General features: G+C 34.2%; 1 pseudogene; it reads right to left on the reverse strand.

Moving 5' to 3' along the window:
- Nucleotides 1-16,022: 16,022 nt before the first annotated feature.
- Nucleotides 16,023-16,134, reverse strand: LOC113912102 (annotated as a pseudogene).
- Nucleotides 16,135-144,179: the final 128,045 nt, after the last annotated feature.

Here is a 144,179-nt window from a genome sequence, read left to right on the forward strand (position 1 = left end):
AGGACTGATAAATGACTTTTCCGATAGGATACAAAGAATGTTTCCAAACTAGCTATTAAAGGCTTTTTATTTAAAAAAAACATTTTTTTAACAAGAGAAAGCTCAGGTTTGGGAATGATCTGGAGGTACAAAGAAATATTCTCAGTAAACCCGCAGACTCTCAGTACATGACTAATTACTTTGATGGCCAATCTTATTTTAAAATATTTTTAATTGCTATAGGATTAAAAAAGGAGGGCTAGGCTTCTACAACATGAGAGTCCTAACTGACTTTAGACCGGAAGTTAATCTCATAACCTGAGATGATTAACTTTATATGCTTGTAAGCTCAGCACATGTTAATATAACATTAAAGGAATTAATGATATATGTTGATATAAATTTCAAAAGGATAAAGACTTAATGTGGTGAGGGTGAAATATTTAACCTCATATTTACTTGATCTTAAAATAATTATTAGATGAGAAATCTGTAGGCTTATCTCTTCTTTATTGTTTTGATTAGTATGAAATACTTATTAAAGAACTCATATTAAATTATACCTCCTGTTCCATACCTTCCAGGAGATGGCACTACTGCACTTTGTTTTCTAGCCTGTATAACAAATCTATAAGCCAAAGGATATTTTAGCAGTACATTATTTAATATTGAGTGAATTAAATATTCTGTTTGGTCCACTATATTATCTTCAATTATTTGTATTGCACATTGAGTTTATTAGTTATTTCTCTAGGTCTGTATTAAAAGTATGAAGTGTTCCGCCTCAAGGTTATAATATATAATTTTAATGAATGATGTGTTTCACTTTGCAATTACATTTAAGAAATAATTTAACTTTATAAAGGAGAACATAAAAGTATTTATTAACCAAAATGTTGTAGGTTACATGTTTTATAAATAATAATAAACTATAACAGTGCTAGTGAAGATCAAATTCAACATGATTTAGATTTGTGATAATGTTCATGGTACCTGGAACTTCATCTGCTATTATGTAATTTTTGTAGTCTTAGTAGACATATATTGCCACATAAAGAATATAGCTCACATTAATAATGTATGAAGTGAACCCTTTTCATGATTCAGTATTAAAACCTCTTTTGATATTTTAGCTTTTTTTTTATTGCATTGTATTGTAATCTGATATGACCATATATAGGGTATTTGCTTGTTAAACATCATGAAAGAAATTGGATACTTATTTATTAGTATAGCCCAGAGAAATACTAATTTAGCATGAGGTCTAGGTGGTGGTCATATGATTGTAAAATACAAATTTTAAACGTGAAGAGCTCAAAGTCTTATATGAGGCATGTGTAGAAACATATTAATTTGTTAATTTTTTTGTGATGCTGATGCTTGAGCAGATAAAGAGCTTTTTGCTTTTTAAGAATTTGAAAGGTAATCTACAGAAATCTTTAGGGGTCTCCAAAATAGTAGTTATGGTAGTCAAGAGGAATAACCATTAAAACATATATCAAGAACCTTCTCCATTAAAAAGAAAAAAAAAAAAAAGGAAAAAGAAAGTCCCTACTCTCCAGAAAATGAGACTCTGTCAGAGCCCAATTCTGACCATTAATCACAAGGAAATTCCTTCCCAGTTCAGCTCTCTCCAGTCTTCTTGTCTCTAGTTAGTAAAAGGGGTCAGGTTTTCAAGAATATAAATCTGGAATGCTGGGGCCACAGAGTGAACAGAAGGCTAGGAAAAAATAAAAGCAGTACGTTTGGATACTTGTGAAGGTCAGATCTGAAGATAGAGGCCCAATGAAAGACTGAGATTTAATTAGGTGAATATTGAATGCTTTTCTTCCCCCACAACTTACTACCACACCAATAGACTTCTAACATCATAATGGGGCATTGCAGTTGGAAGAGCTGCAAGATGCATACTCTTTCTGAGGAGAGTACAAAGGGAAGCCTGATGTTAACAGTGGAAATAAGTGAGGACACAAGAGGAACTTGAAGCCTCTGGAACATAATGCTAAAATACACATTAAACATCGCCCACCTTCTACCTGGATTAATGTAAATTCTCACATTAAAAGAATTATAACTGGGCACCTGGGTGGCTCAGTTGGTTGAGCGACTGCCTTCGGCTTGGGTTATGATCCTGGAGTCCGGGATCGAGTTCCACATTGGCCTCCCTGCTTGGCGGGGAGTCTGCTTCTCCCTCTGACCCTCCCCCCTCTCATGTGCTCTCTATCTCTCATTCTCTCTCTCTCTCGAATAAATAAATAAAAAAAATCTTTAAAAAAATAAAAAAATAAAAGAATTATAACTATGTGAAGTGATAAATGTATTATTAACTTGATTGTGGTGATCATTTCAGTGTGTGTGTGTGTGTGTGTGTGTGTGTGTGTGTGTGTATATAAAATCATCACACTCTACACCTTATACAGTTTTAGAAAAATATTTTTTTACCTATGTCCCTGTTACCCATACAGCAGGTTCATCTTTCAACAAAAAGTAAATCCTGTCACAAAACAAAACACACATACACACACAAAACCAACAAGAAAAACAAAACAAAACAAAACCACTCTGAAGATACAAAACAGTAATAAGAACCAGGCATGAGAACCATGACAATAATTGGAATTATCAGACAGGGAATTTAAAAAGCTATGGTTAATATATTCAGGGCTCCAATGAAAAAAGTAGAGAACATATAAAAGCACATAGTCAAGGTAAGAAAAAATATGGATAATCTTATGAAGAATTAAAGGATATGCTAGAAACCAGGAACTCTGTAGCAGAAAATAAAAATGTCTTAGATGTACTGATCAACAGACCTCACATAGCCAAGTAAAGAATTAATGAATTTGAAGACAGGTTCATAGAAACATTCTAAACTGGAATGCAATGCAAAGAGAATCCATTGCTAGCAGACCTCACTCACAATGTTAAATTTGTCAGGTAAAGTAAAAATTATATGGGTCAGAAACTTGGATCGAATGAAAGAGGGATAAGCATCAGAGAAGAAATAAAGCTAAAAGAAAATAATTATGTTTTGTGTTATTTTTCACTGATCTAAAACATAATTATTTTAGCATTAATAGGAACAGCATATTAAATGATTCTTGCATATGGATATATAAAATGAGTGATAGCAATATGATATGAACAAGAGAGGGATTAAAAATACTCTAAAAAAAGGTTCTGCATAAAAGGTACATTGTAGTATTTAGAGCAGTATACTACTACTTGAAAGATTAGATTGGTTAAAAATATGTATTGTAAACTATAGGGCATCCACTAAAAAATGCTAAAAAGAAGTATTTACAAACAAGGACAGGATATATCTTAATTTTGCCCACAAAATGGTCGATTAAATGGAGAAGGCTGAAAAAGGGGTTAAAAGGAAAAGGAAGGGTAACAAGGGAATGACTTCAGCAAGATGGCAGAATAGGAGTTCTCTACTTTTGTCCCTCCGCAGAACATTGATTTTTGACAACAACTCAGAGACAAGAATACCTTTTTGGGAATCTGGGATTCCAGCAGAGAAGTTCCAGCATACCACCAGAACAGAAAATCTGAGAATACATGTATTGAAAAGGATAAGAAGGACAGTTTTACTTTATGCATTTCATCTTTACCCCAAGGCAGCCACAGTTCAGTGCCAAGAAAGACCTCCTCTGCCCATAATTGCTCCCATGTGGGTAAGCAATAGTGTAGTAGTGAGTACTTGTTTTCCCACACTGTATGGGTTGATGCCCACAAAACCCACATCTTTCTCATCATACCCAGATGATTGGCATAACTGAAAGACAGGGAGATACTGGGAGCAAGGAAATAGGAAGTTACAGCAACCAAAGATCAGAACTCAACAAAGGGCCAGAGATCCTACTAACTACTTTTTAGGCACTATCAGTAAGCCTTCGGATGCCATACCTGTGGACCCTGCAACTGGCCCATGGCACGCTCAACTCTGCAGACACCTCAACCACACACCTGTGGCTGCCTTCCCAAACGCAATCTCATGGATAATGAGTGTCAGTCTTTGCAAATGGCTCATGAGCATATACAGACTGCCAGACCAACTCTGTGAGGTTAAGAGAATGCAACACAAGCTTGAGTATTTCAGGGCACATTCTAGTGTAATAAACTAGAGGCTCTCAGCTGCAGGCTTGGCTTTGCAGGATAGAGACATGGCATATGACCTTAACCACACCCCTCCTGCTCCCCCTTCTAAATAGGAGCAAGAGGTTTGGAGCAGGTGTAGCTACAGAAAAGGTCTGAGAAGGCTTCAGAAACTGTATCTGAGCTGACTGGTAAATAAGTTTGTCTCCTGAAGCAGTTAGTACAGCTCAGAGAAGGAGATTCATTCCTTTTTTAAACGTGAGGAGAACAATGCAAAGAGTCCAAAGAACATGAAAAGTCAAGGAAACATGACACCACCAAATAACTGGTAACCAATTTAAAAGAAGTAGAAATCTACCAATTGCTTGACAGAGAATTGAAAATAATTGTTTTAAGGAAGCTCAGAGAGCTATAAGAGAAAACGGATAACTCAGTAAAATCAGGAAAACAATACGTGAACAAAATAAGAAGCTTAATAGAAATCATAAAAAGGAACCAAACAGGAATTTTGTAGCTGAATAAAATTATGAATGCCATAAAGAGCTTTTACATCAAACTTGATCAAATAGAAAAAATAATCTGTGAACTTGAAGAGAAATTTTTTTAAATTATTTAGAGGAAAAAACAGAAGAAAAAGAACAAAAATGAAGAAAACTTGCAGGATTTCTTGGACACCATAAAAAGAGCTAATGTTTGCTTTGTGGGAGAACCCAAAGGAAAATATTGAAAGAAAAGAGCAGAAAACGTATTTAAAGAAATAATGGCTGAATATTTCCCATTTGTGGGAGAGACATAGAAGTCCAGATACTTGTTTATTAAAAATCCTCAAACAGATTGAACCCAAAGAAGACTTCACTAAGACACATTATAATCAAACTCGAAGAATTTTGAAAGCAGTAAGAGAAAAAAGGTAAAAACATTTCTCATACAAGGGAACACACATAAGGCTATTAACAGGTTTCTCAGCAGATGCATTGCAGGACGGGAGAGCATGGGTTGATATATTCAAGGTGCTGAAAGAAAAATAACTGCATTACCCAGCAAGGTTGTACTTCAGAAATGAGGGAGAGATAAAGACTTTCCCAGATAAACAAAAACTGATGCAGTTCATCACAACTAGACCTACTTTACAAGAAACACAAGAGGGGGTTCTTCAAACTGACATAAAAGGATGCTAAGTAGTAACATGAAAAGATATGACCGTATAAAAATCACTAGTAAATATAAGTATATAGTGAAGTTCAGAATACTTTGTTTAAACCACTTTTAACTCTAGTATAAAGATGAAAAGACAAAAGAACTAAAAATAACGACAATAATTTGTCAATGGATACACATACAGAAAGATGTAAATTGTGACAACAAAAACATAAAGTGTAGAAGGGAGAAGTGTAAGTGTAGGGTTTTTGTATATGAATGAAGTTATCAGCATAAAACAGAGTTATAAGATGTTTTATGTAGGCCTCATAGTAAGAACAAAGTGAAAATGTATAGTTGATACATAAAAGATAAAGAGAAAGGATATAAGCATATCACTATAGAAAATCACAAAATCTCAAAAGAGAAAGAAAAAATACAAAGCAGACAAAAATCAATTAACAAAATGATAATATTAAGTCCTTACCTATTAATAATTATTTTATTTAAAAATAATTTCTTTAAATGTAGATGAATTGAGTTCTCCAATCAAAAGGTATAGAGTGGCTGGATGGTTAAAAAAAGATGCAATTTAATGCTGCCTACAAGAGATAAACAGTGATATAAAATAATGTTAGGGAAAAAAGTAATATGAGGAGACTTCAATACTTCAATTTCAACAATGGATAGCTCATCCAGACAGAAAGTTAATCAGGAAATATTCATTTGAACTATAGACCAAATGGACCCAATAAATATACAGAACATTCTATCTGACAGGGGCAGAATGTACATTCTCCAGTGCTCATAGAATATCCTCCAAAGTAAAACATCTGTTAGGTCACAAAACATGACTTAATAAATATAGGAAGATTGAAATTATATCAAGTATTTTTTTCTGACCACAGTGGTATGAAGTAGAAATCAATAATAGAAATATAAATTTCTCAAATATGAAGATATTAAACAACACTTTAACAACCAATGGGTCAAAGAAGAAATTGAGAGGAAAATCAAAAAATATATTGGGGCAAATGGAAATGGAAACCCTAACATACCAAAATATATGGAATGTAGCAAAAGCAGTTTTAAGAGGGCAATGTATATCATAAATACCTTCATTAAGAAAGAAGAAAGTTCTCAAACAACCTAACTATACACCTCAAGAACTAGCAAAATAAAAATAAGCTAAGCCAAAACTTAGCAGAAGGAAGGAAATATCAAAGATCATTCCAGGAATAAATGAAATAAGGACTGGAAAAACAATAGAAACGATCAAGGAAACTGAGTTGATTTTTTCGAAAAAAAATGCACAAAATTGATAAACAATCTAGAACAAGAAAAAGTGGGAGAAGATAAATTAGATAAATAAAAATGAATCATGGAACACTACATCAAAAACTAATGATGTAATATATGGTGATTAACATAACAATAAAAAATTAAAAAAATAAAAATGAAAAAGGAGATATTATAACTAACAACATGAAATACAAAACATTATAAAAGTAAATAATTACACACCAACAAATTGGATAACCTAGAGAGTTGGAAAAACCTACCATGACTGAATCCTAAAAAAATAGACAATCTGAACAGACAAGAAGTAAAGAGATTGAATTATTACTCAGAAGTCTCCCACCAAATAAAAGTCCGGGATCAAATGGATTCACAAGTAAATTCCACTAAACCTTTAAGAAGAATTAATACCACTTCTTCTCAGATTCTTCCCCACAATTGAAGAGAGATTACCTTTATACAAAAGTTAGGCATGAATATTTTAAGAAAAGAATGTTATACTGTGCCAATATTCCTGATGAACAGAGTTGCAAAATTCTCAGCAAAATATTAACAAACCAAAGTCAACTTTACATTAAAAGGATCATATACTATGGTCAAGTTGAAATTATCCCTGGGATGCAAGAATAGGTCAACATTGGGTTGCTGGGTGGTTCAGTCAGTTAAGTGTCTGACTTGATTTCGGCTCAGGTCATGATCTCAGAGTCCTGAGACTGAGTCCCATGTCAGGCTCCATGCTCAGTGGGGAGTCTGCTTGAGATTTTCTCTCTGTCTCCTTCTGCCTTACCCCCCGCCCACATGCTCTCTCTATCAAATAAACAAATCTTTAAAAAAAAAAAAAGAATGGTTCAACATCCACAAGTCAGTAAATGTGATATGGCACATGAAATAATGAACTATAAAAATCCTTTCATCATCTCAATAGATGCAGAAAAAAAATTGACAAAATTTAACACCCTTTCATGAAAAAAAATGCTCAACAAATGAGGTAAAGAAGGCCATATTGACAAGCCAGTAGCTTACACCTTACTTATCAATGGTTGGAAAACTGAAAACTTTTTCTCTAAGATCAGGAACAAGACAAAGGTGCCCAGTCTCACCACTTCTATTTAATGTAGTAATGGAGATCTCTGAGCAATTATGCAGGGAAAAGACATGTAAATCATCAAAGTAGGAAAGAAAGAGGTAACATTGGTAACATTATTTCCTGATGACATGATCTTACATATAGAAAACCCTAGAGACTCAAAGTGTTAAAATTAATCAACAAATTCAGTAAAGTTGATTGAGGAAAGTAAAACGGCAAAATCTTAGGGTTTAAAAAATTTTGTACTCTGCTATTTACCACACGCTCTGAAAACTGTATGGATATGAATGATTCAACTGTTTAGTCCAGATTTTTACAGAGAATACATCTATTTCTATCATTATTTGGGGTTTGATTTTTTTAACCTTCCATCTTCCTTAATACATTTCTTCAGAGCATATAAGTTTAATCTTTTCTAGTGTGGATGTTTTCTCTTTTTGAATTTAAAATTTAAAAAAAAGCTTTTACCAAATTAAAAAAAATCATTTTGAGCACAGAAAATGAATCTATAAAAACCAATTGCATTTCTGTACACTAATAATGAGCTATCTAAAAAAGAAATGAAGAAATAATTTAATGTACAAGAGCATTAATATGATAGAATACTTTGGATGAAATTTATTTTTTTAAGATTTTATTTATTTTTTGAGAGAGAGAGAGATTGAGAGAATGAGTGGGACCAGGGACAGAGGAAGAAGCAGACTCCCTATGGAGCAGGGAGCCCAACACAGGGCTCAATCCCAGGACACTGAGATCATGACCTGAGCCAAACAAAGGCAGACACTTAACTGACTGAGCCACCCACGTGCCCCTTTTGAAGAAATTTAGCCAAGAAGGTGAAAGACATTCATGTTGAAAACTATAAAATATTGATATAAATTGCAGAAGACAAATAATACATCCCATGTTCCAGTAATACACACACACATCTCCCATGTTCATAGATTGGAAGAGTGAATATTGTTAAAAATATCCACTTAAATTGATGTGCAGATTCTACATAATCTCTATCAAAATTCCAATGGCATTTTTCTCAGAAGTTGAAAAAACAGTACTAAAATGGAATAGAAACAGAAAAGACTTTGAAAAACAAAGGCAATATAGAGCAAGAAGAACAATGCTGCAGGCATCGCACTCCTTGATTTCAAATATATTTCAAGGCTGTACTAATCAAACAGCGTGGTACTGTCATACAAATAGATGCATAAACCAGTTGAATGAAATAGGTAATGCAGAAATAAATCCTTGCATATAGGGTTAACTAATCTTTGAAAAAGATGCCAAGAATATACAGAGAGAAGGATATTCCCTGTAAAAAAATGATATTGGGAAACCTGGATATCCACATGCCAAAGAATAAAATTGGATTCTTTTCCTTACACCATACATAGAAAACAACTCAAAATGGATTAGAGAATTAAATATAGGACCTGAAATCATAAAATTCCTGAAAGGAAACATGGAAAAATCTCCTTGACATTGGTCTCGGTGATTTTTTTGGATATAACAGCTTTTGCAATGAAAACTAATATAAACAAGTATGACTACATCAAACTAAAAAGCAATCCCACTTCTGGGTATATATCCAAAGGAAATAAAATCAGTATCTTGAAGAGAGATCTGTACTCCTATGTTTATTGCAGCATTATTCACAATAACCAAGATGTGGAAAACAATCTAGGTACTTGTCAGTGGACAGTGGATAGTGGATAAAGAAGATGACCAGCCATTTAAGGACCTGTCATTGGACAATGGATAAGGCACAGTAATAATGGAATATTATTCAGTCATAAAAAAGGAAATCCTGCCATTTGTGACAACATGGATAATCTGGAGTATATTATCTTAAGTGAAATAAGCCAGGCACAAGACAAACAATTCATGATTTCACTTATATGTGAAATATAAAAAGTCAAACTCACAGTAGCAGAGAGTATAATGGTGGTAATCAGGGACTGGGGACTGGAAGAAGGGAGGAAATGTTGACCTTGAGTCCTAAGATAAATAACTTCTGCAGACATAATGTACAGTATGGTATATATAATTAATAATAATGTATTTTATATTTGAAATACTTGAAATCAGGTATACTTTTATACTGAAAATTTGCTAAGAGATTAAATCTCAAATGTCCTTCTCACACAGAAAACTGTTAACTGTGACATGATGGATATATTAATTACTTTGATTGTGGTAATCACTTCACAATGTATATATATATTAAAACATCTTGCACCTTGAATATGTGCAATATATACTTGTGAATCATACATCAATAAAGTGGGTGGGGAGATCAAATGCAAGAAATAAATAACTACTACAAATATGCTATATATCTATATATAGCAATAATTATTTTAAATATGAATTGTCTACACCAATTTAATTAGAGTTGGTTAACTGACTATAGACAAATATATATTACCTACAAAAAATCCACTTAAAATATGAAGATTCAAAGAAATTAAAAGTAAAGAGTTGGAGAAATGTATAGCATGGTAACACTAATCAAAAAGTTGTAATAGCTATATTAATTTCAAAGCAGATTTCAGAACAAATAAGATTATAAGGATAAGGAGGAGCATTATATAATAATAAAGGGATCAATTCTCTAAGAGGACATAATTTTTTAATATATATGCAACTAATAAGACAGAATCAGCATATATGAGGTAAAAATGTGTAGAACGGAGAAGAAAAAATGGTTGATTCACTATTATGGGAGACTTCAACATTCTTCTGTTAGTTGACCGATCTAACAGGTAAAAAATTAGTAAGGCTATAGTGGAACTGAACATCACTATCAATCAATTTGATTTAGTTTGTATTCTTAGAATACTTCAACAGTGGAAGAATATACAATTTCTTCAAACCCATGTGAATATTTACCAAGATAAGGCACATTCTGAGCCAGAAAACACACTATAACAAATTACAATAATAGAAATCATACAAAGTATGATGAAGTACAGAGATTGAAAAGAAATTAAACTGTCTTTATTTACAGATAACATGATTGTCTATGTAGAGAACTCCATATAATTTATAGGGAACTCTCCTAAGTATTAAGCAAGCATAGCAGAGTTGCAGGATACAGGTTAATATACAAACATCAATTGTTTTCTTATAGGCCAGCAATTAACGATTGGAATTTGGAATTAGAAAGAAAATCACAAAAGATATAGGGCCATGTGCGTGGTTCATTCAGTTAAGCATCTGACTTTTGGATTCTGCTAAGGTCAGGATCTCAGCTCCAAGCTCAGCAAGGAGTCTGCTTGGGATTTTCTCTCTCCCCCTCCATTTGTCCCTCCTTCTCCCCGCAAAAATAAATAAATCTTTTAAAAAATCCCAACAGGTAAATTAGCCTACTCAACATAGGAGCAATCGTGGTGCACATTTTTATATATTCTGATAATACCTAAGAGCATCTGTTGAAGTTCTAGAACTACACTGAAAGAATATCAGTAATTTCTGTTCTTTACAAAATCTTCAACAAATTTTCCTGCCAGGGTCCTCCTTGTCATCATAAATTATTTCCAAAGATTATTTTTGATTATAAAAATGCCATTCTCATTAGATTTGTACTGATTATTTCAGAGATGCACTACTATTCTTAATTATCCATATACCTTTTCTTGAATTTGTTTTACAAGGATAGAACCATAAACAATTGATCAACTTCTAAGGCCACAGAGTGAATTCTAGAAGTTTTCTTCAGAACTCTTGTATGGGATTTTTTAAAGCCTTTATTTTAGTCAGTCAGATTGCTAGCAAACTCGCTGAAGAGAACTGTTTTCTTTCTTTCTTTTTTTTAAGATTTTATTTATTTATTTGAGAGAGAGAATGAGATAGAGAGAGCATGAGAGGCGGGAGGGCCCAAGGGAGAAGCAGACTCCCTGCTAAGCAGGGAGCCCGATGCGGGACTCGATCCTGGGACTCCGGGATCATGACCTGAGCCGAAGGCAGTCGCTTAACCAACTGAGCCTCCCAGGTGCCCGAGAACTGTTTTCTTTCTTTCCCTTTTAAAGATTTATTTATTTGAGGAAGAGAGAGAGGTCACCCATGAGTGTGTGTGAGTGGGGGGAGGGACAGAAGGAGAGGGAGAGAGAGAATCCTCAAGCAGACTCCCCACTAAGCACGGAGCTCAGAGGTGCAGGGCTCAATCCCAGGACCCTGAGATCGTGACCCGAGCCAAAATCAAGAGTCAGATGCTTAACTGACTTAGCCACCCAGGCACCCCTCAACGGACTGTTTTCATTAGATTTTAAGAGCAGTACTTATAAATATGAATGAATTATATTCTTTATGAGGCCTCCAGAATTTGGTAAATTCCTGTCTTGTGTGCAAATGACCTTTCTCATCACTGTTAAGGCTAGGATTTTATAAGCCAACTACAAGGCCAGCTTTCCTGGAGGATTTGTAAGCCTTGGCTCCATCTGATTTTGGTATGCAGGTTTTGTATTTTGGAACTTTACTGAATTTGTTGATTAGTTCTGAGTATTTTGGTGCAGTCTTTATGATTTTTTGTATCTTAAGATCATGTCACTTGCAAATTAAGATGTTATTTCTTCCTTTCTAACTTGGCTATCTTTTCTTTCTTTTTCTTGCCTAATTGCTTAGACTATTACTTCCAGTATTATGATGAATAGGAGCAGTGATAGTGGGGACGCTTGCCTTGTTCTTGATCTTAGAGGTAAAGATTTTGTATTTCACCATTGATTATGATGTTAGCTGTGGGCTTGTTATATATGGTCTTTATTATGTTGAGGTATGTTTTTTTTCTTCCCACTATGTTGACAGTTTTTATCACAAATGGTTATTGAATTTGGCCAAATGTTTTTTTTTAATTCATTGAGAGTATCATATGATTTTTATCTTTCATTCTATTAATGTGGTATATCACATTTATTATTTTGGGTGTGTTGAACCATCCTTGCATTTCAGGCATAAAACCCACTTGATTGTGCTGTATGATCCTTTTATGTATTAATGAGTTTGGTTTGTTAGTATTTTTTTTTTTTTTTGGTTTGTTAGTATTTTGTTGAGAATTTCTGCATTTGTATTCATCTGGAATATTGACCTGTAGTTTTCTTGTCATATTCTTATCTGACTTTGTTATCTTTGTTTTCTGTTTGTATCATTTAAGAGCTTTTTCCAAACATCTAAAAGAACAAAACATAATGGATAAATGGTATTTGTTATTTAGTTTATGCAGCTGGAACCTAATGACCATTAGATTTAGCTGGATTGATGCATAAAGAATTATTGGAAAATGAAGTAAGGAAAATACCTTACTTAAGCTTTAGTAATGCTATTAGTACTTATTGAATTATGTTTTATATTTTCTAGAAGTAAATTTATTTTTGTGACAGAATGAATGAGTCTTACCACACAGAAGTCCCCACAGAATGAAAATTTATAATCACTTTAAGCAGAACTAAAATGGAAGATCTAAAAATAGCTTTCATCTTTACTTTGAGTTACAACATTATTACAACATTAATATTCAGTCACTATACTCTCTTTGGCCTCTTATTTGAAAAGAAAAAAAAAACCCTTCAAAACTCAAAACAGCAATATTTTAAGCAATATTAAATGAATAGCCCTATGATATAGAGGAAATATTTCAGCTTTTAATTAAGAACTAACACTTAATGTACAACTTAATCAAAATAAGTGACCCCCAAACCCTTTCCATAATATTTTCTCTTGAATATAGGTTCTCAGTACCTTTTTTGAAATGTGGACTGTTTTTTTCTTTTCAAAATAACAAATATGACAGTGAATTTTTTCAAGATTTATAGCACCTAGTATCTTTAAGAGTACACTTATAATTTAAATGGCTACCACAAGAAATGTGTTTTCAGAAGGATGGTTTAACTAATTGACAGGGAATTAATCTGAAAAAGGAGACTAATTAAACAGTTTTGTGTCATAAATATGCTCCCATTGTTTTGAAGAGCAGCATGTTACTGCTACTACTATAATTCGTCACAAAACAAATCAGGAAAATTAAATTATTATAGTTAGTGTGGGGTAGTGCTGAAATACTTGCTACCTAGAACATAAAAATTAAAGTGTTTTCATTATGCAGAACTTCACACATTTTGGAGAGAACCCCATAGTGAGCAAAATATTTTTAAAATCTCTTTGTGCCTTGAACTTATACATTCAAACATTTGTGGTATTATAAATGTTTTAAAGATTGGTTGTTTTTAAAACTTTATTGTAACAATGCAGTATATAATACATAGAACATACAAAATACGTGTAAATTGACTTTCTGTTATTGGTAAGGCTTCTGGTCAACAGTAGGCCATTGGTAGTTAAGTTTTGGGGGAGTCAAAATTATATCTGGATTTTTGACTGCATGGACGTTTGTTTCCCCTAATCCTTGCATTGTTCAAGGGCTAACTGTAGTTATACTTTGAGTCACTTTGTGCTCTGGGCAACAGAACTTCAAAACAGCATTTAATTTTGAAGATCTTTCTGAAGTTGAGGGTTACCAATAGTATCTGTGTTTAGAGAGTTTTAATTTTATTACTTTCAACTGTATTGAAGATAAGAAATAATATTAATGAAGTTAAGGGGAAGTGATCTTTGGAGATTTACTTTAATAAACATATAAAAAAATCCATAACAAGCATTCCAAATGTAAATTGCTATTTCCATAGTCTTTAGGGGTGAAATACAAGTAGTTTATATGCTGAAATAATTTACATGCAGTTTATACTTTTCATAGCTTTACATATAATTAGAGCTTAAAGAAAATTTGTTGTTTTATCCATATTGCCTCATGTGTTATCCTTATTAGGTAGGCTTTTTTAAAAAATTTTCATTGTATAAGGAAGGAAACCATTTGTGAAGAGGTAAAATAATTCACCAAAATTCACATAAGACAGAATATTGAAACTGGGTGTATCTAGTTTAGTACTTTGCTATAGAAAGTGTGGTCCATACACTGGGAGCTTTTGCATCATCTTGTTGGAAATGCAAGTCCATACTTCAGATCTATTGATTCGTAATTTGCATTTTAACAAGATGTCCATGTGATTCTTTTGCATATTAAAGCTTGAGAAATACTGGTTAAATATCTTGTCACTTTTGTTTTAAAATGTAGATTTTATTATTATTCAGGTATGGTGAGGCCAACAGATCCTGAGACCATTGCCTTTTGATAGTTTGTTACTCATAGTTCCAAAGATGAGGTGACATAGCTGCCATACAAGGGACCGCACAGGGAAGCACCAAGGTGAGTCAGGAGGCACAGGGAATGAGGGGAAAATGTGGGCAAGAACCATTATTGTTATTTCCGTGGGAAAAGCGAGGCAGGCAGGATAAGCAGGGTTAGCATTGGCTAATTTAAGTAATGTCACTGGGCTCCCAGTATAGAGGTGTCCCTAGTTGTCTGGTACCTGGCCCTTGGGGGAACAGAGCAGAATAGTGGTTTAGAATATAAGAACCCTATAAAGGAGTTTTGGGTATGAGCTCAGAATTTGTTATTTTGAATATGAAAGCCATGTTCCAAGGCAAGTCTTTTACTATTTCTAGGAATTAATTTAGCCCTGGGAGGGACAGTCTCTCTAGGGTCAGCCAGGCCCCAAGATGTGAAAGCATCAGAAAAACAGAAAATAAAAAGGGATGATTAATACATTATCACATAGAGTAAGACCCTATCATAATGCAATAAGCAGAGTCCACAAAGCTTCATTATGAAAAATACGGAGATGCAGTTATTGCAAGGTTAATAAAAAGACCGAGTGAGCCTGTACATTCATCGCTTGGAATTTCCAGGGGTCTGGCTGGGCAGATTAAATCCATTCAGATTATAGCTACCACTGTGGGCATTGCCTGGAGGTAGCTCTCCACTCTGGTTTATTTCTTTATGCATGGAAATTCTTCTAATTCCAGTGACTGCCAGGGACTTCCAGGGGCCCAGCAGCAATTCCAGCATTAACCCCATGAATTGGCATCCATTTCATTGGCTCAATACTGGAATTTGAGTACAGAAAATACTGAAGGCAGAGAACTTGCCCTCACCTACCTGCTTTTTCCCCTTCTTGCTTCAAGCCTACCAGTCCTCACCAGAAGATAAAAACTAAGAAGTTTTGGGGTCATCCCTATTTGAGGATGTGGGAGAAGAATAGAAGCAATTGCCAATCACGTTATATCAGAATTAATGAGGATGGGGGAAACTATAGAGTCACATGGCATCAGCTAAAGAAAAATAGCAATGTTATCCAGTTTTTGAATACCTACTATTATGCTAGGTACTACACTGATGTTAATCCATTTAGTCTTAACATACAATTATGAAAATTGAGGCTGGAAGAGATTTAGTAATTTGACCAAAATTATTACATGGTGAAGAGTGTATTAGCTATCATGTCCATCTGACTTAAAAGCCCACGCATTTCCTATAGGCCCATCTGTAGTGTCACAAAGTGGATGACAATGCTTAAACAGTATGTATTATAAGAATTTTTCTATCCTTATTAAGGGAAATGCTGATCTCTCTGTTCATGGATTCATTATGTTAGCATCAATAGGAGATAGAATAATTTTCCTGAGTCCTCTGAAATGGCTAGGTTTAACTTTTTTAGGTCAGTTTACTTTACTTTTGTCATATTCAAAGCTAAATTACCAAATTTGGAATGTTTCCAAGACTGCCTTTGCTTGGCTCATCTAGGCTGACAAATCATGATATAATTTAGAAATAACATTTAACTCAGGACAAAAGGAATTTCTTGGAGATGTGTAAATATGGGAGAGGGGAGTTTTTGTGTACTGATAAAGTAATACTTTAAATTTTTATCACTTTTATTGAGATATAAATTACATATAATAAAATTAAACAATTATATGATTTAATAATTTTGACAAATACTATCATGTATGTTTGTCATATATATGTTTGTTAGGCATAGTGGCTTAAGCTAACATTTATCTTCTAGTATAAACCAGTCATATATTTTCTATGTAGGTAATTGTAATCAAGATTTTTGTATTAAAACTTACACATTTCCTGTACTTCTAGCAAATTTGTTACTCATAAACTCTTAGAACAACTCAGTGCCATGCCAATTTAAATTTTTCATGAAAGGGTTATTTGTGTGGGAGATAAAATGCATTACTATAGAAAAAAAAAGTAATAGATTGCAACCACATTTAATAAGTTTTCAAAAAATATAAAATGTTAATGTAAAGTATGAGTATCTTAGTAAAACAACATTTAGATATAACACATTAATGTAAGTTGTTCTCAAATTTTAACTACATCTGAATTACCTTAGAGGCTTATCAGATTGGTGGGTCTTATCCCCATAGTTTTTCATTCAGCAATTTCCAGATGAGGTTGATATTGCTGGTCATGGGACCATATCTTGAAAGCCAGTTCATTTTTCTTTTTTTTTTTAAGATTTTATTTATTTGAGAGAGAGAAAGTGAGCAAGAGAGAGAGAGCATGAGCCAGGAGAGGGGCAGAGAAGCAGACTCCCCACTGAACAGGGAGCCCAATGTGGGACTCGATCCCAAGACTCTGGGATCATGACCTGAGCCAAAGGCAGACACTTAATAAACTGGGCCACCCAGGTGCCCTAGATATTTTTCTTTTTGCGCCATTTAGCAATGTGTTAAAAATGTATTTCTGATGTCTATATAAAAAAATTTGTTAGTATGCTTTCTATCATTTAAAAAAGCTAGAATAAGTAATAAATTACTTGTTTAAAATAGTGATAGGAAATAGGTGAATATAATTTTGTAAAAGAAAAAAACACAAAGCTTAAAATTGGTGATTATAGTTTGTAAAGGAAAAAACAACAACAACAACACAAAGCTCCAAAATAGTCTGTATAGTATTTCAGGATAATCATTCCATTAAAATAATTTCTCAATAAAAACGTTTTAGTTCCATGTTTTATGTCCCTGGGTAGTTCAGTCAGTTAAGTGTCTGCCTTCTGCTCAGGTCACGAACCCAGGACCCTGGATCTAGGCTCCCATAGCATCAGGCTCCCTGCTCAGCGGGGGAATCTGCTTCTCCCTCTACCACTCCTCCTGCTTGTGCATGCTTGCTCTTTCTCTCTCACAAATAAATAAATAAAATCTTCAAAAAATGTTTTAATTCCAGAAACACAAATAGTAACATCTAAAGGCAATTCAGAATATTATTTGATTATTCATTGTTTATATAACTTTTTAAAGGAAACTGTTCTCTTCCTTTAAGAAGTCCTAAGGATATGTATTTTATTTACTTTGATTCTACTCTCCCTGTCTCAGAACATTCACATTTATACATATTAATTTTTTTCTGTCAATTTTATGAAAAATGTTATCTTGTATCTCATATAATTTTTGAACTTTTAGCTTTCTTTAGAAGATTATATACTAGATTAATTGGCATAGAACCTCATGTCTTTCATTTTATTCAAGTATGCTTGAAATAGATGTCTCTAAATAGATAATTGAAGAAGAAATTAATTTTCCTTTTGGGGGTATTTTTCATAACCAGAAATTAATAAAAGCCAGGGCCCAATTTTAATTACAAGGAAATTATTTGGAATGAAATCTATAAAGTGATGCCAAAAGCATTGCTATAAAAGAGTGACTTCCTCATTTAAGAACCTGGCATTATTTTTCATTTCCTATGAGATCAAACTCTGCATTCCAGTCATACTACACTCCTCGGAAGCTAGCCTACTGTACTTTCCGCTGTTCAGCAACCTTCTAGACGTGATGGTTTATAAATTCAAATGAATCACCCTTTATCTCTGCAGAGCTTGAAGTGTATATCTGCTTTCCTCTCACACATCAAATGTTTGCCTTTCCCCTCTTCACTTAAAAGTAATTTATTGGTTACTGAAGGATTATTTCTAGGTCCAAAGGTTCCAGGAAGCCTGGCTTTATAATTCCCAACAACATGTTTCTCATCTTGCTAACTTTTCATAGAGATTATTTTATTTAAAATATATTTGGAATCTGGTTATATTGAATATTATAGGTCTTTTATTTGCTTCAAAAACCTTTATTGCTACATATGCATACATATTACTGTCAACGAGAGTGTTAACTTCTCAAAGTCAAGTATTTTGTGATATGCAGTGTTTGTGTCTTCTGTAGTTCTTAGCAGTTGCCAAAGATTGGAGTCATCTAAACAACTCAAATTGACTTAGGAATTAGCCTGCTCGTGCAAAATGACAGATGAACTAGAATCATTTGGCTGGGGAAAAATACAATTCTTTAAAATTAAAGTACTCCTTTGTGTGTTGAAAGGGAATAAAAGAAAATAGACTTAATCAGTGATATGAAACATGAGTGATAGGACAAAGAGGGTTGGATCTTTGGAAATCAGAGTTTTTAAAGAGCTTGTAGAAGCTCCTTTGTCAGTTTCTAAAAGTAGGGGATATTTCACCTCCTGAAATTAATTCCATGTAGTTCTTTCTGAGGGGAGGAGTATTTAGTCTATTCCTACAGTTACATGCTTTAAACCAATTGCGGAATTGCTATTATCTTTGTAAAAAAAAAAAAAAATTGAAGGGAGGGGCGCCTGGGTGGCTCAGTCGTTAAGCATCTGCCTTCGGCTCAGGTCATGATCCCAGGATCCTGGGATCGAGCCCCACGTCGGGCTCCCTGCTCGGCGGGGAGCCTGCTTCTCCCTCTCCCACACCCCCTGCTTGTGTTCCCTCTCTCACTGTGTCTCTCTCTGTCAAATAAATAAATAAAATCTTTAAAAAAAATAAAAATTGAAGGGAGCTGAATGTAAAATGTCAAGGTAACTTTCTGTGTATTAAATTTTATCTCTAAGATTACTATACAGTGTGTTTTTAGCATCAAGTGCATGATTTGCATAATAACACAAAGAAGGCTGGCAGCCCAGCTTGTCAGTTCCTGTGACATCAGTCTACTTTTTATTTTATAATACATAATTAACTTAAAATTATTAATTAAAAAGTATTGCTACTGATAGATGAATTTTTAATAATGAAGCCTATTTTCTGTTTGGGTACAACAAAGGGAACACCAGAATTAGATTTATCTTGCAGAGTTTTCAGCGATTTAATGACTTTACTTTTTGCCCTGAAACTGTACAGTGGTTTCTCAACTGAATATTATGACACATGATATTTGGTCAAAATTACCTAGCATTCTTTTCTGCAAAAATTGTTGATGCTATATTTTGGGGCAAGGAAAAATGACAGGTAAATAAATAAATATACACACAATATGATCCCATTCACATGAACATATTTGGAGGACTTGTTGCCAATTTATTATTTATGGTTAGTTGAATCTAAAATGGTTATCGTGGCAAAACATGCTGTTACTTAGTTTATAGTTAGGGACACATTTGTATGCCACACTGGTATTCTGTCCTGGGTGGTGTTTGGATGTTATCTGGCATCACATAGGTAGCATGATATACTGCATGATTTAGACAAAAAGTACTCTGTAAGATAATTGCTTTCAGATCTGATAGCTCCTAGCAGTGTTAACTGTTTGAAATCAAATTTATTAGAGTTTTGCTAGTAAAAATTCATCTGCTTTCAGTAATCTGAATACTTATAAACTATGCGTTAGTAGTTGGAATAAATATATATTGTTCATTTGACAAATAAGACTGCTAATGGTAGGTAGCAAGGTATCTGGGATAAAATCAGAAAGAAAGCATTGATCAATACTTGATGGCAATGCCTAAAAGTAGCTGGAAAATTTGAAGAGAAATTAAAGAAAAAACTTTGATTGCTGAGTATAGGGGTGGTATTTGAGGGTTGTGGTTGAAATGCAATCATGTGTAAGGAAAAGTGAGAGGTGAGACCATAAATGGTAATCTCCCCCACATTATTTTGGAGGATAAAATGTTCTACTGAATAGCTTATTCAGTTGAATGGTGAAGGAGAATGGGAGTTCCTGGCTAGTCTAGACCCTTTTTTTTTTTTTTTTTTTTCTGGGAAAATGCCCCATCCACAGTGATTACTGAAGGGCCAGTCTGTCTTTATACCACATGACCTTTTTATTGGTCACATGTGGTTGGATCAGTGTGGACACCTGAATCAAGGTGAGTCCAGTTTTTTTTTTTTTCTTTTAAGACTTATTTATTTATGGGGCAGCTGGGTGGCTCAGTCAGTTAAGCATCTGCCTTCGGGTCAGGTCATGATCTCAGGGTCCTGGGATCGAGTCCCATGTCAGGCTCCCTGCTCAGCAGAAACCTTGCCTCTCTCTGCCCCTCTGCCTGCTGCTCTGCCTACTTGTTAGCATACTCTCTCTGTCAAGTAAATAACATGTGTTTTTTTAAAAAAGACTTATTTATTTATTAGAGAGAGAGAGAGAGTGAGGGGAGGGGCAGAAGGAGAGGACAGAGACTCTTCAAGCCAACTCCCTGCTAAGCACAGAGGCTGCCAGGGGCCTGGACCCCAGGACCCTGAGATCATGACCTGAGCCAAAAATCAAGAGCCTACCACTCAGCTGAGCCACCCAGGTGCCTCAAGGACAGTTCAGTTTTATGCAGGTAAGCAGGAAAAATCTGATTCTATCTCAAAAAATTATATTAAGGCACAGTGTAAGTGGGAGCCCATGAATGGAACTTGAAATAAGGAGGGTGTCAACCCACTCACCCATTCTGGATATTGAAATTGCAGTTTTGAGAACCCAGATCTTCACTCTACACATAAAAAAAGCAATACTATTTCTATTTGATATACACAATATGAACAACCATATGTCAGCTTGATATGAAAAGCAAAATTTTCTGAGGAAAAATAACATTTCAGTGCATTTTTTATATTTAGTTATGTAAGTATGTATATATATGCATATATATGCCTATAGATATACATTTTTATAAACTGTAAAGTATTGATAGTAAATTCTGTTTTAAAATCTTTAGATATATATTGTGTGTATATATATATATATATATATATAACTGATTATGTAACAAATTGAACCTCAAATATCATCAAATCATCATATCAAATATGACTTTAATTCATTAAAATTTTTTCTTTTTCTCAAGAAATTTGATGCATTTTAGTGAGGAATTAGATCCATAGTCCCTCACTGACCCTGCTGTTCAGTGCTTCGTATCTGAACCATCTGAAGCATCAGTGCGGTAGGCAGTTCTTTCACTGGTTTGGCCTGGAAGAGATTCGGGACATTCATTGGTCAGAATTAGTTACATGGGCCCAACTAACTGTCAAATGTCTGAAAACTTGGAAGTTTTTGTTGTGTTTTGTTTTGTTTTGTTTTTTAATACGAAAGAACTTGGAGGGGCACCTGGGTGGCTCAGTCGATAAAGTGTCTGCCTTTGGCTCAGGTCATGATCCCAGGGTCCTGGGCTTGAGCCCTGTGTCGGGCTCCCTGCTCAGTGGGCAGTGGGGAGTCTGCTTCTCCCTCTTCCCCTGCCCTTGCCCCCGCTCATGCTCTCTCTATCTCTCTCAAATAAAAAGTAAAATCTTTAAAAATAAAAAAGAAAGGAAAGAACATGGAATATTTTTTGAGCTGACTGTCTCACACTATATCCCAGCTCTGGCTTCTGCGGGGTTGGAATTTTTGTCCTAGCAAGAGAGTTAAAATTTAAGCAAGCAACTCTGCAAGGGTTCCATGGGATGCTGCCAGGGCCCTTTGGAGTTCTTGAACCTATAGAGACTTGTAGGTGAGAAGAGGGTCACAATACTGGCAAAGGCAACTGATGCTGGTTATTAAGAGAGGTCAGGCTCTTTTTACAAAATGGAGGTTATGGATACATGTGAAACTTCAGTGATTTTGTAGGTACCTCCTGGTACTCCTTTGCCCCAGTATAATTATGAATGGGCACATGCAACTGCAACCTGAGAAGTTTGCAATAATGAAATGTCCCTAGAGATGAAGGTTTTGTTTACCATCAGGTAAGCTACCAAGACGTATCCAGGTGATAGCTGAGGAGCAGAGGGGGAAAAATTATTCTAACACTTGTTAAAATGGTTAGGAAGACTTTCTTCAAGTCTGTTGCAATAGAGGAGAGAGATTAATTGCAACTCCAAATATAGCAAAGACAGCTGGAGATTTATAGCCAAGGAAGAGAATAAGGAGGGTCAATAGATGGAAAATTACTCCAGTAGATATCAAAAGTAGGGAGATTTTTGCTAAAGCAACAGCAGGGTTCTTGCTGAAAGCAGGTCAGGGACTTATACATCAAAGGTAACAGATGAGGAACTTGATCAGATTATCAAGGGTGATAGATAGCAAGGGTGCCATCGCAGAATTCTTGGCTAAAGCTAGACTTGACAAGGTTAGAAACAGAAGCCCATGTTTGATGCTTCATTAGGAAGAGTTTTTAGAGCTTGACTAAGTCTGCTCAAGGAGAGAGGCTTTTTCAATGGATAGTGGAGCAGGGAGAGGACAAACATCAATTGTAGTTTTGAAATACACCATAGTGAGGGGGGAGATGTAGTCAATCTCACTGACCTCCCTCTTCTGATATTCCTTTTAGGAAGCGAGGCCAATGAGATCATTCCCATACATGTGTGGATACCCTGTGTAGTACTCTGGATGGGCTCTGGCAGTTAGGAAAATGTGCCCTTTAGATCTTTTAATACATGGAGTGCCAATGTCTGATGACCTGAGGTGTTCTCCTCTGAAATGCATCACTGCATTTCTGCTTCTTTAGTGTTTCCCATGGGCTGCTACAAGTGAGTGACTGAGTGGAACAGGGAAAGCTAAGGCAGCCCTATTCCTGGGAGAGGGAGGATTGCTCCGATGGGCAATTTTGGTTCAATAACTTCTGGTCAGTCTTGTCTGACTTTCTTAGACTGCAGTGTGATTTAAGATTCTTCCATCCAATCTTTCTACTTTCCCTCTTCTTCATAATGGTTAGAACTACATTGTGGTCTGATGTCTGATGTCTCCACAAACTTCTGATGGCTTCTGCCTCATTTTTCTCCCAAGCATTTCCCCTGACAAAATGCTTGTGTAACAGATCTCATCCTGGTATCATTAGAATGTGAAATAGAAACCAGTGAAATTGTAGAAGGCTGTTTTGTGACCTAATATCGTTCTGAAATTCTTTGAGTCTTGGGAGATTTTCAAACTGACTTTTCGGCTAGTTTTTTTTTGTTTTGTTTTGTTTTTTTTTTTTTAATTGTAAACCAGCAAAGGAGCCAGTATATGTTTACAGGCTTTCATGGAGCAAAATCAAGACATCACTATGAACAAACACGAGCACAGACAGAAAAAAAAAGTTTCTGGAAAGGATTCCGTATTTGCACAGATGATAAAATTGATGCTTAAAATTAGTTTTCCCTAAATTGTCAAGTGGTAGGTGAGCCCAAACTGATACTTGGGTTGAACATGGCATATATTAAATATTACATCAGGTAGACACAGGTAAATACCAGCATAAATAACTACATAAGGTGTTCTCAGGAATCTGGATATTACCATGGATTCCAGAAGTAGACAAGGTAGTCTAAATTGTTGTAGGTAAGAAAGCAGGAATGAAAGACTGCCAACTGGAGCTGAAGAAGCACTGAGAAGTCAAAACCCACAAAACTAATAAGGGAGACCATCCTTTTTCACAGCCATGACCTATTTCTAATTATAGTTTTTCTTTTTATAATACTCACTTTTCTTTTAAATGGTGCCCTTTATATTTAACCACATGTTCAAATATTATCTATTTCCAAGCCTCGCATCTATTGGAAATTTATTTCTGATTATTTTACTGTATTTAAAACTAATCTATATGATGAAAGTGCTCCATACTTCACATGTCACATAATATACAAATTAGAAGTCCAATGCTATTTACATGGCATCCAGTCTAGTTTCAGTTTTGTTGATCAGGAAAAATATTGAATACTTGAGAAATTTGAGAAATGGTTGAGTATATCTAATGTCTAGTAGACTATGATACATTATCTTTTTGAAATGAATAGAAATGATTTTTAAACTCTGTCTTAAAATTTATTTTAATTTTTTTCAGTGTATGAAGCCTACTTGCAGCTTTTATTTATTTTATTCTTTTCTTTTATTTACTTTAATTCCAGTGTATACCATGTGATTTACTTGCAGCTTTTTTTTTTTTTTTTTTTTTTTTTTGGGGGTTTTTAAGGTAACACTATGAATGCGAAGTCAGTGTTTATGAAGCTGTATGCCCAGTAATTACTGGTAGTGTTTTGGAGGAAAAATTCTATAAGTTTCACAATTTTTTATTTTTAAAACTATTGAAATATAGTATGCATGTAGAGAAACATAAGTAAGTATAATGTTTAATGGATGTCATTACAAATTGAAGACACCTGACCATCAGCACCCAGATGAAGAAACAGAACACTACTGGCAGTCTCATCTCCCTTCCAATCACTGTTCACACCAAGGATAAAACAAAATGGGCATCCCAAATCCATAAATTATTTTCACCTGTTTTGTACTTTATTATATAAATGGGATCAAAGAAGAGGGGAGGAGGAGGAGAAAGCAGCTATAAAAATGCTCTTAGAACTAAAAAGTCATTCTAGCAAGATTGAAGAATACAGAGTCAGTAGAATTAACTGTTTTTATATACTGTCATGAACAATAGGAAACTGAAATTAAAACTCATACTTTGTAAAGACTAAATTTTATTGTATGTGATTATACCTCAATGAATTTGAAATAGAAATAAAAACTGTAAATTCTCAGTTAATTGGCTTTGAAGTTAAACAGATTCTACCTCTGTTATTTACTGGAAATTTTAATATAATGCTTTATAAATTTAATTTCCTTAACTGAAAATAGGGTTTAACAAAATATTACTTGTGACTGTCTCATAAATATGCTGGGATAAATATACATTGGCTGTTTGTGGGCACATCACATACATGAAATAAATATTAACTGTCTTTTATGTTTTATATAGATATTTTACATGGCTCTCTATAGTGGCTTTAAAGTTTCTTAATCAGAAATGTATCTCATTCAGTTTCCTTGGCTATAACATAAAGGGATGAATCTTATTATAATGCAGTGAGGGGAAGACCAAACTACCCTAACCTCAACTTCACCATTCTTGATGATCAGTCTTGGGAAAATCACATAGACCTTACAGTTATAGTTTATCCCCAGTCGAGCACTTATCTAGAATAGGAAAATCACACAGGGCTTCACCTCTCATTCGGACTTCATTAGATCTCTTTTTCCTGTTCTAAGGAGTGAGATATCTATATGTCATTGTTGTCTTCAGCTGCTTGATTCTTCTTTTATTAAATTTAAATTTAATGCAACTAAATACTTCAGTTGCTAAATCTATCTCAGTTTAACAAAATTGAAAGGAACTTTAAGCCATATATTTTTTAACCTTTTCCCAAAAGATAGTTTGAATTATATCAACATAATACAGTGTTCATTAAACATGGTTTGTAAAGTTTTCTTGCAGTATATATACTGAATCATAGCTAATAGTAGTAGAAAAAAATTGGGTAACTCATGACATTTGCTTTCTTGACCTTTTATTGCTAAAGTTTTTAGAAACAGATTCTGCATTATTACTGGCCAGGAGTCAGTGGATACTATTTGTAAATTTTTTGTATATTTGAATTCTCCCCGAATTATCTCACTCCCAGACATTTGGTTTATCACCTGCAAAAATACATTCATCAGCAGTCTTTGTAAAAGTCTTATTTGTGTAAACTATAATTACACAGAACACATATAATAATTAAAAAAAAAATTCCTGCTATTAACATTTACAATTTGTTAATAGTATTTTCATGAATATTTGTTATCACAAAGATTAAAAGATTCCCATCATAAGGGGTTTCAGACATAACAGTACACACTTTAGAGAATGTGGGATGTTTAGAAATTTTTGTTCTAAATAACATTAAAAAATTTTCCTAACTCGAGGTATGCTTCATATCGTTAGGCAAAAATAATTTAATCCTTTCTTTCTAATTTGGTAATACATTTGATAGTTAATACTGTATAATGTTATAATTAATTTATAACTTTAAAAATATTAGACCCTTCTGGGAAATTTTGAGATACTTTACAATCATTAATCAAGATTTGGTTCTGCTTGAATTAAATTCCACTTGTGTGTTGAAAATAAAATTTAAAAAGAGAATAAACTTTTACTTAAAAAATTTGATTATGCTAATATGGGTAAGTAGTAGTAATGAAGGTTTTGTTATAGTTGTAATTAGATTTGAATCGTATGGATTCATTTTACTTGCTCTCCAAATAAATCCTCTAATGGAATGTTTTCTCCTTAGAGTGTATTCTTTATATTAAACTTTCTTCAAGATGAATAAATATCATAAATAAGTGAATTTAATAATCAGCTCTGATTGAATACATTAAAATGAATGTACTTTTAATACTTAGGTAATTAAGATATGTACATTTCCTGCATTGGTACGAAGAACAGATCTGCTTTTGCATACTACAGAACAAACAGTATAGTGGCACATTCATTTCTTGGATCTCAGGGAGATTAGGGGAAGGTCTACCTTTTGCCATTTTTTATTCTTCACCAATATGTCCTTAAATATGTACTACCTATGATTTTGAATCACAAAGAAAAATAAATTCTCATTCCAAAAGAGTCAATAATAGGAATTTTCTCTAATCAATAAGGGTAAATAACTTGGATATTTTCTAGTCTTGAATTTTTTTATGCAGACATTTAAATTTTTCTAACTAAATCTTTTCTATATCTAGTTTATAGTGCTGAATTGTATGGATTATTTATATAGGTGCTTAGGGAATTAAGTGGGAAATCAAAATGAATTTCATTGTGTTTGATTCAATTTGTTAATAAATATTGCATTTCATTTGCAGAATACAAAGTGACAAAATTTATATTTAAATATCACCTATCTATATCTGTCTATTTTTCTATTTGTCATCATCATCTGTCCATTCTTTTATCCACCCATTCATTCATCTTCTATTTTGTGTAAATTCTGAGGGAGAAAGTCTCACAGTGCATATCAATCTTGGTTTAGACAGAAAGAGAAAACATGCACTACATTAAACAGAAACACTAAAGGATTATTAAGCTTTAATAGGAGAGTAACAATTAAGATGGAAAGAGAACTCTGAAAAATACCCTGGGGATTAAGAGTACACCTACTTTGGTCAGCACTGAGAAATAGTATAGAATTGTTGAATCATTATATTGTACACCTGAAACCAATTATACTTCCATTAAAAAATAAAAATAACAGATACTTTAAGGCTGAAGGAGGGGACCTGGGAATGGACAGGAGGGGGATTTCAAACCTTCTTAAAGACGCTGTGGTTGTAGCCCACTGGGTTACAGAGAAGATTACTGGGTAGTTCAGTAGTGCGACTCGATAGTCATCAGGCAAGGCTGGAACAATCCCCTGTGGCATATATCAAAGGAGGCGGGCAGCAGGCATTTGAAGGGAGTCAGGTCACTGTTACAAGTACTGCCAGAACTAAGAGCTGGAAAAGCATCCCTAGGCAGGAAGCTAGAGTCCTGTGTGTGGTTTGGGCAGGCTGAAGGGCAGGACAAATGTTGGGTGGCTGGCTCTCCTTGGAATGTTTTAGTGATTAAAATAGATGATTACATGGTTTTCTAATATCTTCTGAGAAGTTATATTCTTCAAAGGAATGTATATTTCTAAACCATATAAACCTAATGGCAGTTATTTGTGTCTAAAAATAGACTGATGGTGGCTGTAGTTACCTAGATTGAAAACATGAAATTGTCTTTGAAGTCACCTCATAAATAACAAATATGGCTCAGATATTGTTTTAACTAAGTTAATATGAATATGTAAATTGTTGTTACAGTTGAGAAACACTCTTTTATTCAATAAACTTAAGACAGGTTCTTTTTTTTTCTTTAAATTTTTTTATTGTTATGTTAATCACCGTACATTACATCATTAGTTTTTGATGTAGTGTTCCATGATTCATTGTTTGTGCATAACACCCAGTGCTCCACGCAGAACGTGCCCTCTTTAATACCCATCACCAGGCTAACCCATCCCCCCACCCCCACCCCTCTAGAACCCTCAGTTTGTTTTTCAGAGTCCATTGTTAAGACAGGTTCTTTTGAACCCTCTTTTAACCTGTCTTGTCCTTGGGCCTTTGGCCTGCCTAGTTCATTTGTAACAACAATTCTGCTAAGTCAGTTTAAAGAGAATCCTTTACAAAAAAAAAAAAAAATCAAGTAAATAATAGTATATAGTGGTGGCAAAAGTTATACAGATGAAATATGGTATATAAATGCCTGAAGTATGAACACACTAGATAAAATTATAATTATGAGCCTACTAGTAAAATCCAAAATCCTTTGTAGGCCACAAAGTGGCTTTCATATTCCAGTGCACCCCTCCTATTGTGAGTTCACCCACAATTCCCCAATACCCACTCAATATCCAAGCCACAGAGCTTTTTCTTATTGAACGTGGTATGTAGCTTTATGCATTCCTGTCTTTGTTATTGCTGTTTCCTCTGTCTGGCCTGGCTGTGTGGCAGATCCAGTGGATTGCTTCTTTCCATATCTATTTCAACATCTTGTTGAAGGAGGTAATTGAGAGGATGTAACTTCCAGTTGACATGCAAGCTATACCCAAGCAATCAGAGGCTCCTCCTCTGTCCTTGGATGTACGCTCTGCCTACTGTTCCCACAGTGGAAACCGTTTTCAAGGACATAGTCTTGAGAGAGCAATGTGTTGTTGAGACCATCTGGACAGTGTATGTGACTGAACCTTTAGAAGACCTCTATATAAACTTTAAAGATTTTTGGCAGACGGATGTGGAGATCTATTTGTCTTAAGGCTACCTGTGACAAGCCTTGTTTGTAAATTCCTTTGCTTTCTAAATTTTTCTAAATTGCCACCTACCACAAAAAAAAAAAAAAAGAAAGAAAAGACAGAATGCTTTATGCTGAATATCTGCATCAGATTCCTGATCATTACCCTTGAAACCTCATCATCCTGGCCTGCCTTCAGCACGGGTTTTGTTAAGTTGCTTTAACAAGAATCTTCCTATCCTTGATGTTCCTTCTTAGTAATTTTCTACCTCTTGACCTCACACTCTGCACCTTTGCTGTAAATCCCTACATTTCCTTGTTGTCTTAGTCATTGAGCCTGTTCTTTCTCACACAGTGTAATATTCTTGACACTTGTCACAATAGGCCTGAATAAGTCTTCTTTACCAATACTAACAAGTGTCAGAATAATTTTTTCTTCAACACAGTTCAGATGTCTTTACTGAATTAACAAAATAGTCATTTCAGTTCATCTTCAATATTCACCTTATGGTAAGGTATTGATTTGAAATATGTATCCATATGCAGTTAAAGTTAATAAACTTCAAGATCACTGGGTAAACTGGGGACATAATTAGATATATTTCCTCTCCATCAGCAGTTTGGTATTTATTCAAAAGCTCATAATTTTCTGTAATTAATAATATGCAGATGAGTAGTTGGCAGTAATTTAAACTGTACAAAAAAAATCTATGTTGAGTGGGTTGTTTTATTCATTGTTTATAAGATGACCTTACGAGTCTGGAATTTTAGTTACTATTAGATTAATGTCATTACATGATATAATAGCAATGTCATAAGTTACTTTAGAACGTTGAATGACATAAGCATGACTGTGTGTGAGGCATATTATCATTATGTGGGTATTTATGTGTGCCCTTTTTAATTAATTTTAATAATGTTTTTATTTTAGTTTTAGAGTTATAAAAACATAGTAAAGATACTACACAGAGATCCCATATGCCCTTCACCGAGTTTCCCTTAATTTTTCTTGTATTAATATAGTAAAATTGTCACAATTCATGAATCATGTATCAGTATATATTATTATTAACTAAAGTCTATATTTTTTTCAGATTTCCTTTTATTTTACCTGATTTTTTTTGCTATTTCAGAACCTCTTCCAGAATACTGTATTATGTTAATTCATCATGCTTCCTTAGTTTCTCTTGGCTGGAATAGTTTCTCAGGCTTTCTTGCTTTTGGTAACTTTGAGAGTTTTGAGGAATACTGATCAGGTATTTTATAGAATGTTCCTTAGTTGAGATTGATTTGATGTTTTCCTCAGACTGATATTTTAGGGTTTGAAGACAACAGAAAGTGACATTCTCACCATAGTGTTTCAAATTTACCTATTATCTATATAACATCACTTTTAGTGTTCATCTTCAGTACTTGACTGAAGTAGAGTTTGTCAGATTTCTTTACTGTAAAGCTCCACCCCCCCTGCCCCCGGCCCTCGACATTCCAAGCCCTACTCTTTGGAAGGAAGTTGGTGTACACAACCTACATTTAAGGAGTGAAGACTCATGCTCCACCCTCTTCAGGGTAGAATATCTGCATACAGTAGTTAGAATTCATTTGCATGATAAATTTGGCTCTTCTTTCTCCCTCTCTCTCTCTGTCTCTATGCCTCTTTCTTTCTTTCTTTCTTTGTCAATATGGATTCATAGATACTTATTTTATACTTTGGATTATAATATAATATACTTTACTTAATTTTTCTTCATATTGTTTCAGTTTTAGCCATTGGGAGATCTTTCAGTTCACTCTTCTATGTCTTTAACATAACCACATCATTATGCTTTTTTTTTTTTAGTTACACCTTTACTTTCTGGCATTATAAGATGTTCTAGACTATCTTGTGTACTTCCTACCCCAGTCCTAGAATCAGTCATTTCACCAAGGACTCCTGGTTTCATTTATGGAGAATGGTATTAGAAACCAGGATCTGAGTTCTGTGTTCTTTGCTACTGGGGTAACTTTGCTTCTAGGCACTCCTAACTGACTGAGCAAGAAAACACATGTGTATGTAATAACTTCAGTATACAGATAGTCCCTGACTTATGATGGTTTGACTTACAGTTTTTCAACTTTATGATGATGCAAAAGTAATATGCTTTCAGTGGAGATGTACTTTGAATTTTGATCTGTTTTTCCAGGCTAGTGATATGGTGTAGTGTACTATCTCATGATGCTGGGCGGTTCCAGCAAGCCATAGATCTCAGTCAGCGATGTCATTATGGGGGTAAACATCTGATATATGACAACCATTCTGTATCCATACAAGCATTCTGTTTTTTTCACTTTTAGTACAGTACTTAATAAATTAGATATTTAACACTTTATTATAAAATAGACTTTGTGTTAGAAGGTGTTGCCCAACTGTAAACTAATATTAGTGTTCCAAGCAGGTATAAGTATTCTGAGCATGTTTAAGTTAAGCAAGGCTAAGCTATGGTGTTCGTTAGGTTAGGTGTATTAAGTGTATTTTTAACTTACAATATTTTCAACTTACGATGAATTTATCAGGATGTGACCCTATCCTAAGTTGAGAAAAATCTCTATACACATAACTAAAAATATTTCTCTTGGTATTCATCTTATATTAAACTAAATGTGTTTTTTTCTGATATATCCAACTCCAATCCATTATCATGTGGATGATCAGCCCTCTCCCCTTCTTATCTGTAATATCCAACTCAAATAATGAGAAACTAGGACCTTACTATCTACTACCTATTTACTTGGTTTTTCAATTCTAATATATATGTATGGCAGTATCAGAATTGTTGAACCCTATATCATGGGGAACAACTTTATCAAATAGAGTATACGGTTTCTGCATAGTTCCCTTTGTCTGTAGTCTTACAGACTATTCATTTCAAAGTTACTTAGTTTAGCCATTTTTTCTTCTATCTTCTTCAGTGAGATTGTTTCATACATTTGTAATATAGTGGATTCTTTTGTCACAGTCTGCATTTTATACTAGAATTATCTGCTTTCTAAATATTTTAAAAATTTGCATATGATAAGGTTGAATTTTTCATAGTGTCATGTATCTACCATTGAAGTATCATTTAGGATAATTTTACTGCCCTAAAAATCTCCTGGGCTTCACCTATTCAACTCTCACCCCTCTTCTGAACTGTTGGCAACCACTGGAATATTTTTTATGTTTTTAGTTTTGCCTTTTGTAGGATGTCATATAGTTGGCCTTATGCAGTATGTGGACTTTCAGAATAACTTCTTCCTTTCAGATAGAAATATTCACCTGAAATTCATCCATGTTTTTCTGTTCCTTGATAACTCTAGTTCTTTTTGCTTCTCAATAATTTCCCATGATATGGTGATCATAACTGGTTTATCTGTTCACCTATTGAATAGGATCTTGGTTCATATGACTTTTTGACAGTTATGAATAAAGTTCTATAAACATTCATGGGCAGTTTTATGTGGATATAAGTTTTCAAATCAGTTGAGTAAATTTCTTGGTTTATGTAAGTACCTGTTCCGAATATATTTCTTTTTATTTATTTATTTATTAAAATTTTATTTATTTATTTGACAGAGAGAGACCCAGTGATAGCAGGAACACAAGCAGGGGGAGTGGGAGAGGGAGAAGCAGGCTTCCCGCGGAGCAGGGAGCCCGATGTGGGACTCAATCCCAGGACCCTGGGACCATGACCCGAGCCGAAGGCAGACGCCCAACGACTTAGCCACCCAGGCGCCCCTGAATATATTTTAAAAAGGTGACCAAAAGGAATGGGAGGTTCTCATTAATATATCAAACACTATACTGCTAGGTAATAAAGAAGATATTTTTGGGTGGAGGAAGAAACTGAAATCATGGTTCTGGGTCATACAGAAATATTAGTGGGCAAAAATAAATTGGGATTGTTTTATGTTCTTGTCATGCTTCTGAAATTTCAAAATATCACTGCATTTTTCATTCTCTGTAGAAAAAATTTAATCCAGAGTGGTTTGTAGAAAATATAATAAATATTAAATCCTTGGTTACTATGAAAGAGCATTATTTAGAAATTAGTTTTTATTTGAATGAAATTAATAAATATATAACGTAATGCTAAAGCAAAATATAAATGGTGTTTAAGAAACTGTAAATTTGGGAATGACAGCTTGATGTAGAGGTCAATTTTTTTTCAGGTGTTATCTGATTGAGCAATTATGTTCTTTACTAAAACATTTGTTAAATGCTTTATTCTTAATTTTGTTGATACTAATATTCAGAGTAGACTTTCATTTAGAGAAAAAATAAAGTGAGAAACTACACTTACATGACAAGAAGTGCAAATAATTCCTACTATTAAATTATTAAAGTATACTAAAGTAAGTTGTCTTGAAAATGCAATGCATCCTAGGCTCAGGAAAGTTATCATGGGCATGTTATATTGAGTTTTATGGAACTGGTATTAACTCTTGTAGCTTATCTAATGGAGACATTTTTCTAATAGTTCTAATAGTTCTATCAGTGAGTGGATATAGATGGAAAAAGACTTGATATGACAGAGCTTCTTCAGTTAGCTTGATTGTAAGATTTTTGAAATAGTCTTTATATTTAAAGATCATAATTTGGTAAAGCATAGCTTGCAAAAGTACAAATTATCTGAGCAAAATTAAAGTGAGGATAAATTTTTATAGGCATTTTTCTGAAATTATAATGATACATGGAAGTGATTTTTCTGCATAAATATAATTTCTCCTTCATATGCAAAATATTTTGGGGCATTTTACTGTTACAGTTGAAATTTATCTAAAATGAATTATGTATCTCCATGACCACATAGACATAGCATTTAGAATATTTTATTGATGAGTTTGTTTCTCCATCATAAACATTAGTTACTGAACAGGTCTCTGAAACAAGGATGCCCGTGGCAATCCCATGGACTCTGCAGTCATCAATAATTGGCTCACTTTTATGGACTTTGTGTAGTCTATCAGTTTCATTTTTCACATTCTTTCTCTTGTAAATTTTGCTGGTTTCAGAATTTTGGCTACTTATAATCTGCTTCACTTTACACATAATTATCAAGTGACTGTGCTTCAGTTTTTTACACATCGGTTTGGAGGCTGTGCTCCAGGTAGTTAATCTGAAAAAGGCATAAATTTGAAAAACAGAGCAAATAAGGCTTTGTAGGCACCCGTTATGAAACTCATAAATGACATCTTACAAATCAGGTTTCAATCTTTCAGGGATAAATGTTGGTAGCAGTTTTAGTCTGTATATCGAATCTGGTAAATCAGAAGCCTTGAGTTTAGTTCCTTTTTAAAGAAATGTATACTTTCAGATATTTTTGAAAATTAGTATTTTTTTTCATAGGAATTTTTGCAACTCATGCAGTATTTCCCTGACTTCATGTTTAGAAGAAATTTCATTTGGAAAGTTTATCACTCATTTTATTATTCTGCTAGTATTTAATGCTGACCGATCCTTGAACTCTGGGTGACTATGACCAATGCAGCTAGCTCATGTATTAAAAGTTTTAAAAAATGACATTTTTATTCTCTAAGTGACACTATTGATTAAACTGGATCATTTATTTTTATTTTATTTATTTATCACATAGTCAGGATTAACATACTGCTCTTGGTTTCTGAGTTTAGATTGCTACTAACAGATTATTCTCTCTTAAAGCTAGCTGGTGTTTGCCAAAGAAAGTCATACTCCCAAGAGTGTCTATTAAAAATAATTCCTAAATCAAAATCTAAAAGATGAAAGAAAAATATGAGCCATCGCTATTTTATCATCTAAGTGAGGTCCCTGGCAAGATTCAATTCAAGCATCATGTCTCCTAACAAATTTTCCCCCATTTCCTTGAATGGGTCCTTCACCTGTAGTCCCATAGCTCCTTCTTTCAGCTTTTTTCCCTACTTTATTTTAATTTTCTTGTTTTCTTCTTACTATATTTTACTTTTAGTTGTCTGTCTTTCCCTTACTACCTTTTAAGACCTTTACAGGTAGCGTCTTTATCATCTTCATATTTCTAGCCACTGGTCTAATGCCTCCCTCATAGTGAGCTCTTATAGTAAACATCTTTTGTCTGAACTTCAGATGGTCAGATTTATGATTTTAGCAAGTCTTTATGTTGTCTCTGAGTGAGCCCCTATTACAGAAAGATGAAAAATACACACGAAAAAATATAATGTAAATAAGCTATATAGAGATGCAGGTTTCATAGATAACAAGTAATTAATATAAATAATATGTAGTATCCAAGCAAAACTCACGGAATATGACGTCCATTTACTTGCTTTCTCCATGACTCATCAAAAAAAATTCTAAGTGCAAAATGAGATAGAATATGGCCAAGAGCCCAATTACTATTGAAATTAGTGATAATCTAATATTTCAATAAATTTTTCTTATTTTTGCAAAATGAATATAAAGCCAAAGCCATTTTATTGTTATAGAAGCTATAGAATATAAAGATGATGTATTTTTAGGGGAATTAACGGAGAAAAGAACTAAATTCTGTCATCTTGATTTGGGGAATACATAGTGGAAGGCTAAAGCAAAATACAAATAGTATTTAAGACACTTTGTGTTTTAGAAATTCTCTTTTTTTTCTTATCTAATAGTTAACCCCTCAGTTCACATTTTGGATATAATTTCTGTGGGCACATGGGCTAAGAAATAGGCAGTAAACTGACCCTTTATCCCTGGCACTGAAAATAGTTTGATAGATTGTGGTGAATGAAACATTTTCATGTTTGTTTATTAATTATATTTCCTTTTGCATAAATTATCTGTACATGTCACTTGCCTTTTTTTCTATTGAATAATGTTATCAGCTTAAGTAACACAAACCTTAAACATTTTATATTAGTATGTATTGCTGGTTTTTATTTTTAATTTAATATTCATGTTTCTGAATAATTTTATTAATACTTGTCATTAAAGTTTGTGGAACTTGGGACAATAATTTTGTTGTATTGTTTAATATTTTGTGAATCACTTGAGCTGATATGTCCCTGGATTAAATACTAGAAAATAAGTTATCTTAATTATTATAGCATTAACATATTTTTGCTCTTTAGTTAGACTTTAAAAAGAGAAAAAGAAATGCTTAAATGCTTGTATAAAGGTGAAAAAGGCCTTAAATATCCATGAAATGTAATGTTGGCAAGTATAGTAGCTACTTTAAATGTGTTTCTAGCCCACAATGACTCCCTCTTCACTTAAAGTGGTACTGTCTCCTCTCACTTCCCACTCTAATGGCCCTTGTCAGTCAGTTTGTATCACATGATATTACATACTGACAGGTTGGACTGGACTGTTTTCCTTAACTTAAATTATGCAGCTAGTTTGGCTGCAAACTGACCATCTTTCAAGTGCATTGGCAGGTGAAAAGGATGGGTCGGGGATGCCAAGAGAAGCAAGGAAGAAAGAGAGGGACAAAGGGGAAGATAGAATTTGGTTCTTAACAATTTTGGGTTTTCCAGTTTCACATTCCTATCTCTCTTAGTACAGGTTTGGCATGGGTTCTTTTGATAACTTCTTGTCGTTATAAAAATTCTACTTACACAATGATTGTTACAGAAAAAGGCTTTTACAAAGACATTAAGGATGGCTGGTATTCTGCCAGCCTCCTAACCAAATCCATAGATTTTTGTATGGTGCCTTCTATTTCACTCAGAATTCTTGTTGAACTGTGTGTGTGTGTGTGTGTGTGTGTGTGGGAGAGGTTTCCATGAATTAGCATTTCTGGAGATAATAATTTAAGTCAGACTCTAAGAAAACATAATAGAGATATATATTCTGGTATAGGTGGGCAGTTCTTTGGGTCAGAAATTATATCAGCTTGAAAGACTAGCAATACTCTTCCCATGTGAAAATACAGTCACTGGCCTCAACAATAGAGAGTTCAACTATCCTATTGCGGATGCAGAAAAGACTGTGTGATTCACAGGTTTTTTTTTTTTCTGCATATAGTATTCAGTAAACATTTGCTGAATGAATTACTAAATGTATGAATTCAAGTAATAGATATGAATAGAATCTAGTAAAGAGAGATTGGTTTTGCTTTTGAATAAAGAAAATCTATGGTATTTGCATAAAGCTCCATACAAGAAACTCCATTTAATATGCTGCTTGATAGCTAGTATATTTGCTCCAGTTATGTTGCTTTAGGTCCAGTTTTTTCTTGTACATCTACAATACTTTATTATAAGTATTTTGTTTTATTTGACCAAAAATTCATTGAGGTAAGAAGTAACTTATTTTCTTTTTATTTTGGCTACATATTAGTGAATTAGCTAATTTTAAGTATTATAATACATAATTATATAATTTATGAATTTATATATTCACTTATTCATGTTATAATTTATAACTTTACTCTTTAGCCTTCATAATGACTCATTAAATCTGCTGACCTAGAAACTTGAGAATATAATGAAAAGTCTTATGATCATGATTCATAAATCTGTATTCATCAGTTTTATCTTAAACCAAGCACAGGAAGGAATCTTTTTTTTTTTAAAGATTTTATTTATTCATGAGAGACAGGGAGAGAGAGAGAGAGAGAAGCAGAGGGAGAAGCAGGCTCCCCGCTGAGCAGGGAGCCCGATGCGGGACTCGATCCCAGGACCCTGGGATCATGACCTGAGCCGAAGGCAGACGCCTTCTGAGCCACCCAGGCGCCCAAGCACAGGAAGGAATCTTGATGAGCTACTTGTTGGGTTCTTTACTTTTTTAAGGAAAGCTAAACATATGCAGTAAGACTATCTTTTACTAGGCTTCATCATGAAGAAGGATTTGATAACTTTGTGAGACTATAATATAGACTAGTCATTATTCAGAAGTTTGTATTTCAGATATCAAAGCAGTGGCCAGTGCTTATATTGTAGAAGAATGTCAGCATTGCAATTATGATAACTTTCCTAGTGAATGTTTTCTGGATATCCTTATACTTAGATTTTTTTCAATAAAGTTCTCAAAAATGTAACTCTTGAGTTACCCAATTCTGATGTATATTATGGTTTAAGAAAAGTCCCAAGCCAATGAAACTGAATTGTAATTTATCATAGGTATTAAATTAGCAGCTTTTATTTCAAGTATTAATCATAAGATTCTTTCCACAAGATCAGGAAAACATACAGAGCATGTTTTTCAGAGAATTTTTATATGTCCAGACCTATCAATTGGTTTAGGAAGGAGTGTGCTATCCTACATCACCTCTTAGGATCTGAAGAATGTGGTGTAAAGAGTCTGTACTTGGAGAGAATACATTAACACCACACCTTCAAAGGAGTGTTTATTATTAAGGAACAGTCACAGAGAGCCAGATCATTGGCTATCAGGTAACCATGAGGCATTCATATTAAAGTAAAAATCAGGAGGTATATTATAACCAGAGTTTAGGGCAGGATGCCTGAGAAGACTGTAGAATTTCCGGTGGTATTCAGTATGTATTGTGCAGATTTAGGGCAGTTAACCCAGAGTAACTTTGCACCAACAAAGTAGTTTTGGCACTTTAATTCACTAGAATATACTCTACAAGTGTTACAGTATACATGTTAAGTAAATGAATTGTAAATAAAGTTTCTGATGAAGGCCTACATAACCCCTTCCTCTCTTTTCGGTCTCTAGAAATATTTAATGTAAACACAAAATAGTGGATCCTATCGAACTTATTTTGACTCTTCAATGAAACTTTTACATATTTTTTTTAATTTTAAACTCTTTAGTACTTTCTTTGTTAAACCTCATCCATATTAAAATGAACACTTTAACTTTTGGTAAAATCATGATTATTAAAATGCTCTAAAACTGTCTTTAAAGACTAAAATTTAAGACATCTGTCAAAAATACTACACAAATCAAACACTAAGTTGGATCGTTTGAACACCGAAATTTAACCACATAGATGCACTGATGCTATAAAACAAGACAAAAAGGAAAAATTACTATTTTTTTATATTTTCCTGTTTCAAAATTTATACTTCTGAAGGTTAATTTGATTTTTTGTGTATGTGTGCATAAACATTTGGTGATCATAAGTCAAGGAAAATAGTTGGATGAAGATAAAACATCACATTTTGTTTTCAGTTAATTGCTGAGCTTTTGTGTTTATTTGTAATTGACAAGAACAAACTTTTCAAATACAGAGGTGATGGATTTTTTTCTATATCATGTTGTGACTAGTATCCAACTCAAAAGTGAAAAAAAATAGTCTCTTGTCATATAAAATTAAAAAAATATATTTTTAGACACTATTTTTGTTTTAAAAAGCCTAAAGCTGGACTGATATAAAGTTAGGCTTAAGATATGAGTATGTGTATATATATATATATATATATATATATATATATATATACACACAATGAAATATTATGCAGCCATCAAAAGGAATGAAATCTTTTCATTTGCAATGATGTGGATGGAACTGGAGGGTATATGCTGAACGAAATAAGTCAGTCAGAGAAAGACATGTATCATATGTTCTCACTGATATGAGGAATTCTTAATCTCGGGAAACAAAGGGTTGCTGGAATGGTGGGGGGGTGGGAGGCTGGGGTGGCTGGGTGATAGACATTGGGGAGGGTATGTGGTATGGTGAGTGCTGGGAATTGTGTAAGACTGTTGAATCACAGACCTGTACCTCTGAAACAAATAATACATTCTTTGTTAAAAGAAAAAAGAAGAAGATAGCAGGAAGGGAAAAATGAAGGGGGGAAATCGGAGGGGAAATGAACCATGAGAGACTATGGACTCTGAGAAACAAACTGAAAGTTCTAGAGGGGAGGGGGGTGGGGGGATGGGTTAGCCTGGTGACGGGTATTAAAGAGGGCACATACTGAATGGAGCACTGGGTGTTATATGCAAACAATGAATCATGGAACACTACATCAAAAACTAATGATGTAATGTATGGTGATTAACATAACATAATAAAATTAAAAAGGATATGAGCATAGTGATTAGAAGAGGCTATTAAAGTAATTTAGGAAGAGAATAATGGTTACTTTTAAAAAATCAGGACAATGGGAGTAGTTGAGGATTTTTGGCTGGCCACATATAGATACTCTCATTTTCTGTTTATTATTTCAAGAAGGAATCCTTTATCCTTCCTACAGATCATATGACCGACAGCTTGTAGAATATGTCAGGTATAAGTAAATGTAGAGCATAAGATTCAGTTTGTGATAATTGATATTAAGAGGCTTTTGTTAAGGAGAAATTAAGAGATGTGAACAAGAGTACACTTGACCTTCCATTGAGTGTATCACTAAATAAAGCAAGGATTATTCATAACTGCTTGAAAACTCTTTTTCTGGAAGAAATAAAATGCAAAATAGAATTTAGTATATAGTTGGAAAGTTAAAAATAATTTCAAAGTTAGCATAAAGATTAATTATTTACATATTCATAATTTAGGGTAGGAGTGGAAAAAAATCCATCATGACTGAATAATAATAAATTTTTTTATTGTAACTTAAATGATTAAAATAATTTTATAGCCAAAGTTACAGGAATATTTTTAGCATTTAACTAAAGATTTAAATTAACATTGATTCATAATGATATGTCTTATCTTCCCCATACATTTCAATAAATAATAATGTCTTTATGCTAGATTCAAAAGACCAGTGTTATGTGACAATGAGGCTTTATTGTACTAGGGAGGGCAAATAATCTTTATTCACATTCAGGTACCAAGTATAGGGCCTTTTTTGCTCTACTGGTTGTACCTCACTTAGTCTTGATAAGCCTCACACTCAGCAAGTAGGTATTTATACTCATTCAGTAGGTATTATGTGACAGGCATTCCACTATTATCATCTCTGTTTTTAGGAGAAATTTAAAGACTGAAATCTCTCTTTTTTTCCAATTTAGATACAAATCTAAAATTTTCTAAAGAAAGACATGTATTCTGAAAAATAGAAAGGGACATACTCTTTGTATAAAATTTCAAGACTAACTTTTCCTTGTACCTTATAGAGTTGAAACTAATTTTTTTAAGGTAAAAATAGTTGACTGTTGGCAGTTTCATTATGGTTCAATATAATATATTTAAAGGCATTTAAAAATCTTTTATATCTGTTTATTTTCTGAGCATGTAATAATAGAGTTCTGAAGCAGGGTGTAATTTTGTTGTTTTCTATCTATTTTCTATCATTTATTTATAATTAATATGAAGACTAGTTTGGTAGCTAATTAAAATTCTACATAGCCCTGCCATTTTATTCGATGTCATGATTTTATTACTGTTAACTGTGCATGAATAACTCTTGGTATTGGTAATAGATTTTATTTTTTCTTTTGTTTAGATCACTCAGAATTTATTAATTTGTTGAGAGCATAGTTTAAAAAAAGTTAGGCAAGAAAAGAGTTTTAACAGTGAACCTCGACAGAATTACATTAATAGTGATGACTTTGCATTTTACATGTCATAACATATCTTCAATAACTTAGAAATTTTAGTTCATCAATACACAGGGTACCCTGGTAAGACTGATTGTAGTGTTTCATAGGATGCAGAGCTAAAATGACTTATTTAAGCCTACCCTTATTCAGGGCAGAAGTGGAAATATAATTAAGAAGTACTTTTGGTTAATTTGGACCTAAACTTAAAAATAAATAAATATATATATTAATTTCATTTCATGCACTGTACCTTATGCTAATCTTTAAAAAAGGAGCTGGCAGGTATGTGATCAATAGAGAGTTGAATTGTTTTTTATTTAATAAAACTACTTGCGTATGGACTAGAATTTGAATGTGAAATAGATTTACTCAAAATGCCTAGGTATAGCTCAAGCAGACTTTTATCAAAATGTCCTGCTTAAAAAGAAGGGACTCAAAATTTTAGAAGTTATTTACTCCAAATTCTTCTAAATGCAAGGATCTCATCCCATGCATTTCTGACATCCTGTGCACAAACACTAAAGGCAGCAGTTTACAGCCTTGAAGGTAGTCTGCATCTCGCTTAGCAGTTCTGGAAGTCATTTCTGTGTCTCTGTAATTCCAGCAATTGGTGAAGAGCACATGAGAACAGCAGAGTGGAAGTCTGCTCTGCCTTCTGTGTGTTATTCATTCATTCATCCATCCATTCATTCATTTATACTTAGCCAAATGGCCAAAATGCATATCAGACCCTGAATGTAGAAATAGTTATTAAAAATCTGTGCCCCTAAAAAGTAAGTGAGTCAGTCAGCCAATATGATGAATGCTAGGAAGTACATCCAGAGTTGTCACAGAAACTAATGGGACTCCTGATTCTCACCAGTAAGGTTGGATGTCAAGATAGTCTTCCAGGAGGAAAAGGCCTCTACCTAGAGCAGCTATTTGTGATGTAGACAGAAGGAGAGCAGGAGCTTCAAAGAGGATTTTAATTTGTATGCAAATTGAAGTGAATGGAAGTGACATTCAAATGTTTTAAGAAGACAGTTATTGCACTTATTCATTTTCTCTTTCCAGATCTATGCTTAGTTCATTTATTAGGTGGTTTGTTTTCAAGATACCTTTATTAACTTCCCTCTATGACAGTTTAATTTTTCAAAAAGTGTGGTGTTTAAACAGGACAAAATTATCTGCATATCCAGACTGCCTTCAGATTTATCTTTGCAAGAGCACTGTTAAAGCTATTTAAAACAAACAAACAAAAAACAAACAAACAAAAAAACAAAAAAAATTGAACTGGGTGATTCTACTGAGCTAACATGCTAAGACTAATATACCATAAAGTGTAACTATCCCACCACATGTTTATTTATTTATTGTGTAGATGTGACTCTCATAATTTAGTGGTGTTTCTAATGGGGATCTGGCTATGGATGTTGAAAAGAAAAATTCATAACTTCTGATTGAGCACCATGTAAATTATGTACAACTTTTTACATGAATCTCCTAATAACATTCTGTAGGGGCAAGGTAAAGGAGATATTTTTTGCAGCATTCATTCATTGATTTACTGAATTTCTCACCTGGTCCATGTCATCCTTGTGGAGACCTGGTTTGATGTGTTTCTCTCATACTGAAGCACAAAGACTTAAGAAATAGGAGGTAGTTGAGAAAAGAGGGGGAAGCAGGGTGAGAAAATCCATGCTGTAGTGATAAGCAACTTTCAGATAGCTGAGTGGCTGCTTCACATTTATGCCATCATTAGTCATAGGTCATTTGACTTTATACCTGCTCACATTGGGAACTAAAAGAAGGTAGAGTCATTGAATCCAGGGGTTCACAGTAAACACAAAATTGACCATTAGCTTCTGGCTGTTGAAGATGTCATCTTGTGTGACTCTTCAATAGCAATGTCAGAATAGACCTTTAACTAATCTTTGTACATATATAAGAAATGTTTTTTCTACTTACTGAACAGAAAATGCTCATATTTCCCTATATAAGAAAAAAAATATCTGCATAGCACAATTCTGAAAGCATTTGTTTTTTGTGTGCCTTATTTGACATTTAATTTTGTATCCTGGTGGTTAAGAGCAAGAACCCACCTGCTTCTTAAGATTCATACATCAGGTTTACTACTTAGTACCTGTGAAGACATGCCTTGAGCATATTGTTTAATCTTTCTGGGTCCTAGTTACAGATAAAATAAGGATAATGGCCAATTTACTGAGTTGTGACCATTTTACTAGGTACGTAAAACAACTAAAACTCTCTGTGGCACATAATAGATGTTCAATTTAAATTCAAGCTATTATTATATATTGACTCATTTAATTGTTTCGTTTCTGAATATGTTACTGTCCCTCCCTAACCAGGTCCATGACTGCTATGGGAAAGGATAGCAGTGGTCATATGACTTCACCCCAAGTGTAGATGGAGTTCTTACTATATGTGGGCTGGCTTGGAACCTTGTTTTGCTAATCAACAGAGACAAAACAACAACAACAACAAAAAATCAACCAAACAAAACCCCCAAACTGTAGACTGATTGATTGAATGATTGGTTGATTACCAGCCTGACGGAGTCCCACCTGTCTATTTTTTACTTTTGTCACCTATTGTATCCAAGAAATAATTTCCAAGAGCAATGTCAAGAAGCCTTTCCCCTGTGTTTTCCTTCAGGAATTTTACAGTTTCAGGTTTTACTTTGAGTTGATTTTTGTGCATGATGTTAGATAAGGGTCCAGTTTCATTATTTTGCATGGGAATATCCAATTTTCCCAGTACTATTTGTTGAAGAGACCATCCTTTCCCCATTGTGTATGCTTGGCATACTTATTGAAGATCAATTAACAGTGTATTTGTGGCTTTATTTCTGGGATCTGTATTCTGTTCCATTGGTCTATATATTACTGGCTTAATATATCAGCACCACACTCTTTTAATTGCCATAGCTTTGTAACATATTTTAAAATCAGGAATGGTGATGCCTCCATTTAGTTTTTCTTTTTCAAGATTGTTTTGGCTGTTTGGAGTCTTAAGTGCTATATATCCTTGAGGGAATGGTATCTACATAAATTATTTGGGATAATTCTGCACTGAAGATTTGCCTGTCATCCCCATTTATTTATTTACTTTGTCATTTTTTTTCAGTATGAACTCATGGGTTTTATTTTATAATTTCCAGTATTGGTTATTGTGTCCATTAACTATATCCTCATTATTGTGAGGTGAGGTTTTGTTTTGTGTGTGTGTGTGTATTTGTTTGGAGCACTTCTTTACTCTCTGGCCCTACAAGAAGCTCCAGAAGGTCCAGGCTCATTTTCTGTGTTTCTTGCGCAGTTGTGGAATCAGCCATTTATCCAAGGATTCCTGGTTCCCTTTATTGAAGAATAGTATTAGAAACCAAGATCTGGACACTAGGTATACTTGTTGTCCCTTGTCAGCTTATTACAACATATTACAATGCATGTTAATTTCTCAACTTACTAGCTATTACATCTATAAAAATTAAGAATACATACAAACTGAATTTATATCCTTCCATTTAAATTTCTCTATAATCATGTGAACCCAAAGTTTTCAAAAATATTGAACACTCAGTAATTTGCTCACTAATATTACTATGTAAGATATATAAATATTAAATAGATATAATAATGTTACTAACATTACTGCTAATAAATTTAGTGAGAAAATCTTTTTATACCATTAAAAATAGAAAATGAAATATTTAAAAATATTTCAAATTTTTAAATTTCTATTTCATGTATATTTTTAATGCAATATAAAATTATTGAATAATAAAAACATTATTATTTAATAATATATATTCCTGTTATTTCTCACCCCTTCCTTTGGAGCTATTTCTGAAAATGTTAATTCAACATAGATCAAATAGAAATGTTTCTAATTTTAATAGGCATAAGAATCAGCTGGGATTCTTGTTAAAAATGTGGATTCTGATTTGGTATGTTAATGATTTTTTTTGCTGTGTGACTAATTACCACAGACTCATGGCTCAGAGCAACACATATTTATTATCTTACAGTCTCTGTGGGTCAGGATTATGAGTATGAGTCATCCGAGTCTTCTGCTGAGTATCTCAGCAGGGTGAAACAAGGTGTTGCCAGGGGCTGCCATATCCTATAAAGCTTTGGATCCTCTTTCAAGCTCATTGGTTGTTGGCAGAATTCATTTCCATGTGGTTTTAGAACCAAGAACCTCAGCTCCTAAAGGCTCCCACTAATTTCCTGACATGTATTTTTCCTCACAGGGCACTTTCCTTTCTGTCTTTCATTCTTTCTTTTTCTTTCTTTTGTTCTTTCTTTCTTTCTTTCTTTCTTTCTTTCTTTCTTTCTTTCTTTCTTTCTTTCTTTCTTTCTTTCTTTCTTTCTAGGTGAACAAGAATGCATCTCTCCTTCTTCAAGTCTTTCTGATTTTTCTGGTTCTATGGGTGTACTTCTTTGGTGAAAATTGTTTGAGCCACACATTTAATGACTTTTTTCTTTCATATTTAGGTTATACTTCTGTGCTTTTTAAAAAAATTGCTTTAAAGGGGCATCTGGGTAGCTCAGTTGGTTAAGTAGCTGACTCTTGGTTTCATCTCAGGTCATGGTCTCAGGGTAGTGAGATCCAGCCCACCATGGGGCTCTGTGTTCAATGGGGAGCTTGCTTGGAGATCCTTCCTCTCCCTCTCCATCTTCTCCTACTTCCCTGTGTGTGTGCACGCACACACTCTCTCTCTCTAAAATAAATAAATAAATAAATCTTTAAAAAATTACTTTAAGAGTTAAAGTATTATGATTTTGAATTCTAAAAGGGAATATAACTGAAAAAATGAGAGTTTCTAAAGTACAATTTCAACTCTAAAATACAATTTCAACTACAATTTACAATTCCAATGAAAAAGAAAACAGAATCATCTAAAGAAATTATTGGTGCTATATTATAAGCTCAGATTGTGAAAAAAAATGCTCAAATTTCACAAAGAGTGTTATATAAATGTTGAAAAGCATTGTATGTTGTGCATTGGAATTCTTGAGGCTCTTCTTAAAGATTCACAACAAATTGGGGGTTTTGAAAAATGCCCAAACAACAAAGTATGTTTGAATCCCTAGGAATAGTAATAAAATGAACCAAAAAAGGCAGTGGTGGTATAATCTGATTTATTAGAGTAAGGTCAGAAATGTATGATTTCTATGACTTCTTTTTTATGCTAAATACATCACTATTTTTTTTTAAAGATTTTTATTTATTTATTTGAGAGAGAATGAGAGATAGAGAGCATGAGAGGGAAGAGGGTCAGAGGGAGAAGCAGACTCCCTGCTGAGCAGGGAGCCCGACGTGAGACTTGATCCTGGGACTCCAGGATCATGACCTGAGCTGAAGGCAGTCGCTTAACCAACTGAGCCACCCAGGCGCCAACACATCACTGTTTAAAGATGAAAGTAAAGCATATACATGGTAAAACAGGACAGAAAATATGAGCTCAAGTTACAGAATGCTCTGCATGGGAGACTGGTGCTGGCTGTTGAGTGAGAATGTTGGATGTTAATTAGGAGTGCTTCAGTTATAAAAAGCATGTAAATATGCTATTTATGTATTGTTCTTTGAGGCTCTCCTGGATGATTCTTTGAAGTCAGAACTAAAGAATGAGGAGAAAGCAAACTACTTGAAAGAAGTTAAGAAGAGTGACTGTATGAATGTGTGGGTGTGGAAAAGTCCTTCCAGGAAGAAGAAACAGTACATACAAAGACCTTGAGCAAAGGTGGTATGTGTGTGCATATGTGAAGTTCATTATGCCTGGACTTTGAAGGACATAAATAGCTGTAATGATTAATAGAAACCAAAAAAGCATAAATAAGAGGACTATATATAAAATTTTCTATTTTGATTTTCAAAATAAATGACATACTTGCACAAGAATGAGTGGAAATCTAGATGCAAATTAGAGAGTTTTGTTTGACTGCAAGTCGTATAGATGTGATTTGTTCCTGGTGAAGGCAAGCAAGAGGACAGACATACATATACTGCTGTAAACACTTAGTTGCAATAGAATAGTGTCCAAATATGGAGAACATATTCTCTGCCCATGACATTTTGTTTGTCATTCCACTGATGGCACATTATATCCTGTTGTAGGTGCCACACAGAAAGAGAAAATTGACAGATATTCCCTAAGCAAATTTTCCCAGTGTTTGGAGGGTTCATATTGAAGGACAAGTTAAGGCAGCTGTGAAAGTTTGGCCTGAAGAAGAAATGGTAAACCAGAGTCATTACTGTATTTCACAGTATCTGGAAAACTTTTCATTTGGAAGAAAGTTAATATATATAGTGTGTTTTTATAATGTAGAACTAGGAGCAATGGACAGGCATATTTTCACTCTAAATAATAAAGGCCTTTTCTGAGAATAATGAGCATTCCAAATAAAGGAATCCTCTTCACCATACACTTCCTGCCATTTACTCATTTTAGGGGAGACTGATGCCCATTTCTTAAGCACACTGTACAAGGTATTTCGTCATTGAGATGGAGATTGGACTATATATAACCCTTCTATCTCTCAGAGGCTGTGATTGTGTTTCTTGTACTTTCTCTTTCTTACGCTACACTGCTAGGAGAGTAAAAGCCTCAGGTGGTTTTAAATTCCTTGTCCAGATGCTAGTTTCTGATACTCAGTCAGAACACTAGCTGACCGTGGTTGTTGACTTAGTTTTCTGTTCAGATGAAAGTCTTGAATTTGATTATGTTAGGGTTATCTCTGTTTGGGACCCCCAAGCACACAACATTTTAATAACATGAAACACAGAGATGATAGTAATTATCCTTTTGTGAACTAAAGAGCACCCACCATCCTGTGTAGCAGGGCAACCATCATTACAAACCATCTCTAACAATACATGACATGCATTTATTGTCCTAGCTTTATATGCATTTCGAACAGCTTGGAGTAGCACTCTATTTGATATTATAACATTTTTGATACATTGATTATATGAAAAGTTGCCCTTCCTTGTAATAATTTTATTACCTGAGTGTGTTCTCTTTTTCTGTTCTCATACATGACATTAGATATTTAGTATTTATAATATAACATGGTGCCCAGAGTATTTTTTTCTGTTATGGAAATAAACACACACATATACACACATATTTATACACACACCTTCAGTCTCAGTCTCTCACATACACACACACACACACTTCCTTCTTTTCTTAGTTGGAGTTTGGTTTTGGACTTCATCTTTCTTTCTTATTTTATTTATTTATTTGACACAGAGAGACAGCGAGAGAAGGAATACAAGCAGGGGGAGTGGGAGAGGGAGAAGCAGGCTTCCCACCAAGCAGGGAGCCCGATGCGGGACTCGATCCCAGGACCCTGAGATCATGACCTGAGCCAACCGACTAAGCCACCCAGGCACCCCGGACTTCATCTTTCCATTGAAAATACTTTAAATTGATTATTCAAACCAGTATACTAAAGTATCAAACATTAGAGTTATATGTCAGGCATATTTTGGGATCTGTATTTCAGGGTTTAGTCATGGACCTAATGACTGCCTTGGTTCTGAACATGGTATTATGTATTAGGTAGCATACTGAAAACATTGTATATTGGTGATATACCCTGGTGATGACTGACTGCAGTTATCAAAGTTACTTAGAATAATAACATTTGACACTTTATTTTCACATTCTTTTAGTTTTTTTGTGTGTGTTCTTGAGTTTAGTTTTACTTTTGTGTTCTTATGCCAATATTAAATTGTCTATAATTTGAGATATTGCAGCCTGGATAGGAAATATTTGTAGTATTGATTAGTTTTAACCACCCCTCTTCCCCCTGCATGAACAGCTAATTTCTGAGCTATCCTCTTTAGAAAAGCACTCCCCACTGGATGCATTCAAATGATTTTATTTAGAAGTCTATAATACAGAATAAGCTACTTTAAGTATTTCTGTTAATATGGTATCCAGTCAACTCTGGAGCGTGTTGTCACTGTAATGGATCATAAAAATGATTTCTTTAATTGGTGAAATGAGTATTCATGGTGTGTGAAGTGCCAGAAATAGTGTACGGGAATTCCTACCCTTGAGGGTAAAGGATGTAAACAGCTCTATAATCTACACCATTTTTAATGATGCCCTGGGCTTATTATTTCAAACTGGTTCTGTGTCCAGAAACTGACTCACAGGATCCTTTCTCACATGACTCTGTATAAATGCTCAGCTGAATTTTACCTCTAGAATATGGCTGCACCTGCCTTGAATGAATCTTTCATACAAGGTGCTGTCATAGCTTCCAAAGAACCAAAAACTGTGACTGCAGTGTGATTAGAGAACACCTGCTATCCATGTATTTTGCATCAGTTTGTTCCTAAAGATATGTGTGGTGATATTCCATGTGAGAATTGGAATAGTAACATTATACACTATAGGTTGTCAGTGGGGAGGCCAATATTCATTACCTACCTCTATAGAAAGGACTGACATTTACCAAAAGGAACATAATAGGTGTGAATCATAAAACTGCCTTAGGTTCATATGCAGTAGGCAAGCAATATCACAGAGTATTTCCTGTGTAGATTATTCCGAACATCACTAAAAAGATGATAAGACAGCATATTTGTGATAGTTCCTTAGTGGTTAACTGTCCTCGACTCATTGGAAGTGAGTTCTTTTAATAATACTATAATAAAATTGACAATATAACTTAAATGTGCTTGATCCGAAAATTTCAAAGTTCCTGAATAAACTTTTCTCATTTAGTATTCTTCTCTTGTTACCTGCAACGTATGTAATAAAGGAATTTGCTTTAGGAGAAAACCAAAACAAAATAAAACAACAACAACAAAAGGATTCACCCCGTCCAGGACCAAACAAAACAAAGCAAAACTAAAAAATCCAAATCCATGAATTACCACAACTTCTTGTAACACAATAATAATATTATTTAAACTAACTTCCAGTGGTAAAATTATTGTTTTCTGTCATGTCACTCAACTATATAAATAGTGTTTTGTTAGGACAGTTGTTTCTGATATCTCATATTTTATAACTCACAAGTGTTTGTGGTTGACATGGTGAAGCTCAGCGAGGATTCGCCTTCCAGGAAGGATATGCTGCCCCAGCTGTTGGGAGCATGGTCTATAGTTACCCTTCATCCCTCAGCCCCCTTGAGCAATTGCCTAAGGTTCAGAGAGCTACTTTGCTGAAAGCCATGCCTCCCATGTGCACCCCATCTACCACCACCATTAGTAATTTATACAAGAGATAATAAAGGTTCAGTTATTTGAAACCAAGCCAGGACAACTCTGATGAGCCTTGCTTGCTCCAGAGGTTCCCATGGAGCCAGAGGGGGCAGGTACCAGCTGGCATTGCACTTATATTTGTTCACCTACTCAAATCTGCTCTTCTCCTCTCTTCTATAGCTGTTGATCCCAAGGGCATTCCCTTATAGACATTCTGCACATTGAATTCCATCTCAAATTCTTCCTGGAGAACTCAAGGAAGAACTCAAGAACCCAGGACACTTTTCTTTTGTTTTTTCATCCAATATCTTAGTTTATTTTTTTATTTTTTATAATTATTTTATTTATTTATTTCAGAGAGAGAGAGAGAGAGCACAAGCAGGGCGGAGGGAGAGGGAGAAGCAGACTCCCCGCTGAGCAGGGAACCCATGTCGGGGCTCCCTCCCAGGACCCCGGGGTCGTGACCTGAGCTGAAGGCAGCTGCTTAACCGACTGAGCCACCCAGGCACCCCCAGTGTCTTAGTTTAAAAAGTGTTTCTGTGTGTTATGGTTCAGCAATCAGAAGTATACTCATGTGTAGTTTTCTTGAATTAATGTATCTTCTCTATTCTTAACAGGGTTTCATTAGAGCATACATAATAGTTATTGTCGACCTCTGAGACTTGGGGACCTGGGGCGGCGAAGGAACTGAGAAAAAGAGACGACAGTACAGCAAGGCACAGGGGACCCCGAGCAAACAGCCCGAGACCCCGAGATTTATTTTCCATACTCATATACCTTCTACAGCGATATAGATCTATAATGATTTACAGCAGGGGCATAGTAAGGCACATGCCTCCATGTATACAGGATTAGTCAAGCACGTACAAATCTTTAAAACAGAATTTACAGGACAAGGGGGCAAAGAGGGGAGTGCACAGTGTGCGGTTTACAGCTGGCTTCCTATCTACAACACATCTTCTGCTGCGTACTTTAGAACTGACCACACACGTTCCAAGGGCATTTCACTCTGATCCTTTCGGGTTACTTTTAACCCTGCAATCTCGAGTTTTCTCAGAGATCTCGGAGTCTGAGCGAACATGCACCAGTGGTCGTTGTAGCATTCTGTTTCCCACAAGTTATTTTATAGTTAATTATAGTAAAATAAATTTGGACATTTTATCTTCTTAAATAAATGTATGAAAATGTTTATTCTTCCCCAAACATACTGTTTATTTTCTCAAAACATAAACATTTTTAAAATTCAAATCATTTACACTGTATTTGAAATCACTGGAAATGCTTGTTAAAGTGTAGATGTTAGAAACCCACAAAGATAAATCAGCCCAGTAATTTATGCTTTAGGAGACATATAGAAGGGCATTCTGAGGTACTAAAGTACTGAGCAGCATATGGAAACTTCTGAGAGATGTTCCCTTCTTTTTGTTTTGAGAAATAATGGAAGGGAGACTGTACTGGAATACCAAATGCTTGTAGTCAGCTCTGCAGTATACTTTGTTCCTTCAGTAAAGATACATTCTATAAGAAGGACATTTTGTCTGTTTAATTTTATCTATCTCATCTTTTTTAAAATAGGTAAGATTTTACTGTTTGGATTGCAGAATGGAAAGAGACTTCAACAATTTTATTAAAAACATACTATTTCTTTACTGTGTATTTTTTTAAAACTTTTTTTAAATTTTATTATGTTATGTTAGTCACCATACAATACATCATTAGTTTTTGATGTAGTGTCCATGATTCATTGTTTTCATATAACACCCACTGCTCCATACAGTACGTGCCCTCTTTAGTACCCATCACTGGGCTAACCCATCCCTCCACCCCCCTCCCCTCTAGAACCCTCAGTTTGTTTCTCGGAGTCCATAGTCTCTCATGGTTCGTCTCCCCCTCCGATTCACCCCCTTCATTTTTCCCTTCCTTCTCCTAATGTCCTCCGTGCTGTTCCTTATGTTCCACAAATAAGTGAAACCATATGATAATTGACTTTCTCTGCTTGACTTATTTCACTGAAATAATCTCCTCCAGTCCCATCTGTGTTGATGTAAAGTTGAGTATTCATCCTTTCTGATGGGTAATATTCCATCATACATATGGATCACATCTTCTTTATCCATTCATCTGTTGAAGGGCATCTCGGCTCTTTCCACAGTTTGGCCTTTGTGGACATTGCTGCTATGAACATTGGGGTGCATATGGCCCTTCTTTTCACACACCTGTGTCTTTGGGATAAATACCCAGTAGTGCAATTGCTGGGTCATAGGGTAGCTCTATTTTTAATTTTTTGAGGCACTTCCACACTGTTTTCCAAAGTGGCTGTACCAACTTGCATTCCCACAACAGTGTAAGAGGGTTCCCTTTTTGCCACAACCTCTCTAACATTTGTTGTTTCTTGCCTTGTCAATGTTTGCCATTCTAACTGGTGTAAGGTGGTATCTCAGTGTGGTTTTGATTTGAATTTCCCTGATGGCTAATGATGATGAACATTTTTTCATGTGTCTGTTAGCATTTGTATGTCTTCTTTTGAGAATTGTCTGTTCATGTCTTCTGCCCATTTTTTGACTTGATTATTTGATGCTCTGCTGAGTCTAATTGCGATATATGCTGGCTCCTGAAGAATCAATTAACAGACTATTCTAAAGTTAAAATATGTTTCCATTTTTTGGTGATGCCTGGGTGGCTCAGTCGGTTAAGTGTGTGCCTTCAGCTCAGGTCATGATCCCAGGGTCCTGGGATCAAGTCTCACATCGGGCTCCTTCCTCAGCTGGGAGCCTGCTTCTCCCTCTGCCTGCCACTCCCCCTGCTTGTGTTCTCTCTCTCTGTCACACACACACACAAATAAATAAAATCTTTAAAAAAAACAAAAAATATAAAATATGCTTCCATTTTTTATTATTTTAGAGAGAGTCGGGGGGGGAGTGGCAAAGGGAGAGGGAGAAACTTTAGCAGACTCTGCACAGAGCATGGGCTCTGTCTCACAATCTTGAGATCATGACCTGAGCTGAAACTAAGAATCAGATGCTTAACCAACTGCGCCACCTAGGTGCACCCTATGCTTCCAGTTTTATATAAAAGAATCAGTGGTCTATGTAAAAAATAATTACAGATTAATATGGAGATAAAATAATAAAAATGCCCCTTTTATTTTATAGAATATTCTGAAGATCAAAAACAGTGAAAATACAATATAATACATACATGTGTAAAGATATATATTAGCTTATATTAACATAAAGTATTGGGTAGTTTATTATGAATAATGATTTGATTAGCTTCCTAATACATGTCTTTCATTTGTTAATTGCCTGTTAGTGAAGATATCCTACTTAAAGTCTAACCACACATTTTGTGGTTTCAGTTTTATTTTCTCTTGTTTCTTCTCCTATGAAATGTAATGAAAACGTGTCAGTGAAACTCTAATCGTTCTTTAAATATTTGTAGAAACTCATTGTTTCTTTCAGTCTGTTTATCTCAAAGCTTACCAGCTGTAAATCTTTTTCATTTTTCTCACTGGTACAGTTTTCTTTCTGAAATAATTCCTTTGATATTTTTATGGATCTCTTTAGTTTACTTCAATATACAGTTCAAAATGAGAAACAGTACTTATATTCCTGGAGTGGAGAGCTGTCAGCATCTTTTTGTGTGGTCTTGCATGATAAACCTCTTCTTTTTCTGGAAGAGCAACAACTCCATCCAGATTTTAAACAGATATGAATCTTGGGCTTTTGGTTGACAAGCTTAGATTAGGTCTTATCTTCCCTAACATGTAGCTTTTTGTAGCTTAATATTGATTATAAGATGTAACTTTATTGTGTGTTCATTTTTTAATTTTTTTCTTGTATCAGTTTTTAAAATCTAAAATAATACTTTGATAAGTGGAAAATTTAACAACATATATTGTTTCCTATAAAGCCAGTCTTACCGCTGGACCTAATTAATGACAATGGCCTGTTGAGTAAGCATGTTCAATTTTTCTCACATTCCTATACACATATTTAGATTTGTACAAAATGACTAAATGTAAAAATTTAGTCATTTTTACTAAAAAAACCCCTGGTGCTAAGCATACTTTACATTTTAATTTTCAACTTGTGCTTCTCTCCAAAAAAATTACTGAAATGTAGATATAGTTCACTTTATATTTGTAAAAAATTCTATGGTATGGTTTAGTTGATATTTATTCAATATTTCCCTTATTGATGGGCACTTAGGTAGTTTTCACTCTTTTTTGTTTTTCATTTTAAAAATGATTTAAGTAATAGCCCTTGATTTTATCTTTAAATATTGTTGCTTTTATAGCTGAAGTATACGTTCTCTAAATGAGATTACTGTGTCAAAGATTATGTATACTTTAGTTTCTCAGTCTTATACCAGTCATTTTGTATGTTTGTAATCGAACAAAGCCTGTAACTGTTCTTCGAAGTGGAGTTTTTTTTCTCTTTGTAAAGCCATGTCTCTCCCTTTCAATATACATACAGTTGGCTATGAAGTCAAAATATAGAAGTATACTGTTGTGTATGTTAATTTCCTTTAACTGAATGTTTAAACATGGTAGAACACTCAGACATTTGAGAACATTTCTTCCATCACCAAACAAATATGTTGCTCTCTGTCTTTAAATTGTTTCTGTAGTCACTTAATTTAAAGGTGTAATAAAGATTTCTAGAGTAGCTGGAGGTATTCATTCCACACAAAATTGAAGGTCCCCACATATCCTCCAAAACTATAAAGAAAAGAGTAAACAAAAGCATACAAGTGAATGCATTCAATGTAACTAGAAGAAATAGAGTTCTACAAATTTCAAATTATCTCTGGTAGAAATAGTCTGAAAAGAACAGAAACTTTGGAGGAGAGAAAATAAGGAAAGGAGGAGTCTAAGTTTGAAATAAATACACCCCAGAGAAAAGCTCTCATTTAGTGAAAACATACAGAAAACACTCTTAGAAAAAACAAAGAAAACAACAGGTAATACTTAAATGTGAGTAAGGGATTTGTTTCTTAACATGAGATTTATCCTGCAATCTGAAACAAACAAATAATATATGTGAAAATGGTTTGCAAGTGGTTCAGAACACTGATCCCTGAGTGAAGGGAAACAGAATGAATTCTACAATTGCCACAGTTTACTAACTGAAAAGAGTTTTGAGGCTGTAGAACAGAGAAGGGAAATAGAGATGTTGTCCTGAATTGAGTAGACAGACTTGAGACACAGGTCACAGCAACTTGAATTCACATGGTAGAGTACTGAACTGGAAGGAGAAAGAGAGAGAGAGAGAGAGACATAGAGAAAGCTGTGGAGAACCCCTTGTGAGTCTTTACCTAAGTACTCACCAGTGAATACATGTGAGGTCTAAAGAAGGTCAGGGATAATTACTCAAATAGTTCCTATTTCTTTTCAGTAGAAAAACATCTGAAAAAACAATGGCTAAAATTATCCAAATTTAATAAATGCTATAAACTGACAGCTCTAAACAGTTCAACAAACCCTAAGAACAACAACAAAATAATGAAGAAATGAAAGCACATCTTAGTGAAATTGCTTAAAACCAGTGATAAAGAGAGGATATTAAAAACATCAAGAAAGAGAAATAAAAGTAAGAAAGAGAGCTAACTTCTCATTTGAAAGGACACAGCCAGAAAAATAGTAGAGAATCCTCTTCAGAGTGTTGATATAAAAATATAACCAACTCAGCAAAAATATATGTCAAAAATAGGGTGAAGTCTTTTTAGATACAGAAAATCAGAAAGAAATCATCACTACAAAAATGTTAAAGGAAGTCTTTCAGACAGGGGAAAATGGTATCAGGTGGAACTGAATTTACATGAAGGAACGAAGAGAAACAAAAACCTTAAGTAAGTAAAAATAAAGTACATTTTTACTGTTTAAAAGTCTTTTAATGAAGTAATTCACTCTTTAAAACAAAGACAACAATATATTTTGGGGTTTATAACAAAAGCAGAGTTAAAAAATATATGGCAATGATTATACAAAGGTTGGAAGAGGAAAATGGAGTGCACTGTAGTTAATATTCTTATACAGTATGTGAGTAGGTATACTATTTCTTGGTGGTAGACTTTGATAAGTTAAATGTATACACTGTAAAACCTAAGTCAATTACTAAAATGGGGAAAATATGTTATTAATGAAAAAATAATGGTATCATAAAAATTACTCAGTTAATTCAAGAGTGTAAGGAAAAGATGGTAAAAGGATAAAAGAGCAGATGGGATGTACAGACCATCAGTGGCAAGATGACAGACTTAAAACCCAAGCATATAAGTAATCCTATTAAATTTAAAGAATCTATAACAACTGAAAGTCAGAGGTTGCCATTTAATTTTAAAAAATACAAGACACAAAAATATGATCCTTACAAGAAACCTATTGTTAAGATCAAGAAACAAAAGTATGATAAAGATATACCATGTTAACACCAATCAGAATAAATCTGGACTATTTTTACTCCTATCCAACAAGGTAAATTTCAGAGCAAAAAAAATGTTTACCAGGGATAGAGGACATAGCCATTATTAAGTATATTATGTATATTGGAGCCTACATATACACAAAGCAAAAACTCACTGATCTGCAAAAAGAAATAAGTAATCCTCATTAATCGTTGGAAATTGTATTACGCTTCTCTCAATGATTGGTAGGACAAGTAGAAAATTAATAACAGATCTCTAAAAGACTTGAGTGGCTATATAAATTTCAGTATATTTTAAAGGATTAATTTCATACAAAGCATATTCTTTGACTACAATGGAATCCACCCACAAATTAGTAAAAAAAAAAAAGAAAAATCTGGAAAATCCCCAAATATTAGGAAAGTAAACAGTATACTTCTCAATAACCCAAAAGTTGAAAAAGCAAAAAAATGTGGTAGAATTAGGGAAAATATGAAATAAATGAATATATAAATATACATTTACAATATGTGCGATATATCAAAGCGATACTTAGAAGGAAATTTAGAACACTAAACACCTCATGTTCTGTATTGTGGAATTTGAAAACAAAGAGCAAATTAAATCCAAAGGATGAGAAAGAAGAAAATGAAGATAAGAGAAATCAATGAGATAGAAAAAAGGAAATCAGTGGGGGACTCCAATAAATCCAAACTGAATGAATCAAAAGGCCTATATATTAAACAGGAAGAAGTAAAATTCTTACTACTTATAGGCAGCATGTTCATCTGTGTAGGGAACTTTATGGACTTTTAAAAATCTAATAAGATTAGCAAAGTTGCAAAATGCATCATAAATAAAAATTATCTGTATGTCTCTGTATAACCAATGAAAAATTAAATATTGAAATTAAAACACAATAGCATCAAAAATATTCAGTACTTTATGATGTTTCTTAGAAATGATGTGTAATACCTTTGTGGCAGGCATTATTAAGAAAATATTGAAGACTATCTAAAAAAAGAGATACACTGTTCATTAATTGGAATATTCATTATTAAAATATTAATTTTCCTAAAATTAATCTATAGATTCAAATGAATCCCAATTAAAATTCCAAAAGTGTACTATTTTGTAGAAATTGGCAAACTGATTCTAAATTCACATGGAAATGCAAATGTTCTGGAATAGCCAAATCAGCTTTGAAAAAGAATACAGTTATACTGTCTGATAGCAAAGCTTGTTAGAAGCTGTAGTAATCAAAAAAGTCTGGTTTCCACAAAATGGAAATATGGATTAATGGAACAATAGAAAGTCGGAAAATAGAGTTGCACTTACATGGAGATCCAGACCTTCATGAACTGATTTTTGGCAAAGATATACAGGCATTTCTGTGGAGAAAAGATAATTTTTTAAACAGATGGACCTGGCTCTCTGTGTCACTGGCTGTCCTTTACAAATCATCTTTACTGATTTCATTCTATCTACCTGATTTCTTACCTTGGAGTGCCATTGTACTTGACCCTCAGACCACTGTTTCTATCCATATTGATTCCTATATTTCATCCAGTGTAATGGCTTCAGATATCATCCATCCATGATGGTGACTCTCAGATGTTGTATACGTCTTGTCTGGAATATAATCTGACCTTCAGACACAAATATCTACTTTGCATCTCCAATTTGTTGATTAATAGGGATAATCAGTGTAACAAATTAAAACCAAATTCCTGATCATGCCCCTAAAACCACACTACCTGGTCTGTTGTAATCCTAGTTAATATTCTAAGTTTATGTCCATTAGAATATACAGTCTGTGAGGGCACATGTTATTATGTTATTGCTTTAGGTCGGCATCTAGAAAGAACATAATATTTGTGAATAAATAATTTGACTTAAAAGAAGCTTCTGTCCATCTAATGTTTATCCTGTTCTTACTGATAAAAAGAAAATTTTCTTTCAGAGAATTTAAAATTAATACAAGCAACAGAGTAGGTCTGGTTTGTCTCTATAGTTGATTTGTCATAACAAATATTATTTCATAGTTGCTCCATATAATAAATGTCTTCTTGATATCTGTTTATGATGTAATGATTACTGGGCTTGTAATATAATTAAGGTTAACTATATTAAAGTTTCTGTATTGTTTATTGCTATTCACTGTCAAATAATAAATTATAATAAAATACTCAACACTTGAGAAATAATTGTTTACTGTACCACTTTTGGCCTAAATAAGAATTTAAAAAGGGATGCTTCTTTATTTTTTAAAAATGGACTTTTGTTTTGCTGGTAAAACCTAAGATTATTTTTTGTTTATTAACATCCACTTTTTAATGATAAAATTATATTTTCTTGATTTTTTTCAATATCTTCTCAGATGGCATGCAGACTTTATAAGGCTGTCTTAAAAATAAAGTTCTCCTTTAAAAAATATCTTTTTAAAAAGATAATGTGATTCTTTACAGGTATAGCATATTTAATCTAGTGTGTCGTGGATAGAAAAGACCAAGAGATATTCTATATCTGAAAACAGTTATTAAAAAAATCTCTTCATGAAATTAGAATTTGACTTTTTTAATGGAATACAGTGAAATGTTTAATTAAATACAGGTAAATTGAAGAACCGGAAGATCAAATTTTAATTTTGTCACTTTTACTTCATATCCTTAGGATATGACATCTGCTGAAAATTTAAAATTAAATCTCTGGTGATGTAGATAACACTAACTTCTAGCTAAAGGCCAAATGACTTGAGAAATTGACTGTATGATTTCTTAGGTAGAAAGTACAATTATTTTGAGAGTTTGAGTGAGACAGCAAAGATGCTCTATTACAAATTTAATGAATTCAGTCTACAGCTAGAATTATTTTTCTTCTAAAAGTTGGCTCTGGAAATAGAGAAACATACTAAAGTAACTAAACTCTGAGTGTACATTATTTGTAGTTTTTTGGTGAAAGAAAAAAAGAAACCTCACCCTATTTTTTAACTTTATTGCATGAATAGGGTGAAAAACTGTCTGAGATTTTTTTAGTCATTGTTAAAAAAACTAAATAGTAATCTGTTAGTATTATAAGCCATGGCAAATTTCTTTTTTTTTAATTAAAATATTTAATAAAATATTTCTGGTATGCCAAGCAAATCAGAGTTAGTAATAAAAGAGATTATTTTAATGGTAAACTTTCATGCTAACTTAATAGTATAATGGAAATGTAATATAAACTCACTTTCATATAAAATCTTTGTTTCCATTTAATTAACATATTAATGCATAAAGAAGACGTGTCTTTTTCAATGTTCGCCCCTTTGTTGCCCTGCTTATTTTCCGTAACTTTCTGTTTTGTGTGAAGGCTCTGACCTAAATACAAAAGTTGGTCTTTACAGGACAGTGCTTATGGACAATCAGTTCTGTTGGTAAGAAACTTATAAAATATCAGTGGTGTGATCAAGGGAGTATGTGTAAAAAGAGGGCTGAGGCAAACAGCCTCTGCAGAATATATCAATCTCACTTCAGAAAACATGGCAAATTTCTTAATCAGAAAGATAGGTCTCCAGGTAATGGATTGTGTAGGATTTTCCCCTCCTTTTCCTTATGTCATTTTGTTACTATCATTGCCATTTTTATGAGGGAGTAGAGGTAGTGTTTGGTAGTGAATTGTCTTTACATTTTACTCCTTTTTTAAACAGGCTGTTTTTCATACATTTGTAATGGGTTATATTTTCTTGATTCAAATGATATAACACTGTTTTTCTTAAACCAAAATTTCTTTATATTTCTACATACTCTTCCATAGAATATCTTTGGGGAGTGAGGGGGACCTCTGTATAATTGGCATAACTTTTATATGATCACACTTTTCAGAGGTTCTTCTAATTTATATTTCATTCTAATATCAAGAACCTTCTCACATACCAAAGCTTTCTCAGATTTATGGTTTCCTCTAGTTTATATTTTTTCTGAATTCTGTGTTGCTTATTGAATACAATTGATTGGAACTGATTGGAAGAATTCATATAAGCAATCTTAGAGACTAAAAATTAGGCACAGTAACCATTTAATATTTGATTATTTCTTTTATAGTTTAACAACAACCCCCTAAAAGCTATTTATTCAAGTATATATATACATATATATATATATATATATTTTTTTTTTTTTTTCTACCAAAGTAGTCCCTACACTGTGACATTTTTCCTGGAAAACTCATTTCTGTGCTGGGCTTTTTTTTTTCATCTTGAGGCACCTTCCAAATGGGTCTAACTCTGCTTTAAAACAGTCAAGGTCTTCTGTGGGTATTTATCTCCATATAAGTGGCTAACACAAAATACCTAATAATAATATTGCCATACCTGACTCTCATCATTGTCCTTGTGGCATTCCTTCATTGATCTAGCCTCATTTTCTTACACTGTGATTGAAAAACATTGCTTCACTGTACATGAAAAGGTAAGACTTAAAGTCTTTTTTCATTTATAATGATAATGTCTGTACTCACGGCAATTATAAAAATAACAGATATTACTCAAATTGGATTGATTCTTAGAATGACTGTTCACAGTATTTTGGAATTACATATGTTGGATGTGTAAGGATCATCTTCAGGTGTGGAAATTGCAGCTTCCAGGCATTAAATACTTGCTTTAAGATCAAACCGTGGACAAAAAGGTGATTGCTTTATTCTCTCTAATCCCAGATGTACTATTTTACCTGAGAGTTGCATGATAGCATCGTCAGAATGCCATCATTACCCCCATGATCAATCATCTCCAAACTTGTTTTTATAGTTGAGGAAATAACATATAGTCCAAATAGTTGCCTATATTCTCAAAGAAGTTTGTGTTTAATCCAAATTAGTTATTTCCTGATACCAATTTTATCTCAGCAAAAAATCTTCATAAAATTAAAAAAGTTTTTAAAATTTTAGATGCAGTCTCATCTTCATACTTTGTAAAGATGCTGATGTAATGAAATATGGTTTCAAGTCAAACCTTTAGTTATTTGATTAAAAGTAATTAATACTATGGTAACATACCTTGCAACTTCTGCAAGAAAAAGTTTTCTTTAATTACCTCTGTCTCTTTTATTACCAGAGTCTAAACATCCATGGCTTGTAGTGTATGAATTGAAAAACTTGTCAAGCCTTCACTTAGATATTAGATTACCTAAAATATATTTTGGAGGTAATACTGATTGAACATGGTGACGTGTTGAATATGATTTGAAAGTTAAATAGTATTTCTTGTTTTTCCTATACTTTTTCTTTACTAATTTCTTCTTTTATGCTTTCTGGAATATTGAAAAAATTTTTCTGTGTATCCTCTTCATTACTCTTATGATTTCTTTATTTGTTTTAAAGATTTTTTTTTTATTTATTCATGAGAGACAGAGACAGAGAGGGAGAGAGGCAGAGGGAGAAGCAGACTCCCTGCTGAGCAGGGAGCCCGATGCAGGACTTGATCCCAGGACCCTGGGATCATGACCTGAGCCGAAGGCAGACGCTTAACCATCTGAGCCACCCAGGCACCCCATTACTCTTATGATTTAGAATAATCTAGGAAGGGCTGTCGATGGTATTACACTATTGGTTTTCTATGTGTTCTATCAGTTCTCTGTTCTGATTTTTTTGCCTGTTTTAGATTATTATTATTACATTTGATCTCCACTGTGGCTTATTTTTTATACTTCATTTCTTGTTTTAGTGTCAGTGTTTACAATATTAATTAGTTACAGTCTCTCTTGAATATTACACTACTTCCCATACAAGAACTCTATGCCAGTTGGCAATGCAGTTCCTTCATCCATCTGTTGTGCCCTTGTTGTAATATATTTTAATTTTGAGTGCTATAAACCCACATTACATCCCTCCTAACTCTGACAGGAAGTAATCATTTAGTGAAATTAAGGAAAAATGTCTAGTATGTTTTCATTTTTTTTAAGATTTTATTTGTTTATTTGTATTTGTGGAGATCCACATTTCCTGGTGCAGATGTGTCTGAATCTTATAATATTTCTCATGCCTGAAGAACTTTAACATTTCTTCAGGTATATGACTGCTGTTAATGAATTAGTTTTCGTTTTTCCCAAACTGCCATGATGACGTCTTCATTTTTGAATGATACTTTCACTGAGTTTAGAGTTCAAAATTTATAGATTTTTTTAAAAGCACTTTAATTATGCCAATTCATTGTACTCTGACAAGAAGTCTGATAAAATTTTTGTGAAAGTTCTGCTGTATGTAAGTTGTCTTTTCCTCTGATTGCCTTCAAGGTTTTGTCTTTGTCTTTGGTGTTTAAAGTTTAGATACTATATATCTAGGGCTTTTAATTTGGGAGAGGAGTTGTTTATTTATCCTTACTGGGGTTACTAATATTCTTGACTCTGCAGTTTAACTTAACTTTGGGAAAATTCTCAGTAATTAATTATCTTCTTTAATACTTCTTCAGCCTTGTTTTTACTCTCTTCTGTTACTGAGAACAATTACACGTATGGTAAACTTTTTGGTATCTCTCAGATGCCATTTTGTTTGTTTTGTTTTGTTTTTGTGTTTCACTTATTTTTAGTTTTTTTTTTTTCCTGTTTGTGTTTCAGTTTGGGTAGCTTCTACTCACCTGTCCTCAAGTGTGCAGGTTGATTCTTTGTGCCAAGTATCACAGTGAATCCTTCAGAGATGTTATTCATATCTGTTACTATGGGGTTATGTTTTTAGCATTTTAATTTTATTCTTAGAGTTTCAATTTCCCATTTGTGCTTCCCATCTGTTCATACACATTTTTTCTATCAGTGCCTTTATGTTAGTTATAATTATTTTAAGTACCCAGTAGTTCTGGTAGTTCTAACAACTGGGCCATATCTAAATCTGGGTCTGGTAAGTGCTTTGTCTCTTGACACTTGGTGTTTTTCTTGTTGTTTGTGTGTGTGCGTATGTGTGTGTCTGTCTTCTAATATTTGGTTGAAACTTAAACATCATATATTAAAATGTAGAGGCTGAGGTAATTTTGTATCTAAGCTTGAGTATGTTGTATCATTATTACTTTTTGTGGGGGAATTGAATTAATGTAGTTAGAAGTTGACCTCAATTTGAGTATTGCTGTTGTTATGTTACTTTGGTGCACTACTGGCTTTATAATTTCTTTGGTGTTAACTAGTGCATAAGTTGAAGACTGGATTGCTGAAGGGTTTTTGTGTTATTCCGTCCTCTGCTTCCGGCTTTTCCTCACGATTCTCTCAGAGAGAGCCTGTCTCCATGCTTTTGTCCTTCCCCCAGCAGAAAAAGTTATTATTTCAATACTTGCTAGCTTGTGGGCATTCTCTCTTGTCCTGCTCTAGACTCAGTCCCTGAGTCCCTAGGTCTCCATAATGGGGCTTTCCATTTCCCTTAATGGTAGGAGTTATCTTGTGTTCTGGACAACAGTAATTGCATGGCCCTTTCTCATTAGTAGAGAGTATGTTACTTCCCTTTCTCCCAGAAGGAGTAGGTCTTGACATTTGTCTTAGGGTATAACAGATTTGTTTTCCTTTTTATGGCAGCTTAAAGCTTTTATCTCCTAGGAGTAATCTAAGAAGGGCTTTTTGCAAGGCTTTATGTTTTTTGCAGTAGGGTTTACTCATCTCACTCAAGCTGGCACCACTGGTGAAGGCTTTATTTTGTACCTACCCAGCCCACATTCTTTCTACTGAACATTCCGTGATGTCCTGTGAAGAGCCTATAGCTGGGTTAAAAATGACTGAATGAAATGACTGCATTATATCTATACATATATTTGAATTCTTAACTGTTAGCATGGAGGCCTGGCCTTCCTCCTGTTCTTTGCTCAGTGTGAATCTCTTGTCACTGTACCATTTTTCCTTAGAGGTGCCTGTATTTCCCTAACATTTAAGCAAATTGACCTCCAATCTTAGCTCACATTTTCAGGGGAAATTATGATTTTGTAGATTATATCCAGCTTTTTTTTTTTTTTTTTTGTACTAGGAGCAATGATATTTTCTGCACTCTTCATTTTAAGTGGAAGCAAGACGTCTGTGCCTGGCTTTTGATATTATTTTGCCCCTATCTATCATACTCCACAGCAGCCCTGTATCAGTTCAATATCACCCCAGTGTCTGCCCCCCAAACTCAGGAATCCAGTGTAAACTTAGTGTGTGAGGATCCCACTTAATCCAAATGAACAAAAGTGTATCATCTGACACTTTTTAAAAAAGATTTATTTATTTGAGAGAGAGGGAGAGGGAGGGGGAGAGAATCCCAAGCACACTCCACGCTGAACCAGAGCCTTATATTGGGCTCTATTTCACCACCCTGAGATCCTGACCTGAGCCGAAACCAAGAGTTGGGAACTTAATTAACTGTACCACCCAGGCATCCATATCATCTGACAGTTTTAATTTCAGCAAGATTCAAAACTGATTCCTAACTTCATGTCATATTCTTTTCTTTGGTATCTGATTTTGATCTAATTAACAGCAGCTTATAGAAATTTTATATTTAAAAACCCATCTTTATTTTATTCTTTTTTTTCTTTTTTTTTTCTTTTACTGTAATCAGACGTAAATTGACACATTGTGTTCAAGGTTCTAAAAACCATTTAAGGGCGCCTGGGTGGCTCAGTTGGTTAAGTGCTTGCCTTCAGCTCAGGTTCTGTTCCTGGGGTCCTGGGATCAAGCCCCATATCGGGCTCCCTGCTCAGTGGGGAGCCTGTTTCTCCCTCTCCCTCTGCCTGCTGCTTCCCCTGCTTGTGTGCTCTCTTTCTTTCTCTCTCTCTCAAATAAATAAATAAAATCTTTAAAAAAATAAAAAAAAACATTTAAGGGAGAAACCCATCCTAGTGACCCTCAGTTCATCAGGGCAACCAAATTGTTATTTGTTCTCTAGCTCAGGAAAACAAATTAATCATTTCTCATGGCATTAGGTAGTTTGCTCAGTTCTGTTTTTTTTTTTTGCATGAACTGTCTCTTTCTATGTAAGGTGTATGTCATTAAAAGTGAGCCTGCAGGTAGTGTTAACATTCAGGTTTTTTGAATAATGTCTGAAGGATAGAAGAATGGATGCAAAAATCATTTAAAATTCACCACCAACTTTAATTAGACTAGTTTAACCTTGCAGGCTCAACAAATGAGCCTAGCTAGATCAAGTGAGTTTTTGTTAGTGTTTCTAATATAATCCTAGATATTAATTGAAGGGCTGTACACAGACTGAGAACTGATGAGGCATGTGATATGGGTGTACTTGTGGCTCCAGAGAAACTGTGACCTCTTTAATGATGAGGAAATGCATAAGGGTTATAGGGGAATTTTTTTCTGGTTTCCTGAAGGAATTTAGTATGGATTTGCTTAGACTTTTCCTTGGCTTAATAGTCAGTTACAGCTTTAAGAGCTAAATTATCTGACATAAGCAGAAGTTAAGTTCTCATTAGAACAAACATTCACTAGGAGCCTATGCTGCTTTGCATTTGATTATCATGCTTATTTTCTCTGATTAAAAATGATTCCTATGTTGAAATTGAATGGAAGGGAAATCTTATAGCAAGGGCATAATATTAGGCAATGTTAAAACTTCTGTTCTGTAGATGGAGATTACTCCTTCTCAGCAGCATCTAGAAACATGCTGATTTATTGCTAGTTCCAAAAAGAAATCAGAAATGTTTAAAACATGCTAACTTAATCACATAATGTTAAGTGTCTCTGCACTGGTGCTTACAAAAGTACTACAAAGTCACATTAGGAAGAGATATTAAGGCACATTCAATATTCTTCTCTAGTTGGAATTACATTATAATGACACAGTACTTATTTCAGGCATTTCATCAAGGATTGAAAAGTACATTACTGATAATGAAACTTTTTGTGTCCTTGCAAAAATTAGAATTTAGAGTAAAATCTCATTAATTCAAACATCAGTGTTCCAGCATTTGAAGAAATTTAGACAAGTATTAGAATGATGCTTAAACTCATACTATCTATAAAGAGTTTCCTATACAAATGCATGTTCTAATAATTACTAAACTACTTAAGAGGATACACTTTAAACAATCTCAGTTCCTTCAGAAAATCAGATTTAGTTAAAAGTAATCTTTAGATTTACAGATTTTTTATCCATATATTACAGCAGATTCATAAAGACATGTAAGCCATGCTTTTTTCACCCAGTTTTGGAGACAATTGAATATTTAGTATGATCAAGTTACTTATTTTTTCTTTTGAGTATACTATATTTTAGCTTTCTTATAGGGTTGTCTTCCAAATTGTTGACAATAATTGAGGTTTCGTTTAATTAATTTTTATGTAAATATGGAATACTTTGTAGGGATACATAATTCCCCCCCCCCCGTGTCTAAGCCCAATGGCTAACTAAATGCAAAGTTATTAGAATTATTTAGTTTTTGTATAGTCCTTTAGATTCTTTTGTGTTGCCCCTTGCAATTGCTTTGCAGTCTTATTACATGTACTATGAGTGAGATTTCTATTGCCTTCATTGTAATAGATACAGGGAATAAGAAAGCAAAGTTATGGTAGACAGTGATTTATTCTGTCATGTTCCAGGATACATTCAGCTACATTGATGTTTCTGGCCTCTCTTCTTACTCATTTAATTATGAAATTGGTGAGAATGGCTAAGATTTTCCATATATTCCCCCTTCCATTTTTAGTAATAGAACATAAAATATACTCAAGCATCAATGTGTCCAAATAAAGACTAAATTTACCACTTTTTGTTGCAGTAGTTATGATCATCTAAGTTTTTACTGATCAGAAGAGTTGAGTAGTGTTTTAGGAAGTCATCTTAAAATGGAGGACAGGCTCTTTTTCTTTCATTTTTCTTTGTTGCTGGTTAAGTATAATGAGATGGGGGTCCTGCTATTATTGAGAATCATATTTAGGAAGGTTGTGACTTGTTCAGAAGCAAGGAGAGTTGAACAGAGCTAGAGGACAGGCTCTTTTTCTTTCATTTGTCTTTGTTGCTGGTTAAGTATAATGAGATGGGGGTCCTGCTATTATTGAGAATCATATTTAGGAAGGTTGTGACTTGTTCAGAAGCAAGGAGAGTTGAACAGAGCTATAGCATTCATGGAACACTTGTATCTGGAAATCTGCTATGATGTGAGATCTGTCTTGTTTAGTCATTGTTATTTTGTATTTTTCTGTGACAAGCAGCCAAACATAAACTAAATGATGCTGTGACTTTGAGAGAAGTTGCAGAGCATGCTTGTCTCAGCCTTTCCTTTCTCTATCCCTGATTTGTAGATTTGTCTGCCTACAGAGTGGCTGGATTTGGGACTGCTTGCTCAAGGTTAGTTTGCAGATGTCAGCTGGGTTGGGACCAGGAGTAAATTTATCTAATTACGCAGTATAGGACTAGAAAACTTATTTAGCTGCAGATCTAAAAGGAGCTTCTGAAAACAGCTTCATCATTAATAAAGTTCGTATTTTTATCTCCATCTGCCCTGACTCACTTATCAGCTGTGTTGAGATCATTGTGAATTAGTGAAAATCATCATATAGCTATATAGAATAGTGTACAGGTAAATGGTCAACAATTGGTTCTCCAGGAATAATAGCCTTGATTGTTAGTGTTTGCTGATTTTGGTGATTGAAATACCAATTTTAAGCTACAAATGTGACATCACTAAACAAATTGGACAGACGGTTACAGTAGCACACCATTATGCAGTATTTCTGCCACACAGATATAGGAGATGTAAATCTCAATAACTTCTATAATAGTAACACCTGGTAAAATAATCACGAAGTTATGACTTTTTAGTATGAATTACCTTCATATTTTTCATAATTTGTTTGTTATAAGTTTATATTATTTAGTTTTTAATAATAGTTGTATTTAACAAGAAACTGAAAATTTCTGAAGAGTAAAACTAGCTTTCAGGAGTCAGTATACACTGGGTTTCACACTTATGCACATCATTGAAGAATTATAAATTTTAGTTATTGTTTATGAAAATTCTACTTCTAAATATAATTTAAATGTCATGTTCATAACAATATTGCACTATTTTAGTAATCTTTGTTGCATTGTTGCAACTTATTTAATACTAGTTAGAAGCTAATTAATCCCATGAACAGGTAAGATGTATAGGTTTTTGTGTTTTTCTTCTACATGAGCAAAGTAGAATGATTTCCTATACTTCTGTCTTGAAGTATAAGTTCCTAGTTTTCGGTGATTACCCTTAATAACATCCTGTGGTAATTTCTGATATTTAGCTCCATGAATGGGGTTTCAAGTATGAATAGGAATAATATTACAAGCATTAGGTTGTGGTTATTAAAATGCCTGGTTTATTAAGTTGATTTACATTTCATTTTTTAGTAAGCAAATACTATTGCTTCATTTATTTTTCCAAATCCATCCTTCATATTTTATTCAGAGTTCCCAGGAGTTGATCACTAAAGAAGTGGAAGTTTTGCTCCTTTGATGAAGAGTTTCCATACTCTATCATTTAATATTATTTAATTATAGTGAGGCTCACTTTCCTTATAGGTAAAACATGTGAACAGTGATACACTGAAGTTACCTTGTGAAGATTAATTAAAAGACAGATGTAAAGCCACCAGAGTCGTAATTGGTACTTACCAAGATTTCTCAATTTGATCATTCTTAATCTTGCTTGACTGTCATAATGCCGAATTTGCATTCTAGATGTGAGAGTTGGATTTGATTTCAGGAAAACAGCTTACTTGAGAGAGGAATTAAGAAGTAATACATAGGTATTGACACTTTGGATTTGTATCCAAGGAGAACTTAATGTCAGAAGGAGGAGGCTTCTGGACACCAGGTCACAGCAAAAGAAGGTAATTGATAAAACAGTGAACAAAGTCATTGATTTTTAGACTCCTGTCTAGAAGTGCATGAAAAGATCAAGAGGCCCATTGTATTTGGTGCCTAAGGGGTAAATGGTGGCACTAGAATTCTGAAGTGTTAAGTTAGGGTGGTTAGCTTTGCCACCTTTAGTTATTAAAAGAAAACTATTTGTAACTGACTCTTAGAAGAGACATGGACATTTTATCTATCTAGACAGTTGACATGAATATAAAATGGGAGAAATCTACTTATTGTGAGTGAGGGTATAGAAAAGAAGTTACCATCAGAATTTGAAAGTTGATGCTTCAAACTGTACTCTTGATTCCTTGAGTGACCATATGACTTTTCAGCTAATATTTAAGGCTTTGTTATAATAGAAATCTGAATTTGTTATAGGTATTCCTCTCAAGATCTCAGATCAAGGCATATGAATAATATATAAAAACTTATTTTTTTCTATATGTTTTATAATATCTGGTTATGTTGTTAGAGTGTACAGTATCAGTATCATAAGGAAAAATGCATTTCATATTTACTTATTTTACTTTAGATGAACTATTGCCCTGTAAATAATTTATTTTACAAAATGGAAAACATTATCAAAGAATTAAGCAGATGCTCAGGGAATGTATTTATTTTCCTGGCAGCTGGCTGCCATTGTCAGTGTGTCATTCAAAGCTGCCAGCCTGCCTCTCAGTGCTGACAGTTGCTAGGGGCCTAGTTTTCAATAATCCCACTTGAGTCCATTCTTGGATAAAGAAGATGTGATATATATATATATATATATAATGGAATATTATGCAGCCATCAAAAAAACCCTGAAATCATGCCATTTGCAACGATGTGGATGGAACTAGAGGGTATTATGCTAAGCGAAATAAGTCAATCAGAGAAAGGCATGTATCATATGATCTCACTGATATGAGGAATTCTTAATCTCAGGAAACAAACTGAGGGTTGCTGGAGTGGTGGGCGGTGGGAGGGATGGGGTGGCTGGGTGATAGACATTGGGGAGGGTATGTGCTATGGTGAGCGCTGGGAATAGTGTAAGACTGATGAATAACAGACCTGTACCTCTGAAACAAATAATACATTATATGTTAAAAAAAAAAAAGATGGTAGGAAGGGAAAAGTGAAGGGGGGGAGGGGGGAAGTCGGAAGGGGAGACAAACCATGACTATGGGCTCTGAGAAACAAACAGAGGGTTCTAGAGGAGAGGGCTGTGGGGGGATGGGTTAACCTGGTGATGGGTATTAAAGAGGGCGCATATTGAATGGAGCACTGGGTGTTACACGCCAACAATGAATCATGGAACACTACATCAAAAACTAATGATGTAATGTATGGTGATTAACATAACATAATAAAATTAAAAAAATAAAAAAGAATAAAACCTGTGAAACTAAAATTAAAGGTTGATTTAGTGTTTCCATTTTCTTTGGGTAAATACCCAGTAGTGGAATTACTGGATGCACCCTATGTTTATTGCAGCATTATGTATATAACAGCTAAACTATGGAAGCAACCCAAATGACCATTAATAGATGAATGCATAAATAAGATGCCATATACATACACAATGGAATATTACTCAGCCATAAAAAAGAATGAAATCTTGCCCTTTTTTGACAACACAGATGGATAGAGAGAGTATTATGCGAAGTGAGATAAGTCAGACGAAGACAAATACTATATGATTTCATCTATATGTGAAACCTAAAAAACAAAACAAATGAACAAAGTAACAAATAGTTCTTAAATATGGAGAACAAACTGATGGTTGCCAATGGAGTCATTGGGTGGGGGATGGGTGAAACAAGTGAGGGTATTAAGAGGTAGAAACTTCCAGTTATAAAATAAATAAATCATGGAGATGAAAAATGTAGCATAGGGAGTATAGTCAATAATATTGTAATAATGTTGTATGGTGACAGATTTAACTATACTCATCTTGGTGACCATTTAGTATTATACAGAATTGTCAAATCTCTTTGCAGTACACCTGAAATACTATACAATACATAGCATTGTATGTCAAGTATACTTCAGTTTTGAAAAATGAACAATAACAAAAAGATTCATTCTTGTTGCAGAAGAATCTAAGGGAGCCTTTACAGTTGGAGGGCCTTAATTGGTCTGTCTATATGAAGATCTTGGTGCTGGTGGCTGCCTTATAGAAGAAACTAAGCATAGAAAGCATCATGTACAGAAGAGACAACTCTAGGGTATCTCCAGTGGTCTTTGTTTAAAAAAGAAACAAATGACCATGCATAGACTGACACATAGCTTATGTGTCTCTCTCTACATAATTACCGAATTGAATAACTGGTACAGAAATATCTTATGCTTATTAGAGCCAAGTGTTTGGGTTGGATATCAGATGTTACTCCCTTTCTTCTATTTGTGCATCTAGGTGCAGAATCTTTTCCATAGACAGCTTATAAAAGTTTCATATGAAGGCACACAAGAACAGGGTGATTAGTGATTAGCCACTAGGTAAGAAAAAAAATATTTTAGCAAAATTTAAGATTTTGTTTACCTTAACATAGGTAAATATACTATATAAAATTAAGTAATGGGTTCATATATCAATACTGCCTACATCCTTGGGCCAGTCACCTAAGCTCATTTCTGTTTCTTCTTTGGAAAAACAACAACAACAAAACCAAAACCAGACAAACAATGAACAAAATAAGCAAAAAATAACAAGGTACCATGGTTATCTGGACTTTTCCCATTATGCTTCCTAGCTCTCCTTGAATAAAGATACAAATTATTCTAATATGTTAATCATGATTAATAAAGCTATTTCTGCACTGTGTCATGTTCTTTATCTAGAGTGCTATTGTTGTTCCTTCCCTGGCAAAAGGAACAGAAAATCTGACAAGGAAGCCAGGACCTAAAGCATGATGCTGGACCTCCTCACATAATAAACTTTACTTTAAGGTTGCTGACATCCATTTACATTTCAGTATGTCAGAAAGCTGTATCCTGTCTTCAGATGAGGATACTTATATGTTCTGGCTATCTATTGCTGTGTAAAAACTTACTCTAAAACTTAGGGCTTAAAATGACCATCGTGTTTTCATCCTTATAACTTTGGGCCTGGCTCAACTGGATAATGCTTTTCCTGTACTTGATACAGACTGAGGATACTTGATAAGATGCAGCCAGCGGATAAGATGGTCTGGAATGTTCAAAGTGGCTTCATGCACATATCTGGCTCCTTATCTGGGAATTACTGGAAGACTGGGGACACCTAGGATTGTTAAACAGAACGTCTAGATGTCATGGCCTCTCCTATAGGGTTATCTCAGCATAACAGGACTTTTGCAGCTTCAGGGCTCCCAAAGGGATTGTCTCATGAATCGGAAGTAGAAGTGACCTGTGTCTTGGGTTCTGGGCATAGAGTGTCGCACTTGCTGTTTTCTATTGGTTAAGCAGATACAGTGCTTTCACAGATTTAACATTAGAAATAGACCTCTTCCCTTGGTAAGAGTAAAGTCAAAGAATTTGTGACCACTTTATCTGTTACATTAGGTATTTGGACACTAGTAGATGATATCATGCCTCAAAACGACCATGCCCATTTGAAGTCTCTACCAAAATATTCTTTACTAGAAGGAACAATAGGGGTTACTATCTGAATATTTTCAAGTTGTTTATGGACAAACATTTCAAACAAGATTATAAGATTACTGATTCACATGTAACTTTCCATAATCCTTAATCCATCCTCAGTTTTAAACCCTTTTTGACAATCTCAGATAATCTGATTCTGCTTTTGGCTTTATACATGTAGCTAGTCATTTCAATTCTGTTGACCTCAGACTCTTTATGTCATATTTTTTTCTGTCTCAGTCTTTGCTATTGACAATTACTTAAAGCCATTAAAATATTAATTAAATGAATGGCTTGCTAGGGGGGAATTGGCCTCTTACTATTTCCACAGATCAATTTTTGTGTGCATCAGAATCACCTGGAGGATGGCTTCTTATAACACACACTAAAGTTTCTTGTCTGGGGTAAGTCCCCAAAATAAACATTTCTAATTAGTTTTCAGGTGGTGCTGATGCTACCAATCCAGGCATCACCACCTGGCCTAGGTTATTTAAACTCTGGTTGTTCTCTTGGTTACTTTTCTTGGTACCTAGCTACAACCTGTATCCCTTGAGATACATCTCCTGCGTTGGCTCTAAAAGAGTTGTTCCTATAAAGAATATTAGAGTTTAAATACAATAGAAATTTAGATTATCAAGAGGTATCAGAAGATTTGACTTATTGATAATTAAATAAAATTTGAATCTTCTCATTACCATTAATTACAAGTGTTCTAATATATCTTGAATAACAAAAGAATATAAACACAGTAGCTAATGAAAATATTTTTTGAAAAAGTTCTGTAATATCTTTTCTGTGGATTCCTGTCAGTTTAGTTTGCTTATAGAACATCATTTTACAGTTGGAGGGCACTTTTACTTTATTATTTTAATTCTGTCCCTAACTGTAAACATTCTGTTTTCAAGTTGATCTTCTTTAACTTAGTGAAACTTTAACTTAGTGAAAAGGTCAATATGGTTGTCCTTATGCCAGTACTACACTGTCTTAATTATTATAGCTTTTTATTAATTTTTGAAATTGGGAAAGAAGATTTTCCCAAATTTTTTTTCTTTGTCAGGATTGTTTGGCTGTTATGTTGCTAGAATTTCTTTTTTTTTTTTTAAAGATTTTATTTGAGAGAGAGAGAATGAGAGATAGAGAGAACGAGAGGGAAGAGGATCAGGGGGAGAAGCAGACTCCCTGCTGAGCAGGGAGCCTGATGTGGGACTCGATCCCGGGACTCAAGGATCATGACCTGAGCCGAAGGCAGTCGCTTAACCAACTGAGCCACCCAGGCGCTCATGTTGCTAGAATTTCTATTGTTTGGAATTTTATTAGTAGATTGTCAGTATGTACGGGAAAAAAAGTTGAGAATTTGAAAATGATTATGTTAAATCTGTTGATAAATTTTGAGTATTGCCATCTTAATTATATTGTCTTCCAATCCATGAACATGGGATGTCTTTCTATTTATTAAGGTCTTTAATTGTTTTTCTGAAATATATAATAGTTTTCAGAGTAAAAGGGGTTTTTTAAGTTTTGTGTTTTATTTTGTTGAATTTCTTTCTATGTATGTTATCTTTTTGATGCCATTGTAAATAGAATTATTAATTTATTTACATTATAGAAATGGGATTGACTTTTATATATTAATCTTACATCTTGTAACCTTGCTGAACTTCTTTGTTAGTCTAATAGATTAGTAGTGGATCTTTCAGGATTTTGTACATATATCATGCTACCTACAAATAGAGATATTTTTACTGCTTCTTTTCCAATCTGGTTGTCTTTTTATTTTTATTTTTTTAAAAGATTTTATTTATTTATTTGAGAGAGAGTGAGCGAGAAAGAGCACAAGCAGGGGGAGAGGCAGAGGAGAAGCAGACTCCCCATTGAGCAGGGAACCTGATACCTGGCTCAATCCCAGGATCCTGGGATCATGATCTGAGCTGAAGCCAGATACTTAACTGACTGAGCCACTGAGGCGCCCCTCTGATTGCCTTTTTAAAACATTTTCTTGCCTCATTTCCCTGGGTAGACTCTCCAGTGCAGTTTTGAATAGAAGTGGTGCAAAAAGATGTCTTTTGTCTTGCTCTTGATCTTAGGCAAAAATATTGTTTTTCTCCATTAAATATGTTAGTTGCAGATTTTCCTACATGCATTTAATCAAGTTAGACAGTCTCCCTTCTATTCATCACAAAGTGTTGTTGGGTTTTGTCAAATACTTATTCTGTATCTGTTGAGGTGTTCATGTGCTTTTGCCTTTATTCTGTTTATAGTCTGCTTTATAGTAATTGATTTCCTGACATTAAACCAATCTTACATTCCTGTGATAAATGCTTAGCCATATTGTATAATCTTTTTTACATATTGTTGTACTTGGTTTACTGGTATTTTTTTAGAACGTTTGCATTCATGTTTGTAAGCAGTATTTTGTGTAGTTTTCTTGTGATGCCTATCTGGTTTTGGTAATAGGGTGTTAGTGTTCTCATAGCATGAGTTGGGGAATGTTCACTGATATTTTATTTTTTAGGAGAATTTATGAAAAATTGGTATTCCTCTCTAAACGTTTGAAAAATTTATCTTTTGGGCCTGGACTTTTCTTTGTGGAAATATTCTGATTACTAATTCTATCTCTTTACGTCATATAGTTTTATATTTCTTGTTTTTATATTTCTTATATATAAATATAATGTACTAATTCTCTCTCTTTACTTCATATATATGTTTTTATGGTTCTTGTTCTTATATATAAATATATATACATATATTTTCCATTTCTTTTTTATTTTATTTTATTTTTTAAGATTTTATTTATTTCAGAGAGAGACAGAGGTAGTGACAGAGATGGTGAGAGAGCATGAGTGGGGAGGAGAGGGAGGAGCAGTCTCCCACTGAGCAGGGAACCTGACATGGGGCTTGATCCCAGGACCCTGGGATCATGACCTGAGCCAAAGGCAGACACTTAACTGACTGAGCCACCCAGGCACCCCTATATTTTTCTATTTCTTGTTGAGTCCATTTTTGTAGTTTATGTCTTAGTAAGAATTTGTCCATTTCATCTGTTATTTAACTTGTTGGCATGTATTCTCGTACAATGATTTTTATTTTTGTGGGGTTGGCATTGATGTCTCCTCTTTTATTCCTGATTTTAGCAGTTTTACTCATCTCTCTTTTCTTGGTTTCTATATTAAACGTTTCTTAATGTTGTGATTCTTTCAGAAAATCAATTTGGTTTTGTGAAATTGTTCTATTATTTTTCCTATTCTTTATTTCATTTATTTCAAATTTAGTCCTTATTAAATTTTTCCTCCTTATTGTTTTGGGTTTATTTTGCTCTTTTTCTGCAGTGCCTTAAAATGGAAGGCTAGGTTACTGAATTTAAATCTTTCTTCTTATTTAATAAAAGCATTTGCAGTTATACATTTACCTGAGGAATAAAACATCCCACATGTTTTAGTATGTTGTACTCTGTTTTTATACATTTCCAATTTCCTTGTGTTTTTTTCTTTGACCCATTGTCTATTTAGGAGTGTGCTGCCATTGTTTAATTTCTAGATATTTGTGAATTTGTGAAATTTCTTTCTTTTTTTTAAAAATTTCATTTTATTGTTTTTGGGGACCATACTTTGTATTATTTAAATAGTAAAACAAACAAACAAACAAACACACAGTTGAGTATATTGTTAATTCTGCATCAAGGAGAAGTTTGTTTTAAAGATTGCTTATGGTAAAAGGTGATAACTGATGTGGGCTTTAAAGAATGCAAATAAGGAATCCCTAATGGGATGGAGTAAAGTAAAGTTTGTGGAAAGAGTAATGGGTGCAGTGGCATGGAAGTGAAAATTTACAAGCATGATTAGGCATCAGGAAGAATAACTTGACTGAAATCAAATAGTACAGTGTGGAAACAGTGAGACATAAGGAGGGACAGGATGTAGAATCTTTTTAGAGTAGTTATTCATTTCCACATTTATTGCTTTTATGTGCCTAGTACTGTGAATCACTCAGGAGAAGAAGCTATTGCTGAGATGGAATAGAGAGGTATTGGGAATGTATATTTCAAGGTAACATCTCCCATTTTTAAAAATTAACTTATCCTTTTGTATTCAAAATCTTTTTATAATCTATGAATGTGTCAGGTAACAAACCAATTTATCTTTGAATTAGAGTCACTTCAAGAGGCAAACCAATAACATCTAATAATATTGTTATATACCAGCGAGTAAGAGTTGGGGCAAATTAGACATTTATGTTTCTAGTTGTTGAAATTAAGAGAATAGTAAGAAGTTGGAAGTTTCAGATGCGGGGCTGGATATGAGGAAAGGTGCTACTGACATTTCCTGTGTTTCCCCCCATTTCTTATATTTTGTCAGGTATTACTTTCAGCTTAATAGCATCTGTATTTACCTGTTATTTTGGGGAAAATAAAATGGAAAATAATGGAAAGGGATAAAAATATGAGAGAATGAGGGATTAAGTGTAGAGGTTAAGGGAGGGAAGATGACAAGATGAGTACATGGGGGCATTATATTGCATCATGAGAAAGAAACTGATGGTGAGGAGTGAAGGAGTGACAGAAGAGTCAAGACTACAGAATATGTCAATGAGATACAGTAGTGTTTTATTCCATTTATTCTTAAACTATGTGATGCTGGCATTCTGCTTAAAACTCTTACCGTTCCTCCAATGTTGGATTCATAGCCATTGACTGCCGCTAAGAGTCTGAGGGTGTTTTATTTTGTAAGAAAATCTAATTCTGTACTAGCAGATCTAAACCATTTTTAACGATTTATGTTAAAAGCACTCTTCTATGTATTGATAATTAAATGCATTTACTTTAAATTTTAATAAATGTAATTAATGTAGGAGGGTGAATTGTTTGAAAAATCTACAATACATATAATTCACATAGAATTATATGGAAATATCTTTCTTATTTCAAAATTTTTATATTTTCTGAGCTTCAGGACTAAATTACAGCTATTTTGATTATTTTGTTAAAGTTGAAATAATTATACGTGCATGTTATTAACAAAACATGAGACCATTTATTGATTGATGCTATGTGGGATACTAAATTCTAACTTTCAAAATCATTAATTTGGGGTGTATGGGTGGCTCAGTTAAGCGTGTGACTCTTGATTTCAGCTCAGATCATGATCTCAGTGTCATGAGATTGAGTCCCTCATTTGACTCCGTTCTGGGCATGGAATCTGCTTAGGATTCTCTCTCTCCCTCTGCCCCTATCCCATCCCCATTCATGCTCATTCTCTAAGGAAAAAAAAATCATTAATTCGTTATTCTACAGTATTTACTGTTTGTTCACTCTGCGCCATATGCAATTTAGATACAGGAAAGTCTGCAGTGGACAGGACAGAAAAAGTCTCTGCAGTTATGGAGTTTAACTTTTATTAGAGAAGAAAGTACAGAATAAATGAAATGCATGAATAGGGAAATATCAAACAGTGATACGAGACAATAAAGGGGATATCCAGAGTGTCTTTTAGTAAGGTTGGCAACAGAATGGCTCACTGAGCAGGTGGAATTTGAAGAAACCTGAGAAGTCTGAAGGAACTGGCAGCATGAAGACATGGGATAGGAACTTCCTGGGAGAGAGAACAAGAGCAAAGCAGTTTTAAGGGAACTAAAAGGAGACCAGTGTGGCTAGAGTCAAGTGGTCAAAGGGAAGAATTAGAAGACATGGAACAGAGATCTGGGAAGGGTTTATGCCAGGCAATCTCAGGTTCTGTTTAAGAATTTTCTCAAAGATTCCATATAAGATATTTTTATTTGATAGATGAGTATTTTAATAGTATAAATGCTTTGGTTCTCCCTGTCACTGTTCACTTCCCGTTTATATATTGAAACCCTAACTGCCAGTGTGATGGTATTTTAGGTGAGGTTTTTGGAAAGAAATTAGGTTTAGATGAAGTCATGAGAATGGGGCCCCCAGGATGAGATTAATGTCCTTATAGAAGGGGAAGACATGCCAGAGTTTTTCTTGTTCAGCCATGTGGAGGACACAGAGAGAAGGTGTCTATTAGCAAACTAGAAAAAGGGAATATATACCCGTGTGTGTGTGTGTGTGTGAGTGAGTGAGTGAATGTGTGCATGCATCTGTTTGTGTGTGCATGCTTAAATCTGTGTTGAAGAGAGTAGGAACAAGAGAATCTTTTTTTTTTTTTTAGAAACAGTTATAAAGGGGCATTCAGGACCACTGCTTATAAAAGTCATTGAAATTTACAAGTTTGAAAATGATTTCAAATTTATAGAACATCTTTGCTGCAGTATCCTAATAGATGATTATTTTAAGTCATTACTGAGTCACACAGAAAGACAATTTAGTAACTATGGATTTCTACACACATTAACTGAAAGACCACATAATTTCTGTTAAAAGGAAGCAATTGCTCTGGTGATCCTTATTAATTCAAGTTAGTTCTTATGGTATGTATTGTTACAAATAGGCTTCTTAGGACATTTCAGCATTTAGTATAAAAATCTTGGGAGAACCAATGATAATGATGCAATTACTGTGCGTCAACTGTATGGTTATTATATATCACTTATAGTCACTTTTTAATTAAAATGCTCTGAATATTCTGACATTCATCTGCATAGTGTGAATGAACAGAAGAGCTAATTGCAGTAAAATACTTCAGATTAGGCTTTAGAGAGTACATTTTTATCTAGATTTCTATCTACGTGCTTTTGAAAAGTACATCTTGGAAAACTACAGTTAGCACTGTACTTTCCACATTGGTAAGAGGAGGCAGTATCTCTGCACATACTATTTTTCTCTGGTTGTAGATTTGATTAAAGAGAAAACAAAACATGAGAGCCTGGTGTTTGCAAAATTCCATTAAATGAAAAAGCATATGTTATACATATTCTTCCTGAAAAGCAAAGAGTCTAGAATATGAAAGGATTGTGTTGTAACCCAGCACTGAGCTTCCAGATCTGGCCAGATTACATCATTTAGATGCTCCATGTTCCTTGTGGAAAACGTTGGAAGCTGAGAGGCGCTGTTATGGAAAAATGCTGCATCTGGTATTTTCAGTTTGAAGGTCAGGGCATAAAGTTAACCCATATTCTATCCTTTTTTCAAAAATTATCTGCAGTATAAAAGAATAGCCAGATATAACACATAATCTATTTCTGGAGAAGCTAGGAGATCACAGATTACCTAAATCAACATGTAATAAGTGTCTTCCTGTGGTAGGAAGCAGAGACCAGAAGAGAGACAAGTGGCCTCTCTGAATTGAGACAACAGAGTACCTTTCATGAAAGAGATTGTCATAACCTAAGGTGGGAGACATAAATCTTATGTTTACAGAAGTAGTGGTAGTGTGCAGGGTGAGCTGTCAGGATCATCTCTAGACTATATTTAGCTTTGAAGAATAGAGAAGGTGGCTATAAATATGGAATACTACAAATAAACCATATTTGCAAGTAGCAGTCCCTTTCCATACTGGACAGTAAGAAGAAAATACTTCTTTACTGAAAAATCCATGATTGCCTAACTTTACTAGGTTAGAAGTAAATGCTGAATAAAATAAAAATAGGACACTTGGTCATAAGCCTGAAACCTAGTCTTGTATATTTCCCAGGAAAATACCTTTAAAATAATTGTCTCAAGTTCAAAAAAATCCCATCAAAAATAAGTAATCAAAAAGGATGATATATATATATATATGTATATGTATGTATTTAAAAAAAGAAAAAGGAAATAAAAGATTGTTACAAATACTCCAAGAAAATGCTTCCATGGAATAGATGAACATTATGAACACATTTTTATTGTGAATTTCAGAAAATGATGGACTAAGGCTCAAAAGAAAATGCACAGTCTGAAATATAATAAAGAAGGAAGAATTCGCTCTTGAAAAAACAAAATTGAAGTAAATGAGAACATACCAGTGGGTATACCCCTCCCCTACCACTAACCCCTAAAGGAATGATTAAAATGGCAGCATGAGGGAGTTTACATGGGAAAGAAGCTGTGAAAGTATTTCTAACTGTATTGCTGGTTACATGTATCTGTATGTGTGTTAAAATTCATGGGACTATGCACCAAAAAAGGGGAGTTTTAGTTATGATAATTAAAACATAAATTAAAAAGGGGGAAAATAGTCTCAGACACTTGCATACAAATTATCATTTATTCAACTTTACAAAATGATTACCTATATTTTATTTTTCATGTTAAATCCAAATGTTTCAGTTTCTTTAGTTGTTTTAAGCAAAATATCTTTTGACCTTGTGTTGGCAAATTGAATTAGAATTAACTTTAAAATATCTGTAACATGTCTGAGGTGACAAAACTATGAAATATATGAGTGATTTTTAACTAGAGAGCATTTAAATTAGGAAAACAATTTATTTCTTCTGAAACCATCACTTTACTTCTGGAAGTCTAGCTTAATTATGTCTGTGTGGAAAAGTAAATTTTGAAAATTATTGCCAAGCAGTATTACAAAGAATTCTGAAATATATGTTATTTAAGACATTAAGGTAATGAAGTTTTAAATATTTATGGGATTATCCATATCTGTTTTGAAATACACTAGAATCTTTTCTTTCTTTTCTTTTATTTATTTTTATTTGTCAGAGAGAGAGCACAAGCAGGGGGTGAGGCAGGCAGAGGGAGAAGGGGGCTCCCTGGTAGGGAACCTATGTGGGGCTCCAGCCCAGGACACTGGGATCTGGACCTGAGCCGAAGGCAGACTTTTAACCGACTGAACCACCCAGGCGTCCCTAGAATCTTTTCAAACACTAACTCTTGTTCACTTGCTTGATTACCTGAACACAGTTTAGCTAATATTGAACAATCCTGCATTTTCTTCTTATTACTTTCTAATCCTCACTAAAGAAATAACTACATATTTACCAATTCTTTTGGTGGTACGCTAAAAATTGTTCCAAACCTTTACCTTAATGTGGAATACCTGTAATATAAGTATTTAATACTAACAATTTAGACACTTTAAATTTATATCATTAAAATCCAGGCTTTGAACTAATTTAGAAATAATTTTTGAGTTCTATTTTAGGCTATACTACTTATAAAATAATCATTTTTATTAGAGTTTCGGAACAGCTTTATTATTTAATATATTTGTTGCTGTGTCTGTAGCAGGGGATTTATGAAAAACTTTTCTCCAGTCCTAATTACCTCTATCTCTAGTTCTTTATAGTGTTTTAGGTTTTTTTTTTTTTCCTGTCAGATTATTATACGGAAACATGTCAATTGTAAGCTGATAAATATGTCTCTTAAATATTATGAGCTTTCAGATCATCACTTTAGTACCATCAGTTGAGAAGAGAAAATTTGACTCTTGAACATACATCTCTAATTGTGCCTTTACTCCTGAAATCCAGATAAATATATTCAGTTGTCTACTCAACATTGCCACTTAGATTGCAAATGAACAATTCTTTCTTTTTTTAAGTAGACGACTTTATTTTCTAGAGCCGTTTTAGGTTCACAGCAAAACTGAGTGGCAAGGAGCAAGAGTTCCCATATATTCCCAGCTCCAAGACCCACTCATGGCCTCTTCTGCTCTCAGCATGGGGCACCAGCAGGGCACATCTGTTACACATGCTGAACTTAACTGATGCATCATTATCATCCAAAGTCCATTCTTTACATTAGGGTTCACTTTTGGTGGTGTACATTGTATAGAGTTTTGACAAATGTTTAGTGACATGTACCCACCATTATATTATACAGAAAGTTTCACAACCCCAATAATCCTCTGTTGGAGCCTGTTTTTCAAGCCAGGTGTTGACTTTGAAAATTTAACTTCCTTGACATACCCAATCTCTTTTCACTGGTGGGTGCTTGCCACTATGTGCTTAGCTTTATCCCTTCCTCCTTGTCTCATTTCACTTTCTAAGGCTGTATAGCTCAGGCATTAGAGCACCGGTCTCCCAAATGAACATCTCAAACTGTCCCCAGCTAAGGTCTTTATTTTCCCCTCCCCCTCACATCAGTTGTGCTCATCTCAGTAAATTACACCACCATCTACCAAATTACTCAAGCCTCAAATCCTGATGCCATCTCTGATCTTCTCTTTCTCTTAGTAGTAACATCCCAATCTTCATCACTTGCTACGTGCTCTACTTCAGAATAACCCCAAACCTGATTATGATTCACAGTGCCCACTCCTACAGCTCTTAGAAGCAGCCACTGTCCTTACTTAGCAACAGCCTCCCCATGGGTCTCTCTTGCCTTCCTCCTGACCCCCAAACAGCCAATGAAATATAAAATTTTAACGGTGGCAGATTCTATGTGATCTGCCCTGCTATTGGTACCACTTCATTGACTATTGAACTCAAGCCAGTCTGGGCATTCCTGCCATTCCCCAAATCACTGAGGTCATTTTACAACAAGGCTTCTAACTTGTTATTTCCTCCTTTGAAATGCTGTTTCCTTTGTGTGGAACAGTTTCCCTATTCACTTGCATTTCACACTTCATCATTTCATTCAGGACTTTGCTCAAAGGCTACGTCCTCAGGAAAGCCTTCCCAGACTCCATTTCTAAAAAGTGTACCTGTCAGTCTGCAACTCTAAGCTCACTTTATTTTTCTTCATGGTAATTAACACTGATAGATTTTTTTTAATATAGGTTCACTTTTTATTTACATTTTATTTAATTAGTTAACTTATTTTCAGGTTCATTTTTTACTTTTTACTTGACTGTTTCCTCCAGTGCAAGATAGCTTCAGAAGGGAGGAGCTTTGTTTCTTTCTTCATTTAACTATAGAAACTAGAACATAGGAGCTTCTTCAAATAAAATTTCTGAACCAATGTAATGTTGTCATACAGGTAAGTTAGTCTGAGTACCAACAGTTTAGTAAACCGGAAACTAGACTCTCATTTCCCTACCTGCTAGGCTATTTTCCTTTTTCTGCTGCCACATCTTTTTTCTCAGCTCCAGTAGCAAGAAATCTGGTGGAGCTAAGTTCAAGTGACTATGCATGGCTGAAAGGACAGTGGTAACATTCTTTGTAAAATGACTTATAATTCACACTTTTCAGTAATGTAGCCTACCATTTTCTCCAGTTAGTCTTTAAAACTTTTAAAAATTACATCTCTGTTTATTTCAATGGAATAAAAAGAAAGATTTGTGAAATAATATACTATAAACTTTAGGGAAAAATGTCCAAAAAATAATAAGGATATTGGTTAACTATGAAATATTGAAGTGATGAAATTAATTAATTATTTGTAGAAGTATAATTATTTTCAGTAATTTCGGACTTTTATACTGTAAAATCCAAGTGTTAAGGAAATGAAATATGATTCTATTAAAAGTCAATATACTAAAATAAAATGTATTAATTTATATCTATGGCATTACTTTAGAGAGTGTAAATAAACAACCAGTGACTAAAAATTTAACTCTCCAGTATCAAAAGCTAGGCCTTATTTTCCCAATATAGCGTGGTACTTAGAACTTGGAAGAAGCTCAAGTGAGTGTTTGTTAAATGGAAGAATTTAGAATTCTATACTAAAGTTTAGAATTGTATTTTCTTACATAGTAGCATAAAATTTCAGTAAATATAATTCTCATTGTTCTTGAATACCACTTTTCTTTATCCAACAACTATCTAAAGTACTCTAGTTTGCATTTTTTTCCTGTAGGTGCTCATTAATTCTGAGCCCTAAGCATTAGGGTTCAAATTAGAAATCCCTAGACATGGGTAATGAATAAGATAAGAAATATAAAATCTCTGAATGTCACATTTGTGAGTTTCTTCATTTTTTGCTATTTCTGCCTTTGGATCATGTTCTCTTATAAAATATTTTTATTCTCTAGAGATATTTATAATGTTCAGGACTGGCCTTAACATGGAGGGCTGTAGGAAAAAATGACAGAGCATGGTTTAAGGAGGACCATGGTGTCCCTGGTATTTTAAAATGTTTCTTCCATCAGCCTGTCAAGGTCCAGTTTCTTGTTCGTTAAAGAAAATCTCTTTCCTAAAATTATTCTTACCCCAACCCAAATCTCATTCCTCTTTATTCCATAGCTATCTGCTCGTATGTATTTAATATTAGGATATGTCCATAGATCTGTTTATATCTTTGAAAAAATTTTTTTTCTGAGTATTGTTTTCTATATTTCTGGTTTCTGATTAGTGTCCCATAATATACATTACCATTTTGTATAATGTTGTAGCTATTGATACCTATCTCTCTTGTTTACAACTTCCTGTTATCACAAGCAGTGCTACAGTGACCATACTTATACACATCAGTGTGTTTTTTTGGATGTTTAAACCCAGCAGTAATTTTGTTAAATCATGGGGTACTGGTGTACCTAACTTTTCTGAGTGATGCCATGGGGATTTCCAAAGAGTTTGTACAATATACATTCTAGTTTTCATTTTATCATATCTGAATCTACATTTTTATCACCTAAATCTCTGATGATATTTCTTTTCTTTTTTTTGATTTGAAATAGAATTAATCTTATTGCTTATGATATTATCTGTTTATGTTTATTTAAAATACATTTATGTAGCAATTACTACGTTAAAGTACCCTTTAAAGCCCTTAATTATATTAATTCAGTTAGCCCTCATTACAACCCATAATAGCTTATTATGATCTAGATACTATTTTATCTCAAGTACATGTATTTGCGAATAGGCACAGATAGGTTAAGAAATCTGTTCTGTATCACACAGCTAATGAATAGTAGAGATAGAATTCAAACCAGGCTGTTTGGTTCCAGGGTCTGTGCTCTTAACCTTCTTTTCATGTAGGTTCTAGCCATTTGGATTTCCATATATTTCCCATTTCTATCTTTGTTCATGTTTTCTACTGATTCTGCAATACCTCGGTGAACAAAACAAAGTAACTGCTGTCATTGGAGTACATGGTGAGTGGTGCTGTGAGAAAAAACTAGAAAAAGGGAATGGATAATGCCAAGGCAAGTGGGTATTTACACTTCTTTCTAACATTTGTCAAAGAGCTTCTGATATTGTTATATTTAAGAAGAAATTTGAAGAAATTGAGGGATGAGCCAGTGGAGAAAGATTGTTTCACAGGGAAGGAACAGGTGGCCAAAGTCACAGCCAGAAGTAGACTTGAGGTATTTGAGCAAGGAGGTACAGTGTTGAAACAGGGTGACCAAGGACTTCAAGTGGTAAGAGATGAAGTTAGGCATTCAATGTGGGGAGGGTGATGGGACAGATTGTGTATTTAAATTTATATATATTCATGTAATCTATTGGTTCTATTTCTCTGGAGAACCCTGATATATATATGAAGAGATTATAAGGCATAAGGAATTGCTTACACATTATTTGAGACTGAGAAGTCCTACAGTTTGCCATTTGCAAGCTGGAGAACCTGGGAAGTCAGGGGTATAATTTAGTCCCAGTCTGAAGGTCTGAGAACCAGGGGAGAGCAGATGATGTAGGTTCCAGTCTGGGTCTGAATGCCCAAATGCTGCAGTCAGGAGCACCAGTGGGGAAATATTTATGTCCCAGCACAATCAAGTAGGAAGGGCCAAATTCTTTCTTCTCTGCCTTTTTGTTCTATTCAGGTTCTCAATGGATCATGGAGGGCAAACCTGATGCTACCACTTAAGTAACACTTAGCAGGGGGCAAGTATTACCATTTTTCTTCCCCCTATCAAGTGGGACCTGCAGTGATCCATCTAGGGCAATAGAGTGGAAAGTCAAAGGAACATGAAGGTTGATACTACCCTGCCTTCTATCCAGAAATCTCACCCTTTCCCCTGAGGCTGTTTTCTTCCCACAAAATAGACCTGACTTTTTTTGGTTCTACAGGTGGTTCTCCCAGCATGTAAGTCTTGATCTATGTATGTTCCCTAATGTGGAATTTTCTGAGCTCCTTGCAGATCCCATTATGTTTCTATATTCACTTTTCCTCTTATCACAAACTTTTTCATATCTTTTTCTTTACTCTATAAAATTCCCACCTCTTTTCCCATATTGCTTTTAGTTGATGTCCTTACATCATACTTCATTGGGCAAATAAAAGCCATTAGACAAGTGCTTCTTTTAACTCTTTCTAGGCACATCTATAAACCAATGAGTGTTGGTGCTGTCTTCATCTCTTGTTCTCTTTTTACAATAGGAGGAAAACCATTATAAAAGCAAATTGAGAATTTCCTCAGTTTTGTCCTTGAGTTTCTGCCCTTGGGTTCTGGAACACATTTATCCTGTCTTCACCTTTTCAGGCATCTAGCTACTTTTTTTTATGTTTCTTCTTTTTCTTAAAAAATTTTAATTTTTTAAAAATTTTTATTGTTATGTTAATCACCATACATTGCATCATTAGTTTTTGATATAGTGTTCCATGATTCATTGTTTGTGTATAACACCCAGTGCTCCATGCAGAACGTGCCCTCTTTAATACCCATCACCAGGCTAACCCATCCCCCCACCCTCCTCCCCTCTAGAACCCTCAGTTTGTTTTTCAGAGTCCATCATCTCTCATGGTTCGTCTCCCCCTCCGATTTACCCCCCTTCATTCTCCCCCTCCTTCTATCTCTTCTTCTTTTTTTTTCTTAACATATATTGCATTATTTGTTTCAGAGGTAGAGATCTGTGATTCAACAGTCTTGCACAATTCACAGCGCTCACCATAGCACATACCCTCCCCAATGTCTATCACCCAGCCACCCCATCCCTCCCACCCCACCCCTACTCCAGCAACCCTCAGTTTGTTTCCTGAGATTAAGAATTCCTCATATCAGTGAGGTCATATGATACATGTCTTTCTCTGATTGACTTATTTCACTCAGCATAACACCCTCCAGTTCCATCCACGTCATTGCAAATGGCAAGATCTCATTCCTTTTGAAGGCTGCATAATATTCCGTTGTGTATATATACCACATCTTCTTTATCCATTCATCTGTCGATGGACATCTTGGCTCTTTCCACAGTTTGGCTATTGTTGACATTGCTGCTATAAACGTTGGGGTGCATGTACCCCTTCGGGTCCCTACATTTGTATCTTTGTGGTAAATACCCAGTAGTGCAATCACTGGATCATATGGTAGCTCTATTTTCAACTTTTTGAGGAACCTCCATACTGTTTTCCAGAGGGGTTGCACCAGCTTGCATTCCCACCAACAGTGTAGGAGGGTTCCCCTTTCTCCGCATCCCCGCCAACATCTGTCATTTCCTGACTTGTTAATTTTAGCCATTCTGATTGATGTAAGGTGGTATTTCATTGAGGTTTTGATTTGGATTTCCCTGATGCCGAGTGATTTGAGCACTTTTTCATGTGTCTGTTGGCCATTTGGATGTCTTCTTTGGAAAAATGTCTGTTCATGTCTTCTGCCCATTTCTTGATTGGATTATTTGTTCTTTGGGAGTTGAGTTTGATAACTTCTTTACGGATTTTGGATACTAGCCCTTTATCTGATATGTCATTTGCAAATATTTTCTCCCATTCTGTCGGTTCTCCCATTCTTTTGCTGTGCAAAAGCTTTTTATCTTGATGAAGTCCCAATAGTTCATTTTTGCCCTTGCTTCCCTTGACTTTGGCGATGTTTCTAGGAAGAAGTTGCTGTGGCTGAGGTCGAAGAGGTTGTTGCCTGTGTTCTCCTTTAAGATGTTGATGGACTCCTGTCTCACATTTAGGTCTTTCAACCATTTGGAGTCTATTTTTGTGTGTGGTGTTAGGAAATGGTCCAGTTTCATTCTTCTGCATGTGGCTGTCCAATTTTCCCAACACCATCAATAAAAATAGGTCAACACCCCGACATCTAATAGTAAAACTTATGAGTCTCAGAGACAAAGAGAAAATCTTGAAAGCAGCTCAGGAGAAGAGATATGTAACCTATAATGGTAGAAACATTAGATTGGCAACAGACCTATCCACAGAGACCTGGCAGGCCAGAAAGGACTGGCATGATATATTCAGAGCACTAAATGAGAAAAATATGCAGCCAAGAATACTATATCCAGCTAGGCTGTCATTGAAAATAGAAGGAGAGATAAAAAGCTTCCAGGACAAACAAAAACTAAAGGAATTTGCAAACACAAAACCAGCCCTCCAAGAAATATTGAAAGGGGTCCTCTAAGCAAAGAGAGAGCCTAAAAGCAGCATAGACCAGAAAGGAACACAGGCAATATACAGTAACAGTCACCTTACAGGCAATACAATGGCACTAAATTCATATCTTTCAATAGTTACCCTGAATGTAAATGGGCTAAATGCCCCAATCAAAAGACACAGTCTATCAGATTGGATTAAAAAACAAGACCATCAATATGCTGTCTGCAAGAGACTCATTTTAGACCCAAAGACACCCCCAGATTGAAAGTGAGGGGGTGGAAAACCATTTACCATGCTAACGGACACTGAAAGAAAGCTAGGGTGGCAATCCTTATATCAGACAAATTAGGTTTTAAAACAAAGACTGTAATAAGAGTTGAGGAAGGACACTATATCCTACTTAAAGGGTCTATCCATCAAGAAGATCTAACAATTGTAAATATCTATGCCCCTAACATGGGAGCAGCCAATTATATAAGGCAATTAATAACAAAAGCAAAGAAACCATTGACAACAATACAATAATAGTGGGGGACTTTAACACCCCCCTGACTGAAATGGACAGATCATCTAAGCAAAAGATCAACAAGGAAATAAAGACTTTAAAGGACACACTGGACCAAAAGGACTTCAAAGACATATTCAGAACATTCCATCCCAAAGCAACGGAATACACATTCTTTCTAGTGCCCGTGGAACATTCTCCAGAATAGATCACATCCTAGGTCACAAATCAGGTCTCAACTGGTACCAAAAGATTGGGATTATTCCATGCATATTTTCAGACCACAATGCTTTGAAACTAGAACTCAATCACAAGAGGAAAGTTGGAAAGAACTCAAATACATGGAGGCTAAAAAGCATCCTGCTAAGGAATGAATGGGTCAACCAGGAAATTAAAGAAGAATTAAAAAAATTCATGGAAACCAATGAAAATGAAAACACAACTGTTCAAAATCTTTGGGATGCAGCAAAGGCAGTCCTAATTGGAAAGTATATAGCAATACAAGCCTTTCTCAAGAAACAAGAAAGGTCTCAAATACACAACCCAACCCTACACCTAAAGGAGCTAGAGAAAAAAACAGCAAATAAAGCCTAAACCCAGCAGGAGAAGAGAAATAATAAAGATCAGAGCAGAAATCAATGAAATAGAAACCAAAAGAACAGTAGAACAGATTTTTTTATCTTTCTAAACTCTCTTGGGTCACTAGTCCTTCACTAATGTCATTCTTATCTCTACAAATGAGTGCTGCTTACTGGGAAGATGCACATTACAGTTCCTGACACAGGGTTTAATGAACGTGAAATGAATGCATGGATGGATGGATGGATGGATGCAGAGTGTGCAGTGGTTCTTTACAAATTTGCCAATTTATAAAAACTACATTGACAAAAAGACTTTAACATTTAGAAAGAGATATTTATTAAAAAAGTCTACATGTGACTCTACATAAAGTACATTACATATATGATCAGATATTAATTGGTTGTATTAGGCAAAGAAATTAAGTGGTAAAATCCTATCTCAGAATATCTCTAAGTAAGATATCACATATCTATCTACCCTGAGGGAAAAAAAAGCCTTGATTAAGAAGTATACATTATAAGGGAAGCAAGATATATTTTTCTTTACAATATAGATTATAGATGCAAAAGATATTAGGAATTTTACTATAGGCAAAGTTATTTTAATGTAAGAGCAGTAAAGTTTGGCCTGCTGTTAGCCCATGATCTCCCACATCTCTGAGAACAAAGACTAGTAGCGGAAATTATTAGTTCTGTTTCTCATTATTGAGACTATACAAAGTAATGCCAATTTTCTATAATCCTAGCATAAGGATAAACAAAATACTATAGAAACAGTATATTTGACTTTGATTGTTTTTTTTGAAGAAGATAAAAAAAAGTACTGAAAGTAAAGAAAAAAGAAAAAGCAAAGTTAGTTAAATTTAATGACCTACTAACGATTGTAGTTCATTGCTTATTATCCAGGTACTTTGAGCTTCTTTTCTTGAGGGAAAAAAGTGTGAATCCAAAACAATATTATAAAAAGGTTTGTGGTTAAGATAATTTTTATTGCTCTGTTAATGCTAGGTTGGATGGTGATGTCTTTCAAGGGATTTCATTTGAACGAAGGTGCCCACTGGTTGATGTCTGTATCTCATAGGCACACTACTAGTCTGTTCTTCAATTGCCTAATCTCTAATTGCAAAATGTTCTCTGAAGCAAGGCTTGGACTCCCTTCATCTCACTCTCATTTCTTTTTTTAAGGTTTTTTTTTTTTTTTTTAATAAGTAGAATCAGTTAAGAAATGTGGATGGTGATGCTGAGAATGACCTTCTCATTGATAAAATGATGCTTGTAATTTCACACATTGCCAGTTTTAATGAGGAGATAGCCAGTTATTTTGTTCTGAGTCTTCCCTCTCCATATTATTTGAGGATGCATTTAGCATGCCCTCTCCTCTGGCTAAGGAGATTCAGGAGCAAAAATGAAACTAAACAAAACCAAAATCAAAACCAAACATGCAGTTCTAAACAATTCAAATGCTGCAGAAGCGATTTATTTTACCTCATTGTGACTGTATTTTTTCCAAAATAAAATTGGCAATACCCTTTGAGTGAGGGCACCCTGCCATACAAACAGATGGACAGGGAAGTAGGTAGCTTAGAGACTATGTTTATTTGTCAGATTTGTTTATAGAGAGCGATGTTTACAGCCAGAATGGTGAATGTTGCTCTCTCAAAGTTTCTCTGCCTTTGGGAAGACTCTTTCATTTTTAGAGCTGAACACACACACACACACACACACACACACACACACACACACACACACACATTTCTGGTTCATGGTGAGACCCAAGAAAACACAGAGTAACTGAATCACTTTTTCTAGTGGAATAGTATTACAATGAATTATTGCATGACTATCTCCTATTGGGAACTGCTACCAAATCTTTTCATAAAAATAATCTTTGAAAAGGCAGAGGTACGCTTTCAATAAATTAAGGCTAAAAAAATTGAGAACAGATTTTATAATTTCTCTCTACCTTATACAAGCATGGTGTATTTGCTTAATGGTGCATGATTAAATTATGTGGAATTGTTTTTTGGCTGTCTATGAAAATGAAAACTGTAAGATAGGAGTCTAGTTTCATTCTCTTGCATCTGGCTACTCAGTTTTGCCACCACTATTTATTGAGGAGACTGCTCTTCCTCCATTTGATATTCTTTTATATTCTTGTCTCTTTTGTCACAAATTAATTGGCCATATGTGTATGCATGGGTTTATCTCTATTATGGGTATTATCTCTTTTCTGTTGATCTGTGTGTCTGTTTTTATGGCTGTTTTGATTACTATAGCTTGGTCATATAGTTTGGAATCAGGAAGTGTGGCGCCTCTAGCTTTATTCTTTTTTCTCAAGATTGTTTTGGCTGTTAACGATCCTTTGTGCTTTCATAAAAAAATACAGTATTTTTTCTGTTTCCATGAAAAATACGATTAGAATTTTGAAATGATTTATTGAATCTATAGAATACTTTGTTATGAATATTATTTTATTTTTTATAATATTAATCCTTCCAGTTCATGAACATAGAATGTCTTTGCATTTATATGGTTCCTCTTCAGTTCCTTTCATTAGAGTCTTACAGTTTTCAGTACAGATCTTTCACTTCTTTTGTTGAATTTCTTCCTAAGTATTTTATTCTTTTGATGCTGTTGTGAATGGAATGTTTTTCATTTCTCTTTCTGATGGCTTATTGGTGTATAGAAACACATTTTGTATCCTGCAAATTTATTGACTTCATTTATTCTAAAAACAGTGTTTTGGTGGAGTCCTTAGGATTTTCTACATATAATATCATGTCATTTACAAGTAGAGACAATTTTACTTCTTTCTTATTTGGATGGCTTTTATTTCCTTTTCTTACCTAATTGCTCACTAGGATTTCCAGTACTATGTTGAATAAAAGTGGTGAGAGTGGACATTCTTGTCTTGTTCCTGATTTTAGAGGACTTTTAGCATTTCACTCTTTAATATGATGTTATCTGGGGGCTTGTCATATATGGCCTTTATTATGTTTAGTTGTGTTCTCTCTATACCAAGTTTGTTGAAAGTTTTCGTGATGATAGTTTGTTGAATTTTGTGAAATGTTTTTTCTGCATTTCTTGAGATGTTGATATGATTTTATCCTTCATTTTGTTAATGTCGTTTATCGTATTTATTCATTTGCAGTTGTTGAATCATCCTTGCATCTCAGGAATAAATCCCACTTGATCATGGTATGTGATCATTTAAATGTATTGTTAAATTTGGTTTGTAATATTTTGTTGAGGACTTTTGTATCTGTGTTCATCAGGGATATTGTCCTGTAATTTTCTTGTCATGTCCTTGTCTGGCTTTGGTATAAGGGTAATGCTGCCCTTGTAAAGTGAGTTTGGAATCTGTTCTATTTTTGAAAAAGTTTGAGATGGATTGGTATTAGTTCTTCTTTAAATGTTCAGTAGAATTCACCAGTGAAGCCATCTGGTCTTGAACTTTTCTTTGTTGGGAGGTTTTTGATTACCAATTGATCTTTATACTATTAGTACTAAATTTGTTCAGGTTTTCTGTTTATTCATGACTTTGTCTTGGTAGTTTCTATATGCCTAGGAATTTATATGTTTCTTGTAGGTTGCCCAATTTGTTGGTGTATAATTGTTCATTGAAGTTTTTTATGATCCTATGTATTTCTGTATACATAGGTATCAGTTGTAATATTTTTTCATTTATAATTTTATATATTTCTGACATCTTTTATGTCTTGCTAGTCGTAGACATAATTTTGTTATTTTGTTATTCTTATATTTTGTTAATCTTAAAAACAGCCCTCAGTTTCATTGATTTTTTTAATTATCTTTTTGTCTGCATTTCATTTAGTTTTGCTCCAATCTTTGTTATTTCCTTCCTTCTGCTAACTTTGGGCTTCAGTTTTTCTCCTTTTTCTATTTCCTTGAGGTATAAAGTCAGATTATTTATTTGAGATCTTTCTTTTTTCTTAATGTAGGTGTTAATCAATATTAGCCTCCCTTTTAGAACTTCTTGTGCTGCATTCCATAGATTTTGGTAAGTTGTGTTTCTATTTTTCTCAAGAGATTTTTTGCCTTTTCTTTGATTCCTTCTTTGGCCCATTAGTTTTTCAGGAGCTTGCTGTTTATTTCCAAATATTTGTGAATTGTCCAGTTTACTTCTTATAATTCGTTTCTAGTTTCATACCATTGTGTTCCAAAAAGATGTTTGATGTAATTTCAATCTTCTTAAATTAATTATGACTTATTTTGTGGACTAACATATGATCTATCCTGGGAAATGTTCCATGTGCACTTGAGAAGAACGTGTATTCTGCTACTTTGGATGGAATGTTTTGTATATGTCTTTTGGGGACCATCTGATCAAATGTGTAACTGATTATTAATTTTCTGTCTGGATAATCTATTGTTGAAAGTGGCATCTGGAAGTTTCCTGTGATTGTTGTATTGCTGTGTATTTCTCTCTTCAGATCTGTGAATATTTGCTTTATATATTTAGGTGATTCTATTTTGGGTATGTAAATATTTGTAATTATTATATCCTCTTGATGAATTGACCGCTTTATGATTATATAATGACCTCTTTGTCTTTTGTAACACTCTTTGACTTTAACTGTTGGCTTTCAGATCTAGGTGTTTGGAAGCCTATCCCCCCAGTCAAAGTCTTGAAAGTTGAGGTGATAGATGTGGGGTCCAAACCCTTTACTCTTCAGGGAGAAGCTAGGAGTTGGGGATTCCCTCTTGATGGTATAGCACTGTGTTGGGATTTGTAGTGAGAATGTGTCCCAACCTTTCCTACCCTTTTCTATTTGGGAATTTGTCATTTGTCTGATATGTAGGAGTTGCTCAGCTGTTTTCTGGATCTCTTTCACTGGGGATTTCTCTGTGGATAGCCATACATGTGGTGTATCACGAGAGCAAGAGAGCTCATGGGCCCTGAATATGTCAAAGAAGCTCTTTTAAAAAGCAAAATTACTTTATGGTTGCTTAATTGATTAACCAAACGTAAGCCACCAAATTATTAATAGCCATGCATTAAGGCAAAAAACAAAAAAACAAACAACGACAACAACAACAAAATCACTTGCTTTCTTTATGAGAGATCATTTGCATTTATTTGTAGAGGGAAAAGTAAAACATACAAGCCAAAATTTTTGTCAGAATGATTAAGTGAATTATCGCTATTTTTCCAAGTCTCAAAGTTTTATTTTCACATGCATAGCTGCTAAGTCAGTATTTGCTGTATTAGCAATAGGTGCAGATACTCTTTGAGATTAATGGGGTATGGCTATATTTTTGGTGGTTTCCGTGTGGCAACTACATAAGCATTGATATTGTCATGACAAGGTTACTGTGTTGTAATAAAGAGATAGGGAGCTCCTGGGATGATGTGCTTGGCTGTCCTTTCTACCTTATCTCTATGCACATCTTTTTTTGCACTGTTCTTGTCTCATCCACTTCCTGCCATAATACTTCCTTTAATGCATAAACTAGAGATACTGGAGAATGAATATCTTTCCTTTTGCATGTAGCATTTCAGATTGAGTTGTGTTCTGATTGTCAGTTGCAATAGCACCAGTAAAGGTATCTCTTTTTTATACATATTAGGGGATGATTTCTTTTTCTTCTAGTTTGGTGACCCTTGCTAATTTGTTTGGGGAATGTTTATGGGCTTTTGGACTCATTATGGAGGAAATTAATTTGAGGAGAAGATTAAAAAAGTAAATAACTTGAGTCAAGGAACCAGTAGGTATGCTTGGCCAGGTTCTGTTGTTTTGTTTTGCTTCAAGTATACTTTGATTTAAATCCATTTTGACTCTTACTGGGAAATTTGGGCTGATTGCTTAACTTTATGTGCTCAAGTTTTTGATCTGTAAAGTGAAATAAAGCCTATAAACTGATCAACATAGTATCTTGCATATGTTAGATAAATAATAAGTGCTAGTCCTTTTTCCCTTGTTCATGCCTCTCAAGGGCAGGGAGCATGACTTGCTCTTAAGCGACTGCCTTTGGCTCAGGTCATGATCCTGGAGTCCCAGGATCGAGTCCCGCATCGGGCTCCCTGCTGAGCAGGGAGTTTGCTTCTCCCTCTGACCCTCCCCCCTCTCATGCTCTGTCTATCTCATTCTCTCTCCAAATAAGTAAATAAATAAAATACTTAAAAAAAAAGACATTCTGTTCATGGTGTCTGGTTTCTTAAGACATCTAAGGATCAGGGTACTGATGATATAGTTTCAATTAAAAGAAAAGGAAAGGCAAATGTTCTCCATTTCTCTGATAGTGATATTATGGTTTCTTGTAATCAAACTCACTTAAGTGATTTGAACTTAAATTTTATATTTATTTATCTTAAGGAATGAATTCTTCAGCTGTGTTATACTGTTTTAAGAATGGTAATTCAGACAATCTACAGAAAATTATTGATCATATATTATGTGAATTGTACTGAATTAAGTGCCCTAGCCCTTTAACTTATATTCTCGAGAGGAGGTCATTTTACATAAAGCAAGAGCAAGTCTGATGATGCGGATATCAGCCTTGGGACCACAAAATTGCTTTTCTATTATTAACTGTGTGCCCTTGAGGAAGTCTGTTAATGTTTTGAGTCTCCTTTCCTCATAGCTACAGTGAGAACAACAACCACTTTCTAACTTACAGCAGATTTAAATGTAAAGCAGAAATGAGACAATAAGGTGATACCACTTTGAAAACTACGAACTACTGTACAAGCATATGCTTTTGTATAGGCCACAAACATAGTCTTAGAGAAGAACAGCATGAGATGAAACACTCAGAGCAATAAGACTTGGGAAGCAAAAGGGAGGATTAGGCCTGATGTTCCCCACTCTTCCAAAAGGTCACTGAGTAGGTAGCTGGGAGCAAAGGTGTTTGTGCCCATGCTGGGAGGAGGAGACAGCGTTCCAGAGTACATTTTACTCAGCTGTGTGAAGAAGCTAGCCTGAAATGGACTGGATTCAACTCCTCTCCATAGGGGAGAGAGATTTAGGTGGCTGAGAGCATCATATTGAAAAATTCAAAGCGTATTTATGATGACACTTCAGGAAAGTGTCTATGTTTTGATGGAACATGGGGTAAAAATACAAATGTTTCATAGTGTTAATTAGAAGCTGAGGAAATAGAAGTGAATTCAGCCTGTGTGCTGCTGGCATCAGGTTGATAGCAGAAGCAGCAGCTGCTTCAGTCTGTGGGGATCCCTCTAGGTCACTGGGATTCTAGCTGGTGTCCCAGTGAGTCTTCCAACCCTGTGGGTTAATCATTTAATTTTAACCTGATCCCTGGAGCCTGGCCCATTGCATTTGATCAGGCAGCCATTCCTTGGCAACCCTCATTTGACTTTGATGGTTGTTGGGCTCTTTCCTGTGTTACTTACTTTCTGTGTCATGGGCTTGTTTTGCTGGCATACTCTCTCTGTTCAACATACTCTCTAGATTTGATGTCCTTGCCTCAAATAAGGATATCTATAAATTTGGCTGACAGCATTTTCAGTTTGGAGATTAAGAGTCTATGAAAGAGGAGGAGACAGGTAATTATCATCACTGGGTAGCAAATGAGCACTTTTAGGCAAAGCTAACAGTTCCTTTGGCACCATGTAAAAGTACTGAGAAAAGCTGGCCGGGTAATAATACAACTCACTGCACCTGAGTAGCTAAAAAATTGATGGCTTGTGAAGTGATCTGTATTTCATTTAGTTCTCAAAAATGCCAGTTTGGGTATGTAGCTATTTCTTATAAACTTATGAAGCTTCTTTTCTGTTTCTATTTCTTTTTTCCTTCCTTCTTCTTGCCTTCCCTCCCTTCTTTCTTTCCTTCCTTCTCTCCCTCCCTTCCCTTCCATTCATGCCTCTCTTCTATCTTTTCCCTTCTCCCTCGTTCCTTCTCTCTCTCTCTTTTGTGTGTGAAATAAACAGTAGACAATGTTGAGTGATGCCTGTAGAGACTTGCGCATATATATATATATACACACACACAATAGTAAAAGTACTTCACATGAAATCTACTTCTGTTTCTTTTTTTTGGTATATAGTACAGTATCATTATCTATAGGTACAATATTGGCATAGCAGATCTCTAGAATTTACTCATTTTGTTTAGCTGAAATTTTAGACACATCGATACGCAACTCCCCATTCCCTCCTCCTCATAATTGGCAACCAACATTCTTTTCTTTGATTCTGTGAGTTTTTAGATACCTGATATAAGTGAAATCATGCAACATTTGTCTTTCTATGACTGACAAATTTACACCGAGCATAATGTCCTCAAGTTTTATACATGTTGTTGCATATGGCAGGATTTCCTTCTTTTTTTAAGGCTGAGTAGTATTCTGTTGTATGTATATGCCATACTTTTGTTTTTTTCATTCATCCATCAATGGACATTTAAGTTGTTTTCAACATCTTGGCTATTGTGAATAGCGCCTCAACGATCATAAGGGTAATGTCTCTTTAAGATCATAATTTTAGGGGCTCCTGGGTGGCTCAGTTGGTTAAAGCATCTGCCTTCAGCTCAGGTCATAATCTCAGGGTCCTGAGATCGAGCCCCACATTGGGCTCCCTGCTTAGCAGGAGGTCTGCTTCCCTCTCCCTCTGCCCCTCCCCCTGCTTGTGCTCTCTCCCCCCGCCTTCAAATAAATAAAATCTTAAAAAAAAAAAAAAGATCATGATTTTACTTCTTTTGGATACTCAGAAATTGGATTGGTGGATCATGTGGTAGTTATATTTTTAAAAATTTTTAAGGATTTTATTTGTTTGACACAAAGAGCACAAGCAGGGGGAGCGGCAGGCAGAGGGAGAGGGAGAAGCAGGGTCCCCACTGAGCAAGGAGCCTGATGCGGGGCTTGATCCCAGGACCCTGGGATCATGACCTGAGGCAAAGGCGAATGTTTAACCAACTGAGCCACCCAGGTGCCCCTCTATTTTTAATTTTTGAGGAAAAAAGTATTATGAAAAAAATACTGTTTTTCACATTGGCTGCACAAGCATTTCCATCAGTAGTATGCAAGGATTCCAATTTATGACAACCTTGCCAACATTTATCTTTTTTTTTAATAGTCATCCCAACAAGTGTGAGGTATTATCATGGTTTTGATTTGTGTTTTTGTGATTATTAAGCATCTTTTCATATATGTGTGGGCCATTTGTGTGTCCTCTTTGAAGAGATGTATAGTTAAGTGCGATGCTGACATTTTAATTGGATTATTAATATTTTGCTGTTGAGTTGCAGGAGTTCTTATATATTTTGGAAGTTAACCCCTTATCAGATTTTTGGTTTGCAAATAATTTGCTGTGCAGAAGCTTTTCAATTTGATGTGGTCCTTCTGGTCTATTTTTGCTTTTGTTACATATGCTTTTCATGTCACATCCATGAGGTTTTTGTCAAGACCGATATAAATAAGCTTTCCTTCTGTGTTTTTTTTTTTTCCCCTCAGAGTATTATATTCAGGAGTTTATTCAGGAGTATATTCAGATCTTGCATTGAAATATTTTATCTGTTCTGAGTTGATTTTTGTGTATTGCATAATATAAGGATCCAGTTTTATTATTTTGTATGTGATACCCAGTTTTCCTAACACCATTTGTTAAAGAGACTATCCTTTCCTCATTGTGTAAGCTTAGCACCCTTGTCAAAGATCAGTTGACTGTATATGCATGCATTTATTTCTGGGATCTGTATTCTGTTCCATTAGTTTGTATGTGCTTTTATGCCAGTACCATAGTTTTTTTTTTTTTAAAGTAACTCTATACAGTATGACTTGAGACAGAACTATTCATTTTAAGTGCATAATTTGATTAGTTTTGATATAAGTGTACACTCATGAAGCCTCCATTACAATCATGATATAAAACATTTCCATCATATCAAAGGTTTTTCATACCCCTTTGCAGTTCATCCCTTCTTTCACCTTGACCCCACAGAACCACTGATTTGCTTTCTGTCACTATAGATTGGTTTGAATTTTCTAATGGGACTGTTCTGAGATTCATCTGTATAATGTATATTACTTCATTCCTTTTATTGCTGAGTAGTATTCTATTGTATGGATATCCCATATTTTGTTTATATATTCACCTGCTGATGAACATTTGGGTTATTTCTAACTTGGGGCTATTAATAAATTGCTCTGAACATTTATGTAGACATATGTGCATCATACTGTTTGAATTACTGTAGCTTTGTAATATATTTTGAAATGAGGAAATGTGACATACCTAGCTTTGTTCTTGTTTTAATATTTTTTATTTTTTTATTTGACAGAGAGGGGGAGCGAGAGAGAGAGGGACAGACAGAGAGCGAGAAAGTGAGAGAGCACAAAAGCAGGGGGAGTGGCAGGCAGAGGGAAAGGGAGGAGCAGACTCCCTGCTGGGCAGGGAGCCTGACATGGGGCTCGATCCCAGGACCCTGGGAAGATGACCTGAGCCAAAGGCAGATGCTTAACTTACTGAGCCACCCAGGCAACCTGCTTTGTTCTTTTTAAAGATTGTTTTGGCTATTTGAGGTCTTTTGTGGCTCCATAGGAATATTGGAATTATTCTTTCTATTTCTATAGAAGAGATTTTGGGATTTTGATAAAAATTGCATTACATCTATAGATTACTTTTGCTTTCACATTTAAATGTCTGAATTAATCGGTTAAATTATGTATCTTTACCTCCAAAATTTTGTGGTGAGATCAACACTTTAGGATGATGAATTATATTTATTCTATGGCTTTGACCACTCAGCATAAGGTCACATGTTCCAGGTGAAAATACAAATAACGCATAAATTATTTTTAGCTGCCTTTCTTGTATGTCCCTTCTTCTCTTAGTTTGCTATGATTCCCTGTGCCCTGTTCTTCTTTGTTCATTCTATCCCTAGCCTCTTTTTGCTATGATCAGAATACTGACAACCTAAATAAAGGGAAAAGAGCTATAATCAACTAGTTAACATGAAAATTTTTACAAATAATGCCCATTTTGAACTATTGAAACTCTAAGTGATATTCTCATTTCTAAAGAAAATCTCTAAAGCCAGTCATTGGTGTAATTTTCACTTTGTTAAAGTCTTTGGCCATTTTAATCTTCTAAAAGTTTAATAACCGTCAGGTAAGGAAGGGGTACATAATGCCCTAGCCCCTCATCCACTCATCCTGTATCAGCCCATGTTCTGTCTGTTCTAGTCCTCCTCACACACCTCCCTCCTGGTTTCTAAGATTAAGTGAGATAAGTTCAAGAGGATCCACCATAGAGGTATAACTAGACATGTAAATTGAGTTTTATTTCCTTTCCAAAGTAAATGGATATATAAGAAAGGCATTCTCCAAAGATTGGCTCCCAGGACAATTTAATACAGCCGTATAAAGTCTCTTTTAGGAAAGAATAAAAGCAAGGCAATTAAAATTCAAAGAAACCTATTGATTCTCTTCCTATATAACCTCCCTAAAAATTTAATCAGGGATTTTGACAATAAGGGTTAATCTTGATTGGTAAGTTCTTTGAGTCTCATAAATTCGAAGTGGTGGGAAGTAACTCTACCTACTTGGGAGAAGTGCTGATCATTATCATTATTTTGCTAATATAATTATCATGATTTCAAGAAACTCTCCAGTAGTATGCTTCTGAAACTTTCTGAAATATTCAAACTTAGAATTGAGTTTATATTCATGAGATACATCATCTAACATTTTCCAGGGAGTGGTGCCGACTGTTGTCTGTTGAGTTAGATGTATGACTTCCCAAATCACTTCAAACAAAATTACCTGGTCATAGAGTACCTTCGCTGGTCCTACTGTGCATATCCTTTATTCCATCCAGAAATTGTGTAAATGGGCAGTTTTAATCTGTATCACTACCTTTATTGCTCCTGTATTTAGAGCATTTATTTTCTTCTTCCTCCTCCTCTTCTTCCAACTTTTATTTTCTAAAGGGGTCTGCATTATTTGACAAAGTTTATTTTTTTCTTTAATATTCTTTATTATACCAATCCTTTTTTAAAATTAGATCAGGGTTTAAAGTCTAAATATACTTAGATAGGTTAAGGTTGTATAAAAAAAAGATTTTATTCTCACTGAAATATTACGTTAATGTAGAAATGACTAAATCACATTTTTGTCAGAATGATTAAGTGAATTATCACTATTTTTCCAAGTCTTTTTTTTTTCAGCCTTACTGTAATGATGCTTTTCGTAGTAGCAAGAACTGATACACCAAAATTCTATTTTTCTTTCCTATAAACCAATATTTTGGTTTCATAGGCAAATATCAACATTTAAAAATAGAAGCATCTTAATAGAAAAAGGACGTTTTCATGCTAAGTAGATTTTATTTCCTCACATTAGACTTTAGAAAATAAAACAAACACATCACTGATTTTGTGTTATGTTATTCTTCCCAGACAAGGAAGCAGTGAGCAATTAACATTGAAACTTTAAAAGTTAATTTTTTAAACAAGAATAAAATGAGGCTTTATTTCTAATGAATTAACAAATTTCAAGTATTCTATAAAACTTCTTTTTTTTGTGGAGCAAAACCCAAAATGATTAGATAATTTGAAAACTATTCTTCATTAATAATTGTGAAAAATTTGTGAACCTGTCTTTTCTGAAACTGTCAAATGTAGCAAAAATTTAGATTGCACTAGATATATAAGTATATGCATATTTTAAATGAACTTGTTATACTTTCAATGAGGATGTATATGTCGCCAAATACATATTCTCATACTACTTACATATTAATATCATATATACATATTATTATTTGTTGTCTCCAAATTTTATTAAACTATATTCCTTTTTTTAAAAGTTTTTATTTAAATTCCAGTTAACATATTGTAATATTAGTTTCAGGTGAACAGTCTAGTGATTCAACACTTACATACAACACCCAGTGCTCGTCACAACAAGTCCACTCCTTAATCCCTATCACCTATTTAACCCATCTCCCCACTCACCTCCCCTCTGGTAACCATCAGTTTGTTCTCTATACCTAAGAGTCTGTTTCTTAGTTTGCCTCTCACTCTCTTTTTTTTCCCTATGCTTGTTGGTTTTGTTTCTTAAATTCTACATATGAGTGAAATTATATGGTATTTGTGTTTTTCTGACTTATTTCACTTAGCAAAATACTCCCTAGTTCCATCCATGTCATTGCAAATGGCAACATTTCATTTTTTTATGGCTGAGTACTATTCCATTGTATATATATATATACCACATCTTCTTTATCCATTTATATTAGTGGACGTTTGGTCTGTTTTCATAATTTCACTATTGTAATAATGTTGCTATGAACACGGGGTGCATGCATCTCTTAGAATTAGTATTGTTGTATTTTTTGGGTAAATACTTAGCACATTTGCTGGATCCTAGGGTAGTTCTATTTTTAACTTTTTGGGGAACCACCATACTATTTTCTAAACTGTATTTCAAATATCAACTATATTTCAAGTAGATATATGAGGACACATATATTCAACATATATTCTATAAACATTTCTGATATTTTAAAAATATATTTATTATAGTATATATAATAATACTATATATTAATATATAAATATATATTTATATTTGTCTGTATACCTATACATACATATGTTTATGTTGTTATGAATCTGGTGTTCTTTAGAATTCTCCGTAATTTATTTTCCATGATAAATTTAGCTTACATCATGGCTTTTCTTCTGGGTTATTTCTCTTAAACATGGGTAATTGGCCAGGGTAATTTTTTAAATGTTATTAGGGAAATGAAACCTATAAATGATTTTTTGAGAGCTAGATGAAAACCATTCTGCGAAACTATTAATTTGAGAAGTAAAAGAAAAGAAAGTGACCATATTAACATTTAAAATATTCTAAGTGCGAAATAAGTCAATCAGAGAAAGACATGTATCATATGATCTCACTGATATGAGGAATTCTTGATCTCAGGAAACAAACTGAGGGTTGCTGGAGTGGTGGGCGGTGGGAGGGATGGGTTGGCTGGGTGATGGACATTGGGGAGGGTATGTGCTATGGTGAGCCCTGTGAATTGTGTAAGACTGTTGAATCACAGACCTGTACCTCTGAAACAAATAATACATTATATGTTAAAAAAAAAAAAAGATAATAGGAAGGGAGAAATGAAGGGGGGGAATCGGTGGGGGAGACGAACCACGAGAGACTATGGACTCTGAGAAACAAACTGAGGGTTCTGGAGGGGAGGGGGTGGAGGGATGGGTTAACCTGGTGATGGGTATTAAAGAGGGCGCGTACTGCATGGAGCACCGGGTGTTATACGCAAACAATGAATCACGGAACACCACATCAAAAACTAATGATGTAATGTATGGTGATTAACATAACATAATAAAATTTAAAAAAAAGAAAAAGAAAAAAATAAAATATTCTAAGTGAAAATTTAGGACAAATGATACTTTTTCATTATAAACAATGATCTGAAAATTTATATTTATTGCCACACTGTAGCTTAATTATAATCTTTTATCCTCTTGCCATTAACTTATTTTAGTTATATTTAAATTTATTAATTTTAATAGCTTTATCAAGATGTAATGGACATATAACATTGTTTAAGGTGTACAGGGTGATGGAAGTTTTAAATTTATCCATTTTTTTTGCATCAAATTAGCTTTCCAAAATTAAATGATTAAATACAAAGTCTGTTGGTAAAATCTTGACTACTGATATATATGTGTATATCTATTTTTTCTTCTATTTTAACCTGCAGAAGGATTTGCACTAGTCATGTAAATGGTCTGTTTTATTAAATTAACCCTCAGAACTCAAAAGCTATATTATTCCTTATATGAAAGCAGAACTATTACTTTATTTCTAATACTGGATTATTTGTTATTCTCTTATAGCTAGAAAGATACACATATTTGCTTGGAGAGTAGGTGGAGAAAGTTGGCTACTGGAAAGAAGAAGAAGAGAGGACAAACTTGTTGGTTAATCATAGTAGGCACAATGGGCCCAAGGCAAGCATAACTTTTAAAAAATTTTTTTTATTAACATATAATGTGTTGTTTCAGGGGTACAGGTCTGAGATTCATCAGTCTTGCACAATTCACAGCGCTCACCATAGTACTTAACCTCCCCATTGTCCATCACCCAGCCACCGCATCCCTCCCACCGCCCCCCCACTCCAGCAACCCTCAGTTTGTTTTCTGAGATTAAGAGTCTCTTATGGTTTGTCTCCCTCTCTGGTTTTCTCTTGTTTCATTTTTCCCTCCCTTCCCCTATGATCCTTTGTCTTGTTTCTCAAATTCCTCATATCAGTGAGATCATATGATACTTGTCTTTCTCTGATTGACTTATTTTGTTTAGCATAATACCCTCTAGTTCCATCCATGTCATTGCAAATGGCAAGATTTCATTTTTGATGGCTGCATAATATTCCATTGTATATTTGTACCACATCATCTTTATCCATTCATCTGTTGTTGGACATCTTGGCTCTTTCCATAGTCTGGCTGTTGTGGACATTGCTGCTATAAACATTGGGGTGCATGTGCCCATTGGGATCACTACATTTGTATCTTTCGGGTAAATCCCTAGTAGTGCAATTGCTGGGTCATATGGTAGCTCTATTTTCAACTTTTTGAGGAACCTCCATACTGTTTTCCAGAGTGGTTGCACCAGCTTGCATTCCCCCCAACAGTGTAGGGAGGGTTCCCTTTCTCCGCATCCCCACCAACATCTGTCGTTTCCTGACTTGTTAATTTTAGCCATTCTGACTGGTGTGAGGTAGTATCTCACTGAAGTTTTAATTTGTATTTCCCTGATGCTGAGTGATGTTGAGCACTTTTTCATGTGTCTGTTGGCCACTTGGATGTCTTCTTTGAAGAAATGTCTGTTCATGTCTTCTGCCCATTTCTTGATTGGATTATTTGTTCTTTGGGTGTTGAGTTTGATAACCTCTTTACAGATTTTGTATACTAGCCCTTTATCTGATATGTCATTTGCAAATATCTTCTCCCATTCTGTCGGTTTTCTTTTGGTTTTGTGGACTGTTTCCTTTGCTGTGCAAAAGCTTTTTATCTTGATGAAGTCCCAATAGTTCATTTTTGCCCTTGCTTCCCTTGCCTTTGGCGATGTTTCTAGGAAGAAGTTGCTGCAGCTGAGGTAGAAGAGGTTGCTGCCTGTGTTCTTCTCAAGGATTTTGATGGATTCTTGTCTCACATTTAGGTCTTTCATCCATTTTGAGTCTATTTTTTGTGTGTGGTGTAAGGAAATGGTCCAGTTTCATTCTTCTACATGTGGCTGTCCAATTTTCCCTACACCATTTCAAACCTAACCTTTATTAGTAGCCCATACAAATGCTTAATTTATTTTAAAATCATAAAAAATATCTGAAGAAAAATAATATATTAATATATTTATACCAAAAGCACTCATATGTTATTTTTATTTTTCTTATGGAGGAAGTGGCCCAAGAATGCCATAGTTCTACCTTGGGAAAAGCCCATGCAGCGTATAGTACAATCAGGAATGTAAATAAATAGGGATTTGATGATATGAAGGTTACTGTCTGAGGCTTTCCTGAAGACAGACTAAAATAAACACCAGGTTTATATGCCATAAAATTTTCATAAACATTTATAAATTGATAATGATGGCTGAATGAATACTCATGTGAGAAATCACCTTCTCCTGAGTGGACTGACTTTGTTGTGCAGCAGAATTGCCTTGGAAGGAAGCTGTGCCCCTCAGTGCTCAGATAAAAATATTAACCACAAAAAACAACATGCCAGTTTTTCTGTTTCATCTATCCTGTGAGTTTATTAAGAAATTTTATGTGATTCCTGGAGTGCCTGGGTGGCCCAGTCAGTTGAGCATCTGCCTTCAGCTCAGGTATGATTCCGGGGTCCTGGGATCAAGCCCCACATGGGACTCCTTGCTCAGCTGGGAGTGTGCTTCTCCCTCCCCCTCTGCCCCTCCCCCCACTCATGCTCTCTCTCTCTCTCTCTCAAATAAATAAATAGCATCTTAAAAAAAAAAGAATTGCAACTCTTTATAAGGAGACTCTTTGCTTTATTGGCTATTTTGGATTGTTTCCCATAGAAAACTAGCTCATATCTAGGTACTTTGCTCATCAAATCTTCTCGTAAAGCCATATTTTCAGGCAGAAGTAGAGTTGTTAAAAAAAAATCAAAGTATTTGTATCACTCTAAGTGAAATTACAACAGAGAAAGAGTGAACAAAAAGTAAGGAAAGATTGGGAAAATTCGTAGTGAAAATGTCATTTATACTCTCCTGCTCCTATCTTTTTTTCAGGCTAGTGTTTTAATTGGTGAGTGTAATAGAAATACATACTTAGAACATCGCATTTCACTGTCATAATTGAGCAAAATTTCTGAGGAAACCTCCTGATTTATAAAAAAATTAAACTGTGGATCAGACAGTTTCAAAGACTATTTTGATAGTTTATATTATGTGTCAATTTGGTTAGGCAGTGGTGCCTAGTTGATTTTAAACACTGAAATATATATGTTGTTGGAAAGGTATTCTTTTAGATGTCATTAACAGTTGGAATCAGTTGATTTTAAGTAAAGCACATGGCCTCCAAACTGTGGGTGGGCCTCAACCAATCAGTTGAGGGCCTTAAGAACAAAGTCTGAGGTTTCTGAAGAAGGAATTCTGCTTCAAGACTGCAACGTAGAAACTAGCTGAGTTTCTAGCCTGCTGGTCTGCTGGCTGACTACCAATTTCAGACTTACCAATATCCACAAAACTGGGTGAGCCAATTCCTTGAAAGTGGTCTGTAATATTGACCAATATGTATATATGTGTGTGTATATATCTACTTAGAATTAAAAAAAAAAGCCTTATTAAGGTATAATTGACTACAAAATTTCACATATCAAAATGTATAATTTGAGAAGTTCTGACATATGTATTATCAGCAAATCAAATTCTCAGTACAATCAAGGTAGAGAATACATCCACTACCCATAAGTTTCTACTACCCTTATTGGTTGTTTCTCTGGAGAGCCCTGCCCCCACTGTAGCAAGCAGAATAAATATGAGTGTGCTAGGCCCTTTGTGAATCAAAGTTGGGGGTCTGCAAGACGAGGAGTTGGATTTGGTGGTCAAGATCTTTAGCACCTGGTCATCAAAACATGCTGCAGAACCTTTTTAAATGTTAATAAGCAAATGAATCATCACCCTTTCTATTTTTCAATTTTCTCAGTACCTCCTAAATAAAGTACCTATGGTGATATATTTCCAGTAAGGCAGTTAAATTTTAAATGACTTGGGACCAGGGACAGTGTTTATATTCCTTCTTTTCACACTCAGGCACAGTTTCTGTCTATAATTGCTGCTCAGTAACTATATTCTTAAATATCCTTTGTATATATTGTTCTCTGATTCCATGTATACTATCAGCAAGGCTAATGGCTGGTGGTAGCTCTAACCTGTACGATGGTACATTTGAAAGTAGCTCTGTTATATAACAAATTCCATTCAGTGGAGTTCCTTTTAAGTAGCTTGCTGCAATTTTCAATTGCAATTGCACACACATTAAAGCATGTCTGCAAAATGAATTTGTGTAGTTTCTTATAAGCATCCAAAGGTTTAAAAACAGCATTCTACCTTTTTTTTTTTTTTAACATTACAATGCTTTTTCAGTTGCTGTACTCTATTTTCCTGGGTAGAGGAACAGAAAATCTAGTATTTTAGCAAATAGCCTTGTGGTAAGAGAGGTGAAGTGACCTAAGTAGATTTACCTATTGACCTCAAATTGGAGGACTTTATATTTTTTAAAATGGTGAGATGACCTTTTTGGTTTATCTTTGAATTTGGACTGCAGGCTTTCTTATTTGTCTTTTAAATTGAATGTTTAGAGTCAATTTTGTGTGAAGCTCTGAAAACTATAGGCCTGCAGAGCTGGAAAAAGAACATTGCCTATCTCTATTTAAAAACACTGATGGCTATCGTTAGGATTAAAAAAAAAAAATCTTGGCTTGCTGCCTATGTTTCCCTCACTCTGTGCTGTTCTTTCTGTTCCTTTTCATTCTTCTAATGTGCTGTTGTGTTTGCTATGACTTCCTTTCTCTTGACCATGTCATATTCTTGTTAGATGTTTTTTCTTGCCCTGCTTATCTACTCCCTATTCTGTTCCTTTTTCTGCTTCCTTTTCTTCTCCCCACCTCAAGGCCTCTTGGAGATCAAGATCACTATTCTGAGTCTGGAAAATTACCTTATCTTTATTTTGAAAAAAACTTCAGCCCGTAGACAACCTTCCTGTTGGTCCTACACCTGACCCACAGAAGTTCTTCACTGGCAAGATGGCTGACAATACATTCGTAGAGCAGGTGTGTCCCTCAGTCTCTGAATGTATAAACGACAAACCACTAAGCTTTGAGTGGCAAGCTGTGCTCAGGGTGAGTTTGTGGGGAAAACATTGCTCTCTCTCACATTTAACCCTGGGAAAGAAATGGAGGGTTCTTTCTGAGCAGGACATTGGAAGAAGAAATGAGAAAGGAATGTGTCATCGTCAGCTTCTATACTTGACATTTGTTGAGTATGGGAAGAAATTGCTGTAATTGAGTTAAGACTTTGTACTTAAACATTTAAATCTTTCTCCAGTTTATATGGTTTATTTTTATCGTTCTTATCAGAAAAGAGTGCCTATTCAAAATGTCTTTGATTTCAGAATTTCTCTTTATGTGAGGTGAATTCTTCTATTGTTTTCCTCCCTTTTTTTTCCCTTTGTACTTTCTTCCACCCTTACTTCACTATCACATAAATATTTAATAACTTAAGCAAGATTTTTTTTGTTTCTTTTTCTTCTTTTTTAACCATCTGAGAAAGGTGAAAGAGTGAACACTGGATCTGGGAATGGGAATTAAAATTTTAATGGTTTCAGTTTTTCTTCATGAAAATTCCTACAAGTGTTTTATTTCATTGTGTGTTTCAGATGTGCAAGAAGAGTATATTATATATAATACTGTACTTTAAAAAATAAACAAACAACCTTCCATGAGTTTTTTTTGTTTTCTAGGAAAAGTTTATTCATCTACCACATTGCAAGAAACAATATGTATTTATTGAACAGATGGTGTTTAATTGAATAGAGTTGAACAAATAAGTGTACTAGATACATTCAAGGCTTTGTTCTGAACTGAAGGTACCACCTCCTTTCCCTAATATTTTAAAAATAGTGGTTTATCTATTTAAAATTTCATCATTTTTATTCCTGTCTCTTCACTCATCTTTCCTTTTCTATTTCATTGTTTTTAATGCATGTGGTTTAGATTTTCCCTATTTTTTCTCTCAGTTACCACTTAGAGTGTTTTTGGACAGGGATTCTGCTAAATTTTAAGGATACAGAAATGAATAATATATCTTTCATCCACTAGCTCGCAGTATATAAAAGCTAATAATGCAGCAGGATAAATGTACTTAAACCTCTAAGAGAAAAAGCACAATGATTACTAGTTAAACTGCACTAATATTACAATGTACTAATATTCACTTCGATTTATAGCTAGGCTGCTGCTCTATGTTAGGCAGAGTATTACCCTGAACTGTTACATTATCTTTTAGTGTTGATGGGGCATTTCCTTTTATACTTTTAAAAGAAAAATAGTCCTTTTTTAATCAAACAGTACATGTTTTTTTAAGTCCATAACAAGTCAGAAAACAGATGTTTGTGAGGATGCGGAGAAAGGAGAACCCTCCTACACTGTTGGTGGAAACGCAAGTGGTGCAGCCACTCTGGAAACAGTATGGAATTTCCTCAAAAAGCTGAGAATAGAGCTACCCTATGACCCAGGAATTGCACTTCTAGAGATTTACCCCAAAGATACAAATGTAGTGATCTGAAGGGTCACTCACACCCCAGTGTTTATATCAGCAATGTCCACAATAGCCAAACTATGGAAAGAGCTCAGATGTCCATTGACAGATGAAAGGATAAAGAAGATGTGGGGTGTATACACTCACACACACGCACGCACACACACACTAGAATATTACTCAGCCATCAAAAAAATTAAGTCTTGCCATTTGCAATGACATGGATGGAACTAGAGGATACTATGCTAAGTGAAATAAGTCATTCAGAGAAAGACAATTATATTGATTTCACTCATATATGGGATTTAAGAAACAAGACAGGATCATAGGGGAAGAGAGGAAAAAATAAAACAAGATGAAATTAGAGGAGGCAAACCATAAGAGACTCTTAATTCTAGGAAACAAGGTGAGGGTTGTTGAAGGGCAGGTAGGTGGGGGGATGGGGTAACTGGGTGATGGGCACTAAGGAAGGCATGTGATATAATGAGCAATGAGTGTTATATAAGACTGATGAATCACTGAACTCTGCCTCTGAAAGTAATAATAAACTATATGTTAATTAATTGAATTTAAATAAAAATAAATAAAAATTAAAAAAAAAAGAGCAGGTCAGGTAGTGCATCCAAGTTAAAGGAAGAAAATTAAAGCCTGGCAGACTACAGTGACCCTGAAAGGACTTACTATGAACATTATGTGAATACGTATGTAAGATGCCTCCCTATGCCTACCTTATACAGATAAGATAAAAATTATATATGAGGGAAAAATATTTGCTACCTTTTATTATTAATAGTAAAAATGTTATTATTAATTGGTTTAAAGGGGTAAAAGAAACAAGTTAACTGAAGAAATGCTGATAAATGGTTCTTCATCTCGTAATATATTTTTCTTGAAGGTTATGGAAAACATAGAATTTATTTTAGTAATATTTGAATTACATGTTAAATACAAATTTGTCTAGGTATAACATTGTTGGATCATATTCTTTTACTCAGATATCTGTATATGTAGCTCTACTATCTTCTGATATTTAATTTGGTTATGGAGAAATCTGAGAACAGTCTGATTCTCTTTTCATATTGAAGTGCAGTAAATTAATTATGGATTTCAATTGTATCATTTTTTTCTGGAACATATTATACATTTTCCATCTAAAATTGTAGTTCTTCTTACAGGTTAGGGAAATTTTTCTTCATTACAACATTGAATGCTTTTAAAATACTATTTAAATTATTCTTCCTCCTACCCTACAGATATCTTTTTGGTTTATCTCTACTTATGCTCTAATGAGTTTTTTTTATTATTCTTAAGTTTATTTTTTCCTACTCATTTATTACAGGTAATTCAGTACTTTCTGTTAACAAGTCCATTTCTAGCGATGTCTATTCTGTTTAATTTTGTTTTATTACCATTTTATTTGTTACTGGTATGTTTTTGGTCCTTAGCTTGCTATCTTTTCTAGCCCTCACAAGAGCTAGATTACATAGTCATTTATACATACATACCAAGGTAATAGTCTCCAGGTAAGGAGGCAGCATCTAGAGTGTCCAAAGATTTTAACACTGGAGTTGGAATTTTCTTTCCCCAGGCAGTTAACTGGTAATAATTATTTATTAGTGTTTTTAAACCAAATTAATAGAGGCTACAGTTTGACTCATTTGTTATTACTTATTATGTTTTAGTTCCATAATATTTTTAAAGAAAATAAGTTTTGAATATTAGTGCATGAGAAAATAGGATGTTCATTTAGTTGCTTATCTACTTAAGTATACTTTGATATACAAAAGCAAAAAGGTAGCTAACAGAAAATATTACAATGGGTGACTCAATTCAGTGATATTTGATGGATGAGTACAGTAGAGATTTCAAGAATTGAAGTAAGTTTTAAATTAGAAAAATCTGTTAGAGGAGGCAACACACACTGTTTAGTTTTAGTTATGTGCTGTCTTGCTTAAAGAGGTGATTATACCAAACAATCTTTTGCAGTTCTGTAAATAAGAATTTAGCCAAGAAGGATTTGTGGCCCATAGTCATAGACACTCAGATTACTCCTTGCCCAAACACAGTTGGAAGACTTAAAGCAAAATAAAACATAAGTGTTTTTAAAGTTATTATTCCCAGAGCCATTGGCAGAGACTGAGCTTCCAGAAAAGAGCTGGAATGTCCATTTGAAAATTAGGGTCCAAATTCTAGAGACCAGTGGAAAAGACTGAAAAATGAGGGATTTTAGAAAAAGTTAATATGACATTCATTTGCTAAACATACATTCCCTTTTTATTGGGGAGACTAATGATCTAGGGAAATTTGACTTGAGCAACAACAGTCAAATTGATTGGGGTAAGTCTAGCCAACTTCAATTTATAACAGAACACAATGACCAGGAAAAAAGTGCTTGACTTGGTAAAAGAAAAATAAATTCTTACTCTGTGTTGTTAGGAAATGATATATCTAATTTTACACAATCTTCTTGCCTGACACATTTAAGATTCAAGTAAATGCTTGTGGAAATGTAATAGCACAAAGTCCTTAGGCTCAGAACTGGACTCCAAGCAAAGAGATTCTGAAGCATCAGGGTGTGTGTGTGTGTGTGTGTGTGTGTGTGTGTGTGTGTGTGTGTGTGTGTGTGTGTGTGTGACATGTCATGTGTGTGTGCATGTTTGTATAAATAAGGAATAAAAGGGCATTTGAGACACTTGTAGGGGGTCAAATTCTTCTTGGACAGGATTCTGAAACACTTCACATTGTAGGACTCAAACATTTCAACAGATAGACCCTTTATTGCCCTCCTCTCACTATCCTGAATCCTGTTTTAGTCAAATGTAAATAAAGCCTCAATAGATTCTAAACATTTTATTTTTTCTAGGTTCTATTTTGTAATTCAGATTTTACTAACTCCCTTTGTTTTGGAGGACCTGAGATGATTCTAAATTTTGATTAATCTCGTCATTCCTGAAGGAGGTATTTGTTCAGTACATTGGGAAGCTTTCAAAATGCTTAGTGTCTTTTTTTTATCCAGAGTTTATCTAGTACACTCAACTAGTCAGAGCTGTAAGAATAATCTAGAAATAAGTAGAAATGTTTTTGAGCATCTTTTAAGAAGCTAAATTAGGTCCCTGAAAACCCATATTACCCAGAATATGAATGACATTTCCTTTCTTTCTGGACTGCAAAATTCTAGAGTTAACTTTTTTTTATAAGCATTTTAGATTAATACTCTAAATTAATATTTGATTGGACCAAATGCTCTGCTGATTTAAACCTTCTGTCTCTATTGGCAGATGTCCTACATCTCTCCACACATTTACATCTTAAACTCTAGTGTTTATTTTTGTGTGTGTGTGTGGAATATTTACTACTCTGTAATCATTTTAACCTATTTATAACTGGCCTAGGAAATTGACCCCATTCTGACTGTGACCAGCCTGTGTCCTCTTTCTCTTCAATACCACAAAGAAATATTCAGGACTTCATACTATTCATCTCAAGTTTAGGAAGACTCAAACTGGTTTAATAAATAGTTTTTCATTGTGTTAAGTAGGATTGCCAAGCCTTTGAACACAATTCACTTTTTTCTAAAGAACCAATTTTATTTTGCGGTAATGAATGGATATAATATGCCTACACAACTGTAAGAGTTCTTTGTGCCAAACTGAAGATCAGGGGATTCAGCTTTGGTTTGTATTCTGTCCTGCTTCCTTTTTTTCCCCTCAGGAAATATAGTAATTTTTAAATCTGAAGATAGCAGTGGCTCTTGAAGAAGTGTGTTGTATTGCAATTATTTTTTAGCACAAAGCCTAAGTGTTTTGATAGCTGATAGTATTTATTCATCTGGAGCTCTGGGTAAAGTTATTCTGCATAAAAATAAACAGGCTGATGAAAGGAGCTAGTGTCTGAATCATTTAAATATTCACATTGAAATTCTATAATTGTGCTTTACTTGGCTTTTAGATGCAAGCATTTCTCATGCAAAATAGCAGAGGGCACACAACAAATACATTCAATATTTTCATTATTTCTAGAATTGAAAATATATGTGTATATATATTTTATTCACTGGAGACAGAAAAAAACAGAAATCTCCAAATGATTACCAATAGTTCCAAACTTCCTACCTTCAAAGAGAAGAAAAATCGTTTTATTATACCCCCCTTTTTTAACAGCTAATGGGCAGTGAAATACATTAAAAGTACACAAGTTCTTCTTCTTCTTCTTCTTCTTTTTTTGTAGTTCCTTTGTTTCTTTTTAAGATTTTATTTACTTGAGAGAGAGAGCACAGAGGGAGAGTGAGAGGGAGAAACAGACTCCCTGTTGAGTGGAGAGCCCAATGCAGGGCTGGATCCCAGGACCCTGAGATCATGACCTGAGATCATGACCTGAGCTGAAGGCAGACACTTAACTGACTGGGCCACCCAGGCACCCCCTAATGTACACAAGTTCTGTGATAACACTTGGGTTCCATCTATAGGAGTCAGAAAAGATGAACATGTGCTTGTGCATGCATGGGCATGCATTAGCTTGGGAATACCGTTTATGCCAATTTTAACTGCACAGATCTGAAGTTGTTTTAGTGAAGCTTTAGCTACTAAGAATCTTTTTGTAACCTGGCAAAATATTTCCCCAAACTGGAATTTCAAGCCAGGCAAACTTTGAATTATTTCTCAACTTTGCCACTTATTAGCTGGGTGAACCTGGATGTTGCTTAAATTTCCCAATAAAGTACTTAAATTCCTCTATAACTCAAAAATTTATCATCATACTTATATTCCAGGTAGAGTGTTAATATTAATTTAAGGTATTTATTATGTGTGCTACCTATAGCAATATTTCTAATGTAATTTTAATATTAATATGTATATTAGGTATGTTCACACCTGTGCTTTTCTTGTAGATTCTCCTTCTACTTTTCCAGTAATTTTTGGATTAAGGAACAGGAAATAGCTGTGTTTTTTTAATAAAATTAATATACCTATTTTTTAGAGAAGTTTCAGGTTATAGAAAAATTGAGTAGAAAGTACAGGCTCCCTATTGATTTAGTGGTAAGGCTGGAGGGGAGGCAAAGCAATCTTTAATCCTGTGATTAGGTCCTAGTCTTTTAGATAACCTGTATTCCAAGCCCAGGGAATTGTGATCTTTCTTGGTAAATAAAATGTTGGTGCTTCTCAAACTCTAGTGAAATATCATACACAATTTTTTTCAGCTGCTGTTTTAAGGGAATTGAAGAATTAACATGCTATAAATACATGGGATTCTCATTTTTAAATGCTAGTTTGTGTATATTTCTAATTTATCTTCTGTTTGTGTTATAGATTTACTATGACATTTTAAAATATAGTAAACTATCCAGTTTAGAAAGTATTTGGACTCAAAGTTTCTGGACTATTAACAATTTATTGATACTCCAGATTTTATTTATCCCTTGATTATTTATGAAATCTCTAGGAGGCATTTGTGTAATCCATTTGGAGGCTTTAGAAATACTTTCACATCTTCCTTATGCAAAAGTTTTTTCAGTACCCTCAGCTTCTCATAATAAAGAGTAGAGTCTAGAAATAGAGGTATTTTGGGTGTCCTTTAAGAAGCTAAAACAGAAACTTCAAAGTTCATTTTAAAAGTCCATATACTTTATTTTTTTAAAGATTTATTTATTTGATAGAAAAAGAGAACATGAGCAGGGAGGAGGGGCAGAGGAGGGAGAGAAGCAGACCCCCAGCTCAGCAGGGAGCCCAATGCCAGGCTGGATCCCTTGACCCTGGGATCATGACCCAAGCCAAAGGCAAACACTTAACCAACTGAGCCACCCAGGCACCCCAAAGGTCCATATACTTTAACCTAAAAAAAAAAAAAAGGCCATATACTTTATATACAAATCAATAATCAGAGCCAGTGGACAGAATACACATTTTATAGATTACCTTGAAGTTGGTTATCTAACTTATTCCTAAACTGTAACAATTGTCAGTAACGATCGCTCAGCAGAGGAGAAAGTAGGAAAGATTTAAAGGCCTGACAACATTTTTAAAAAGAAGAGCATACTGACTTAGTTTAGCACACTGGCAAACTGCTTCACTGGCCAGAATTGACATCATGTAGGAGAAGAAAAAGAATTATGAAGATAACCCAACTTTTAGGAAAAAAAAATGCATATATATATATGCCTGGGTGTTATTTTGTGTGAAACACTTTAGAAATATATGGTTATTTAAACTGTGTGGGAATTTGAGAATTTGAGACCTCTGTGTTCCTGGATAATAGTGGATATATGATGAGTTGTTGTATAAAACAGATAACTTGGCTGGGACAGAGTTTGATTTTCAGCAAAACTAGATTTTCAACAGGAACATTATGAACAGAATGAAAGTCATAGAAAAGGAGAGAAAACCATCTAAAATAATTTCTTTCCAGTGAAATGTTATACATAAGAGGTAATTCTTATTTTTTAATTTGGTTTTCTTTTGATTTGATTTGGTTTTGTTTTTAGCCCTTAAATTTCTTTTAAAGACAACTGTTCAGTGGTAGTCTTGACTTTATACCTAAGCCTGCAATCTCAATATTTCTGGAAATTCTACTCCCTAATATGTTGAGATTATTTAAAATGTTCCTTTTTTTTCCAACTAAATTTGGTAACTTCTTTTGTTATCAATAAAAAAAAAAACTTTCTTTGAAAGAAATCTTTAACTATGCTTTTACCAAATATATACTAGCTCTATATAAATTTACAGATTCGGTATTAATTTGAAATGGAATAATCATTTGAATAATCACATTAAATATAAATGGCTTATAAACTCTACTTAAAAGGCAGAGGTTCCAATATTAAATTAAAATGACCCAACTAAGTGCTGCCTATAAGAAATTCTTTGCAATTATAAAGACAAAAAAAAGATTAAAATTAAAGAATGGAAAAAATATACCATGCTCCCACTAATCAAAAGAGATTTTTATTGATGACAGTATTAATATCAGACAAAATAGATTTTAGAACAAAGAATATTACTAAGGATAGAAAATATAATTTCACAATGCTAAAGTGGTTAATTCATCAAGAGTGCATAATGATCTTAATACTTATGCACATAATAAAATCTTTGAAATATGTGAAATGAAAACTGATAGAAGCTCAAGAAAAAATAAAGAAACCCAGAATTAATTTCCGTTGTGTGAAATTTCAAATTTCTCTTCTCTTCTCAATCATTGATAGAATAAGTAGATAAAAAATAACTGAATAGAAAATATTTGAATAACACTATCAAGCAGTTTTACCCAGATGTTGTTTATAGAATATAACACCCAACATCAACCAAATGCATATTCTCTAGTACACAAGGATATCCTTTATTCTGGATCATAAAATAATGCTCAATGAATTTAAAATGAATCGTATACTTTTAAATAATCTTTAGGTCAAAAAATGTCAGAAGGAAAATCAGACAGTATTACAGTCTGATTTTTAAAATAAAATCACAATGTATCAAAATTTGTGGATACCCCTTAGGCAGTATTTAGGGAGAAATTCCTTGCTCAAAATGCCTATATCAGACAATAAGAAAGGTCTTAAATCAAAGACCTCAACTTAACCTTAAGATACTAGGAAAAGAAAATGATATTAAACACAAAATTTGTAGAAAAAAATAATAAAGAGCAGAAATCAAAGAAATTGAAACAAAAAAACAATATAGAAAATTAATGAAACGAACAATTTGTTCTTTGAGATGAATAACACTGATAAATTTTTAGCCAGACTGATGATGGAAAAAATTTTAAAAAGTGAAAACTCAAAAATACAATATCAAGAACAAGAGAGATGGCATAAATTCTATAATTATTTAAAATATAATAAGGAATGTTAGGAAAATTATCATGACAATAAATTTGACAATTTTGATGAAATAGCCAAATTTCTAGAAAGAAACAATTTATTAAGACTAACTCAAGAAAAATAGATAACCTGAGTAGTTTGTTAAAGAACTTCTGTATATAACTAGAAACTTTGCCACAAAGAAAAGTTCAGGAAATACGGCTTCACTGATGAACACTAGTAAATTAAAAAAAAAAAAAATCTCATTTCTACACAAACATTCCCCAAATTGAAAAATATGGGCATTCTCCAGCTTATTTTATTAGGGCAGCATTAGGCTGATCCTGCACTCAGACAAAGATATTTCAAGAAAAACTATAGTAACAATATATTTCATGAACATACATGCAGAAATTCTAAACAAAATTTCAGTAAATTAAATCCAAATTGTGTTATATAAAAAATATTATATAACTCAAGACTGGTGAAATTTATCCCATAAAAGCAAGGTTAGAAAACCAAACAGTGTAATTTGTCATATTAATAAATGGCATGAGCAAAGTGTTTTGGATGATGGAAAAATTCTACATCTTCATTGTGGTGGTGGTTCCATGACTGTATAACTTTGTCAAAGGTTGTAGAACTATATCCATAAAAAGGATGATTTCTAAGTAAATTAAACCTCCATAAATTTGATAAAGACAATTACCTTTGTTAATTTGAAATTTATTATGTATTTAAAAATATTTTCCTAAATATATATAGCTAGATATCTTAAAGATTGTGTTTTTGATATTTTACTTAAATGGCCTATTGCTTTCTGATTCCCTGACCATAGAGTTAATGCTGGCTGAGAATTAGTCAGACATTATTTGTGTTGAGGTACAAAGCTGAACATAGTGTCTTCTGCTGTAAATCTTCTTGACCATATGGTAAAGGTACAATGTTGGCACTGAACCCTAATATCCATCTGGACAGAGATACATTTATTGAATGAGATAAAACTTTCAAAATCAACCATCTGTATGCCATTTTTACAAAAACCAAAAACCTGTAAATAGAACAATTATGTACAGAAAAAAGAGTGATTACAGAAATAATGTGATATTTAGTTTGCATAGTTAAAAGCCTTTCAAAAACCTATACTGAGAATCGTCAAGTGCAGTATTTTGCTAACTTGAAAATATAAATCGATCCATATTATTTGTGCAATAATGTCTAATCTATGTATTGATCAAGTCCAAAAGTTCCTTACCTATTTTCACTTAAGGTTCCCTTCACCTCATTGAGGCCAAACTCGGTTTTTATGGTTTTATTTTAATATATTCATTGTTTTTGATGTTTGTGGATTTCTACATGTCAGTGAGTAAAGAAGTAGATTAGTAAAAGAAATATATTACTTATTAGGAATTGGTAATTATTCCTTAATTGAGTGTTACTTTCCCAAACAGAAATATTAGATCGTTAAAAGCACAGATCTTGTAGTCACACACTTTAAAGTTCAAATCCTAGTTTTTCCTTTTGTCAACTGTGACCTTAGGCAAGTCACTAAGTCTGCGCCTCAATTAACTCATCTTTGAAGAAGCAGTAATAATATCGGCTTGTTGGTTGTTATGAGGATTAAATGAGATCAGAGAAGGTAAAGCAGAATTATCACTTGTCATGAATAAAATTTTGTTATTATGGTTATTAAAAATAGTTGTTTCTTACACAAGCATCAATAGTGAGGGGTAATGAATCCTTTGGGAGATGTGGAAATAAACGTTGAAAACAATATTTCTTTTTCATTTTGTGTGTTATGAGGTAGCTTTAATATGCTGTCCTGTACCTTGTATCTGAACTGTCTTACAGTTTACAGTGGGATAATGTGGACCACTTGAGAAATAGAATGCCTTCAAGGTTTGTTATAAAACAAATTTCTGTCTTTGTTAGCATTTCATATGTTGCTTCCCAGAATGAGAGTGTTAGATATTCTAATAAGAACGTCCTTGATTGATGTGAATAGAGTGCTCTTTCTTTTGGGTAAAATATTTCAATTGAATTTTGTTTCAGATGAAATTAGAAGACTTTCTTTGAACAATGTCTATAGGTTAAGTTATTAGAATGCAAAGTTCCAGATGATAGTCAAGGATAATTTATTAGCATATTTTTTACTTGAAGTTTTCTATGAAATTAGATCAACAAAGTAAAAAAAAAAACCTCTTTCCTTTTTAGTACAATAAGCACTAGAGCATGATTTCAAGAATTTGACCTCATGCAGTATTTCTGCATGATTTTTTGTTTTTCTTTCTTTTTAATTTTACTTTTAAATAAAAATTGTATATACTTAAGGTACACAACATGATGATTTGATATACATATAAACAGTGAAATGATTACTACAGTCAAGCTAATTAACATATCATCTCCTCGCATAGTTACTCTTTTTTTGTGTGTGGTGAGAACATCTGAAATCTTAGTAAATTCCCAGTATTAAATACAGTATTATTAACTATCATCATTATGCTCTATATTAGATCTGTAGAATTATTCATCCTACATAACTACAACTTTATACCCTTTGACCAATACTTCCCTATTTCTCTTACCTCCCCCCACCCCCTGGTGACCACTGTTCTACTCCCTGGGTCTCAGTATTTGACTTTTTAAGATTCTACATATAAGTGAGATGATGCAGATTTTCTGTCTCTGGTTTATTTCACTTGCCATAATGTCCTACAGATTCATCCAGGTTATTGTAAATCACAGGATTTCTTTTTCTTTTAAGGCTGATAACATATCTGTCTGTCTAATCACAGTGTATCCGCTTATCCATCAGTGGGCACTTAGGTTGTTTCCATATCTTGGCTATTGTGAATAATGCTATAATGAACATGGGAATGCAGATGTTTTCAAGGTCCAGATGGTTTTAAGTTGTGAGCAGACAACTATTCTCTAAATGCAATGGTCATTCCAAAGGAATACTGTGTGATACCACTGAACACATATTTATGTATAACATTTACCTATTTATTTTATTTATTTATTTTACCTTTTTAAGTGATACTAAACAGTTAAGGTTATCTGATATGCATTTAATTGAGTGTAAGAATTATTGTGCACCATGTAGAGTAAACATAAAGAGTAAGCATTTGACCTGCATTGGTATAATCTCTTCTGGGGTGAAGTTGCCCCCCCACCCCTCAACTAAAAGCAATAATGACATATATATATATATATATATACACACACACACACACACACACATACATATATATACACACACATATATATATAAATTACATATATATGTATATATATATATATATAACAGTAATTATATATGTAAACTTAGTTTTCTTCTACACCTGCAGGTTTAATTATCGTAGCTCTTGAGATAGCCTAGATTTCCAGTTGCCAAATATGAAATTTTGTTCTCTATATATTCATGAATATACATTAGGAAAAACACCCAGAAAATTCAAATATTAAGGTTATTTTAGGACCTTAATCATTGAATTAAACAGTTGGTTTGCTGTTTTATAAAGAATGTTTTGAAGTTACCTCGTCTACCAAATGCATTAAATCAAAAGTGATATAAAACACTACAAATTTGTAAATGATAATTCAGATAATCTGGCACTTCTGTATTAATTTCCTAGGGCTACCCTAACAACTTGCTACAAATTTGGGGGAATAAAACCACATATGTTTATTCTTTCAAATTTTAGAGGCCATCAATCCAAAATGAAAGGTTGTTGGCAAGGTCATTCTTCCTCTGAAGATACAGGGGAAAATCTTTCCTTGCCTCTTTTATTTCTGCTGACTTCAAGAATTCCTTGGCTTATGGTAGCATAAATGATCTCTGCTTCCATCTTCATGTGGCCTCTTATTGTATATCTGTCTGTCTTCTTCTCTTAGAACTCCCACTTGGGCCCACCTTAATCCTGGATGATCTCATCTGGAGATCATTAATTTAATCTCATCTGCAAAGTCCCTGTTTTCAAATAAGTCACTGTGTACAGGTTCCAGAGGACATATCTTTTTTGGAGGGTGGTCACCTTTCAACCTACTACACTTATTCAGCTGTTTGATCTTCCTACCATAAGCTCCTTCAAAAGTGATTTACCTACTTTTGCACATCTTACTTATTTCTGCACCCAGGCCCGTAAAATAATTGTATCCAAAGTGCTTTAATCTTATTATGTGAGTCTTGATGTGAACCTTCGTGCAGGTGAATCTGAAGTTTCCTTATTTAGTTAGCATTAGTGTCCCTACTGATTTTCACAAGAAGCAAGGATGTGATTGAGTGCTAGATGTTTTTGTGGAACATGCAAGTACAAATACGCATTGGATTTAGTGATTTGGACTTTATCTATAATTTACAAAGTTTGAGGAATCAGCTTTACAAAGGTTGTGAACTCAGTTTTAAAATCAAAACAATTTTAGCGTAAAATATAGCTCAAAAATACCAACGAGACAACTGAACATTAATCATAGGAGAGTGGGGTTTCACTTCCTTGCTGAAACAAATCACATTGCTCTCCTAGCTAGTCTATACATGAGTCACTGGGTTTTTCAATTTATGAAATAAAGAAACCCATATGTGTTGTAGTCAGATTTTAAAAAATGTCAGTGATCTTAAAAATCCTTCAAATACTTCTTCTGGCAGACTTCTGATATTTTTAGATTATATATTGGTAAGCTATAGGAATATCTGTTAAATTTCTGCTGCCATAAAAAGAAATCCTACAATAAATATACAAAATATGTATGTTTGGAATATGGTTAAGTGCTTTGTGACCAGTACATTTTGGGGGCAAGATTTTAATGAAAGTCAAGACTGTCAGAGAAGAAGTGCTTTCTAAGCTTTCACTAGTTTCCAAGATTCACTAGTTTCCAGATTCAATAAAGTTAAGAAGTATGGAGTTGTTAAGATTAGTATGATATTGGAAATTATCGCTTTATAATGGTTATATTAAAATAATATTTCATTAATAACAATAATTATTTCTATGTTGTTAACTAATAACATGAAAAGAATATTCTTGGGGCAGATGACCTTGTTTGATTCTGGCTTCTTTCTAATATCATGATTTGGGACAAGTATCAAATCTGAATTTCAGTTAGTAATCTAAAATAGGAGTAATAACACTTAACCTACCAAGTTCTTTGGAAAGATAAATAAGATAATACAGATTAACTAGCAGTGCTTGGATTATAGCGTGTTAACAATAAACATCATTAGGTTAGAATTTCAATATATGCATACTGAAATTTGTGTTTTAATTTGCCAAACTCTGATTTTACCAAAGTTTAATAACTAATGATGCATAAATTAGTGATAGAATTGCACATTCACTTTCTTTTTTGATAGCAACATTTAAAATATTCTAAAGATCAGTTTAGAGTATTTAATTAAACTCCTGAAATCAAAGCATAGCAAAAACAGCAATCTTTTCCATGTCAAGGAAGAGACTGAGTTAGGAACGTCCTGTCACAGATAGTGTTACTGTAGCATTACTGCTGTCCATGAAGAAGAAAAAAATATAATTTTGCTGTTGATGATTTGAAAAACTTGAGCTTGTCATGAAAGGACAAAATGTGTGGACACTTTTCTTCCTTTCTTGTTTATGACTGGTCTACTTAAGAGAGTAGGTAACCTACATCTTTTTGCTGTTCTTGATCAAAGATTACATATTTTTTTTAAATTTACAAACTCTGGAAATTATTTTAGTTTGCTTTGAATACCAACAGCATAGGGGATTAGGGCAGTACTTTTAGGCATTGAAAGAAAGGACCTTGATTCTGTTAATTATTCACCTCTGTTTCTGTGGGCTTACAGAAATGGTGTGAACTGTTCTGGAAGGAAGGTCATCATATCATGTCTCCTAACTTACTGTAACGTAAAACAATTTTGCCTAAAATAATTATCTCAAAATTTATTGATTTTATATGTGGTCAGCACTTGCAGTTGGAAATGATTTAGAAGAAAACATGACATTACTGCCCTTAAGGAGCTTAAAATTTACTGGGGGTGAAGCACAAGAAATTACTAAAACTCATTATTTAAATTAACTTAATCACTATTCTTGGACTTTAGAGAAAGTAGAGATTAATGTCAATTGCAGTAGTTTCAAAAAATTATCGTGAGGGTTGGCAGAATGCTGACTGGAGGTAGATATTGAAGAATGGGTAGAGTTTATACAGATGATGAGAACAAAGAAGGGAAATTGAAATCCTTGTGAGAGCCATCATGTTGATGGTATGTTCTCAGTGGTGTGATGGAATGCTGGCTATGCAGAGTCTTCCTGTTATGTATGTGCAATGGTTGTTGGACATGAAGAGACGGACTTAAATATAGACAGAATTGTGTAAGCACAATTCTGCAGGCAATGGAAATTCATTGTAGGGTTTAGAAATATGAAACAAGTTGATAAAAGAGATACTTAGAGGGCTGTTACAATGCCATGGTGTGAATTAAAAGGATACAGTATTTGAAAACATGAAAGGCCATTGTAGTTATCTGCGCTTGGAATGATGAAAATCCAAACTAGGAAAATAAAAGCAGGAAGAGAACATTGTATTACACATAGAATAACATTTTGAGGTAGGTGAAACAGATGCTCATTAAATACATTAAAATTAAAACAACAACAACATCAAAATCAAGGTACAGAGAAGTTGAGTTAAATAATGAAATCAAGAATTGAATGGAGCACTGGGTGTTATACACAAACAATGAATCATGGAACACTACATCAAAAACTAATGATGTAATGCATGGTGGGATTAACATAACATAATAAAATAAAATTAAAAAAAAAAAGGAATGAGAATCCACATGTCCTGGCTCCGAGTGCTGGCTGTTTTCCAGTAAATAATAAAAATGAGTCTTAATAAAAATTCAGTCTCCAATGATGTTTTAATTTTGATAAAGAAACAAATTATAATTTTAATTTGTCACCATTAATATTACATCTCTGTCTTTACCCAATCAATTATTTTTTCCTCTTGATATGTAAGAAAGCTTCATCAAATTATTTTAATGACAATGCTTAAGATAATTAGAATTTCTCAGCATAACTAATACTAATGTATCTTCTTCAAAGAATGGTGTTAAGAACGAATGATTAGAAAGTAACTGCTATACCATATGGCATATATTACTGTAGAGTATTATGATTCAAATATTTGTATTTGTAAAAATATAGTCAATATGGGCTTCATTCAAGTGTTTATTATATTTTGCTTTCTGCCATTTCCTTGTCTTTTTACTTGCCCTCCCTTGGTCTGAAATATCCTTTTTGATCAATCCCTGAGGTTCCCTTACTTTAGCTAATTTCTAATCCTTAAGATTGAGTAAGTTTTTGCTTCTGAAGACATTTTTCTGATCCCCTTCAATTGGGTTAGGGCCCCTTACTCCAATATTATCTTACACACCTTTTTTTTTTCTTTTGTAGCAGTTATCATAGTTATATACAAAAACTCGAAGCTCTATAAGATCAGGAATTGTGTATGTCTTTTCCACCACTCTATTCTCAGTATTTAAGTAGCACCTCTGTTTAGTAACTATGGAACAAGGATTGTTGAATGACTAATGGGATAAAGGCACTGAAATTAACTGTTTCTGGTGATCAGGGCCTCCTTCTCTAAGTGCTCACAGAATACACCTCCTTTGATTCTCCATGTAGTTGGTGGCTTTGTTCTCTGTATCCCCACAGCATTTAGATCCATATAATTTGTATTAATAAATGCAATACTTTGTAATTCCTCTCTTTGCATTATGTTTACAGGGTACCATTTGTGTCTGGAAAATCAGCCTCTTCTCTGAAAAGAGTGGTGGCATCTATCATTCAGCTGGGTGATAATGTATTTATTTCATAATCTCTGTTTCTTCAACTCTGAACTTAGAGAAATATGAATAATATACTTTATAGGGAGATAGTGGGGGCAAAAACTTCAAAATAAATGAACTAAAGCATATGAGTGTATAGAGTGTACTCACTGGAAAGCGATAAGCTGTCAACAATTTTCTATGTCTTTTTAAAATTTTTATTCTGTATGTTCTTTCCCTTCCTTATACTTCCCTTCCTCCCTCCTTTCTTTCTTTTCCTAAGTGTTTGTGAACAAAGAAACTCAAAGACTATTAGTTCTATGTCACTAGCACTAAGCATAGTAGCATAATAGCTAAAATATGGTAGTCATACCCTGAAGACTTTAGGGCATACGGATGATTGAATTAATGATAAACAACAAAAATTACTCATTTCTGTCCATTTTCTGAATCATAAAATCTACATGGTGATATTGAGATATATAAATTGAAAAGAACTTCTCTGTTAACAACACCTAAATATCCCCTTAATCTCTGCTTCTTACAGATAATAGAAATGCAATTATTGTGATTTTTTTGTAATTTTTTCAGAGTAAGAACATTCATTTCATGAGAGAGGGGACAGACCAAGGCAAAAGACAACTTTAAGCTAGAGTTGCAACAGATTTCAGGCTGTTGTTCCATTCATTTCTTTGTCCCTAGTTTCATCAATTGCTTTCATCTCATGTCTTCCTTTTAGATGTGATATTGGTTGAGTGATTTTTGCAGATGGCCTTTATCAGTTTGAAGAAATACTATTCTATTACTAGTTTGGTGAGAATTTTTATCATGAGATTTTTAGATTATGTTGAATGCATTTTGTGTGTTTACTGAGATAAGTATGTTGTTATCCTTTTTTTCTGTTAATATGGTGCATTACGTTAATTGAATTTCAAATGTTGAACTAATTTTGCATTCCTGAGATAAAGATAATTTGGTCATTGTGTGTAAATTATATTATGGGTTGCTAAATTTGATTTCCTAATATATATATATATATATAAATTTACAGTTGATTTCCTAATATTATCTTACTGATTTTTGCATTTGAGTTCATGCAGGTCATTGATCTATTTTTAAATTATTTATTTATTTTTGGCATTTCAGTGCCAGAAGGCAACTATGATATGTATGTATGTATATATGTATGTTTATATGTATTTATTACTTAGGTATAATTCATATGTAAAGATGCACATCTTTAATGTATACCATTTGATGAGTTTTGTGCATTCTTTGTATCTGGTGTCAGAATCAGAGTAATATTGGCTCAATTATATGAGTTGGACAGTGTTTTTTCACCCTTCTACTTTCTGAAATTATTCATACAATAGTGGTATTATTTCCTCCTTGAATTTTTTTTAAGATTTTATTTATTTGGGGGGGGAGAGAGAGAGAGAGAGAGAGAGATCACGAGCAGGGGCAGGGGATAGAGGGAGAAGTAGACTCCCCACTAAACAGGGAGCCCGATGCGGGACTCAATCCCAGCACCCTGGGATCATGACCTGAGCCGAAGGCAGACACCTAACCACCAAAGCCACCCAGGTGCCCTCCTCCTTGAATTTTGATGGAATTCATCAATGCGACGTCTGGGTCTGGAATTTTATTTGTGAATTGAGCTTTTAATTGATCTCAAGATTTTTTATCTCTTGAGTTTGTTATGGTATCATGTGTTTTTCTAGATATATATCCATTTCAGTGGAATTGTGTAAGTTATTGGTATAAAGTTTTTAATAATGTTTGCTTATAAATTTTAATTTCCATAATATCTGTACTGATATATCTTGATTTTGGTAATATACCTCTTCTTTCTCTTTTTTTTGGCCAGCCTAACCAAAGTTTTATCAACCTTGTTGATATTTTCAGGCAGCAGTTTTAGGCTTCATTCATTTTTCTACTCCATTTATGTTTTCTATTTCATTGATTTTTCTCTTTTTTCTTATTTCCTTCCTTTGCTTTAAGCTCAGTTTGCTCTGATTTTCTAACCTCTTGAGATAGAAACGTTGATTTAGAATTTTACATTTTCTTCTTTTTAGTAAAAAGGACTATTTGTAGATATATACATATATATACACACCATTATTAGCTGAACATATTTGAAATATATAAATGACAAAAAACACATACACACAAACATACTAAATCCAATATCTAAATCCAACAGTTTATAGTAACTGCTGTTAATGAATATAGGTCACACTCTTCTTCTTCTTCCCTTTTGTTTTTTTTGGGCATGTCTCAATTTTTTTTTGTTGAAAAATGGAAATTATGGATACAGTATTGTAGCTGAATTGAATTTTGAATTTTCTTAAGTCATTTTCTCTCTCTCTCCTCTCTCTCTCTTGCTCCTTCTCTTTTTTGTTCTCTTTTTTATTTTATTATACCTATGGACTTAAACTATGGAATTTGCCCTTTTCCTGCTATTTTCTTTCCACAGTTTGTAACCACTTATGTCTCTCCTCAGATGCATTGAAACTGTAAGGCTTCAACTGTCTGCCAATTAATCAGGGTAGGTTTGCAAACACATTGTTAAGTTCAGCCGTTTGGCAAGCTTTTTTGGCTTTCACTTTCAGGTGGTATTATCTATGTGATCTCTTTCCACAGGTATACACTACCCAGTTAGAAAAGTATGGGGAGCTTGTCATTTGCTTTCTGGCTCTCTCTTCCGAGAATCTTCACGCTATTTGTTTTTTTTCCAAGGACCTCTGAATGCCCCATCTTGGATTGAAAGGTCAGGAGAGCAGATATGAACCTTTTCCCATTTGTTTCCCACTCAGTTGCTAAATTTACTGACAATGTATCCACTGGCTTAAAACCAAGACCACTCCTTCTGGCAACAGTATTGATAGTTTTCCCATTCTTGTCTGCACTGGGAAAATTGTTCTCCCGACTGTGTTGGGAGGATGGCAAGTTGGCAAAAAAGGCCACATACTATCGCTATTACTATGCAAAGCTGTGTCAGGATTGTGAGTAAATGCTCCTCAATCTCTTGTTTTCCTTTGAGTGACTTCTAGAACCAAAATGGTTGGTTGTTGACAATTGGCTGTCATTGATTGTTAATGGTTGTTAATAACAATTTTGAACGGTTCTATAGTTGTCATTTTGAAAGAGGATTAGTCAGCTTCTTCAAACTATTATAGCCAGATGTCTGTAGAAGAAGTGTCTGTGTTCCTGGTCCTTTATGAAGGGAAGATTTATTTATTTTTGTTTACTTGTAAAGACAAGAAATAAGAGGAAAGTGTTTCTTGATTAAGGGTGAAGTGTTGGGATTAGCACAGAAATGAAGCCTGAGGTAAACCTACTTGATGTCTTGATTTTTCCAAGGACAGATCAATGTATGTTGGTAAAAATAGTATCTCCATAAGCATCTTAATCATAGGGAAATAGTCCATAGAGAGGGAAGAATCAGGGTTGAGAGACTAGGTTTCTTTTATCTATGTGTGTTTGGAGGAGCTCAGTTAATCTCTGAGCTTCAACATCCTCATCACTAATATAAAGAGTTTAGATTCTGTGGTTTGGCAGTTATCTCCAAATGCCTGGCTATAGAGCAGCTGTGTCAGTTTTAGTATAAAGTTCTTGGTCTTCTTCCTAAATTCCTCATTTAGTGGAAGAAGAGGGGAGGTGGGGCCTTTATTTTTAACAAGCATCTCTGTGCATTCTCTGTGGACCCAGAATTTGGAGGCACTGCCACCCCCGCCCCCCACAGCTCCACTGAGGTTTCTCGCTTCTTCCTCTAGCATGTATCAGATGTCATAAGTGAACATTCTTTTTCTGAACAATTATACACCATCTGTGTGGAATTTTCTTGGTGCGTTGTACTTCCCTAAATAAACAATGCATGTCTTTTTCCCCCCCTCCATTGATTATGCTACCTGGTTCAGACACTGGATATAGTTTATATAGGTGTTGGCAGCTCAACAGAAAGAAGATTGTTTACTTAGTGAAAATGCTGGCACAGCCCTCTCTGCAAGGACGAATAATGCATATAAGGCCAGAGAGGTCTGGGAATAACCCTGCATCAGTCATCATGCTGTCTGTTCACATCCCCGAAGAAAGGATGTTTTTGCTTTTGGTCTCCCACAGACTTATTTTTTAAATTCCTAAGGCTTAAAAGTGAAAAAACAACAACAAACAAACAAAAATATAGCATGACATAAGCTTTCTTGGGATATATAAAAATTTGCAGTGTATTAGAATGTATTAGACCCTCTAATAAAAGAAGGAGGGAAGCTGGTGCTGGCATGTATAAGCACTAAAATTAAATCCATAAACAATGACAAATAAAAAGAGATCAGACTGTAGAACTTATAGACTCTCTCACTCTTGCCTCCTGATGTTTGTATATCACTAGAAGTCCAGGTGGCACATATCTATAGTTACTATAAAGTACTGATTATGTTCTCTTAGCTTAGTGGCATAGAAAGCTAGTGAAGGTAATGGAGGATGTAAATGTGCCTAGATAACATAAAAAAAATCATGGACTAATGTTTTCATAATTATAATAGTTTAATGTTTATAGTACTTTTACCTTTTTAAATAATATTTTTGCAGTCAATTGCCCTTTTGTGCTTCACACATATGTGAGTCTTGCAGAAGAAGAAATAGTGGCCTCCTTTAGATCATAGGAAACTGACATTCAGAAAAATGGCTTGCATAAAATCATAGGGAAAGAAATGGTTGGTCTGCAAGAAAGACTCAGTTTGAGGCAAGCAACGGTGATCTCATTCACAAAAGTAGAGACTCTTTGAATACTTGCGAGCTGATGGTCTTAGAAAACAATGAAACAAACAAACAAAAAAAAACCCAAACAATTCAGGAGAGCTGCTCAGTACAATTCATCACAAAATGTGAACGACCTGGAAAGCAGCTCAGTGTCCTAAATCACTAGCAAATGTGCATGTTTTTCCATCTATCACCCAGTGGTATTAGAAATGACAGTTACTTGATGAAGGCAACAGATTTTATTATGAGATTTGCTACTGGATTTTATCTGAGTTCTTTTTTTTAAATTTTATTTTGTTATGTTAATCACCATACATTACATCATTAGTGGGTTTTTTTTGTTTTTTGTTTTTTTGTTTTTTTACTATTTACCTAGCATTGTAGTGTTCCATGATTCATTGTTAGCATGTAACACCCGGTGCTCTATTCAATACGCTTTTGAAAGAAAACTTTGTCACTATTTTGTTAAACATATTTATTAATCTACACATTTAAAATGTATTTGTGCAGTTCTTGGAAATGGTAATTTTACTCTTCTTCAGTCTCAATAAAACATGTCTCCCCCAATGCTGGTTCTTGACAAATCCCCAGACACACTTAGCCTTTAAAATCAATCCCATCTTGTTCATTTCTCATCATATTGGAACAAACAAGACACACAAAAATGTTGTATATATTTGGGATTACAGATTATGATTTTTAAAATGTGCTGATGTACCTAAAAGAATAAGTTTAAATTAATTACTGTGTATCAGAGCAATTTTCTGTCATTCTGTGTTCTTTAAGTCAGGGGTTTTATTATAGATGAATACATATTTCTACACCAAAAATGAGCATTAATAAGTGCATTTTGGGTAAAATGAAGTGAAAATGAAACAGGATTTACTATTTGAGCTGAAATTTTAGGCAAAATTAGAATGTATAAATGAAGCAGTTGGTTGATAAAATGGAATTATATGTTTATATCATGATGTAAATGGATTTTTAAGAGTTTTTCCTTTGAAAAAATATGCAATTTTTATTAGTCGTAGGAACGGCTGCAATTTATGCTTCTTAGATCTGATGGGTCTAATCTGCTGGCCTGGAACTGCTGTTTTCCTCAGGTTGGATATCTTGCTTCTAGACAGCCACTACCAATTTGCTCATTCCACCTGCAAGACCCAGGCAAGGGGCATTAGAAGGTCTGAGCCTGAGTCAAATGGCTGCTGCAGTTTTAGTAATATTGTATGTCTAGGCCTTATTGCTATCTTCTGACTCATCTCTTTTCTCCTGTGATCCTTTTGGCTGTTTACTGTTGCTTTGCCCTTTTGAACTTCCATTTTGTGCCACTTGGTACATGTATTCCCATTCTCTCTGACTGTGGACCATATGCTCTTCTCTGCACTCTGTTGATCTCCTCTTTGGTTTTGTTGTCTATCCGGTTAATTTTTGACCTTTTTTGTCAGTGAGAACACTGTTGTGTACTTGTGTTATCCCCAGTACTGTTGCTGCATTTTCTAATCATCATAGCATCATTGTTTATTAGTTTGTCTAAGTACACCAGATGTGCTACCTACCAGATATGCTACCTACTCTTCAGTGGCTCTATTGCCTATTTTAAAGGTTTGAAATAAGTTAAAGCATCTGCTCTCTGATTCATTCATCTTTCTCATTCTTGGTTGGGGAATAGGGTTGGAGGAGGAGAGTTTGTGGGTAATAAGTAGGTCACCCAGACCAATCTGTTAACTTGACCTTTGGGTAAACCAACTAATCATATTTGTCCAGGAAGAAGAGACTTTTATCTTTGAAATGCTTTTATTAGGTTGTTCCTGGAGGATTGCTCAGGATTAACTAGCATAACCCCTGGAGAATATCAAATAGGTGGTACAGCTCTCTGGGGTATAAAATAGAGAGGTTTTACATGCTAGCCTTCAATGAGAGAATTCTGTGAACGTCACTCAGAAGCTTCATGTATGGGGTGTCTGGGTGGCTCAGTCGGTTGGGTGTCTGACTCTTGATTTAGGCTCACGTCATGGTCTTAGGGTTGGGCTCTGCCCTGGGAATGGAGCCTGCTTGAGATTCCCTCTCTCCCTCTCCCTCTGCCCCCACCCCCATTCTTTCTCTCTCTCTCTCAATCGCAAAAAAAAAGAAAAGGAAACTTTATGTATTATGGACCAGAGAGGCTTAGCCAACATGAGAAGAAACTTGGGATCAACTTTTGACAATTGCCTGTGTCCTTAACATTATTTATTAAAGTTTGACACTGGTTAAGATCTTTGAACCATGTGAGTCTGATTTGACAATCTGATGTTGTGTATTAGCTCAGGAATTTTGCCTCTGGATTTGAATCTTTCTTCCCCCCAGTTTCTGCCTATGGGCTCTGGGCAAGTTACCTAACCTAACTTCTCAGTGATTAATTATCTTACCCATAAAATGGAGACTAGGAATGGTTCATATTTTGAATTAATACATGTAAAATGTAGAACATTGTCTAACACATAGTAAACTTGAACTTATTGTTTTATTTTATTAAGATTCAATTTAAAAGTGTGGCCATGATAAAAACCAATATTTATTCGGTACTTAGTTTGTACCAGGTACTGATTTAGGCACTTTAAAATAACTGTTTTCCTCTAACTTTTAAAATCAATCCTGTAAGTAATGAGAAGAATTTCTACAAATGTGGAGGAGACTAAGAGTAGGGTTTTCAGCTTGTCATTCTAAACCATGTATAAGGCATGTTACTCCCCACTCCCAAAATGAATGTCTCTAGGTCTGTAATACTCAAAATACTATCTGTGGCACTGGTATCTCCTGGGAGCTTGTTAAAAATGCAGACTCATGTGGCTCTATCAGAGACCTCCAGATTCAGAATCTGCACTTTAACAAGATCCCTGGGATGATTTATATGCCTGTTAAAATTTGAGAAACCCATTTTAGGTAGTTTTAGATGTTTCTTTCCCATTCATTTTATCAAGTATATCTGCCATGATTCCTAAAAAAATATGTTTTTAATTGTTGTAGATTTTCATTGAACTTTGTGGTTTAATCTTCAGCTACAACCTGGGAGTCATTTTACTCATGTTCAGTGCTAGTACTAAGGAAGGAGGAATGTAAAGCAGAAAATTAAGGAAATGTTCCTTAATTGAACTGAGTTTCTCTCCAAGTAGTTTTATTCATACTGTATTAAAAAGCAAAAACCCAGGCACATGGAATTTAAGTTCATGAATGATTTTAAGTAGAAATAAATCTAGCATTTCCACTGTCTGTATTTTCTTTCACTTGTGTCTCTGCAAAATGAGATCAGATATGGAACATAAGTACTTGATAATTCTCAAAGCCACTGGTTTTAGAGAACATAATTTACTCAGATTTTGATCCAATGTCTTTTTTCTACTGTATGATTTATGAAAGATTTTGCAAAAGTTCTTATTATATACGTTTTATGAATCAGGTTTGATTGGAGAAAATAGTGCATCTTGCAGTTGCCCTATTGATTAGAATACCTGGAATACAAATAATATTTTTGTTTTGTAACAGTGCTAAACTTGCATGCATACTAAATCAATTAATTAAGCAATGTTGATCATATTGTAGCAATACATTTTAACTTAAACAAAATTAGTTTTACTTATTTCACCATAATACTCCCAAGCTCCATTCATGTTGTTGCAAATGGCAAGATTTATTTATTTTTTTATGGCTGAGCTGTATTCTATAAGTCAGAAAAAGAGAGACACCATGTGGTTTTAATTATGTGTGGAGTCTAAAACACACACAAACACACACAAACGTACAAAACCAAACTCATAGATACAGAGAATAGATTGGTCATTGCCAGATGGGAGGATAATGGACACAGTGGGTGAAGGGAATCTAAAGGTACAAATTTCCAGTTATAAATAAGTAATGAGGATATCATTTACAGTATGATGACTGTAGACAATAATATTGCATTGCACATTTGAAAGTTGCTACAAAGGAAATCTTAAAAGTTCTCATCACAAGAAAAAAACTGTAACTTATGTATGGTGACAGATGGTAACTAGCCTGTTGTGATCATTTTACAATGTATACAAATGCCCAATCATTATGTTGTATACCTGAAACTAATCTCATGTTGTATGTCAATTATACTTCAATTTAAAAAAAATAGTGTAATTTTGGGAAGCATTAAAACAGTAAAGTAAGGGAGGAAAAAAAAAAAAACTCCTTGTTAATCCACACCTTGTAAAAATAGTAGCCTGTCATTGATCTTAATTTTCAGTCTGCCCAGAGACATTGAGAACATAAAACAGATTTAGGGCTATAAAAATAAATGAAAACAACCCCAGAGACAACAAAGGGTGTTTTTTCAACGCTTGGTATAGCGTGAGTGTCAGCAACCATCACTTGAATTTGTCAGAGATTCAAAGCCAGCCAAGGAAGTGTGAAAGCTTTACAGTTGGGGGCAGGAGGGGGGGGAGAGGAGGAAGACTTCAGGTATGCTCTGGTTGGAGGTTACTGACATAGAAGTTGGAGGAGGGCAAACTAGAATCACAACATCTTATATATTTGATCTGGAGAGGCTGTTTATTTGGCTTTTCTCTAGTTGGTCCTGAGTTGGAAGCACAGGCAAAAATTAGGGAAGCTGGCAGTTAGTAACCATATCCTGATTGTTTTTGGCCAGTTACCATGGTTTGCTTCCTGGGCTGCTTACAGCAGAAGTTGTGGGTCAGAGTTCTATTTTCGTATATCATCTGGTCACCATATATTCATTCTTTCAGGGAAGAATTCAAATTGTTGACATGAAAGAACTAAAAATATTAAACCTGCTGTTGTTATACTTTTTAAAAAAGAAAATGTTTTTACTTGGTTTTAGGCCAATGCTCTCAAATATTAAGTTTTTGGGGTGCCTGGTGGCTCAGTTGGTTAAGCATCTATCTGCTCAGGTCACGATCCAGGGTCCTGAGATTGAGTCCTGCGTTAGGCCTCTTGCTCAGTGGGGAGTCTGCTTCTCCCTCTGCCTGCCAGTCCCCCTGCTTGCTCTTTCTCTCTTTTTCTCTCTGGCAAATAAATAAATATATTTTTAAAAAAGTTATTTAAAAATAATCCATGTAAGCATTTGAATATTGGCATTTGTTCTGGGTAAAATGCTGACTGCCAGAGTTAAAGGAGAAATAAAACAAGTTGTTATTGAGGTGATCTTACAACTATTATTTTTGTTATCTTCTGGATCTCAAAATAAAGCTGCAGTGGGGATTTTAGAAGAAATTTTTAAAAAGATGGATATGATGACTAAATTTATAGTCATCACACTGGTATAGGAGTCATCCCAATGCAACCTTGCAAGCAGTTAACTGATGGTTGAGTGAGAAAGATTGGTTAGTACTGTAGCAAGCTCTAGTCCAACTTGTGGGACTAACTAACGAAATGAATAAGTTAAATCATTTTAACCAACATTTGAACATTTATACTGTTCCAAGCTTAGTGAATATTAAAAAGAAAAGGATCAAGGTCAGTCTTCATGGAAATTAGTGCAATGGATAGACATTCAGTTACTTTTATCCAAATGCAAAAATCTACTATTCAAATACGACACTGTCTCTTTAGGAATGGATTATGGCAGCTAAAAGTATATTTTAACCAATTGATGGGTTATCATGCTACTTTCAAAGGATAGTAAATTTATGCTTTTTATGCATTATGTATGTATCTCTTTTACCTGCTTTTAGGAGTGTCAGGTATAAGCAGGTCATCAGAATACATGTAACTGGTCAAAATGGCTTTTTAACTTCCTTAAGTTATTTAATATCAAGTTTTAATATATTAATTAAAAATTACTATACCACCTATGTATAGCCAGTTGACAATGGAAGAATTTACAGTTAATTCATCTTCAACCTTCATTAAGGTTTTGGTAAAGATAAATAGCACCAGAAACTGGCCTGTTTAGTTTATGTGCTTCTTAGTGATCAATGAAATTCAGTAAAGAACATTAATATTTTCATTGGATTTCTGAAAGCTCTTCTGGGGTTCTGCAAATATTCCCCAATCCCCACATTGGGATTCTGAATTAATAGTTGCAAAAGAATTTTCCAAGTTCTTCCTTGGCTGCAAATTCATATCTATTATAGTGTGGGCTCATATGGTTAGATAATGAACTAGGCTAAGATAAACAAAATTCTTTGCAAATTGGACAGGCTTAAAAGTGCTTGAAAGAGATTTGTATGTTGAAGAAGAATAAAATTAATACAGTTAAACTGGAGAAAATAGGAGACAGATTCTGTTTTCAAAAGCTTCAAAGAAGTTTTATACTATTGTGTCAGACTGAGTTAAATTTATGTTCTCTCAATATATGCAATGTTTGCTCTTATTTTTATTTTGCTTTTGTTAATGTTTCATTTTCATGATTTATTTGGAAATTTAAGATTCTGAGAACCAGCAGGTGAGGATGAGCTCTTCCCTTGTCTTAAACTTAATCTCTCCTGTAGTCCTCTTCACACTCCTTGAAAACCCCCCACAAAATGTCTCTTCTCCAGAGAACCCTCCACTGTCTTGCTGCTCACATCTCTCAGCTCCTCTTTCTCTCACTTCCCTTACTTCTCCTTTGGCTAGTTACGCACTGTAACCCCACCCATCTTCAAACCTAACAAAAATCCTGCAACTAATACATCTGTAAAACAAAACAAGAATCATTCTAGATATCATCTATGGCTCTGTTCCTAAAGCCTAGTTTTGGAGTTTAACTGCAAACTCCCTCCCTGCCCTCCCTCCCCTGCAACCAAGTAACTTACCTGCCCAAATGATGTGTCCCCACTCCCAAATGAAAACATATGCAATACTATCCTCTGAGTGAATTTTGTTACTGGTTTCTAAATGTAGTCAGTTTTATTCAAGTCCACACACCTGCTACAAACCTCCCTCCTCCCAGTTTTTGCCTTTGAGTGTCCATTTTAAAATTACATTTTAAGGATCCCTTCAAAATAAACATGTTTGGTCAAAATCGTAGGGATGCCTATATATGTAACATTTCTCATCTTAACAATTATAGAAATCTGTTCATTATGCAAATTTTCTAAAAATCAGCATTATTCTTAAGTGATCAAACTATGCACATTGAATTTTTTATGGAAAATGCTCCATATAAAATATACCCATGGTTGTGAGTGTGCAGCACTCTAGAAGCAACTTTCATTACATTTCCTGTGAGAGAAAGACCGTCCCAAAGAGTGTTTTCTTTAAACTTCATTAAAAAAATGAAAAACCTGAAAATGAAGAGAAAAACACTCGTGGCTATAACAGTATTTAGAAACACTACTAAAAAGAAAGAGAAATAAAATGTTAATGTTTCTGTGGATAAAATACACTTTATTAAATCTTACATGTTTTTGGTGATTTGATTTTTCTGCTGACTCACAAACAAGACTAGTTGACATATCAGGCCTTGAGAATTATACAGTAGTTTAAAATTAAATTAACCTAAATTAAATAATTAACAAGTAGATGTCTTATTTGTGAGAAATCTAATGGGGCTTCTGGGTGGCAGAGTCAGTTAAGCATCCAACTCATGTTTTCTGCTCAGGTCATGGTCTCGGGGTGGTAGATTCGAGTGCCCCATCTGACTCCTCGCTCAGCACAGAGTCTGTCTGGGACTCTCTCCTCCCCTCTCTTCCCCCCCTCCCCATGCATGCTCCTGCTTTCTCTCTCTCTCTCTCAAATAAATAAATCTTAAAAAAATCATCTTACTATTTAAAAATAACTAACGAGCAATAAAATAATTTACATATCCCTGATATGGGAAATGTCCATTTGCATTTAACCTACTCATGACACAGAGCACATGCATTTTAGGTACCATTGTAAGCCAGTAAACACTGAGAGTGATTTTATTAAAATCCACTCTTTTCTCATGAGTCTCTAGATCAGCCTAGTGCAGTAGAAATAAAAGTGCAAGACACAGATATGAACCACATATGTAATTTTTAATTTTCTAGTAGCCACATTTAAGTAGTAAAAATAAACATTAATTTTAGTATATACTTATTCAAACCAATATGTCAAAACTTTATTCTTTTACCATGTATACAATATAAAATTATTGAGACATTTTTCATTCTTTTTTTCTTACTAAGTTATGAAATCCACTGTGTACTGTTTACTTATAGGACCTCTCACATTAATTCTATTTCAAGTGCCTAATAGCCATATATGTAATGGCTTCCATATCTAACAACATAGCACTTCCGTTTATCCCAGATTTTCAACTGCTATTGATGAACAACTTGAATAAAAATCCTCAAGTTTGACCCTGCACAAGCATATAAATATAGAGAAATGGAAGCATATAAATGTAGGAAAATTAAAGATCTATTTTGCTAAGGTAAGCAATAGATGCTACTTTTGGTATAATTTAATAGCCATATTTTACTTTTATTTCCAATTTATTACTTTTAATTTTTGCTTGATGCTACTCTGGCTCTACACTAAGAAGATTATCTTCTTTCAGATGGTAATTTGATCTGTTTTAATAAGTGTTCTTGAAGTACACTAGATTTTTGGAATTTCCACAGTAAAAATTACTATCATTCTAAAACAAAATTTAGAATCATATTTAAGGGAGATAGGCTTCGTAATAATAGAGAAAATAATAGAGGATGCAGATTTCACAGTTACAGGGTTATCCTTTTAATTAGGAAGTCATAGCAATCTTAGAAAATAGTTGGCAAAAAGGAAGTGAACAATCTACGGATACTTAGAGTAACCCATAAATCTGTGTATTGAAGTTGTGTGGTTGATTAATTTGGTTATAGCATGCCTACATGTTAGGTTTAGTGACTTACTAACTTCCTATAGACTACTTGATTCCGGAGATTTTTTTTTACTGTTGTATTTGCTATTTTACATTTCTATATTTTAGTGATTCTAAATAGTCTTTAATATTGGTATCCAGCTTGTATATAGTTGGCCTTAAGAGAATGGATTAAGTAGATATGCCCAGCATTTCTGTGCATTTGTAGACTACACGACCAAGCTATCCTTTTTTTTTTTTTTTTAGATTTTTTATTATTTTAGAAAGAGAAAGAGAACATGTAGGGATGAGAGGCAGGAGAAGGAGAGAGAGAATCTCAAGCAAACTCCCCGCTGAGCAAGGAGCCCGAGGCAGGACTCTATTTCACAACCCTGAGATCATGACCTGAGCTGAAATCAAGAGTCAGACCCTTAACCAACTGAGCTACCCAGGGGACCCTTCACTAAGCTATCTTGTTCAGAATTGTGTGATCAATCAAGTCACATCAGTGCTTTCAATATTATTGGTTTGGGATTCGGTAAAATTAGATGAATAATAATTTAGTATAAATGCCAGCACCTGATGGTAAGGCATGCACACACAGACACCCCTACCCCCCACATACATCTTAACAATAAATGAAAAGTTTAGAAAACCTATGAAATGTGTAATATATGGTCAAGAAAAGTATATCCATGGAGGTACATGAAGCTGAGCATTATAATGTTCTAACACCCTTTAATCAAAGACTATTATTTCTACATGATTAAAATGACTAATAAAATAAATTTATGCCCTATGAAAAACTAAATACGGGAAACAACTTATTATATGTAATGTGACTTGCCCCTTTTAAATCTAAATATCCAGGTCTTTTCTTGGCATATATGATCCTGCACTGACTTTTATCAGGCAGTATCATTTTGTTCATGATTTAATTTTTTAAGTATCATTTAACCTAAAGGAAATAACAGGAGACAGTATACCTTCTATGGTTGAAACAACTATACAAATTTAAACATGAAATATAACTCAAAGTGCTTTAAATGTGTTTTAAAGATTTTGCCTGGACATTTCTGTTACTTTTCATCTTTTTTACTTTAAGGATCTCTATAAATTCAGTTATTTCTGAAACCCTCAAATTCAGATATACCTTTTTTAAGTCTCTATCTCCCTTTTCACCTTCATGTCTTGATCCTCCCTTGATCTTTTTTTTAAAGATCTATTTATTTTAGAGAGAGCAAAAGAGCATGTGTGAATGGGGAAGGGGGGAGAACAGGGGAAAGAGAGACTCTCAAGCAGAGTCCCCACTGAGCATGGAGCTCAATGCAGAGCTCGATCTCACGACCTTGAGATCATGACCGGAGCCAAAATCAAGAGTCAGATGCTTAACTGACTGAGCCACCCAGGTACCCCAATTTTCTCTTGATCTTAATGATGGTCAGGTATTTATTCCCTGTATACATCTGATCATTTCTACCTTCTGTGCCCTTGCACATGAATATGGGATGGCTTTACTTGCTTACTTCATCTGACTTCTAGCCAACCTTCAAGACTTTCTTCAGTGTCAACACTGCACGAAGTCTTCCCTGATTCCCCACTTGAGTTAGATACCCTGCTACATTTAGAGTTACCTTGGTAACTCAGTCTTAGTAGCATGCATAACCCTTCTCCTTCACCGGACTGTGAGCTCTTTGAAGACATGAGCTAGGGCTTAGCTATATATGCAGTTTCAGTGCTGAGACCACGTTACATTAAGTATTTATTGGTGAAACCAGTGAATGAATGGGTGGATGACTGGATGTTAAATGAATGAAGGTACACTTGGCATACTTTGCTTGCCTAGACTTTATCTCATCACCTTTGTATAGAAGATATATCAATCAAGATTCAAATGAAGTGGCAAGAAGACCCATTTCATTTGGTATTAATTTGGAAATTCATTCCAACTTTTTTAAATTATTACAGAAGTGCTTTTTTCCTGATAAACTCCTGTTTATGATTTTGATTGCATTAAAGAAAAAGAACAATACATTATCAATATGATATTTAGCAGGTTTTGGTTTGCTTTGTTTTTTCTGTCATATTATAGAACTTGAATGACCCTGAGCTCATTTTTAGCTATCAGATGTATTTGGGTAAAATGGTTAGATTTACTATTATTAATCAAAAATGCTTTAGAAAAAACACACCATTTCGTTGGGAAGACTTTTGGTTGGAGATCTGTGCTTAGTTTGTATATGTGCATATTTATGCCTAATCTAAAGCTGGAGTAATTGCTTTTGTCTTTTACCATCATTAATTTACCCACAGTGCCATTGTTTCCTTAATAGTTGAAGAAACATTCCAAGAAACACTAAAACTGTCTTTGTAATCATTGCATTGAGCGATTCTCGGAGCTGCACATTTGTTTGAAAATAACTAATGATGTTGGACTTCTTCCAGGCATCATACACATTTGGAATATTTATTTTTATTCAGTCAAAGAGTATAAACACATGTCTCCTTTCTTAAGGAAAAGCTGTCTCCGTTCACCTCATGCATGGACTTAATAAACTCTCCACAATAATGTAGTGTTGATTATTGCTTCACACAGTTGCAGCAGCCTCATTAGTTTCACTACCATAGCTTGAAATGGCTTCATGCTAAATTAAAAATGTAGGTCATTCAAAGGACTAATGGTGCTAGTTCAGCATGAAGTGATTTCAAGCTCACCTATATCCAGGCCTTTTATCTTATTCAATTACAAACCACTTCTCACAATGGTTATAATTTTATATGCCATTTTTATGAAATTATATATAATTGCATTATGAGAAACACAGGCTTTACATGTCCACCAGATTATAGAAATTTAAGGCAGTAATTTTCAGTGTCTGATAAAGTACTCAAGACATTTTTCCCTTTAATTTTATGGAATAATTTTCATAATTTCATGTTTTCCAGAAATGCATTCCATAGAACACTGATTCTGTAGTTTCTTAGTATGTGCCATTCAAAGAAGAAACAAATGATCAAATAAATTTGGAAAACTGAGTTAAACTCTTTTAGATGAGTTTCAGTACTGCGGGACATCTCAGAGTCTGATATATGCATTGACAAATCTCACTAATGAATCAATGACAATAAAAATATTTCATGCTTCTTATACCTCAGTTCACTTGCCCTTTCAGCAGTGTTTAGCATCACTGCTTATGTTATTATTTTTCAAAATTTAAAGTCTAATTATTGAATATTAATACAGTTGCATATTTGAAATGTCAAAAAGTGTAAAAATGTATGAAGTAAAAAAGTTTGCATATGCTTTTCCATACTTTGTCCCTTCCCC

The sequence above is a fragment of the Zalophus californianus genome, chromosome 12, assembly GCF_009762305.2.
Source record: "Zalophus californianus isolate mZalCal1 chromosome 12, mZalCal1.pri.v2, whole genome shotgun sequence".
In the NCBI taxonomy this organism is placed as follows: domain Eukaryota; kingdom Metazoa; phylum Chordata; class Mammalia; order Carnivora; family Otariidae; genus Zalophus; species Zalophus californianus.